This window comes from Amblyraja radiata, chromosome 15 (genome assembly GCF_010909765.2).
Source record: "Amblyraja radiata isolate CabotCenter1 chromosome 15, sAmbRad1.1.pri, whole genome shotgun sequence".
Lineage (NCBI taxonomy): Eukaryota > Metazoa > Chordata > Chondrichthyes > Rajiformes > Rajidae > Amblyraja > Amblyraja radiata.
The window spans coordinates 29,782,207-29,926,385 of NC_045970.1; the positions used below are offsets into that span (position 1 = coordinate 29,782,207).

At 42.3% G+C, this 144,179-nt stretch overlaps 1 protein-coding gene across 2 annotated transcripts; it reads right to left on the reverse strand.

The window, feature by feature from the left end:
• Positions 1 to 30,455: 30,455 nt before the first annotated feature.
• On the reverse strand, positions 30,456 to 116,776 carry hspa12a (heat shock protein family A (Hsp70) member 12A). Of its 2 annotated transcripts, XM_033033948.1 has the most exons (12): positions 116,423 to 116,764; positions 73,875 to 73,948; positions 69,274 to 69,401; positions 58,611 to 58,797; positions 55,939 to 56,043; positions 54,439 to 54,555; positions 47,853 to 48,024; positions 40,231 to 40,317; positions 39,021 to 39,125; positions 35,280 to 35,538; positions 34,538 to 34,641; positions 30,456 to 31,949 (listed from the first exon to the last, which is right to left on the reverse strand). In XM_033033948.1, exons 1-12 carry the CDS (start codon positions 116,460 to 116,462, stop codon positions 31,312 to 31,314), a joined length of 2,016 nt encoding a protein of 671 aa, XP_032889839.1. In that variant the 5' UTR covers positions 116,463 to 116,764; the 3' UTR covers positions 30,456 to 31,311. The 2 variants fall into 2 exon arrangements, with proteins under 2 accessions (XP_032889839.1, XP_032889840.1); XM_033033949.1 differs by lacking the exon at positions 40,231 to 40,317 and having other exon boundaries at positions 116,423 to 116,776.
• Positions 116,777 to 144,179: the final 27,403 nt, after the last annotated feature.

Sequence of the window (144,179 nt, forward strand, 5' to 3'; positions counted from 1 at the left end):
AGAATCCATCTGGTCTATTCTGACTGTGTTGGCTGAGAAAAAGGGGAATCTGACCAAATCTCCCCTCTCTCATTCACAGCCTTATGGGTCATATCAAGAGGTCATCAAGATACTTGTAATTCTGTACAGAGTTTCTGATTTTACCAATCTTTCAGGCGTTATGTTATAGATATGGTTTGTTATACAACTAGACGCATTTATGTTTCTGTGTCTTTGATCTACTGCGAGCAATAGTCATGCCTTCCTCATTCCAAGATGTCTGCCTTGGTCTGTTCTATCAGCTGGTCCAGAGCCTCAACTCTATCATTTGCTCTCAGAGATATCTCCACCCTTATACTTTACTGCTCACCAATATATCTACCAAACCCACAGCCTGTCGTTATAGCCCATCCTCCATTATCTCACACTTAATTACTTCCATGGTACTTCCACCAGCAGTAACACCACAAATTCATCACCAGCAAAGAACCCGTAGTCATTGTTTAGTAAAGCGAGTATCAAAGATGACGGATTCAATCAAACATCCCCTATTGAAGATGAACAACATCCAACCACCAGCAATGGTTAATACACATTCCACAGTCATGCTATATTTCATGCATGGTTTTTGAGGGTATACATAAATTAAATATATTCTGTATTGCAAAACGTCTCCAGCCCTGCCAACAGCATGAAATTATAACCTCACTGGGGTTATCGCAGAAATATCGTGTACACCTATTCAACACATTCTGGCACCTTTGGGGGTGTGTAGTCATGCACATTGAGATACTTGTTCAACTTCCACTGTTATGTATTACCATGACAATTTAAATATATCAATTTCGGACATATTTAAATACAAGGTGGTGTCTTCAAGAGTTATTTATGTCAAGACCATTCAGATTTGTACAGCCATGTTAATATGTTTACTCCTGATAATTGTCATATTGAGATAGGGAGCTAGTTGCCAACAGCATATGATATTTTTTTCTGGTTCGATAGAGCAGACAGTTAATCAGGTCCTATAAAAGTATTGCACAGACAGATACGGAGAGTGAGATAAAATAATGTGACATGCGCATTTACATAATCGCAAACAGTACTGGCATTCTTTGCTCGGAAGAACAGCAATTTCATTACCTGGAAACTAAACGGTGATGGTAATCTGTTAGTCATTTAATCTGGATCAAAATACTTTAAGTTTAATAAACATTGAGTAATGCTATGAATCATTAGTAAAGTGATGGATGCTGTCATTGACAGTACTATCAGCAGCACTTACTCATTGATAATAGATGCCTAGAATGAGTTTTGCCAAGACCACTCAGGTCTCTTCACAGTCTTGGGCTAGACGTTCTATGGGGAGGTGAGGTTTAGTGTCTTTAAAATCAAGACAATATTTGACCAAGTGCGGCATCAAGGCACCCTGGTAAAACTGGTCGATGGACACCAAAGGGCTCCCAAGGCTCCTTGATTTGCCTGCAGGAGGGCTCCCGGCTCTCGGTAGCGGGTATGAGTGGACGTGCTAGGCGGGAGTTGCCTGGCTTTTACCGTGACCTCCTGAAAGCCAGGGCGCTGCTCCTCAGGGAGAGGGTGGAGTTGTGGCTGCGGGGTTGACCACAGTCCTCACCCTGTCACGGTGGGTGTCGAGGAGAGGTGTCTGAGTGGAGCAATTCCGGCCGGGCTTGCCCCCGCTCCGTCGGAATTGCTCATAGGACCCATGGCCCGGGTCCCTCCCCGAGAGCCGGCTCTACGCAACATGAGCCGCCTCTCCGAGATGCCCAGCGTGTTGTACAGGTTGCTCCTGCACACTCTCCACTTGCTCGCCCTCGTCTTCCATCCAGACACACCCTGGTGGTCCGTGTTACCACCTGACAATGGGAGTGGTCCCCAGTGGAGGTCTCTCTATAAGGGAATCCTCCCCCTTTACATCGTGGACCTGGGGTGGAGAGTGTTGCACAAAACCGTGGCCTGTAACAGGTACTTGAGCCGGTTCACGGACTTTTCCGTCGCCTGTCACTTCTGCGGGGAGGAGGATTCCGTGTACCATTTGAACATGCAGTGTGAATGGTTGCAGCCCCTGTTCGAGTATCTGAAGGGGTTGCTCCTCAAGTTTTGGCTCCACTTTAGTCCGACGCTATTGATTTTTGGGCACCCGGTGCAGAGGGGGGAGGGTCGGGAGGGAGGAGGGGGTCTCCCTGTCGGTCTGCTCCAGGGCCTGGCCAAGATGGCCATTCGCGGGTCCAGGCAGCGGGTAGTTGACAGCTACACAGGGGTCAGCTGCTGCCCCTTTTCCGGGGTTACGTCCGTGCCCGTGTGTCCCTGGAGAGGGAACATGCTGTGTCCACGGGGACGCTAGAGGCATTCCGCGAACGCTGTTCGCCGTGGGGGGTCGATTGTATTATAGATAAGGATGGCAGGATTTTAATTTGAATTTTTTGTCTTTGTTTGTAAACTGCCGATACAGGCAGTTAAGATATGAACGATATATTAATTTGTATGTTGATCTTGTTTTTTGAATAAAGTATTTGTAAAGGAAAAAAAAATGGCTGCGCCATACTTGGAAGGGTAGTAATTGCTGGAGGTTAATAATTCTTGCTCCAGGACATTAGTTCCAAGCAATGATCTTCCTTTTACCATAAGATCCAAAGTGGATATGTTTGGTGATGACTGCACAATGTTCCTTTCCTTTCACAACTCCTCAGCAAACAAAATATACGGTTAACCCATGTTATAGTGGAACATTAAGCCGGGGGGAGGGGGATGGTGTCCGTTATTGCCGATCATCCTCCATAACTGAGTAAGAGATTATAAGAGATTATCATTATATAGGTAGTAGAAACCAACCGCTGCGGTTATTGGTTAATACACAAAAGGGTACAAAGTGCTGGAGTAACGGTCAGGCAGCATCTCTGGAGAGCATGGATAGGTGACTTTTTTGGTTGGGTCCCTACATGGTTTATGGTCACAAGCTGGGTGAATTGACCTCCCCGGCCTGCTGGCAGCCGAGGGAGAGATGAGGATTGGCAAAGTCAATGAACATGGCCCGCAGGTGGCCTGAATGCTGGTAAGGGTCAGTGTGGTGGTGGTGGTGGTGGCAGAAGCGGGTGGGGAGGTGATGCGAGCCAGTGATGGTGTTGGCAGCCATCCGCTATAGATGAAATCCATTATAAAGAGGTCTGTTAAAATGAGGTTTTACTGTACCTGTGTATAACAAAACTGAGGTGACATTCGGACATGGGCTGATAAATGGCAAACAACATTCACACCAAACAAAGTGACTTCTGGCTTCTTAGGTCTTTACTGTTGCAAGACATTCACTCAATTTTGTTTGGAAAGGAACTACAGATTCTGGTATACACCAAAGATAGAGGTAAAATGCAAGAGTAACTCAGTGGATCAGGCAGCATCACTGGATGAAAAGCAAGGGTGACGTTTTGGGTTGGGACCCTTCTTCAGACTCACACCTTCAATCTCTGCTTTAAAAATATCCATCCAAGGCCATCTGTGGCAATGAATTCCACACATTCACCACTCTCTGGCAGAAGAAATTCCTCCTCATCACTATTCTAAATGTACGTCCTATTCTGAGGCTGCGCCCTCTCGTCCTAGACTCTCCCATTAGGCGCATTCTTCGTTACGTGTGTGACCAAAAATATGAAAAATTGTGGAATAAATTTCTAATTCATAAAGCATTACAGGTATATTGTTTTGTACTGTATATATGATTCATAATTGGAATGAATAAGATAAATCTCTTACAAGATTTGTTTTAATGTATTTATGTGATGCAATCTGGTCACGTGTGTGACATTTCGGTTCACTTTCCAAAGACTGGCTCATTAATGGAAACGTCCTTTCCACATCTACTTTCTCCAGGTCTTTCATTATTTGGTAAGTTTCCACTTGTCCCCTCTCCCTCACATTCCCCCCACCCCCCACCCCTCCTACCACCCCACCTCACCCATCTAAATAGTGAGGTCAAGTGAGCAACTACCAGCACTTGGCGCATCTGCCTGTCTCAATGTGAGCCTGCATCACATGGATGGAAATGCTGAGAACAATTTCACCCTGCAGGCTTCTGCTCTGACCGGAAATAGGACCACAGCCCATAAGACCCCGAGTCCTGACACCTGCTATTTAGCTTGCTTTTCCACTCCCATTGCTTCATCTCTACCTTCTGTGTGACCTTAACCCTCAATCCCTGACCGTCTCGGATCCTACTGAAGATCCTGCTACAGGAGGAGGGGTTGAGATTCCCTTCCACTGGGTGAGGAAGTGTCGAACAATAATGAATAAATAATAAATCTCGAACAATAATGAAACAGAATACCGCACTCAAACACACAAAGCAGTCACTTGGTGCACAGATAATAACCTCTTACTCAACACATCAAAAACACACAAACTCATCATTGATCTCAGACGTAAGGCACAACCCAAGACCCCCCTACTCATCTCAGGCGAACCCATATCCACCACTGACTCATTCAAATTTCTTGGCACTCACATAAGCAATAACCTCAAATGGAAAATCAATTCAAATCACATCTACAAAAAAGCCAACCAAAGACTCTTCTTCCTCCGCCAGCTCAAGAAGTTTAGAGTGAGGAAACACCTCCTAATCCGATTCTACACAGCCATCATCCAAAGCATGCTCACTTCATCAATTACAGTCTGGTTCAGCAGTTTAGACACTCACTCCCGTAATAAATTACAGCGCATAGTTAACAAAGCATCCAAAATCATCAGCACTCCCCTTCCATCAATAGAATCACTCCATCACAAACGGTCCGTGTCAAGGGTGAAGAAAATCATCGCTGATCCCTCCCACCCAGCTCACCACATCTTCCACCTGCTGCCATCAGGAAGGCGCTACAGCTCACTGCCCGCCAAGACATCTCGATTTAAAAACAGTTTTTACCCACACGCAATCCGAATTCTGAACACACTATGACAACAGCACATATCCTCCCCATGCATGTACTATATATTGTATGATGTTGTGTTTTATGTTATGTTTGACGGGAATCAGCCTACCTTGTAACATCCTGTACTGAACCTGAATTCCACCAGTTTGACTGTGTGGTCATTAAATAATCTAATCTAATCTAAAATCTAATCTAACATCAGAGAGGTGAATTATACCAGTCTATTCCCTTTCGATAAATCTCCATTACAACTCAGGTCTGCTTTCTGTGGGAGACCAACAATCAAAAGTGTTTTAACTCTGGAGTGAAACACCTGTGCATGTCTCCGACTTATTCTCCACCAGACACTGGTTGGAGCATAAGATCTGCGCCCATATAGAGAGGAGAAGTTAAAAAGGAAGCCTGAGATTCACTTCATCTCACTTGCATTCCCTCAGTCAAATGATGACATAAGTTAGGGCAGATGCTGGAATCCAGTGCAGACGACAGTGTTGCAGTAATTCAGTGAGTTAGGCAACAACTCTGGTGGACGGATGTTTCAGATCAAGATCCTTCTTCGGTTCCTTCCTCCTTGAAACGTTGGTAAAACTTAATGATAAAACCTGGTATCGTTGAAATAATTCTTCCCTCAGGTATGAACCTTGTCAGAGAAATAATGAAAACTTATTAAACCTGTGAAATAATTGTCCACTGCTGAGATGTTGGAGTGGTGACAGAGTGGGGCCTGTCTCCTTAATCAATGCAGAGGGAAATGGAGCTGAGGCCAAGATCAGACAAGCTATTGAGACACAAGATGCTGGAATCTTGAACCAAAAACAAATTGCTGGAGGAACTCAGCAGTTCAGGCAGTGTCCGTGGATGGAAATGGGCATAACATAGAACCTAGAATGGTACAGCACAGGAACAGGCCATTTGGCCCACAACGTGTGTGCTGAATATGATGCCAAAGTAAACTAATCTTCTTTGCCTGCACGTGATCCACATCCTCCTACTCCCTGCATATTCATTTGTTTATCTAAAAGCCTCTTAAACGCCACTATCGTCTCTGCCTCCACCACCACTCCTGGCTGCATGTTCCAGGCACTCAGTATCCCCAGTGTAAATAAACTTACCTTAAACTTTGCCCCTTTTGCCTTAAAGTAATGCCCTCTAGTCTTTGACATTTGCAGTCAATGCTTTTATGCTAAGACTCTTCATGACCCGGGAGGTCCCTGGATGACCCGGGAGGTCCAGCAGCTGTTAAAAGAGAGGAACACCGCTTTTAGGTCTGGCGATAGGGCTTTATACAGCACGGCCCGAGCTAACCTGAAGAGAGGCATCAGAGAGGCCAAATCAGACTACAGGAGGAAGATAGAGGACCACCTGGACAGTAACAACAGCAGGCAGGTGTGGCAGGGGATCCAGTATCTCACCAACTACAAGACCAACCTTGGAGCTGCTGAAGGTGACGCCTCGTTGGCAGAGGAGCTGAACCTCTTCTTTGCTCGCTTTGAAGTGGAGCCACCCGAGACAGCCACATCACACCACATGGTCCACAGCAGCCTAACCCTCAAGATAGAGGAGCATGAGGTGAGGCGCACGCTGCGGGCCATCAATCCAAGGAAGGCTACTGGACCCGACGGCGTCTCTGGACGCGTGCTGAAGGACTGCGCTGACCAGCTGGCTGGAGTCTGTACGAGGATTTTCAACCAGTCTCTGGCCCAGTCCACTGTTCCACCCTGTCTGAAGTCCGCAACCATAGTCCCCTTGCCCAAAAACCCCCACATTTCCAGCCTCAACGACTACCGGCCAGTCGCACTCACACCAGTGGTGATGAAGTGTTTTGAAAAACTGGTCCGGGGTCACATCACATCACTCCTGCCCCGAAGCTTTGACCCCCACCAGTTTGCGTACAGAGCGAATAGATCTACAGAGGACGCTGTAGCCACAGCTCTCCATGCTGCACTGTCCCACCTGGAGCAGCGGGGGAGCTACGTGCGGATGCTCTTTGTGGACTACAGCTCTGCCTTTAATACCATCCTTCCCCACAAACTGGTGGACAAACTGGGGGACTTGGGACTTCCACACTCCACCTGCATGTGGATAAATAGCTTCCTGTCGGGTCGCAGCCAGAGAGTCAGAGTGGGCCATCACACATCCACGGCCCTCAGCCTCAGTACCGGCTCTCCACAGGGCTGCGTGCTGAGCCCCCTGCTCTACACCATCTACACACATGACTGCACCCCCGCCCACCACAGCAACACCATTGTCAAATTTGCGGATGACACTACGGTGGTGGGACTCATCTCCGGGGGGGACGAGTACGCCTACCGGGATGAGGTGGAGCAGCTGACAGTGTGGTGTGGAGAAAATAACCTGCTCCTCAACACCTTAAAGACAAAGGAAATAATAATAGACTTCAGAAAGAATAAAACGGACATGGTACCATTAATTATCAGAGGGGACTGTGTGGAGAGGGTGGCGGATTTCCGCTTCCTGGGAATCCATATTGAGGAGGACCTGACGTGGAGCGTGAACACCTCTGCGCTGCTGAAAAAGGTCCAGCAGAGACTGCACTTCCTGAGGGTGCTCAGGAAGAATAACATCACTCAGAGACTGCTGCTGTCCTTTTATCGGTGCTCCATTGAGAGCATCCTAACATACTGTGTATGCGTATGGTACACCAGCTGCACAGCGGCTCAGAGGAAAGCGCTCCAGAGGGCCATTGACAACGCCCAGAGGATTGTCGGCTGCCCTCTCCTTACCTTGGAGGACTTACACAGTTCCCGCTGCATCAAAAAATCCCAGAGTATTATAAAGGACATTTCCTACCCCGGACACTCCCTGTTTGAACTGTTACCGTCAGGCAGACGGTACAGATCTACAAGGACAAGGACAAACAGACTTAAAAACAGTTTTTACCCCACTGCTATAAAGGCACTAAATGTAGCCGCCAAGGAACGCAGGGGCGATACATACTAAGAGACTGTGAAATCGACAGAAGGATGTAGGGCTGGGTGTTTATGCGTGCTATTTTTATGATATTTATTTTAGTTGTTTATCTTTTTTTAAATATTTTACCTTGTATGTATCGTTAGCTTTTTAGAAATGTTTGAATGGTGCACTGACTGGCTGACATTTTACAATTTCGTTGTACATGGTTCATGTTACAATGACAATAAAGAAACTATTCTATTCTATTCTATTCTATTCTATTCTATATCAGGCATGACCTTATTGAATGGCAAAGAGGACTCAAAGGATCATAGGGCTTGCGCTGATTCCTATTCCCTATGTTATTACTAAATTTTATGGAATAATGGAAGCAGAGATAATGAATAATGTTAGGAATTAATTCAATACATTCTTGATAAGCAAAGAGGTGAAAGGCTATTGTGGTCAGACTGGAATATGATGAGGTTACAATCTGATCAGTCATGGTCTTATTGAATGGTGGAGGATGTGTGAGAGGGTTTCCTGATTTTGGGTCACATGGTCGCATGTTTGTATATAATTGTGATTTGTAAAGTTAGGTTGGATGTGGTGTATTGATTTTGCTAATGGTGGAGGACTCAGCCTTACGACCTTGGGACGGCACTGTAACGCAGTGGAAGAGCGCCAGAAACCCTTTACGGAGTTTGTATGTTCTCCCCGTGACCGCGTGGGTTTTCTCCGGGTGCTCCAGTTTCCTCCCACATTCCAAAGATGCGGGGTAGTGCTAGGGTAGTGCTAATGTACGGGGATCGCTGGTTGACACAGACTGTCGGTCGGTTGAGCACGTGCCGGCGTGAACAAAGAGGGACCCGGGACTATATTGAATACTTTTGTAACTTTGTTGGTGCCCTATACGTACTTGTGTATTGAATGCAAAACAAAGAATTTTACAGCACCAGGGCACATGTTACAATAAAGTATCAATCAATCAAACTTGGTGGGCTGAAGGGTCTGTTTCTGTGCTGTATCTCTAAACTAAACTAAGCTAAACAGGCGCTAGCACTAAATGAGCAATAATGAATATTCCATGTCGCAGTTGTTCAATTCTGCGTTATTGTGCCAACATGAAGTGGTTTCTGCTATTTTTTTCTGATCGTCCTCCGAGTGCTGCAATTATACAAACTCATTCTCCTGCCCGTTCAGCTCATCAAACCACAGAATGCAAAATGGCAAGAATATTGTCCTGATACATGCTCAGCCTGCGCCAATTATGCAACTGCATCCTTTATGCTCTTCACTTAATTTGCCTGCCAACTCGATATTGCTTTGAATCCTTTTGCAGCCAACGGCAAGCTTTTGTGCTCCCATTCAAAATGGGAAAATAATAAATCTTGGTGGATTGCATCGGGTTGGCAATGTGATGAACATTTCCATGTCACAGTTTAACATTGTTACAGCTCTCTTAAAGGATATTTGAAATGCTCCTGGGATTATTGTAGATATTGTTAAAAGAGGGGAATTTGTGCAAGAGCCAGTTCTTTCACTCAGCATTCCTCTCTTGTATCTATAATTGTAAACCCAGGCATTATTCCATTAATGTATTGTACCAACTATTATAAATACTTTATCAGGGAGCCTTGAAAACTGTGTAGCCATGACGCAGGTGAATAGGAGTTAAAGATGCAAACAATTTGTCTGTAAAAAGAGAGGTTTTTACATTTTGTATAGGTTTCTCAGTCTGCTAACAAGTCCTGAGACTAATAGAGCTGAAACAAAATATTGCCGATGCCTTTGTGGTAAATTCCTACAGTATTTAAATAAAAGCTAACTTAGAAAAGGAACTATAAATTAAACTCTCATGGCAACACTTCTTGTTCCATTGGGGGGGGGGGGGGGGGGGGGGGGGGGGGGATATATTCTATGACCACTCATTGCTGCCAATGTTCCAGTAGTTATTTCTGTGTTTCTGTATCTACCCCTGTCTCAGACTTTGTCTCTACATTTTCTTCTTGCTTTTTTCTCCACCTTTCTCTCCCTTTTCTCCCTTTTTTCCCCCTTTACAATTAGGTGGCACAGCGGTAGAGTTGCTGCCTTACGATTAAATTCAGGTAGAAGTTGAACTCAAGATTTAAATCCCCTGAAAGTTAGGTTTCTTAACACAGGATAGATATTCTGCCAGAACGGAGTTGCTGAATAAAATTGTCTCACGTTTTCCTCCGTTTCTTGCATGACCTCGGCTGGCCAGCTTTATTTCACACTCTGTGATCTGTGTAATGTATATAAGTGTAAAATAATAAACTGACCAAGAAGGTCCAGTGTTCTCCCCTGTTAGTTTTAGTTTAGTTTAGAGCTACAGAGCGGAGACAGGCCCTTCGGACCACCGGGTCCGCGCCGACCAGCGATCCCCGCACACTAACACGATCCTACACCCACTATGGTCATTTTTACATTCACCAAGCCAATTAACCTACAAACCTGTACATCTTTGGAGTGTGGGAGGATCTTGGAGAAAACCCACGCAGGTCAGGGGGAGAACTTACAAACTCAGTACAGACAGCGCCCGTAGTCGGGATCAAACCCGGGTCTCCGACGTTGCATTCGCTGTCAGGCAGCAACTCTACCGCTGCACCACCATGAATTAAGGCCTGTTTTAAGTATCAAATAGAGGAGCTGGACTGCATCTCATTCTGATTCAGTATTGAAAGTTATTCAATTTCAGAACTTAAAAAAACTAGGCTGGATCTCGGCCACACACTCGCTGCCATTTTGTGCAGCAAGGAAGCGGTGGCGACGGACCGGGCGCTTGAGGTGGTGTCTTGGGCAATTTGATAAAGTTCGGGGTCAGCAGAGCCACGGATCATCATCGGCGGGTTGAGATATTCCAGGGCTGCCCCGGTGGTATGCCAGCGGAGCTTGCTTATGTGGCTGCCATTAATCTCCATAATCAGGTCCCGAATGCCCTCAGTACTTGGTCACTGCGGTACGTTTGCAGTTCAACATGTCCATACAGCGTGCAGAACCAATCTACAATGGCCGTTCATTGGCCTTGCCTTCGCAGCGCCAATCGCTCATTAGATTCGCCTTGTAGGGCATCCAGACCGTTGGAAAGTCCATGCAAACAGGTGGGTTCTGTACATCCATCTGCGTGGGGCGTGCCCGCGGTGAAATTCGCCCACCCCATCTCCCTCCCTGGCGTTGCGCTAATTCCCTCCAAAGGCCAGCAGTTTGGGACGAAGAGGAAGCCTCTCTTCGGTGTGACATGTTCTCCGAGTTGCACCAACATACTGCTGGTGCTGCAAACCAGAGTGAAACAGGGAATGAGCTGCTCATTGCTTAGCGCCAAAGTTTAGATATAGAACTCACGTTTCTCTCTGCTTCATGTACATGGGAATTCCCTCAGTATGGTCACTTTTCACCCTTCCCATCAATGCTTGAGCCCCCATCTTCGCTCTGTACCTTCGGCTTCATCAGCGGCTCTCTCCCATAGAAAGTATCCAAGTTAATTTCCGACCCCTATATCCATCCATCCATTCATTCATTTCCATTAAGATCTGACTAATCTTCAACTTTTCACTTCTAGCATTCAGGGGCCAAACCCACGAGTTACTCACGAGTCAGTACGGTAAACTCACGGGCTACTACTGTATTACAACGAGTTTAAAAGTTTCAAATTTTTCCTTCAAGAGTAAATTTGACTCGTGAAAATCTTTCAACATGTTGAAAATTTTTCACGAGTTAACAAGTTTCCCGAGTCCCTGCCGTTAGCGTTACGAGTCGCTAAGTTACGTCCACGAGTTCTGACATTCCCACTACGTTAATTCTACGTGATTACCACGAGTTTGATTTGTTTTTAACTCGGGATCACTCGTGTGTGGACTCTCACCGTGAGACAGGGGTTGGTGTATGTGACCAATAAATAACCTTTGAACCTTTGAACTCAGCGAGACAGGCAGCATCTCTGTAGAGAAAGAATGGGTGACGTTGCGTTTGAGACCCTTCTTCAGGCTGCACGCTGCATGTTTCTACACCACAGGTTCTGACTCTCCTGTGACACACAGAGGGGGAGGGGGAGGGGGAGGGAGAGGGAGAGGGAGAGGGAGAGGGAGAGGGAGAGGGAGAGGGAGAGGGAGAGGGAGAGGGAGAGGGAGAGGGAGAGGGAGAGGGAGAGGGAGAGGGAGAGGGAGAGGGAGAGGGAGAGGGAGAGGGAGAGTTAAGACTGAAGCATGCCTTAATCTGCTCCGTTGCACAAATGATATACCAACCAAAGTGTCACCAATGTGTTATGATAATCCCTACAGAGACGCTCTCAACCATGTCCCTCACCACAGAAAACCTCATGGGTCGTGAAGCAAAAAATGTGCCATGAAATGGCCAGGAACGCAGTTACGGTATCAAGTTCACTGGGTTCATTAATAATCCTTCATGTAATGTGTCGGTAAAACCAGTGATAACTGCATCAATACTAACCCAATGCAGTATTTAAAAAAGATTTTCAAGAGTTTTTAAATGTTTTTTTCCATTCTCCACAAGAGGGCAATGTATTGCACTTTCCCATATTCACACTTAGAATTCTTGCTACAAGAGAACGGAAACAAAGAAGGGAATGCGGGGCCTGCAGAGGAGATGGGGGATGGGGGCAGGGAGGGCAGGCAGGCACGGTGGTGCAGCAGTTAGTGCTGCTGCTGCTTCACAGCTCCATCGACCTCAGTTTGAACCTGATATCCGGTGTTATCTGGGTAGAATCAGTGCATTCTACCTGTGTTTAGTTTAATTTAATTTAAAGAAACAGCATGGAAACAGGCCCTTCGGCCCACCTAGTCCATGCCAACCATCAATCGCTCGTTTGCATTAGTTCTGTGTTATCACACTTTCGTATCCACTCCCTACACACTAGGGGCAATTTACAGAGGCCAACAAACCTACAAACCCACACATTTTTGGGATGTGGGAGGAAACCCACAGTCAGTGAGAATTTGCAAACTGCATGCACAGACAGCAGCCGAGGTCAGGATTGAACTCGGGTCTCTGATTCAGATTCAGATTCAGATTCAGATTCAACTTTAATTGTCATTGTCAGTGTACAGTACAGAGACAACGAAATGCAGTTAGCATCTCCCTGGAAGAGCGACATAGAATATGATTTCATTAAATAAATCTATTTTCATGCATACAGTCATAGTGTTTTTCCTGTGGGAGGAGTGTCCGGGGGGGGGGGGTGATTGGCATTCACCGAGGTACATTGTTGAGTTGTGTGACAGCCACAGGGAAGAAGCTGTTCCTGGAACTGCTGGTCCGGCAACGGAGAGACCTGTAGCGCCTCCCGGATGGTAGGAGGGTAAACAGTCCATGGTTGGGGTGAGAGCAGTCCTTGGCGATGTTGAGCGGCCTTCGCAGACAACGCTTGCTTTGGACAGACTCAATGGAGGGGAGCGAGGAACCGGTGATGCGTTGGGCAATTTTCACCACCCTCTGCAGTGCTTTCCGGTCGGAGACAGAGCAGTTGCCATACCATACTGTGATACAGTTGGTAAGGATGCTCTCGATGGTGCAGCAGTAGAAGTTCACCAGGATCTGAGGAGACAGATGGACCTTCTTCAGTCTCCTCAGGAAGAAGAGACGCTGGTGAGCCTTCTTGACCAGAGTTGAGGTATTGTGGGTCCAAGAGAGGTCATCGGAGATGTTGACCCCCAGGAACCTGAAGCTGGAAACACGTTCCACCTCCGTCCCGTTGATGTGGATGGGGGTGTGCGTGCCGCCCCTAGACTTTCTGAAGTCTACAATGAGCTCCTTGGTCTTCTTGGAGTTAAGGGCCAGGTTGTTGTCAGCGCACCATGCTGCTAGGAGCTGGACCTCCTCCCTGTAGGCCGACTCATCGTTGTTGCTGATGAGGCCAATCACCGTTGTATCATCTGCATACTTGATGATGGTGTTAGTACCATGTACAGGTGTGCAGTCGTAGGTGAAGAGGGAGTAGAGGAGGGGGCTCAGCACACAGCCCTGTGGAACGCCGGTGTTCAGGGTGAGGGTTGAAGAGGTGTGCTTGTCTAACCTAACAGACTGGGGTCTGTTGGTTAGAAAGTCCAGTATCCAGTTGCAGAGGGAGGGGTCGATGCCCAGGTTACCGAGTTTGGTGATCAGTTTAGAGGGTATAACGGTGTTGAATGCTGAGCTGTAATCGATGAACAGCATTCTTACATAAGTGTCTCTGTTGTCGAGGTGGGGGAGGGCGGAGTGAAGTGCCGTTGAGATGGCATCCTCCGTACTCCTGTTCTTGCGGTAGGCAAATTGATAGGGATCCAATGTGGGGGGTAGGCAGCCTTTGAGGTGTGCCAGGACCAGCCTCTCGAAGCACTTGGTGATGATGGGAGTAAGTGCAACTGGGCGGAATTCGTTGAGGCTTGCCGCAGTGGAGTGTTTTGGCACCGGCATGATGGAGGTGGTTTTAAGGCACGTGGGGACAACTGCTTGGGCAAGTGACAGGTTGAAGATGTCAGTCCAGACGTCTGTCAGCTGTGCAGCACCGGCCCTGAGGACGCGCCCGGGGATGCCGTCAGGGCCAGCAGCCTTACCTGCATTAGTCCTACTCAGTGCCACGTACACGTCGTAGGGGGTGAGTGTGAGGGGTTGGTGATCGGCAGGGAGCACAGCCTTGATGGCTGTCTCTAGATTGTCCCTGTCGAAGCGGCCATAGAAGTGGTTAAGCTCCTCAAGGAAGGAGGCGTCGCTGGATGTGGGGGTTGTGTTGGTGGGTCTATAGTCCGTGATGGCCTGGATGCCTTGCCACATGCGTCGGAGGTCGGAGTTGTTGTTGAAGTGTTCCTCAATCCTGAGCTTATGGCAGTGCTTGGCCTTCTTGATGCCCCTCTTCAGGTTAGCCCTGGATGAACTGTAGGCTCGAGCATCACCTGACCTGAAAGCGGTGTCCCGTGCTTTCAGCAGTAGCCTGACCTCGCTGTTCATCCATGGCTTCTGATTCGGGAATATGGTCACCCGTTTGAGGGAGGTGACACTCTCAGGCAGCGGCTTTACTAGCATACGCATTGCTGAGTCCTCACCTGAATAGTGTGCATAGTTTTAGCCCCTTTACCCAGGAAAGGGACTGATTGATTAAAAGACACATCATGGACCTAATAGCATTCAATCCATAGAGTCATACTGTATAGCAACATGCCCATTGGCCGACTCATCCATGCCGACAAAGATGCCCCATTTAAGCTAGTCCCACTTGCCCATATTTGGTCTATATCCCTCTCAACCTTCTTATTTATGTATATGTCCAAGAGTCATTTGAATGTTGTTATAGTACCTGCTTCTGCTAGAGGACACGCTAGAGGCAGGAAACATGTTCCCGCTGTTGGGGGAGTCCAGAACCAGGGGCCACAGTTTAAGAATAAGGAGTAAGCCATTTAGATCAGAGACGAGGAAACACTTTTTCTTCACAGAGTTGTGAGTCTGTGGAATTCTCTGCCTCAGAGGGCGGTGGAGGCAGGTTTTCTGGATGCTTTCAAGAGAGAGCTAGATAGGCCTCTTAAAAATAGCGGAGTCAGGGGATATGGGGAGAAGGCAGGAACGGGGTACACATTGAATGGCCGAATGGGCTACTCCTGCACCTATTGTCTATTGTCTATTGCTGCCTCACCTGCCTCCTCTGGCAGCTCCCACCACCCTTCTAGTGAAAAAATTGCCCTTCAAGTTCCTGTTAAATCTTTCATCTCAAACCTGTGTCGTCTGGTTCTTGATTCCCCCTGTGCATTCGCCATAACAATTTCCCTCATGCATTTATACTCTACAAGGTTAACCCTCAGCCTCCTGCGCTCCAGGGGATAAAGTCCTATCCTGTCCAATCTGTCCCCATAACTCTGGCCCTGGAGTCAGGGCAAGATCTTCATTAAAAAATTGGAGGCTGTCCAAGGGTGATTTACTGGGACATGAGGATTGTCTTTTTGAGAGAGACTGGACAGTTTGGGTCTGTGTACCTTGGAGTTTGGAAGAATGAGAGGTGACCTTATTCAAGTGTACAAGATCTTGTGGTGAACACAAGGAATTGTGATATTGTGGGAATTCCCTGGGTGCTCTGTTTTCCTTCCATATCCCAAATGAAGCGAGTGTAGCTTCATTGGCTACTGTAGATCATTATTGGTGTAAGTCTTTGATTTACAGGTTGCTCCCAGGGCTCATTAGTAGGTGGACATCAAGGGCTGTTGGAAGATTATCAACTCAGTGGAAGATGCTCCTATGTTCAAATATAATTATGTGAGTTTAATGAAGTTTAAGGCATTGATTCAAATGTACAAACGGAAAGAAAGCCTTTAATATTTTGAGGAACCTTCATCTCTTTGTAATGCACAAACTTGTTGCACCGTATGATGTTGGATGTGTCATACCTTAAGCTGTCAATTTTAGTTTAGTTTAGAAAACAGTTCAGAACGGAAACAGGCCCTTCGGCCCACCAAGTCCACGCCAACCAGCAATCCCCATACATTAACACTATTTTACACACACTAAGGACAATTTACACTTTTACCAAGCCAATTAACCTACAAACCTGTACGTCTTTGGAGTGTGAGAGGAGACCGGAGCTCCCGGAGAAAACGCATGCACGTCACGAGGACAACGTACAAACTCCATACAGACAGCACTCATAGTTGGGATCAAACCCAGGTCTCTTGTACTATAAGGCAGCAACTCTACCACTGTGCTACCATTCCAGTACAGTTCCGTACAATTCAGCAAAAGGATTTGAGTATAAGAGCAGGGAGGTTCTACTGCAGTTGTTCAGGGTCTTGGTGAGACCACACCTGGAGTATTGCGTACAGTTTTGGTCTCCTAATCTGAGGAAAGACATTCTTGCCATAGAGGGAGTACAGAGAAGGTTCACCAGGCTGATTCCTGGGATGTCAGGACTTTCATATGAAGAAAGACTGGATAGACTCGGCTTGTACTCGCTAGAATTTAGAAGATTGAGGGGGGATTTTATGGAAACTTACAAAATTCTTAAGGGGTTGGACAGGCTAGATGCAGGAAGATTGTTCCCGATGTTGGGGAAGTCCAGAACAAGGGGTCACAGTTTAAGGATAAGGGGGAAATCTTTTAGGAGCGAGATGAGAAAAACATTTTTCACACAGAGAGTGGCGAATCTCTGGAATTCTCTGCCACAGAAGGTAGTTGAGGCCAGTTCATTGGCTATATTTAAGAGGGAGTTAGATGTGGCCCTTGTGGCTAAAGGGATCAGGGGGTATGGAGAGAAGGCAGGTACAGGATACTGAGTTGGATGGTCAGCCATGATCATATTGAATGGCGGTGCAGGCTCGAAGGGCCGAATGGCCTACTCCTGCACCTATTTTCTATGTTTCTATGTTTCAGTGTCTAACTTGGCAGTGATTGCAAATCAATTGGGGACCTCTGGCTGAAAAGAAATTAGGGGCCAACTGCATTGAAATAACTTTCACATTACACTCAGATGTATAGAATTAGCGTATTTGACAAACGTATGCTTTCTTCAACAGTGGGTGATACCTCTATGTAAATTATCAGTTTACAGAGTTAACCTCCAAACCTCTTTGAATAATATGTAATTCCTAAAATGTTGTATTTCCTAATCATTTTCTGTGTGAATTAGATCACACCAAATGGAGATTAATCAAAATGATAATAGTCCTGAAACAATTGTTGCAAAGATCATGAACTCGAAATACCTGCATTTAATTAAGTGATAGTGATCCTTCACTATCTTCAAACAATATGATGGTTAATCAATAAATATAAAAACAGTAAATTGCACATGTGGGCTATTGACAATTCTAATAGTTAATAGTAGGTATCCTGGTTCTTAACCTGGAGTTAGTTGGTCAGTGGATATACTCACACCCCCAGTCTGTTATGAAAGGTATTTCTGCTCTTTTTAGCACCGCAATAATGTTTATTTCCCTCACAAACCATTGGTTTAGCCTTCGCCATGCTTTCCCACTGTTGTATTTCACAGATGAATGTTTACTCTGAAGGATATTATTTGATTTGCTAGATATAGTGGAAACAGCTGGATTCATCTCAACATTCATCTCAACAATCCTCACGCAATAGACTTCCATTCAGTACAGATTTTTTTTTAAATTATTTTGGTGATGTTAGATGCATAATGGTTGAAATAATTACGGTATATTGTTTTGCTGCATTTTATTCACATTCACAACCTATCATCAAAATCTTACAAATGATCATTAAAGATGTTATGCTGTGCTTTATTATCCCAGCAATATAACTTAAGTTGCTTTGCGTGTGACAGCTGATATAACCATGTTTAATGCAAATTCGCTATTTTGTAAAGGTTACATATTATGCTGCCTATAGATCCGTAGCTCTGAAGATTATCGTTGGAGGTTGTAACCAAAGTCCTATTCCCGATGAAAATTGCTTGCTTTAGCTGCATGCCTGCCCATCAGCCGATGTCATGTTGTGTCATTTTGGTAAATTAATGCTAAATGGCTGCCTTTGAATAATGGAAAACAAAAGATTATAAATGTAATTTTTCTTGTGGGAGAATGGTGCACTTTATCCTCACCCACAAAGACTTCAATTTAAATCAAAATAGAATAATCTGATACAGCCTCCTTTGTCGGCTGAGGTATAATTATCATACAATATTCTAAAACACAGCAAGTGAGAAAATGTGAAGCAAAAATGTAATACTGCAAGAGATGTTTAGAAATTCATAAAATAATGGGATTGTGATTGACACAAAATGTAATCTTGCATCTTATCGTTAGATATTGCTGCAATTTATCTACTCTAATTATTTTTGAATTGGTTTAAAGCATTATAGATTTGAAATGGAACATTTCCAGATAGAATACACAATAAATGTCCAGAATTTCAATGACAGTTTGTTCATGGCTTTTTCATGGATCACCTCATATTACCTAGAATTCACGTCCAGGTACTGCCTGCTGTGAGTCACGTTACCGTCTCTAGTGCCATTTCCCAATCAAACATTTCTTCTGGAATGCAGCCCCCAGACCCACTTGGTTTTGAGTTGGAAGTGTAGAAAGACTGAATGTGTGTGGTAAAGAGAAGACTGTTGGGACCTGGAATCTGGTAACCTTCGATGTTACAGTGAAGATTAGACGTGTCATTAATGTAAGTGGGAAGTAACTGGACCGGTGGAGAAAGGATAGGGTCAAATAAAGAAGAAATAAGTTTGGCGGGGCTAGAAACGGACTGAAATAATGAGCTGTTTGTGGATCTCGGGGTGCGCAGGAATTATCTCCTGTGGAAATGAGGTGACTCTCCGTGTGTGACCCAGTGGCTCAATATTCAGTGGAGGGCTAGACTGACTGTTGGAATGAACAGAATGAAGGGTGATGGTCTCAGGTTAAGATGGCAAGGATTGAGGATGAAGATGTAGAAACATTTCTTCACTCTGAGTGTGGGTAAATCCGTGGATTTAGCAGGGCTGTGAAGCCCAAGTCTCGGAATTGTATTTAAGGAGATGAATTACTAGATGCAAAAGGCATCAAAGCGTATGAGCCTGAAGCAGGAAGATGGTCCTGAGATAGATGGGCAGCCGTGATCGTACTAAATAGTTGAGCAGATTCTTCGGTCCAAAGATGTACAACTGCTCCTGTTTCTGTCCCTTGCTTCTGAATGGTCTTCCTTGCTGGCAAGTTCTTGACCTCACAGTCGCTGGCCGTTTAATGGGTTAATTCCTCTGATGCTGCTACTGATCTTCACACAATAAATGCACATTAGAAATTTGAAATTACTTTTTATTAATGTAGAATGTGGGAACACATCAAATGTAATGGAAGCCTATGAATTCTAGGTAAAATTGTTTGTGTCATGTGAAACATGGGATATTTAGTTTTGCACAGCAAAATAACATCCAAGTTGAACATTGCCTTTTATAAATCAAATCAGAGATGGCTGATTCATTTCAGAGAGGTTTTATTTCTTTTGAAACCATTATACACTGACCTTGAAGAATGCCAGGACGAAAAAAAAAGCAGATTTACTTTACAAGGGTCTTTGCATGCAAAGTGTAGAACTGTACCAACCTATAAAAAGCAATGGCCCTGAATTTTATCAGACGTTATGTGGCTTCTGTGCTCATCTTGAGTAGAAACAGCAGCAATGTTACACAGATGCAGCAGCAGAATGCCCAAGGAATTTCAGTCTCTCTGTGTTGTTTAAATCCTGTGAAAGGTATTCCCTTTATGACTGTGGTTGCCTTGACTGTGGTAATTATTCAATTTTGATCCAGTTAATCTATCCCCAATAATTTCACAAATGTGTGTGAGGTAAGTAAATGTGAGAAAAATTATGCCATATTAATATTACAAATCGCCCACAGATTTATACTGAGAATGGTAAGGATAAACACTAGGATTAATTTGAAATTTGAATTATTTGGATTTTGAAACGCCTTTATAACAATCATATTGAAACTCCCAAAAGCTGCGTTTTCTGCAGATTTCTTCATCTATTTCTCCACTTTGTCTTTTCTTTACCTTAAACATCCTGATAAAAGACATTTGGATAGGGACAATAGGAAAGGTTTAGAGGGATATCCAGTGGCAAGTGGGACAAGGAAACATAGACGGAGCATTTTGATCGGCATGGGCAAGTTGGGCCGAAGGGCCTGTTTCTGTGCTCTATGATGTTTCAGCAGTAATCTCTCAGAAGGCCAGATTATGGCAATCAGGAAGCAGTTTTTTCTGAACATTAATATTAAGCATAATGTTAAGAATAATGTCATTGTTGAAAAATGTTGTATTATATATGTGTGTGTGTGTGTGTGTGTGTGTGTGTGTGTGTGTGTGTGTGTGTGTGTGTGTGTGTGTGTGTGTGTGTGTGCTATATCTTTGTATATCAGACATCTATATATAGGTATGTTGCAAAGCCTACCTGAAGCGTCGCTGAAAATCTGTCGCTGCGGGTGTGCGCGATTTTGGCGCCGTTTAGAGGGGGGCGGGTTTAAAACGCGATTTTCTCTAGGCTGTTCAAATCAAAGATGTTCAGCCTAGTTAATTATTAACGAAAAATCGCTGGAAGACCCCGTCGCAAAAGCTATTATTAGTTTTAAAGGCCTCGTATAATAGTTATAGTAGTTTAAAAATCAATCTCTAAACCCGCGACCACCGGCAGCTGTCAGGGTCTCAAGCGGCCTTTTCACGGGGCGACTTGACGCAAGAGTTAACAGGAGTTTAACATCGTGGGAACCTCGTGCGATAACAGTGCGGCATTCGTGGACCACCGTGGACCACCGTAGCGCTAACGGCAGGTCATCGTGTAACTTGGTCACTCGGGAGAAAATTCAAGAAAGTTTGAATTTCTCCAAGAGTGACTTGTACACTTGTGGTTGAGTATTGCAACATTATACGAACGTAGTGGCCAGTGCGATATCCGTAATAACTCTTGCGGGTACCGTGGGAACTCCTGCGAACGGTGAACCCGGAAGCTGGACAGAGGGAACGGTGAGTAAAAATTATCTTATGTGGGATTGAATTTAAAAAATAAATAAAAATAAAGATTTGCATCCGCATATGGACATCAACTTATTCATGAGTTATGTTAATGAGATTCAAGAAAATAACTATAATCTTTAAAAGGGACTTTAAAAGGGACTTTACTGAAAGGTTACGCATTTTTATGGTCCGTGAGAAATTTTTCACATGTACTTCTTTGAGAGATACAGGTCGGAGTCCTCGGGTCCAGGGGTCCGGAACGCTACCAATCAATGTTGTACAGAGACCCGTGTAAGGAGTGAACTGCACATGCTGGTTTAAACCGAAGACAGACACAAAAAGCTGGAGTAACTCAGCGAGTCAAGCAGCATCTCTGGAGAAAAAAAGCTGATGTTTCGGGACAAGACACATCTTCAGACTCAATTCCGATTAGGCTGTCTGAAGAAGGGTGTTGGGGGAGTCCAGAACCAGGGTCCCAGTTTTACAGTCTACCGTGGGAACTCTTTAACTCAGTAAAGTAAAGTAGCCTTTATTGTCATGTCAGCGCACAGGCAGCAGTTGACTGTTGCTCTATTCAGTTTCCCAGGGGGTCGGGACGGGACTGGAGTTGGGAGAGAAAGGTGGGGGAGTCGAGGGAGAGACAGATGGGGGTGTCTTCATTTACTGACGGCGGGTGTCTGTCACTGAAACAGGCAGGTGAGATTTCACATCCACCTTGTGTGTGCCTCTCTCTCTCTCTCCCTCCCTCTTACACAGGCTGAGAGACTCTGCCTCTGTGAGTGTACGTCTCTTTCTCCCCCTCTCCCACACACAGTAAGACCGAGGTACTGTGCTCAGTCCATCTGTGTCTCCCACATACACAGTAAAATATGTCTCCAAATGAGCCAATTCAACCAAGGGAGGATATATATAGTGTGTGAAAAAAAAGTTACATCATTTGTGTCACGTGTAGTTCACGATGTTCATTCAAGATTTAACGGGAAAGCTCGGGAAACGGACAAGTTCACTCGCACAAATAGCAGAAATGCCGAGTACCGTGGGAACTCTTTATCTACTGCCGTTATATCGTGCGAGACTCGTGCTGGACCACGACCTCTTCACTCTGGTGACATCTTGCGTCAACTCGCCCCGTGAAAAAGCCCCATTATAGAGCAAATAAATGAAGGTATGCTGCTTATTTTTACATTAAAAAGGGCTTCTTAAGATCCCTTTATACAAAGTTTAATATTGCGAGTAGCTCATTTTGGGCCCATTATATCCCGCAGTATTTTTCTGGGCATTTGAGGGCACAAATCTACCGCAATGTGAACGTTCTAAACCAGCGCGTTCACAGGATCCCATTAGAAAGCTGATTTAAAATGGACTTTAATTTACAGCAATTGAACACTAAATTCCTTCCATTTGGCCTATAAATTAATGTAAATGAGATTTAAAAATCATGTTTTATTGTGAATTATTTATGAATATTATTTGGACACTTAGGCTATTTAAAAATGTTAATCATTTATTAAGAAATGGATAGATGTTTAGATCTAGTAATTGAAGTTTGAAATTAGCTACACTTGGGTAACTAACTAATTATATGCTTTAATTTCAGGTCATCCAAGTAAGATTATTTTATATTTGTTTCAGAATGGTTTAATCTACGATAACTGAAAATTTCATTCAGTTCTCTTAATTTTTAAGAAGGTTATGGGCTTTTGACTGCACACGATCACAGCTTTTTTGTTATGTCCATAGAAAATCAATAGGGAACAAGATGCTAATTTCCGAGTATGAAAATGGCCATAACTTTTTTAATACTTGAGATATGAAAGTGAATTAGGTGTCAAATTAAACTTCTTTTTATGCTTTATCTGATGGGATAAATTACAGACTTGATTTTTTAAATCTCAAAATTTTGTAACATTGCTACTATATATCAGATAGACACAAAAAGCTGGAGTAACTCAGCGGGACAGGCAGCATTTCTGGAGAGAAGGAATGGGTGGCATTTCAGTTCGAGACCCTTCTTCAGACTGAATGTCATGGGAAAGGGAAACGAGAGATATAGACGAAGATGTAGAGAGTTAAAGAACAATGAATAAAAGATATGCGACAAAGTAATTATGTTAAAGCAAACAGGTCATTGTTAGGTGTTTGTTGGTTGACAATGGCCTGTTTCATTTATCATCTTTACTTTTTTGCTTATCTTACTCGACCCGAAACATCACCCATTCCTTCTCTCCAGAAATGCTGCCTGTCCTGCTGAGTTACTCCAGCTTTTTGTGTCTATCTTCAGTTTAAATCAGCATCTGCAATTCCTCCTACACATACATATCAGATATATATCTATAGTCAATAGATATGAATATATCTATTCATATGATATCATCTATTCAATAGATATGAATATATCTATATCTTGCAAAATTAAAAAGGGGTGCTTTCTAATGAACATTTTAACAGTACACACATTTATTCCACCTAATAATGGCTTGTTTCTAAACACTGATCAAGATGCAACCCCTCACAGTGAATATTGCAACATGAGATGCAAATTATAAACTGGGGAACTGTAGCACTTGGATGCAAAAGATGAAGAATCAGCATTCGTCTCCTTAGCCGCCAATGCACCTCGGTCTAGTGACATTCTCTGATGCCTTCATGTGCACAAAATATCTACTGGAAAGAGTGCATCTTTGCCAATGCAAGAGGGATCCAGCAGTAATTAAATTACCATGGAGGTAACTCCCAAAAGTCCAGAAATAATTTCAGATGCAACTAATTAGGGTGTTATGAATGTCCTTGATAGAGTGAACGTGGAAAAGGATGTTGCCAGTAATCGGTGAGTCTAGAACCAGAGGGCACAGCTTCAGAGTAACAGGATGTACCTTCAAAATGGAGATGAAGAGACCTTTCTTTAGCCAGACGGCTGTGAATCTGCGGAATTCATTGCAACAGACGGCTGAGGAGGCCAAAATTGTGTGTATTTTCAAGGCAGGGATTGATAGATTCTTGATCTAGATGGGCATCAAAGGTTATGGGGGAAGGGGAAGAAGGCAGGAGAATGGGGTTGAGAGGTGTGATAAGATGTGATTGAATGGTGGATTAGACTTGATGGGCTGAATGGCCTAATTTTTCTCCCATGTCTTGTGGTCCTTGAACATTCTAGCAGTGTTTTCATGCGAGGGGTAGAGACTCCTTTAAAAAGGAGACTAAATAATGTGGAGAGTTGATTTGCCTTCTGCACATTGGCACAGTTGTACAATTTTATTTTGATCTCCCCAAATCATTTAACTGGTTGAATCGGTTTGGAATGATCTTCACCGTTGGAGTATATTTTGAACTATTGGTTAGTCGACCAGTTTGTCGAGAGGATTCCTGAAAAAACAAGTAGAATCACAAAAAACACTTTCACTGCCACCTCTCTCACAACCAATGACTTCATATTCCACATTTAGTAAGCCTGCAACACCAAGTCACCCTCATCTGTACATGGATGGACTAAACTCTTCCATATTGTAAAAATGCACTGCTTGAAACAAGTCATTAGAATTATGGGTGGCCTAGCAGCAATGTACAGAAAAATGCCTTTATGATTATTAAGAAACCCGAGATGAATCTTCAGTGAGCTATTATCTGTATGCAGTTTCCAAGTCTGTTTGTAGCTGAGCTAAAGTGATGTATTAAATGTGGATGCAAGCAATATCTCTGGTCCCCAAGCAACCATCTGGATAGATTACCAGCAGTCAGACAACAGCATCAGGGTCACCTTCAGGGGTAACAAGCTTCCAAAAGTGAGGACCAGAGATATTGCTTGCATCTACATTTAATACATCACTTTAGATCAGCTACAAACAAACTTTGAAACTGCATACAGATAGCTAGGAACTTCAACCTCTCAAACATTTCTACTTCGGCACAATTCCTTTGAACTTTCCCCCTCTAACCTTAAAGTATCCTTTCAAGTACAAGATCTCTGATGAAAGATTTACGGAAATGGATCATCTACTATTTATGACCTCAGGATCTCAAGACCTTTTACAAGCAATGAAGAATTTTGGAGATGTGTTACTTCGATAATGTAGGAAACTCAGCAAGGACGTGCACAGCAAGCTCTCTCAAAATTTGCGATGAGATATTGATCAGGTAATTATTATTTATTGAGAGATAAATATTGGCTTGGACATGAGGAATAGCTCCAATTTTTTTTTATTGAACCAAATAAATGTACAGCAGAGAAACGGCCCTTATGGTTCACCCCAATTTTTGTGTCAGCTATAAACTTACTAATCATACCCCTACATTCATCTCATCCATTCTGACACCTATCTACATGTTTTCTCACATTAGGCACATATCCCTCTAGTCTTTCCCTAACCAAATACAACTTTCTATCTGATCTATGTGCCGCTGCATCTTAAACAGCCTTCTCCGCTATCTTCAACTCCATCAATTACTGTCATCTACAAACTTAGTTGTGATACCCGTACATTTTTGTCCAAGTTATTTAACGTTAGAAACAACAATGATTCCAGCATTAATCCCCATGATACACCATATTACAGATGCCCAGTCAGACATACACCCAACTAACAGTACCCACGCCTCCTATCAGCCAGCCAATTTTGGATTCAGTTCACCAATTGGCCTGAGATCCCTTGTGCCTTAATCTGATACCATGGGTTCGCTTACACTCAACCGAGTAAAAATACAAAGCTCTGTTCAGTGATGTATCGGAAAGGCAGTATCTTCAACAGTGCAGCTATTGCACAGTACTGCATTGATTTATTACCCTAGCTTCACTTTGCATCCAAAGCATTTACCATTCCCTTTTTTGTACTGTTATTGCTCCTACCTTAAAAACACTAGTTGCTAAACTCTGGAATTTTCCCTCCAATCATAACATCACAATCTCATTCTATGATGCCGTCTTTAGAACATGCCTTTCGTCACAAAGCCCATCATTGATATGAATGGAAGTTTAGTCTGACCATACTTTTGAAGTGGCTTGCGAATTTGTTATTGTAATTGCTGTTGATTCAACCCATGACCAGGAATGCTAGAAACTGCTTGTGGTAAACTACCACTAACAAATGATATTATTGCATCTAAAGTTTATGTGCACAAAGGAATCATTTACACAATTTGAAAGAGGTTCAAAGAGAGATCAGAATCAAATCTTGAAACATTTTTGGAATTTGTTACAGTATTTGTCAATGTGTCACTCTTCTTTCTCTTCATACTCATTCAATACGAGATGCTATAACTATTGATAAAGTATTCATAACAGATATTTGATGTTGTTATACTCGAACTCTATAAATCTGAAAAAGTACATTTTTGCCAAAAGGGGCAATAGGAAGATTGATTATTATTGCCATAAACAGGTCTAAAGAGGACACTATCTCTCGTACCATATTCAGCTCTGGATCACCTTGACAATAATAACACCTATGTCAAGATGTCAGTCATTGACTACAGCTCAACATCATAATTCTGAATAAGGTCATCACTAAATCTCTGACCTTGGCCCTGGGGCCACCATCTTCAACTGACTTCTGGATTTCTCGGACAGCAGGCCACAGTTCATTGGAATCAATCATAATATTTTCTCCAACATAGAACATCTGACCCTCAACATCGGTGCCCCTCAGGAATGTGTGCTTAGTCCCTTGCTCTACTCTCTGTATATTAATGACAGGATGACAAAATACAACGTCAAGCAGATTTAAGTTCAACAATCATCAACAGCAGTGATGAGACTATAGGAAAGAGATTGCAAACCTTGTGTCATTTTGTAAGAGAAACACACCCTTTAATATCAGCAAGTTGAAAGATTTAATTGTTGACTTAATGAAGTGAGGGGTGAACACAATCCTCTTCTCATAAATGGAGATGCTTCCAGATGCTCAAGCTCTTTTGCTTCCATAACATGAGAAACCTAATCTAGTCCCTTCACACTGATCAAGAAAGCACACCAACATATTTACTTTCTAGATGTCAGAGAAGATACAACATGTCTACCAGGATTCTCTCGAACCTCTACAGAAGTTTAATAGTCATAGAATCATACAGTGCGGAAACAAGCCCTTCTGACCAACTTGCCCACATGAACCAACGTGTCCCATTTACACTAGTCCAACTTACCTGTGTTTGGCCCATATCCCTTTAAGCCTGTCCTATCCATGTACCTGTCCAATTGCTTCTTAAATGTTGCAGTAGTCCCGGCCTCAACTACCTCCTGCAGCAGCTCGTTCCATACATCGACCACATTTATAGATAATATTCTGATGAGATGCCTCTCAGCCTGGTATGCAACCACTCTGCTCTTGATCACCTGAAACTGCAGGGAATGGTGAGCACAACCCAGTCAATCACAGTCTTATCACTTCCTTCTTCAAGAATGCTGGAAATATCGTCAAAGATGCCTGGCACCCGGGCCACTCCCTTTTCTCTCATTTACACTCTGAGAGAAGATACAGGAGCTTGAAAGCCCAGCCGTCCAGATTTAAAATCAGCTTCTTCCCCACTGCTTCGTTCTCATGAAACAATCACTTCTTTCTGGAGGTGCTGCCACATTACTCTTAACTCTACCTCATTCGGTTATTCTGCAATTACACTTTAATATTTTCCTTGCACTAATTGGATTGCAATACAATCTTGTACCATTTCACACTTGCACCAAGTGTGAAAATGCATACCTCGAGATTCAGGGACAATTTCTTCCCAGCTGTCAACAGGCAACTGAACCAGCCTATCAAAAACTAGAGAGCGGTCCTGAGCTGCCATCTACCTAGTGGAGACCCTCGGACTATCTTTAATCATACTTTACCTTGCACTACATGTTATTCCTTTTATCCTGTTTCTAAACATTGTGGATTACTCCATTGTAATCATTGTATAGACTTTCCACTCACTCCCTGGAGTATCTCTTGCTTCTTGGTTTCCTGGTCCTCCAAAAATATTCCAAATGGAATTTAAACTGGAGGTGGTGGATGGTCCATCACCAAACTCCAAACTCTGAACAATAACAGCCTATTGCACTTTATCTGTTTATTTATTCTGTATATTATATGGTCTATGGTATATAGACACACTGAACTTGTATCTCCTGTTCTGTATTATGTTTACATATTCTGTTGTGCTGCAGCAAGCAAGAATTCCTTTGTTCCTATCTGGGACACATGACAATAAAACTCTCTTGACTCTTGATTTGGACAAGCAAAAAAGGGTTCTTGGGGAAAAAAAGAGCTACTGGTTGCGTAACTATGGTAGGGTGAAGACTATTCCATACTTTAATTGTGTGGGGGAACTCCATGGAGCAGCCTGCATCTCTGGATAGAAGAAATTGGGTGATGTTTCGGGTAGAGACCATTTTTTAGACTCCCTCTCGTTTTAGTGTTTTTAGTTTAATTTAAAGATACAGCGTGGAAACAGGCCCTTCGGCCCACTGAGTCCACGTCGATCGCCCGTACACTAGTTCTAACCCACACATTAGCGACGTAAGTTAAGAGTCAAGAGTGTTTTAGTCTCCAACATCCCAGTTAGAACAATGAAATCCTTATTTGCAGCAGCACAACAGAATATGTAAACATAGTACTCTGTAAACAATGTTATAAACGAGAAAACAGTATATTTAGATATGAATATATAACTATATAAATATATATATGTGCGTGTGTGTGTGTGTAATATATGCCCACACACACACAATTTCCCTCCTAGGATTAATAAAGTTATATCGTATAGTATCGTGTGTGTAGGAAGAACTCGGGACAAAAGGAAAATATGACGTTTTGGGTTTGGTTTGGAAAATGTTCCTGTACACCTTTGGAATGTGGAAGGAAACAAGAGCACCCGTAGGTTAATTTGTCTGTAAAATTGCCCCTAATGTGTAGGGAGTGGGTGAGGAAAGTGGGATAACAGAACTTGTGCGAATGGGTGGTAGACCAAAAAGCTGGAGAAAATCAGCAGGTGAGGCAGCATCTATGGAGCGAAGGAATAAGTGACGTTTTGGGTCGAGGCCCTTTTTCAGACTGATGTTGGGGTGGGGGTGGAAAAAAAGAAAGAAAGAGGCAGAGACAGTAGGTTGTGGGAGAGCTGGGAATGGGAGGAGAAGGAGGGAGAAAGCAAGGACTACCAGAAATTGGAGAAGCCAATGTTCATACCACTGGGGTGTAAACTACCCAAGCAAAATATAAGGTGCTCTTCCTCCAATTTGCTGGTGGACCTCACTCGGGCCATGGAGGAGGCCCAGGACAGAAAGGTCGGATTCGGAATGGGAGAGGGTAGTTGAAGTGCTGAGCCACCGGGAGATCAGGTTGGTTATTGCGAACTGAGTGGGGGTGTTGTGCGAAGGGGTCGCCAAGCCTGCGCTTGGTCTCACCGAGGTTGATTATATGCTGAATAATCCAACCACATTTTTGTATGGAAGTGGAAAGAAATAATAGAAATTGCATTCATTGCAACGTAAAAAGAGTTGAGATACTGTATTATAATTTTACTGCATGTCATTGTGATATATATCATGTCTTGATTGGTGAATATGTTTAGTTTGTGACTTTATTTGAAGCAGAAATAATATGTCAATGCTTCATTGAGCATAATTCCGACTGGTAACTACGCACTTCCTCCAAGCACATTATCGCACGGGTCATGCAAGCCGTCTTAAATGACCACCTAAACTGTCATTTGGCAACCTAAAAAGCTGCCTAGGTTGCCCGGCTGGAAACAGAAAAAAAATTAAGTGAGAGCCCTGAGGTATATTATTTATTCTGAGCTTCACATGAACAAGAAATGTATTTCCACCCTATATGGCAATAAACTGATCTGAATCAGAATATGCTTTGTATATTCCTAGCAACCTAGCTGTTGGGTACATAACCTACCAGATGATGGTGCTGTTGAACTTCAGGGACAAAATATAAGAGTGACTTCCTCAGAGCATTTCAAAATATTAAGCACAATGATAGAGTGTTAGCTGAACAGGGGTCATACAATTGCTTACTAAACAACAACCACCATGAATAATCAAGGTGAACTATTGTAACCTTCTTAATGTCAATATCAACCTGCAAAAACCATCTCAATTTCTTGGATCACAGATAAACAAGAGGCATTTATTTGAAATAACCTAGAAGGCAATTACTCCCCAAAAAAAAAAAAATTTCATAAAGTCAACAAACAGTGTCAAGAATGTGTTACTTTTATTGTGTTTACATCAGGAAGTGGCAAGGGACAAGGCAATCACTGGTGCATTACATCCGATTGTGTTTATGGAATTCAGCATTTTATACTCACATCAATTGATAATTTTGTCCGCCATTGAAAAAATGAAGCAATTATCAAATCAAGTCAATGTCAAGAATATTTTGGAAAGATTAACATCTTCAGTTCAAACGTTGATGAATACATGCGATTATACATGAAGCGTAGGCTGCAATTACAAATCAAACCCACCATATTCTTTCATTCCAATTCATTGTTACAATAAATGTAGCAAAATCAAATATTTTATATTTATACTTTTAATACTTGAAATAAAAGTATGTACAATGCTTTAAATATTGTACTGTATATACAAAAATAAAAATAAACATTGGTTTGGTTAGTTAGGAAAAGAAATCCTGAAATTTTTAATCTTTGCCCATTTATGTTGTCAACAGAATAAGTGCAATATGTGTTAAGTTACTGCATGATCACATCTGCACTTCATATCAGCACAGTATACATTAAGGAAGTAAATACTATTAAGCAGGCTGTGATATAGAGTAGCATTCTGTCATTTCTTTTTTTTCTTTAAAACCAGAACAAACTTAATTTCCATTCAGGAAGTATAGATATACTTGATCACCTTTCTGCATACATGTGGCATTTTGGAAGGGGAAGATTTCTTGGCATTCCAGAGGCATGGTGAAGTGGCACTGTTAGACTTTGTTTACAATGAACTCCCAATCTGAGCTATAATGATGATTTCCTGTTTTAGATGTAATCAATAATTCTGAATTAGGGCACCAGAGCTTTTGGGTGACTTTGACATTTTAGTAATTGAGGAAATCGATGCCAGCTTTGACACATTTGGAAGTGGTAATGTCAACAGCCATAGCTTTTACCTCAGTATCTCCAAACTGCATTAAAGTTTGAATCTCTCTCCGTGTTGGCAGTGACGGACAATCAGTTCCTGTTAGGTCAAGTCGAAGAGTGCCACACTTCTTCACACTGGGATCAGTGATGAAGTTAACATTATCATTTTCTGAGCAGTAAATATTGATCACTATAATCATTTGGGATGGCTTTGCTGGAGTATAACTGCGTTTGACAGTCTCTCCAAGTGCCACAGACTGGTCAGCTGTGATGAACTTGTCAAACACGTCAGTACACCAGCGAGTGCCATCTTTAACCAGCAGTTTCTCAGTGGGGTGCTTGCCTTCCACAAATCGATTGAGCACCCCGACTCCATAGGTCAGTGGTGAACGCCGCACTTTGATTATAGTGGGGTCCAACCCAAAGAGTACTGCCCCTTTCAGAATAGTGAGCCCCACATCATGAGGAATTATGACACGGCACTTATCGGCAAGGTTGGACTGAATGGCCTGCTGAAGTAAAGGTGACTCGGCGAATCCACCCACCAAGAACAGGAACTTTAAACCTGACACTTCAGGCTTCTGGAAGAGATTAACTGGAAAGAAAAAGCAATGTGTCAGAAATACTTCCTTGTAAAACACAGTTGAGCTTTATTATGATTTTCTGTATTACATTTTCAGTCAAACATGATTAATAAAATGGTTTCAGCCAAATGGATTTGAAAGGAATGCTTTTTTATCCGTAATGGAATGGAAGATATTACATATAATTGAATCTCATTTATGCAATGAGAATTTGCTTGGTCTTTGGTGGTTCCATTGCCAGGAGATTAATTAGGTCAAAGAATGCTTAGTGAGAAATAAATTCATCCAATGAAACATTAATATATGTGAAGTTACGGAACCAGTGGAACAGACAAATTAATGATCTCTCACCAGTTGATGGGAATCTCTGAAAGGAAGATATTAAACATTATAAATTAACACCTCTAAAATACAAGACATGGTTTGACAATGGCTTTATGTCCTGTTGTCATATGTACATGATATTGCTTCTTGAAGCTATCTCAGAAATTCTGAGTGAGTGCGATGTACAGTATATCTGGTTATTAAAACATTTTTTATTATGAATACATAAATGTGTTAAGATAAATCTCAACCCATAATTATGAGTGAAAATTGTTTCTGGATAAAACCTTGAATGTACAGTATTTTGCCTCGCATCATCATCGCGTTGCAATGGAATGTGGCTGTGTTATATGTGCGTATAAACAGGAAATGCTGTAATATGCACACAAAGGTCAGTAAACATCTGAAAGACAAAGGTCAGGATTGGGCTTTTTCAGAAGGACTTTCTCATCTTTCTTTTCCTGTAGATGTCAGTTCAACATATATCCATGAAGACTCACTCAATCGAAGAATGTATGAAATGTTGGTTATTGTGTTGATATTTAACAAAAATATGCATTCAGAGTATTGGAGATGAATCTTCCTGGAGAGCCTGTAATGTAATTTGGAAGTGCCTAAGACCATTTTGTCTTTCTCAAAGGCATTGGAAATGATTCATGAGAAAATTCATTTTGGAAGGAGGAGAGAGGGAAATTTCTTCCAGATTCTTGTGATTATTCGAAACATTTTGTCTGTAACCCAGATATACATTTTCTGTGCAAACTGACTCTTTGCTGTGAAAGACAAATCTGTTTTGTATCATGCTTTGGACATTATTGCTGCTTTATCCAGACAGATTCCTGATATAAAAGCCCCACATGGGTGATATGATTTATTGACAGTGATAACAGTGGATGTCACATTACAATTGAAATGAAAATGATATTGGTGATGCATTTTCATGTCACGAAAGTGTTGCACATTAGATAAAAGAACTTTGTTTATGTTCGAGAGTTCATAAATTATATGCATTGGAAAGCTGTGCACAAAAATCATGAAACGTCCTCGACATGTAGAGAAGATAATTAAAATGGCTAATGGAATGCTGACTAAACATGGTACTGGGTTAAAATCTATACTCCACCAGTACAAAGTCCTGGCTGGTCCATAATTAAAGTACTGTACATATCTCTGGGCAAGACACCATAGAAATGATATATTGGGTCTCGAGAATGATATCTGGAGCAACAATAACAGCTGAAACGTTTGAGAGAACTAAATATAGCAAAGGCCACAGGACTAAACAACATCTCAGTTGTGGTACTGAAGAGCAGAATTAGCCCAGCTGTTCCAGTAGGTTGCAACACCACTTGACATTGTGGAAAATTGCACAGGCATGAGTCATTCACAAAGGAGCATTCTAACAAATTACTTCAATTAGTGAACTCTCAGCAACGTGTTAGAAGTGTTGTCAAAAAAAGCTCTTCAAAAACCTCGTCACCAATTCACATTTTGGGTTTCACTAGGACCACATAGATCAAGGGTCAGCAACCTTGTTCTGCACAGGGACCACGACGCATGTCTGTGAGTGGATGGCGGGCCACATCTACCACGTGTTCACATAGATCCCGCCCCGGAAGGCAGGCATCAAATCACGTGTTCACGTGGATCCCGCCCCTTCGAGGATGCCACCCGGAGCACTGGCCCATAGTTACGGGCGCTTACAAACATGGCGCACCTATGGACCATTGCCTTGGCTCTGTCCTGAAGTCGGTGGCTCAAATACTCACACTCACTCATCCACAGCATATTGACAACCCCGATCCCGACAGTGAAGCCCAGACACAGGTGCGCGGCCGTGCCGGCGGCTTTGCGCAGGATGCGGTAGAGCAAGAGCTCAGCGTTCGGCCCCACTCGGCGGCTCCACAATTACGGCCGCCAGTGCAGTGCAGGCCTCCTTGCGTCACTGCGTCCGGGCGCCTCGGGCCCGGGAGTTACCGGAGATTAATCTTTTGCAACTCTTCCACAAATGGCAATCAATCACAGGTCAATTGTTAAGTTTAAATCTAATCTCTGATTGAATGACTTTTATTAACTCATGGGATCGAGGGACATGGGGAAGAGATGAGCATATCAGGTTATATCACAAGCTCTTTGCTTAGCTGAATAGGTTAATGCAGCAAAATAGCCCACACGTGATCTTACGTTTGCATGTATTAATGCTCTCTAAACTAACTTTTAATCAAACTTTAATCACATCCAATAACTTTTAGTCCAAAAATAACTTTGTACTTACGTAGATGTTGGACGATATGGTCAACTGTGGGCTTAAACAATGCGTTCATTGCATCCGGGTTCATCCTTAGCATTCCTTGGGATGACCACTTGACAAAATTCACACTGCCGGAGTAATTAGAATAGCCTTTGAGAGATTGAACAGTATGAGGTGTAAAGCCTCTTAACCCAGTCGCCAATTGCTCTGCCCCACTTCTTTGCTAACTGGAAGAGAACAATAAGACTTTAAAAAAAAGACTATGGCAAGGTAAGATGGGTCTTCTCACCCTGTTGCTATCCCACTGAGTAAGGGTCATTCACGCTAATGGGTTAAATGGTACTAACAAAATACTGTGCCCAGCCTTTGCTGCTGTGTTCCAGACAAAGCAGAAGGCAAATGTAAGTTATGGGATTCATAGACCACTTGTATTTGCTTGGCCTGGACATAGACCCCTCCCCTTTTCAAGATGTCAAACCAGGGAGCCATGAGACCACATCTAATGATGCATGTTTGGGTTGATCAGAAGGGCTAAGGTTAATTGGCCTTCGTAAATTGCCACTAGTGTGCCAGGACTGGATGAGAAAATAGAACTAGCGCGAATGGATGATCGATGGTCAGCATGGGCATGGTGAAGGGCCTGTATCTCTAAAACTAAAACATGAAAGGGAAGACTGATGAATGTTAAGATATTTACAAAAACGAGCAAAACAAACCAAAGTCATACAAATTAAGGTGTAGAGTACTTTTGTAGATTTTCACATACCTGCTTTTTCTCAGGGCATGTTCCACACTGTGACCTCGGAATTTCTTATAGTAATCGATGAATGAGAAAGGCAAGTTGATGTTGAGTGGATTGGTTCTTCCTGGAGCAGCAGCTCTTTTACGCGACTCGAATGCTATCATCAAATCTACCCATGCTGCTGGGCGCTTGATTTTAAACTGTTCAATGAAATCCTCCCCAAAAATTTTACAGAGAAGCTTTTCAAATTCATAGTCCACTCCTATGGAGCCATGAGGACCACCTGAAATTGAAAATAGTGTCTTATCAACAATATCAACAACTACTGTCAACGTAAAAGCTCCAATAATCTGGCATCTTGGTGACCACAGTGAAGCAAAGCTGGCAGATTTTCCAGCCTATTGGACATTAATCCTGTTAATACCCCAACATATACGTTATTCACTATTTTTGTGAACAAATCTGTAATAAAGATTCAACAATTCATTGAGTATAAAAGGGACCACTCGGAACAGAACGGGATGATCATGGGAAATGAGGCCACAGTGAGTTTAAAAGGAGCGCAGAAATCAGGGCACATTTGTCCTGAAAGGGAGAGCAGGAAACTATGCCCCAGTGAGTTTAAAGGTTGTCAGGGAAACAGGGCCCTTTTGTCTTCCAAGGGGCCACAGAAACAACTCCGGTGAATCAGTTGCCAAACCACCAGGATTTTTGCACAATGGGATTGAGGACTATTAAAGTTTTTCTATCGGTGGAAACATTAATGTTTTCATGGATGGGGTAAAAATGCTAATGTTTTTTTGGAAATAGATCAATGCTGTTGTACAACCATTTGTTATGATTTAATGGACCTAGTTCAGGGATTGGTGCTGAGGGAGGCATGATCAGTGTGTGACAGTGCAACAAGAATTGTAGTTAGTGGGACACTGCACAAAATCCAGCTACCCCCTGATGTCCAACATGTCAGGAAGTGTTGTAAATATTTCAAGCAGAAAGAAAAGACTCAGAAAGGAACTGGGGCAGGGTTTTTTTTAGAGATACGGTCTGGAAACAGGCCCTTCAACCCATCGGCTCCACACCAACCAATGATCGCCCGTACATTAGTTCTATCCTGCACATGGAGAGAGGACCACAGTTGGGTGTGAGGTGCTTCATCAGGGCATCATTTGGTGTTCAAATCTCAAATTACCTCTTTGTCAAGAAGAGGGATAGTTTAGGGCTTCAGTCAGAGGTCATGTCAGGGCTAAAGCTGGAGGTCAAGGGACAGAGGTCAAGTTAGGACCTTGGTCGGGATCAGTAAATTGGAGCTCAGAGCTAAGGAGTTATCAGGAGTTTGAGAGGAGTTGCAGTAGGAGCAGTGGTCATGACAAATCAAGGGCAATTAGGGGTTTGCGAGGGCAACTTAGATGTTGAGGTTAAAAGTCCATGAACAGCAAATATTTGGGGCCAAGTGAGGAGGAATCAGGAAGTTGAAAGCCAGGATCTTATGGAGACCAAAGTCAAAGTTGGAGAGTGAGATTAGTGGGTGCTGATTGTCGGTCCTGTTACAGTAAGAGATGCCAAAAAGAGCAGGGAAGTAAGAGAAGCTGCACAAGTGGTGCTCTCAATGATGGAGTGTAACAAATTCCCCCCAAATGAATTGCTTTTGAATTTCTTGGCCATGAAGATTATTTCAGCACTATTTTCTTTAAAAAATCTCTTAACAATCATTTCACGGCTTTTGAAACCATATAAATACATTTTGAATACTTCCCTGCAGAATATATGTCTGGTCCTGATACATTTTCTCACTGCTGTGGATTTGAGGGTCCCACAGTTATGCAAGATAATGTACTCTTTCAAACCATGATATAAAGGTGCTTTTCAATTGTTGTTTTATTCCCCACACAGACAGCTCACATACAACTAATTCTCCAGCAAGTAATATGGCTTGTCACTAATTTATCTAGATAAACCTATCCAACAAAACAGAACTTCTGCCTATCTGAAAATGGGTCAAGGCACTTTCCAAGAACAAGGGATCACGAAGTAGCATTTGGGCATGGGTTTTAATATCAGACCAAATGTGGACCGCATGTTCCTATCGTGCTTTTTGTAATTGATAAATTGAATGCAAACATAGCTGCCATCTTCTTGCTCAAAAGTGAGTAGAATGTTCAGCAATTCCTCTAAAGACCCATCTAGTGTTGTTGGTTGAAGAGTTGGGCTTGGGTGCCAGTGTCAGGTGGGGTTGATGGTAGACAATGAAGGCGTGGAGAATAAAAGATACCATCAAGAGGCTGCTCAATTCTCGAGACTTTCACTGGCCCCACAAAAATCATCTCTTCAGACATCCCTCATCCAAATTTGGAAGTGGTGTGATTTTAAGATGAATGAATAGTGCATTCCACACTTACTTCCACTGCACACCAAGAAGAATTCCAAAATTGTTTCCGGATGGTGACGGAAATATTGGTGTAAATGGGGTACCATTTTTATAAGCTACCAATGCCCAGATCCTTATGTCCCTTCTCATTTTCACCCCGATAGCAGTGGCAGATTTTGACAAGTTACATCTTCATATGGTCATTATAAGTGAGTTTAATCTTTTTTGTTGAAAATATACTTGCATTTAGATGGACAAGGGCTGATTAGAGGTAGTGAATATGGTTTTGTACGTGGAACATCATATCTCACAAATCTTATTGAGTTTTTGGAGATGTGACCAAAAAGGTTGATGAGGCTGGAGCTGTAGAGGTTGTATATATGGATTTCAGCAAAGCATTTGACAAGGTTCTGCATGGTAGGCTGCATTTAATAAAAACCTGTGGGGTGACTTTTGTTTTACACAGAGTGGTGGATATACAGAACGAGCTGCCAGAGTAAGTAGTTAAGGCAACTACTATCAAGATGTTTAAAATACATTCAGACAGGTACATGGATAGGATCCATGTTTAGAGGGATATGAGCCAAACGCAAAGCAGGTGGGTCTAGTGCAGATGTTGTGTTGTTGATGTGAGGAACTGGGGCCGAAGGGCCTGTTTCCACACTTTATGACTCTGTGACTCCGTATTTCATCCATATTATACTCAATTGGGAAATGTCTTTGAGTCTTCGGGGAACAGTGAAAGATATGTCTTTCTTTGTACCAACAATTCAATACATTCTCTTACAATGCATCAATGACACTCTTGTCTCATCCTTAAATAATGTATCTGTGAAGCATTTGACAGGTTGTTGCTTCAGAGTCTAGCCCTTCCACATCGTGAAAGCAGGGCTCTGTGCAGCGATCATTCCCTATGGAGCCTCAGCAGTAGCTGCACTTCCCTCATTCAAAGTGCATTGTTTGGCAGGGACTCATCGGATGACACATGAGTAGTGACCTTCTAGTACAGGTAAACTGTTTTATTTGTTGTCAAAATTCATCACTCTCACCACTGCTGCCTTCACTGATGTCAGAGTATTTGGTAGAATGCATACACAGAACTCCGGAAAAAAACACTTTCCACGGATATTCCATCAATGTTACAGCACTGGTGTGGAAGAACGTACTATCAAGTTCACCTCCAAGGATACAAGTTAGCATTAGCCTGACCTGAAAATGTTGCAAAATGCGAAATGGTGTTACTTGTCCACTAAGCATTCATAATAACCAGGGTACCTCAAGAGCAGGTATATAGGCTCGATTAACATTTCCATGTTACACATTATCTGAACAGTTGTACTGTTTCTTTGTAGTAATTAAAATATTATGTAACGTCAGTAGATACAGAAGCACCGCTTTACCTGAAGCTTTATAGAGTTCTTTCAGGTGTCCTTCAGGTAGTTTAACCTCATGGACAGTGAGATCTACAGTACCCCCTCCACAGTCGACCACAAGATAGCGATCACCTAACAAAACAAGCACACTCGTAAAGGACTTCATCATAATATAAATTTATCAATGTATGTACCAACATTACCAACATGACATTACCAAATTGTTCAAGTGCAGTCTTTTAAATACATGTTGTAGTTACACATCCATTTACTTCAAGCTAGAGTTTAACACTGACCATCTGCCCTTCAACAAAATTTACTTAACCATTGTTTTTCAGAAAGACCATACAAGCTTGCAATTTTGCATCTTAAATGATTTACAAATTAAATAACTATTTGCTTGCAATAAGGAATCACCAATTCTGCACAGATCCCTAGACCACATAAAGGTTAAAATACCTTTAAGCTATATATAATACATTGGTTAGTGACTTCTTGCCAAAATCCTGCCAGCCTTTTAAATACATGTTGTAGTAATACATCCTTTTATTTCAAGCTAGTATTTAACACTTACATTCAAATCTTGTTAAAATAGCTCACACTGAAATCTGCTGCAAACACGTTTGTTGATATACAATAAAAACACACACACAGACAAAATTCAAGTCCCATTGTATTACCATTCACAGTATGTGGTAATTAACTTAAACATGCCATATTATCTAAATAGTGCTTTTGCTTTTTTTTTCTCATATGCACTTCTGGCAGAGGTGATAATCCAGCATGCTTATATTTAGATAAACATCTGTAGCTAACTAAACAAGGTCTATGTATTTTATGGAAAATACTGTACAAAATATATTAGGTAAGTAAAATATTACAAAATTACTACATAATATTTATTAATTTTTATGACTGAGATTATATTCTATAGAAACCACTTTAAACTAATTTCGACAAATTTATTGTGGAAATGTGAACTTCCATAAAGAATTAAATTGTTAAAGATAAATGATAGAGATGCAGTGAGGCAAGGTGCAAAAGCAGCACAACCGTGTGAAGCCAGTTACACATTGCAGTGAAGTAAAAGCAGCCTTTTATCTTTGATCTCTCTTCCTACTGTGATTTGTACAATGTATCACGGGGGAAAAAAATGCAGTGTTAAACAAAAAAACAGCACCATTGCCAGCGACATGAAAATAGCAGGAGCCAAGAATGGCAGGAAAGAAGGCACTACCTTGCTCCAATTCTGACCAGATTTCTCCTATGACATTTTCCACCAAAAAGGTGCGACTCTGTCGATTACGGCGTGTGTATTCTTTAGCTAGTTGTTAATAGAGAGAAAATAACTGAGCGTAATACAGAAAGAAACAGAACTGTTGTCAACCTCCAACAATTGAGTCACGTCAGAAGGATTTGATTAGAATGTAGGAATGGAATAAGGAAGCTGGGAATGCATGGATTTTCGTAGTTGATAAACTTTTGAATGGTGTCAAGGAAGTCACAGGATATGTATATAATAATAGCCTCAAAATATCACAACAGAAACTACGTGTATATGAAATTCCTTTCCACTATTTTCATGGAGTAAGTTGTTTCATTTAAATGAATTAGGAAAATAGCAGACCAAGGAAAGTCATAAAACATGATGGCTCTTTTTCATTATACATGCAATATCTTCTATACATATTTAAGGTTGACATTTAAAGAAAAATAATACAAAAACACTTATTATCCTCAATAATTCAGATTGTCATTCAATTCTGTTTAATTTTGTCTGCCAGTTTAAAGTTACCTTGTAAAATTTTATAATAACTGGTTTAACATATATCTTATTAAAGGGTACTAATATTATTGGATGCAAATATGCCAACTTCCTTCGGAAAAGGATTGACATAGATTAACTTCCTTGAAACACAGCATTACTCTTGAAGACCTAAATTTTGTTTTAATTGTGCTAAATAATTTGAGTTTTGTTTCCATTCGAAGTGCTGAAAGATTTGAACTTGGATATAATTTGTTTTTCTATAATCTGGGTCACATACAGATATGATCTTGCTTCAGCAAGGCACCATTAAGAAAATAAATGCTTATTATTTTCATTTTTGTATTGCTTGGCCCGATTTTGTAGCTAAAGTGAATTAATAGAATTATAGATATCTTGAATGTTAGGGGAATTGCTCTGAGAGATATTTTGTTAGTTCAGATTCATCCTGCTGTATAAATCATGTATAGGTACTGTATGAAACAAAGCCTTCCTGGTTGCAAACAAAATAGAGAAATAGAAACAATAAAATGCAGAATGCAGATAAAAATGGATATAATGATGAAGAAACGTATTTGTAATATTAATCAAGATGACTTTGTTCATTATTTTAACTGTCTCTTTAAGTCATCTGAAGACATTGGTGCAACATGACATTCTGAGGATACGCGGCAGTATTATATAACCAAATGTTCCTCTCTTGTACTTGTTTCCAATTTTCTTCTGAAAAAAAATAGCTGAAGTTGGGTTAAGATCTTACCTGCTTTGGCAATCAACAGCCTTTATTTTCCCTAACTTTATGCCCAAGTCTGGTTGGAGCTGGTGGGTTTTTTGAGAATGTGAGTGGAGGACATCAAAGATCAGATGTCATCCACAGACTAAAAAACAATCATGATCTGGTAATACTTGACTTTTTCTCTCCTGTCTGTGTTAAGGACACAATAACTAATGCAATTTCCCTACTGCTCTACTGTTGATTTTCCAGAGACTGAAGGCCACATCTATGAGCACCCTCTTTAATGGACCCCAGAATCACATAAATGGATGCAAGAGAACGAGAGTTTGCATTCATTTTGAAGAAAATTGTCAACTGATTGATCTCACTTTCAGGTGAGTGGAATTAAAAATGAAAAGTTCAAATCACCACAAGCAAACCATAATAATTATTAATCTAAAATCACGTATGTTCACATGCACTTAAACAGTCCATATAAGGAATCATTACTTAATTTAATTTGCCTTGCAAGGAGGTTCACCCATTGAAGTTTCAAAATGTTTTATGCAATGATGATTGAATTTTCAGCATGTATGTTAAGAATGGCCAAGCTTCCATGCTACCAGCTCAGGGGTATGACACCAGCAATCATGCATATAATGTATATACAACTTTTATTCAGGCAAAATTCACATGCTTTTGTGTACTGTGTGCTCATCATCAAGTATATTTTAATTTCATTCCCCATTGAAAACTAAATACATAGAAAGCAACTTTTGAGTGTGGATTAAAATGTAACTATCCAGGCAAAAATAAGTGCATCTCAGAGATCTCCTCTGTTATTAATCTGAGTATAGCCTACAGTGATCCACAGTCAGCAATATAACTCTAGTTTACTGATAGCACCTTGCACTGTATCCATGGATACAGGTGATAGACTTCAGTTGCTGAATAACTGTGGCTTTGTATAAAAGTCAAACTTTGAGAATAATGACTGCTTCACTGAATTGCTTCAGTAAATGACCAAGTTAACCTGCTCTCTGGTTTTAATAAACGTGGACAAATTTGATGAGCTTAAAAGCAATTGCAGTATTACATTTGGGTTTTTAGTTATTCTTGCTCAATTTATTAAAACAGTCATCCAATTATTCAAAGTGCACGAATTTACTGTTTCTTATTTTATCCTGTCCGCTAAGGACAAACTGAAGGAATGAAAGGCCTGTCTTCCGTTAGACAAATGCATAGAAATCAAAACACAACTAAGTAACTGCTTATTAAGACTAAATAGTACCCCATAATTTATTCCCTCGCATAAACAGTGTCAATATAAATTGTATTTTCCTTTATTCTATTCAATACATGACCAGCTTCTTTTTAACCTATTCTTAAAAAGTTGATATAATATTTACTCTGATCATTAATTTTGCTTGTGCATCCCAACATCTGTGGCAAAATCATCTTTTGCTTGAGGTTATAAATCTCTTGATCTATTCTTGAATTTGTGATGAGATATTGAAAGTTACTTGGACTAGTTCAGGTGTGCGAAATAGGGTGCGTATTGTTGACTGATGGCAATCATCATATAATTAGGTTTCACGTCTTTGCAGAAAGAGAGGCAGGAAAATCAAAGCCGAATCTGGGAAGCTAAGTTCAGTGATTTGAAAAAGTGATCTGGCACAAATAGAATAGAAATAAAGATTGCCGAGTAAAACTGCAAATGAACAAAGGCTTGTCTTCAAAGTAGAGATAGTTCAGATACAAACACAGCATGGTCTCATTAGAACAAAGGTAATGACAAACAGATTTCAAATCATTAAAGCAAAAGAAAGAAAGGTTTATATTAAATGTTAGCTACAGAATAAAATTAAAATAGGGAGTACTCAGAGAGTGCAAAAGTGTAAGAAGGATAAATGAAGAGTTTGGGGAATGATTAGTCGGCAAGATAAAAGAGAACACAAATAACCTATTCAGGATTCCACAACCAATGAAAGCAGTATCTTTCTGTTTACTTTGTCCGATTCTAACTTCAAGTACAGATCAAATTGCCCTGTAATCTCTTCTATTCCAATGATTCCACCTCAAAAGAGAGACATTCTTTTATTCTTTAAGTAATAGTTATTACTTTCTAAGTATATACTTAAAACGAAGATAAGATGGAACTCATTTTTTAAACTACAAAATATTTCCCTTTCACATGGAACTTGGATCTTTGATCATGAAAGCAACTCCTTTGCACACTCTGCACATCAGTTATTGAGCAACACCACAAAGTTCATTTCTGCAGTGTAGTGTTATGGGCTAAATTACCCAATCTTCATTTTAATACCTGTACCCATCTGAGGACACGGTTAGCAGAAAGCATCAGATCTTTAACAAAATTCTAACAAATGATCAGGACAGCTTTTAATAAATAGTCAAGGTGCACCAGGTTTTGGGTTTAGGTTTATTCCCCCACCCACTACAAATATTAAAAAGAGTGATGCTCAAACAGGAGTGTACATCCTGAGACATTCCATGATGGGAGGGAAACACTGCAAGATGGTAACTTCTACTCATAATGTGCAGTTCTTAATGCAGAGAGTACATTCAGAGGAAATGCCTAACTTAATAAATGAAGAAACATAAATAAATTGAATTTTAAACTGAGTAGTTGATTATTTTTATTTCTTTATGTAGAGGCATGGAATATACGAGTCAAGAAGTCATGATGCAGTTCTATAGGACTTGTTAGGCCGCATTAAAGTTTTGTGTGCAGTTCTGGTTGCCCCATTACATGCCAGATATGGAGGCTTTGGCGAGGGCTCAGAGGAGATTTACAAGAATGTTGCCTGGATTAGAGAATTTCAGCTGCAAGGAGAGGTTGGATAGACTTGGATTGTTATCTCGGCAATGTCAGAGCTTAATTGGAGACTTGATAGAAGGATATAAAATTATGAGAGGCATTGATAAGGTAGTCAGTCAGAACCTTTTCCCCCCAGGGTGGAAATGTCCAACACAAGAGAACATAGCTATAAGGTGAGAGGGAAATAGTTTAATGGAGATTTGTTGGACATGTTTTTTTTAATACAGAGAGTGGTGAGGGCTTGGAATGCTTCATGAGACCAGGCATCATGTCCGGCACAAACATTGTGGGCAAAACTGCCCATACCTGTGCTATACTGTTTTATGTTCCATAAAAATGTAGAAAATGTCCAACCAAACTAGTTCCTAATTAGAGACTGCATCAGAGGATACTACTCACTCTTTCCCACAGGAACATTTGTAGTAACTTTCAATCTTAATCCCTAAAGGTCAGATGGCTATTCATTGAACATTAGAGAGTGAAAATAGACTGCCAGGGTCGCTAAGCCCATTGACTTGTCATTTATTTTTGTTGTTTTTTTAGTTTGGCTGCCATTAACTGCAGCTAATACTGGTAAATCCCATTTTTGACTCCCATGTTCTCTTGCTTCAGAATAACATGAATAGGACAAATTTGTAGCATGCAAAATAGGGATGCGCAAACCCATTGTAGATGCAATGGACTATTGTTCTAGTTATAACAAAAAAATAATTCTTCAAATCAAAATGCATGCATGCAAAATATAACATAGCGTTACAAATCAATTACCTGACTTACTCAGGGTATTACAAACCTTTTTCTTCTATTGACACAGAAGATCTTGCATTTGATCTTTTTAAATGAATCTGATTTGTGCAGTATTATTTTAACTGTGATTTATTCCTTCGGTGTAATCCGAAATATATTAGTTGGGGCTTCTGTCAGAATCATATTCTGAGGCTTTTAGCATTGATTATTTGTAAGAATTTGCTTTGCTAATAAATATGCTGAGCATTGAATAAAACATTGTCAGAATGCTTTGACAAACACAAATAACAAAGCCAGCAGGACAACAGAATCATTTCTCTATCCAAATTAAAATTTAACAGGGTCACATCCATTTTAATTTAGTCCAAGGCTGTTGGGAACTGAGCAGTATTCTTTTGTTCCAAAAAATTCATGTCGGCTGGTTGGAATTATTTATTGAATGTGAATGAAAATTATTTTTACAAGTAGTGTATAATAAAGATATGAAATCTCGAAGGCTTGACCCAAAAATCAATGTTAGTAATGCTAGAAATGTTTGGATTATTGTTTGCCCTTGATGGACCAGGGAGAGGGGAGAATATACAAGAACAGACATAGATCTTTGGGATAAATGGATCACCACCTTTATGGAAAATTGTTTCCACAATTGTTGTTAAAAATTGATTTACACTAAAACTTTGTTAACCCAGCACCCTTGGTACTTTGGTGGTGCTGAACTAATGCATTTTCTGGGTGATTTGGATGTTACTCCTATTAATAGTTAATACACATTCTCATTTCACTTTTTTTAGATGTTACACAGTAGTAGATTTTTTTTCCAGGGAGCTTAACTTTGCAAATAGAATATGGTGAATTTTAGCTTGTAGGTTTCAGTTTGTATGTTTCAACTAGTCAAAGCACACTGAAACATACAAATACATACAAGGCACTAATATGGATGCAAACATACATACCCATGTCCCTGACCTCAACCTGGTCATGCACATGGTCCATATTCCAGGCCCCAGACCCACAATCAGCCTGCTGTCATGATCCTAGCCCCAGCTGTATCCTGACCTTCATTCTGGGCTCATGAGTGAGTTAGTGCTAAATTATTAGGGATTTCTGAAAAGCTAGATCATGGATTAGCAGAGTTTTACTGTAGAGGCATAGATCACATCAAAAAATGCATGGCATTTGAATAATATGTCACTCCAATGAAAATTGCTGTCCATTATTTTGTGATATTTTATATGTGATTGGCACGAAGGCAAGAAGTAATAAGCTTTCAAGAAGAAGCAATATTTGGGAAATACTTTAAGAAATGTATTACCATGTTTTAGGCAGACAGATTTCCAGTCATTAAAAACAATATTAAGTTTTCTTATCCACTATACTCTGACCATGCACATATTATGAAATGTGCATTTAAATGTTTGCAATTTATTAATTTTAATACATGGGGAATTGCCAACACAGCCAGCACACCACAATTTCTTTAGGTCTTTGTACTCTTGATGTGGTTCAGTGGAACTTAATTGATGATGAATCAATAATACTTTGGAAACGATAATCACAGAAAATTCAAAGAAAATAGGAGTACTTAATCTGGTAATTCCTTTACAAACAGTGGGCTATTCTAGGGAGGAATGTAAGCTGTTTAATTTTATGTCTGTGAACTAAATTTCAGATTGTCAGACTCATACAGTGAGTCAAATATTGTGTGAAGGGCAGCCTTGGTTATTAGCAATGGTAAACAGTTGGGGTACTGAACCAACACTGAAAAAACAAATCTAACCAGGTAATTACCAGCTAACAAGAAGGAATGATAGATTAAATGCCAGCCGTCTGAAAAAAGGCTAACAGAGCTAGTGATATATTAACCAATTCACACAATATCAATAGAGAAAATAAATGTGCTGAGCTTAGTTTTGGAAGTTCAGCATAAATGGAAATAGATTGCATTTGGTATATTAAACTTAACATGAGAAAATTGGTATGAGCTTAGGATCATTCTTGCAATGGATGATACCTGCCTGTGAATTTGCTGAAAACCCTCTCAAAAACACTCGTGATTACAACCTGGTGTTTTTCACATAGCGATATTAATTAGGGATCTTGATTCATGATGATCAGATGGCTTACTTCTGTTCCTGTCATATTTACCTCATATTTAATTGTAACACAGAGGAGACCATTTGGTTCACCCACTCTATGGTAGCAATCTCACCAATCTTATTTCCCCCATTAATTTCTCTGAGACCTATTCGCTCATAAATACCCATTAACATCCCGTGATTCTTTCATTAATCACCCCTTCACTGGGGATAACTTACTGCAGTCAATCAATCTACCAACCAGCACACCTTTGGAGCACAAAGTGCTTGAGTCATTTAGTGGGTCAGGCAACATCTCTGGAGGAACTTGGAAATAAATTGGAATATTTAGGGAAAGCATCAATATCAAACTCTGGCACTACCAGCTGCATTGCTACACAGCTTTTGACTTTCCAGGTTCCTGGAATATCTGGCTTTATGCAGCAGACACTGGAATGTAAGTTAATTCACGTCACTGCGGTATTATTAACACATATCAAATGCCAACTAGTTTCCTGGGAATATAAACGTCACCCATTACTTCTCTCCAGAGATGCTGCCTGTCCCACTGAGTTACTCCTGCATTTTGTGTCTACCTATGGAAGTCAATGGTTGGGAATCTTCTGCTATATTTTATCCACAGAGATAGTACTTCATTTCTATTTGAATACGTTGTGATATTTGGACCCTCAAAGTAATAAACAGGCAAAGATACCATGTGTTATTCCAGATGCAAGTGTTTCAGTGGGGCTATACCCATTCACAGCCTCCATGCCACTGAGGTCAATCATCTGATGTAGGCGGAGTTTCCGGCAATAGATGGAGGCAGCTTCAGGTTCAAGTGCAATAATAAGCTGCTCTGGGCAATCAGGAGATGCTAGACCTGCCTGTGGGAGTAAAGGAAAGAGTAAAGATTAGTCCAGTCGAAGAGGAACCTAGGATCACAAGGAGGTCATGCAACATATTGACCCCATTCTGGCCCAAATGCAAAATATTACAGATGCCGCAAATCTGAAATAAAACCAGAAATCACTGGAAATACACAGGTGGATCTGTGGTGAGGGAAACCAAGTTAATGTTGCAAGGACACAGCTGGAGTAACTCAGTGGATCAGGCAGCATCTCTGGAGAACATGGATTGGTGATGTTTCCGGTCGGGACCCTTCTTCAGGCTGGGTTTAAAGAAGGGTCCCAACCTAAAATGTCACCTATCCATGTTCTCCAAAGAAGATGCCTGATCTGCTGAATCACACCACACGTTGTGTCCTTTTGTGGAAATCAGCATTTGCAGTTCCTTTTTTCTATTTAATGTTTCACAACAATAATTGCATTCCAATTTATGTTTGGTACAAACATTTTAACTGTTTAATCAAGTTTGTTAATAATGAGTGGACAATCACACAAACAAGATATTCTTAGAAAACATCCAGTGATGTTGCTGTCGGTAGCACCAAATTATCAGTTATTACCTTTCTTATTTTAAGCATTTCTAAGTATTTATTCCACTTTAAAATATAATTGTTGATTTTGCATCTGTGATAATCTAATCCACTGCACCCCATTAACTCACAATGTTGAGTGTGCAGTGGCACTTGGCATCAGAACTCATGTCAATGGCCTTCCAATTCAATCTGTTTACATTTATTTTCCCTCTTGTAAGTATGTGGATTATGTGGAGATATTGGCATCTCATGGCCATTCCCAATGTCGAGATGGATCACTGCCCGGGTCCATACTTGGCGCATCACCAGCAAGTTTTAATTTGTTCATGTCATAATGCACCAACTATAATTTGCTGCCACGGCTATTCTTGCACAGGCCATTTTATATTGAGGATCTTTATCCTACTACCCTGTGTTTCTTTCAAAGCAGCAGCACTGCAATGAAGTCTGGTGGAAATTGAGCCAGAACTGATAATATTGTATTCTCATTGAATACTTTTTTTCCCCCAATCTATTCTAAACTCATCAACAAGTCTTAACCTGGTACAATAATTTGCATCTTTACCTTCTGCCTATTATAGAGGACTGCATACTTCATTTGTAATAATACTTTCAAGTGGTCACCAGAGTTTAAATTCACAATTTAAAGTGTTCTGGCTAACTCCATCTTACTCATCATCATCGTTGAAAACATCAAGGGGCACGGTGCCTTACAATGTTATGTGCAACAGTGATTGCAACTTCTACTGAAGTGTGGATGGCTGTTGGCTCGCTAGGTGCTCATCTGCCCTTTGACAGGTCTTGTTTTTGGTCCTGCTAGGGGTCCACAGCCCCCTCCGCACCTGGCAAACCAGGTGGGGGAAACTGTTTAGTCACCGACTATGGAGCAGGTAGCACGGGATTACATGGTAACCGTGGTGGGGGGGAACGCCCCCCGACATGACCTGCACTAGAAACTGATTACACTGATCTCTTTCCATGATAGATCAGCAGGCAGCTGCGCTACTGCTCACATTGATATCTTGAATATAAATATTTTCACTAATCTACAAATTACTGCTGGACACCAAATGCTGGAGTAATTTAGTGGGTCAGGCAGCATCCCTGGGAAAATGGATAGTAATTTTTCGGGTTTGGACTCTTCGGATTGATTGTAGTGAGGAGAGTGGGGGAAAAAACTGGGAGTGAATTAAAGAAAACAGGACAAATCAGGGCTTGCAACAGGTGACCTCGGGTAAGGAGGTTCCCTGATAGGCTGACTGATAGTTTAGATTTGTCCTGGTTTTTCTTCATTTCCAGTTTCTCCCCAACCTTCCTAGTAAAATCAGTTTTCTCCGGCGATTCTGCCTGACCTGCTGAGTTATTCCAGCATTTTGTGTCTATCTTTGAGTTAACAACTCGGATGGTTGACCTTGCAGGTAACTTTTTCTCTCCTTACGGATGTCCCTTAATCTGTACAGCTGTCCAGCATTTTCCATTCAATTTAAAAGGAATATTATGCTGCCTCATCATGTAGCTCTTTAATTTCAATTACTGGTCTAATATGTCATTACTTACATCTGTACTGTAAAATACATTCTCAATACTAACCCTTGCATTCCAAATGCAATTTGGGCCAATGAATAAATTCTGCCGTACTTCACATATAAAATTCCTGTGTTAAAGCTCATATCTGCTGATTGGAATTATTTATTGAATGAGACTGAAAATATGTCTCCTGTGCTAAAGTTGAGCTTTGGTTTGCCACTTTTATCACCTGCAAGCCCACTTTTAATAAATTATGTGTCAGGACCCGTGAGTGGTTTTGTTCATCCATCCTGTTTCCTGCCACGAGCTTTTGTTCAGTTTGTTTCCTAATGTTGTTGTATTAAATGGCAACTGTGTCACTTTTTCAATTTCGCAGATTTTCACTTTCCTTTACAATTCATTGAGGGGGAAATATTTCAGGCACCACCAGGGTGTTAATCTGGCAGAACAAATTATGCAGCTGTTGTCTAACCCTGTCAATTTCCATTTCATTAAAATCATAGAATGGCATTCAGACCATTATTAATCTTGTTTAGTGAAGACTAAAACTTGTCAACCTATCTACTAATTTATCTTGAAGATAGACACAAAAAGATAGAGTAACATCCCTAACCAGTCTGACGAAGGGTCATGGCCCATGTTGAGATGGCTGATGTTTTGGGCCAAGACCCTTCTTCAGACTGGTTAGGGATAAGGGAAAAGAGAGATGTAGACGGTGATGTGGAGAGATAAAGAACAAGGAATGATAGATATGCAAAAAAGTAAAGATGATAAAGGAAACCGGCTGTTTGTAGGGTGAAAATGAGAAGCTAGTGTGACTTGGGTGGGGGAGGAATAGAGAGAGAGGGAATGCAGGGGCTACCTGAAGTGAGAGAAATCAATATTCATACCACTGGGCTGTAAGCTGCCCAAGCGAAATATGAGATGCTGTTCCTCTAATTTATCTTGATCTACAAAGTAGAATATAGGTGGAACCAGGCAACAGCAACATCACAAATCTTCTTGAAAATCTCTTAATCCTTTTAATCTCTAGGCGCATTGCCGCAGAAACATTTTGGAATTTAACTCCCTTCCTTGTCCTCATTCTTGATGTTTTTTGTCATCGGTAAATAAGGCTAGACACAATGAACCGCAGAAGTTGGTTTACAAACAAAAAACACAAAGAGCTGGAGTAACTCAGCGGGTTAGGCAGCACATCTGGGGAACACGGATACACAATGTCAAGTAGGGATCCTTCTTCAGACTGGACAAATCTAATCTGGATGCGTGGTGCAGAACCTTAGCACCCAGAACCGGTTGGTCTTGTCAAAGGCAAAAATGCCAGTTCAGTTCAGTTTACTTTATTGTCACGTGTACCGTGGTACAGTGTTGCGTGCTAACCAGTCAGCGGAATGACAATATATGATTACAGTCGGGCCATTCGCAGTGTACAGACATATGATAAGGGAATAACGTTTAGTGCAAGGTAAAGCCAGTAAAGTCCGATCAAAGATAGTCTAAGGGTCCCCGATGAGGTAGATAGTAGTTCAGGACTGCTTGCTAGTTGCGGTAGGATGGTTCAATTGCCTGATAACAGTTGGGAAGAAACTGTCCCTGAATCTGGAGGTCTGCATTTTCACACTTCTATACCTTCTGTACCAAAATGTCTGGAACAGGAAATAAACTAGCCTCAAAGTTGTTCTCCTGTGATATGAAAGCCGCAGTAAGTTTGTTGTTTATAATCTGCCCGCCAGCCTTCATTTCAGTCATTTTAACCACAGACCAGATTTTCTAGATCTTAGAAAACAGAACAGCTGAAATCGGGCGAGAAAGGTGAAACTATGAGATGAATGTTTATGTATCACTGGATGTGGACAAGAAGAAGCAGAAGTATTCATTCCAGGCAGTAAACCTCTCTCCATGCAGTGTTAGAACCTCCCGATCATATTTGCTTGACCAGGGGTTTATCACTTCCTTGTGAACTCCCTCTCCAGACACCAATGAACATCACACCCTGAAACTGGCTATCCTTTGATCACAAAGCACCACTTGCAAATGGGTTTCATCCATGACCCCACACCACGTCCACCTGCTCATAACTGGGCTCCTTAGGCTCTCTGTGGTCTGGATGATCTCTCTCACTTGCATACCTTTGAATGCACCAACTAATTATTGTAGAGTAGTGAAGAGTTCCTCAGTGACAGCATTGCACTAAACAATCAAACCACCACTGGGTAGGAACCTCACTTAAAAAGCCCTGCTATTAAATTCTGCAAAACATTCCAGAATTCTATTCTTCCTTACAATGCCTTTCACTATCTTCAATTGTCATTACTCCCATTCACCATCAATCCCAAAATATTAATTTCCTTCAACATTGAATACTAATTGTTATTGGCAGCAAAATGGCGCTGTTGGTCGAGCTGATGCCTCACTACATCAGAGACCAGGGTTCCATCCTGGCCTTGGGTGCCGTCTGTGTGGTGTTTGCTCGTTCTCCCTGTGACTGCGTGGGTTTTCTCCGGGTGTTCTGGTTTCCTCCTGTGGGAATTCCCACATCCCAAAAGTGTGCAGGTTTGTAGATTGAGTAGCCCCTGTAAATTTCCCCTAGGTAGTGTGTAGGGAGTGAATGAGCAAGTGGGATAACATAAAACTAGTATGAATGGGTGCTCGAGGGACAGGGAGGTTGACAGGGAGTCGGTGGGCCAAATCGCCTTTCCCACGCTGCATTTCTAATCTTCTAAAATAAACAAGAGGATTCAACTGACATAAATTTAATGATGCAAGAAGCAGGAATTAAGAAGGACATCCATGATGTCTAAGATATTGTTCATTCCACTCTGGTTTAAACATCCCCGGTGAAAAGCGTCTTCAAAATTTCTGCCAAAGACAAATGAAGTAAAACTCCAGAAAACCGTCATATCTTTCGCTCCTGTGCTGGGATATCCATACTGGATTATGTGCAATGCCTGCAGTACAGTAACAACTACAATCCCAAAATGAATGATCATTTCTATCCTTGCAGACTTCACTCTTCTCCAAAATAAATATTCATCCAACTCATTGAAAGGGGAGATACTTTTTTATACTGTTGTATGGAAGTAATTCTTTAAATTTTTCTATTTTAATATTATGATCATTCAGATAATTTCATCTGATAGCTAGATTTGCTGCTTAAGATCTGGCAATTGTAAATATAAGTTCAGAAAACGATCTAAAATTTAGCAATCGACCAACGGCAAAATCAAAACCAGCACTGAATTACTGGACTGATCATTCCCAAAAATATTTCAAGAGGTGGCCTCCATTGCTCAAAGGGAAACAAGCTAAGCCTATCCAGTATTTTCCCATTTCCCCAAAATCCCCCAATCCAGGCAACATCCCGATGATAAAACAAAGGGCTACAGATGCTGGTTTATACACAAACACAAGAAGGGTCCAGACCCAAAACATCATCTAAGTAAGTATGTTTATTGGCCAAGTATTCACATACAAGGAATTTGCCTTGGTGCTCCGCCCACAAGTAACAACATGACATACAGTGACAGTAACGAATGACTCAGAAAACACGAACCATTAATAATAATAAAACATTAATGATAAAACACCATTGATCAAACATGTGAACCAACAAAATACCAGATCAAAGGGAGGCTACAGATTTTTGGCTGTTGAGTAGAGCAACTACTCGTGGATAAAAACTGTTTTTATGTCTGGCTGTGGCAGCTTTGACAGTCCGGAGTTGCCTTCCAGAGGGAAGTGATTCAAAGAGTTTGTGGCCAGAGTGAGATGGGTCAGAGATGATCTTACCCGCACGCTTCCTGGCCCTTGCAGTGTACAGTTCATCAATGGAGGGAAGCTTGCAGCTTCTCAGCTGATCGGACGATTCGCTGCAGCCTCCAGGTGTCGTGCTTGGTGGCTGAGCCAAACCAGACCATGATGGAGAAGGTGAGGACAGACTCTACGATGGCCGTGTAGAATTGGACCATCATTGCCTGTGGCAGATTGTGCTTCCTCAGCTGCCGTAGGAAGTACATCCTCTGTTGTGCCTTTTTGACTGTGGAGTCAATGGTAGGTCCTTGGAGATGATGGTTCCCAGGAACTTAAAAGACTCCATCTATCCTTTTCCTCCAAATAAGCTGCCTGACCCGCTGAGTTACTGTGTCTAACGTCCTAATTAATTTTGTTTTTACTCTCTCCAGCACTACTACATTGCAGTGTGACACCCAGAACTGTACAGTACACCATGTGCAGACTAACCAGTGTTTTGTAAAATTGCGACAATTCTGGCTATGCCGTAACAATTCTGATTCTTTGTGAAGTGGGCTTGGGGCTTGTGGTATTTATAACTTACTTTGTAGGCTGCATGCCTCATGAATTGCTTTGCAGGTTGCTTCCATATAGCTGGCACTGTAATGACCCATCTGACTTCCGAGTTCTCAAATTGTGAACCAGCCTGGTCACTCAGCTCCTAAAAATAGAAGGATGTCAGTGACACGTTTCCCATTTTTTATTAGCTTCAAATTATACAGTTATCTGTCTTAAGTGTTATCACACGTAAAGCATGTTTATAATTTTTCCATGCTAAGTTTAATATGTAATGCAATTTACATGAAGTCTGGTGATACATTTTAGAAGGGCTCCAAAATAGCACAGCTGGTAGAGTTACTGCCTCACATCGGCAGAGGCCTGGGTTCGATCCTGACCTTAATGCCCTGTCCCACTTATGTGTCCTTGGCACGCAAATTACGCGACCTCGTCGTCGCGTTGAGGCGCATGGGCATCGTGTGGCGCGAGGTCGCGTAATTAGTGGGACAGGGGCTTAAGGTTCTATGTGTGTGGAGATTGCACCTCATGGGTTTGTGAACTCAGAGGTTTCCTCTGGGGGCTCCAGTTTCCCCCCACATCCCAAAGATGTGCAGGTTTGTAGATTAATTGGCCTTTGTACAATTTTCCCTAATGTGTAGGGCATGGATGATAAAGTAGGATAACATGCAACTGGTGTGAACAGATGATTGACAGTCAGTGTGCACTTTGTGGGCTGATGGGGCTGTTTCCATGCTGCACCTCTTAAACTAAAACAATACAGAATGGTGCAGAATGGCATTGCTTTAATGTGTTTACATTACTTTACATTACTTTACATTGCTTTACAAGGATCTTTCACTGGATGTATCTGTTTTAACATACTGCAACCCCAGAAATGTGAAACACAGTTTTTGATGTCTGGTCTTGAATCCATTCCTTTTAGCAATTGACTGTGTGGGGGGTGATTACTGGGATATAGAATTATGAAGATGAAAGAGTGAAAAAAGAGTTATTTGTGGGGGGTCAGTGAGTCTGTTGAAATGATGAAATCTGAACCAAAGCTTTACTACAAGAGCTACATTACCCGATCTGTTCAGAACTGAAAATCGTTGCAGATGTGTCAAAGAAAGCACAGGAGGTATCAGATTTCGTGGATATTTTGAGAATTCTTAAGAACTACTAAATCTTTTTGTCTGATGCATCAAGCATTAATACTGTTGTGATTTATAGCATTGCAAAATGGTCTTCCACTATTATCCAGTACCAGCACAGAACAGCATAAACAAAATATATGTGATTCATAATCCTCTATTAAAACAGTCTCATAAGCTGGGCTTTTATTTGAGACAGTATGTGCTGGTACAAGATAACAGCACATGTAAAACATTAAAAAATCATCATTTCATTTTCTGGCCATGTGGCATGTATATATGTTTAAGGTGCGTAACAGCATATTTTGGTCTGCAAAAAAAAAAGCACTGTTCATAAGCAACACATTTAAAAAGGAGTCCGATTTATATAAAAGTCTTAGTTGTTTCTAACACACCTGCAAGGCATGGTCTTTAAAGAACATTAGTGCACAAGCAAAAATTTCGATAGCTTTGACCTTTTTTCCATTGGCGGCTTCCAGTTCTGTCTCAATTGTGAGATCCTGGTTGACAGAAAAATAAATAAATACATCACACAATGATAGTTCCATAAAGTAACAATTGTCCAAGCTTTCACAGAGCTGCTACTCCATCTAGTCACATAGGATACTCTATTTAAAAGCAGGCCACTTAAAAGCAATTCCTTAAATGTAATTTACTCTCCCTACGATCAAATAGCTGTACTGAAATCTTCTTGAGTGCTACTTTTACTGCACAGCACTTCAGTAAAGTTCTTGAAAAGAATTAGGTTTCAATGACCATACATAAAATGTACTAACATGTCTACCAGGGGTTGCACTCAATGCTCACCCTGTACAAACTATTCAAAAGGGTACAATGACAATCTTTTATCTTCAAAGGAAAGTGATCTGACAGAGTACATTGCACGTATGTTATAAACCTTGCTTCAATTTAAACTATATTTAGATAGTGGACCATAGTCTGATGTATTCTCACAAAATAAGGCAAGGAATGGGAATTCTAACTACATGATGGGCCATGAGACATTGGACTTTCTTTGTGGGGTAAAGGAGATGAGGCACAGGCACTTGCTCACTATTCCACCACCACACCTTCCATGACATGATTTGGATTTACATGCTCAGCCAGCGGTTGAATGCCATCCTGACGTTAATGATATCATAGAAGCGAGATAAGGTCATACATGCCAAGTTCCTCATGTAGCCCATCTTGACATTATCTCCTCCCTCGCAACAATGACACAGCTAACCTGGTGCATATTTTTAGACGGCTGATAAGATTATGCAGTCGTATCATTCCACTGCGTCTTGCTGTTTTATACATTCTCACTGCTTAGAGTAAAGAACTCATCTATAATAACGTGTGAGTCTTCACTGTTCTTCTGCAATGCAGAAGAAAAACTGCCTGAGATCTTATCCAATCCCATCTTCTCTGCATTTAGGCACAGTGATATACAGCAGATGAGGTGATGGCTCATTTGAAAGCGAGAACATTTAAATAAATGCAAGTGCTTGTTACATATTTCTTGTTCCATTCAGTATCATTATTACAAAGCTGGTATTCTGCATGGTTGTTCTGCCCAATATCATCAAGGTATGTCCGACGTAGATACGCAGAGAATAACATGTCAATGAATATAAATGCACTTGCCGTCCAACCCCAACCCCTTACCTAACCACTTACAGAGAACCAATGATTAGTTGGGGGGAACTGAACACGCGCCAGAGGCATGGCAAGAAGCTACCACCACCAATTCCACACAGTCCCAGTGGTGGACAGCGCGTACCTTGTTCCCATGAACATTAACTCATTATGTTCAGAATTTAATTCAAAAATGAAACCCAGGTCTAGCTGCTCATCTCAAGAGTCAGTTCTCTCTGTCTTTTTGAAGTTAGCTCACACTGGCAACAATTTGAAAATTGTAGTGATTCTTCATCGATGAAGGTAGGATGTCGACTAGTTGTCTCAAAGAAATCTAACCACTGTTGCTATGGCATCTAGGTTACACAATGAGCAAAGTGAAATTATAAAGCTTTCTCCTGAAAATTCCTGATCAATTTAAAGTAAAATTATTTTTTTATTTTTCATAGGTTGTGCTGCATTTATCTCAATGGAAACGGTGTTTAGCACCTATCAGCACTCCATCTCTTCCTCCCACACATCCATCACCCTCTTCCACTGTGGAACCCTTTTGTGTTTAATTCATATGTGACTTAAACAACCAACTAAGAATTATAGTTACGACTGTGACATCTTTCACACTGTGTTGCACAATAATGATGTAGGGCAAAAAGCTGTTTCAGAATATTGCATGCACCATTGTAATACAAAACAAAATGTAAACTCCTTATACTTGAAAAGGAATCCTTCAAAGGGGCTAATTTCAGTTTGCAGCAATTTGGAAAATAAGATGGATCAACCAAAACACAGGGGTACCATCTTTGATCTCCACCCTAATTACACACATGGGAAAGATGAGAGGTTGTCTACCATTATTTTCGGCTTCATCACAGTACGAGGAAGATTAATATAATGGTAAAAGGGGTTATTTTTAAATCAGTCAAGGAGTCAGATTTTCTTTGAGTCCACCTGCATCTGAATAGTTCAGAATTTAAGATCAAGTGAAAATGTCAATTAGTCATCATCAAAATATACACACTACTTTTTAATTTAAAGCTGTTTTGGTGATAATATATAGATTTGTATGATCCATGCCACATGGCAGGCAGTACATACAAATTACCAGAACATTGAAGAATTTTGTTTAGGTTCAGAGATCATTTTTTAGAATGATCGGGACTCCATTAACCAACTTGTGTGGATACACAAACCTAATTTATTTGGATTGGTAATTTGTATCTTTTATTGAGGGGTGGGGACTATACAGAGCTATGGCTGTGAATAACCTCAAGTCTCCTGTTGTTAGGGCTTACTGATATTGTACAAGCAACAATCTGAGCCTATGATGTAAAGCACTTGCCCTTGGGGTAAAATTGGACCTGCGCTTCATTTTTTGTAAATCAGGCATTAAAGTGCAAATTGTTACCTTAAGTAAGCAAACTGAGTAAAGTGAAAATAAGGAACTTACACTGGTTGTATGGAGTTTCATTTTGAATTTCTCGAAGTAGAGCCATTGTTTTGAATCGTTTGGATCCAGATCGTGGTAAAAGTCTCTGGCTGCATAACCAAAGCTGTGGTACTTGCCGTCTGGTGTCATGAGGAGAGTAGTAGGAGTTTTCTGATTGGATACACCAGGGTCACCGCCTTCCCAGCGCCTAATAAGAAAAGAATTCAGTGAGACTGTAGCTGCTCTCTTTGTGACAAGGCATGTTTGGAGAATGTTAGCACAATAGGTAAATTCATGGATTAGGATTAAAAACTTGATAATGAACGGGAGCCCTGAGTTCCAATTCCACAAATACACCAAACAGAGCATTTCATCTAAACAACAAGGAAGCGAAGCGAGAGCTAGCTGTCTTCATTAACAACAGGCGCTTGGACTTCCAACAAACACCCACTTACCTCGGCGAAAAGCTGGACAGGTCGCTTTCATTTCGTCAACACCTGGCTGGTCTCCGTGACAAGGTCATGGCAGGTAGCGGCCTCATCCGACGCCTGGCAGGAACAAGTTGAGGAGCCAGTCCATCAACTCTTCGCACCTCTTGTGTATGCCCCAGCTGAGTACTGCGCACCAGTATGAAGTAGAAGTGGACATACTAGCCTGGTAGACACGAGCCTGAACAACACCTTGCGAACCATCACTGGGTGCCTTCAACCTACTCCAGTCGAACAGATCCCTATACTGGCAGGCATTCCGCCTGCAGGGATCCGAAGGCAAGCAGCATCTCTGGCACTATCTCGTCATGCCATGGACCCAGATCATCTCCTCCATCAGGCTATCAGCAGAGAGCTGAGACCACCCAGACTTAAGTCCCGTTACCCCTTTGCTCCACGTGGAAAACAACTCCTAGCACCCATCCAGCCAACTGAGACAAAAGCACACTGGATAGCCACCAAGTGGTCACAGGAGTGGAAGGCAACCTCATCTCCATTACACAGCTACATCTCTTCACCAGATAAAAGCTGTCCAGGGTCTGACCTCCACAGAGGAGCATGGGTGAAGCTCAACAGACTTGGTACTGGAGTTGGGCGTTTCAATGCCAGCATGTGGAGATGGGGACTCCGCCAGAGCCCAGAACACAGAGACAACAACCTGGCTGCTCAACACCCGGCTTGAGACCTAACTATTCCTTTGGTTTATGTTTCATTCACAAGAAGAAGAAGACCAAAAGATATATAAAATCAAGTACTAATGTACAACAAAACTCCCATCCTTCAGGGAAAGAGATCTATAACCCTTAGTTTATAGGGGATGCAGGAGATTAAGTTCAAATCTGTGGATTCTGGCACTGGAACCCACTTCACTTGATCCGCTTTAATTTAAACATTAACCTGGCTTGGCAGGCGGTTAGAGGGGCCTCCCAGCCACATCGTTCCTGCACTGTCAGAATCTTCCAACCAATGCATGCTGCCCTCAGGATGGCTACTATAGAGAGGAGATGGTTACCCACCTCTTTGGTAGAGTGTAGATTTGTGAAGAGAATCTGGAGAATGATGCAAAGGTTCATCAAGATTTCTTATCCCGAACAGCTCCGTAAGAGAGGACTCGCTAATTTACGGACTGTTCCCCGGGACACATTCGGGTTTGGACATCGTGCTGCTGGAAGATCATCATCTCGGTGAAAGACGCTCTTTAGTCTGCCCGAAACTTGTTGATCTCCCAGCAGGGCAAGTTGGCGAGCGGGCCTGAACGGCGGGCTGCCCGTAGCGGAAACTGCGGAGGGATCCGGAGGCCCCGACCACGGGTGAACATCGAGGAAGAGACTGACTTTGGTGTCTTCCCTCACAGTGGGGATGTTTTATGTTGAACTCTATCATGTTGTGTTCTTTATTTTATTGTACGGCTGTACGGTGATCACATTTCATTGTACCATCTGGCACATGTGACAAATAAATATATCTTGTATCTTGTCTGTTACCGACTGGCCCGCTCCTGACTGCAGGAGTACGTGCTGAAGGACTCGCTGAAGCTATGGGCAGTCGACATCAAGGCTCTATGGGGTAGGACCACAGTCTAGGATCCTTCTGCAGCAGGACATTGGGGTGGGGGGAGGGGGGGCGTTTATGTCAGGTGGAGATCCACTTCACTCAGTGATATCATCCAAGGGTGCACATGAGTGACAAAGGTGCTTGGTGTAAGGATAGTTTGTGAACACCATCAAATATAACACTACCTAATGAATATATTAGCACTGAGAATGGCAAAGGACGTTTTGCATCGTTCTTGTTTTGTATACATTTTGCATTTTTCTGAACATAGCTTATTTTTAGAAAAAGAAATTGTCGGTGCTAGCTCTCACAGTTTTTCCAAGGTTGTTCCTCATCATCCTCTGATCTTGAACCTCAGTTTGAAGTGATCAGCGAGCATCCACTCCCAACACTCCTATCCCCCCCCCCCCCCCCCCCTCCACCACCCAGCTGGCCTTCAGACTTTCTAAAGCCTTCATCTGATTCTTGAAAGGATGGGCGGGAACAACTACCAAGGACACATTTGTTGGCCCAGCAGGAAACGTTGACCTAACATACCTTTTCCAACATTGAAAGATTTCTGGGCTGGCCTCTGTAAATCAGAGCTGTTCAAATCCATCTGCATTACAAGCCTGCAACAACCATCTGGCAGTCCTCAAATTGAAAGAAAATGAATGAATATTTCTATTTTGACTCATGTCCCCTGGAATCCATTCCCACCCTTTCCTGTTTGAACTCTCAATGACTTGTTGCTGTGTTGTTTTTCCCACTCTTTCTTGTAGTTGTAGTCCTTACAGTTGTAGTTGCTGACCTGTTAGCTCCAAGAAATTAATTTCTTGCCTGTCAGCTGACTTGGAATAAATCAATGACACATTTTCAAGCCCCACAGGCTGAAGAAATGGCAGTTTTAAAAGACAGCTGCAGTGTAAGCAAATACTTTCAATGACTGCTCCCTCAGTCGCAGATCAGAGGCTGCAAGCGGTCCCTGCCTATGTGCACTTCCAGCTGAAGGACGTGGAGGGCTGTGTAAATTGATACTGCAGTTCTACTGAAGTGGAGTGGACATCGAGCATGTTGTGGCCTCTGCAGCCATCCTGAGGACGCACCCATGAAATACCCCGTTGGGTCTTTATAAGTTAGCTGCTTTTTAGTTTAGTTTAGTTTAGAGATACAGCACGGAAACAGGCCCCTCGGCCCACTGAGTCCACATCAACTATTGATCCCCGCACATTAACATTATCCTACACACACTAGGGATAATTTTACATTATACCAAGCCAATTAACCTACAAATCTTTGGAGGGTGGGAGGAAACCGAAGATCTCGAGGAAAACCCACGCGGTCACGGAGACCATTCAAACTCCATAGAGACAGCACTCATAGTCAGGCTCAAACCCAGGTCTCCAGGGCTGTAAGCGCAGTAAGGCAGCAAATCTACCGCTTCATCACCGTGCTGCCTACTGTCAAAGGCTTTTCAATTGTCCCCAATAGTTGAAGATGTTTAAACACTATTCAAATAAATGTAAGTAATGCAAACAAATAAATGTGATGTGTGAATAAATAAACGGAATTAAAATGTTAGAAAGATTAACTCATTTCCTAGATGTTGCTGCTCTACCAGCTGTCCAATTTACAAATTAATTATTAGCTCAAGAATATTTAACCATTTTATGTTTTCTAGCATTTCTTTAATCAGTTTAAAATCTTTAATAATTTAAAATCTTTTACTGGTATGATTCATTTTTAAACGTTTGGGGATATTTTTCACTGTATGTGAATAGCAGAGATGTTTACAATAATTGTGTTTGTCAGCTGTTTCGACAGCTGGTTTTGCAGCCAGGAAGCTTGGGTATGGTCTTTCTTGGTCCAAATGTATTTTCAGCGAGGGGCTTGCCGTGAACAGATAAGGAGCCAGCATGGGTACATTGCTCCAAGTAAGTTGGTGTAGGTAGGTGCAAGCCCCTGCAATGATCACTGATTATTAGTGCCAAGTGGAAATGTCCATATTTGCATCACCAGTTAAGCCTATGTTTAGCACAGGCCTGGGTCTTGGTATAGGGACTACAATTTTCATTAAGAGTATCTACCCAATGTATTGTTATGCAGCTGATTCCTACATAAATCAGCAGCTAGCCCTGATTAAAGAGTGTCCATGTGATTTTTGTGGTGGATAGTTGAGTTTGCATCCATCATGTGACTTTTATGGGGCTGTCCCACTGTATGAGCTAATTCAAGAGTTCTCCCGATTCAAACTCAGAGAATTACGGTGATGGCCGCTCGTAGGTACTCGGGGCTCTCGTGGACATGTTTCAACATGTTGAAAAATCTTCACGAGTCTTCCCGAGCTTACCGCATTTCCCAAGCACCTGCCGTTAGCATTACAAGCCGCTAAGAGACGTCCCGAGCTCCGGCGTACCCGCTACGTACATTCTACGTGCTTACCACGAGTTTGATTTTTGTTTTTAAAACTCGGGAGAGCTCTTGAATTAGCTCGTACAGTGAGACAGCCCCTTTATTGGGAGAGGATGCTATCAGTCAATGCAAAAGATTCCAAGTGCATCTTACAGGCATTCTTACTTTTACTGTGCATTTGCAGTCGGACGTTTAAAAAGATGTTTGAATCATATCAGAAGATTATCTGAGGCACTTTGTCCATCAACATTTTCTTGCAAAACTTCCATCATCATTCGCCTAAAATATTAACAAGACTGGACTTCCATTTGAGTCACCAGGACTGAAGGAGTATTTGCTGGTTACAAGGTACATTCTTTGGTTTGCAGTAAAAATGGAAGGAGAGCTGTATATAGAGTAGCACCAGCTATCACTGGAAAGAGATGTGAGAGGGTGACGGTACCTCTTGACACTGTGAAGAAAGCCCATCTCTGCTACTGGGGCGACAGATGGCACAATGGGCTAAGTGTTCGGCTGGCGACCGGAAGGTAGCCGGTTCGAATCCCGCTTGGAGTGCATACTGTCGTTGTGTCCTTGGGCAAGACACTTCACCCACCTTTGCCTGTGTGTGAATGTGTATGAGTGATTGGTGGTGGTCGGAGGGGCCGTAGGCGCAGATTGGCAGCCACGCTTCCGTCAGTCTGCCCCAGGGCAGCTGTGGCTACAGAAGTAGCTTACCACCACCGAGTGTGACTGAGGAGTGAATGAATAATGCGATGTAAAGCGCCTTGAGTATTAGAAAGGCGCTATATAAATCCCATCCATTATTATTATTATTACTGTGGATAGACACAAAATGCTGGAGTAACTCAGCGGGACAGGCAGCATCTCTAGAGAGAAGGAATGGGTTACATTTCGGATTGAGACTCTTCTTCAGATAGAGTCTGGGGAGATGGAAACGGTTAGTAGAGTGGTGTGAAGACGATGATTAAGGAAATGGACCTCCTTCGCCAGAACAACAGGTAAGATCCTTCCACAGCCACCAAGACTTCTTGAAACGTGCCACTAAAATCCAATTGATTGCAAGGAGCCCACACAATGCGTTCCACTGAAATCGCATTTAATCAGAGTTGAGTGTTAAAGCAACAGGTGGCTGAGTTAGCACCTTCAGACAAATTAATATATAGGCCTAATTTTGCAAGATAAAACCAGGCTTGCCAACTGGCATGTCATCTTAGCACATTACTTATTTCTTGTTGTCATGTATGAGTATTTAGAGAAACTAATTGCATTAGCTATATAAAATTGACTGCAATTAAATGTCCCTTATGTTATGAATGAAGTTTGGAAGATTTTGTGAAAATGATGACAGGTTGCTTATGGGGACTGAAAATAATCAGATTTTGTTTTATTACATTTGTTTCTGGGCTTTTCAACCTGTGTTTTGGGGATCTCAACCTTTTTATCTGTTTTTACTCAGGATGACATCAATTCTATTCCTACTATTAAAAAAAATTGGGGAATTAATTGGCCAGAATTTTTACTTGTTTTGGGTAGACTATTCAGTGACTAGTTATGGTTTTTCCATGAAAATTGCAGATCACTGAAGGTCACAACTGCAGTGGAACAAGAACACAAATAATTGAGCGGGAAGTATCATTGAAACATTTTCTGTGATAACCCACTCTTTTTTGAATTTGGAACAAGTGCACCAAGTACTTATAGGGATCAGTGAACACCAGAGTTCATTGGGGGCATGAAGCCACTGAGCACGTAACTTAAGGTCAAACTTATCTCACTGCTAGTATTAACCAAACATTCATTTAACCAACTCAGTCTAATCACATGATGGAAGGGGACACTTTTCAATAACTTCTGTTAATATAGGATCTCCAACATAGCCTGGCCTTAGCAGAAAACAACATCTATGTGAAGAGGCTGAAATACTCAGGGGGACTCTTCTGATAAGCTATAGACTTGAAATCTTAATGCCATTTTTCTTTCCCCAAATACACCTTGACTGCGATGTGATTCCAGGATTGTCAAGTTTAATGTAAAAAATAGATAGAAACAAGGAACCAAAACTGCCGGTTTAGAAAAGACACAGACTGCTGGTGTGACTCAACAGGTCAGGCAACACCTCTGGGGAACATGGATAGGTGATGTTTCAGGTCAGGACCCTTCAGTCTTTTCAATAAGTTCTTCTCCTGAGATCAGTCTGCGGAACGGTCCCGACCCGAAACTTTATCTATCCATGTTATCCAGAGGTGCTGCCTGACCTGCTGAGTTACTCCTACACTTTGTGTCTTCTAATGTAAAACAAAACTGTATTTTTGTTTTGGGTTAAAGTACTTTCTCAGTATGCATTGAATCATCTTACCACACATAAGATTTACAAATAATGCAGACTTTGGCTGCAGAAGCCAGTTTTAAATGGTGATCCAATTCCTCAGCTATGCAAAGACCCAGCCCTGCCTGGGCTATTGCCTGGAATCTGGCAGGGAAAGCTCTATCAACACTGGCCTTTCTCCTTTAAGACACATTCCTGATAGTTTTTAACATTCTGATTAGACCATCATACACACCCATTCCCTCTCCCTAGTGCTCTTCACTCCCTTCAGATGTCTTCAAAACGCCCTGCTCTACCAGCTGTTTGTTCCAGTTGTCTCCTCCCATCAAATATCTACCTTATCCTCCTTACCTATAATTTCTCACACTAACTCCCATGCACCATCCACAGAATCCCCGATTACCAAACATTTTAATGCTCTTTCCAATTCCCATACTGATCTATGTAGGAAAGAACTACAGATGCTAGTTTAAATCGAATGTAGACACAAAATGCTGGAGTAACTCAGCAGGGCAGGCAGCATCTCTGGAGAAAAGGAATGGGTGATGTTTTGGGTTGAGACCCTTCTTCAGACTGATGTCAGGGGAGTGGGCGGGAGAACTGGTGGGAGAACTGGGAAGGGGGAGGCAATGGAGAGAGAGGGAAAGCAAGGGCTATTTGAAGTTAGAGAAGTCAATGTTCATTCTGCTGGCCTGTCCCACTTGGGCGACCTAATTGGCGAGTTTAGAAGAGTTTGAAAAAATGACATGTTGAAGACCTCCTTCAACCTCCTTCGACTATGTTGAAGACCAGCTTCGACTAGCTACGACTAACTTCGGGAAAATTGGACGCCGAATAGTGGAGAGTGAAGACGACCTCCTTCGATCTCCTTCGACCTCCCTTCGATTATGATGAAGATTATCGCCGACTACCTCTGACTACCTTCGACCACCCACGGTTGCCTACGACTAACATGCCGACCTACTACGACCTACTATAACTAAACCTACGAGTAAAAAAAGTATCAAATTTTTCCATGGCGACCATTTTTTACTCGAGGGCATTTTTTAACATATTGAAAAAACGCCGCGATCTAGCTGAGGCCTCGAGTATGCAGAGACCACTCTCGAGCATGAAGGAGAGTTACGAAGACCTCCTATGACCCCGTGTCAACCATGCTACGAGTATGAATCGAGAGAAAACTCGACAGAACTCGTGGATTAGGTCGCCCATGTGGGACAGGCCCTTAAGCTAAACAAGCGAAATATGAGGTGGTGTTCCTCCAATTTCCACTGGTCCTCACTCTGACAATGGAGGAGGCCCAGGACAGAAAGGTAAGATTGGGCATGGGAGGGGGAGTTAAAGTGCCGAACAACTTGGAGATCAAGTAGGTTAAGGCAGACTGAATGGAGGTGTTCAGCGAAACGATCGCCGAGCCTGCGCTTGGTCTCGCCGATGTACGGAAGTTGACACCTGGAACAGCAGATACAGTAGATTAGGTTGGAGGAGGTGAACCTCTGCCTCACCTGAAAAGACTGTCGGGGTCCTTGGATGGAGTCAAGGGGGGAGGTAAAGGGACAGGTGTTGCATCTCCTGTGGTTGCAGGGGAAAGTACCCGGGAAGGGGGTGGTTTGGGTGAGAAGGGACGTTGATCAGGGAGTTGCGGAGAGAACGGTCTCTGCGGAAAGCAGAAAGGGGTGGAGATGGGAAGACATGGCCAGTGGTGGGATCCCGTTGGAGGTGGTGAAAGTGTTGGAGGATTATATGCTGTATGCGATGGCTGATGGGGTGGAAGGTGAGAACACGAGGGATTCTGTCCTTGTTGTGAATGGGGGGAGGGGGAGCAAGAGCGTCGCTGCGGGATATCGAGGAGACCCAAGTGACAGCCTCATCTATAATGGAAGAGGGGAACCCCCATTCCCTAAAGAATGAGGACATCTCCGTTATCTAGTATGTAAAACCTCATCCTGGGTGCAGATGCGGCATAAACGCAGGAATTGGGAGTAGGGGATGTAGTCTTTACTGTAAGCAGAGTGGGAAGAAGTGTAGTCTAGACAGCTATGGGAGTCAGTAGGTTTGTAGTAGATGTCGGTCAATAGTCTATCTCCTGTGATGGAGGTGGTGCGATCCTGAAACGGTCGGTAGATGTCGGAGTTGGTCATTCTGTTCATTCCCCATTCTATTCCACTCCTTCATTTTCCTGTCCAACCTTTTGGCTCATCTACCCCTAGACTCCGCCCAGAATTTGGTCGTCTCACTGTTTTCTACACTTATCCAACTCCCCACCACCATTGTAGACTTCATCCCAGCCCACTTGGCTCTCCTACCAGCCCCTACATTTGTTCTCCTCCCCAGCCCATTTGTTCTGCTCCCCATCTTACTTTATAACCTATTTTCTCCCACACATCCATAAACAACCCCCTTATTTTCTGATCACTGGGGGTAATTTGCAGTAGTCAATTAATCCCCCTGCTTGTCTTTGAGATGCAAGAACACTCAATCACTTTGGGGAAAATCCACGTTGTTCAAAGGCAGCACAGGACATCAGGATTGAACCGGGGTCACTGAAGGTGTGGAGCAGCAGCGTGAACCACTACACCACTGTTCCACCCATCATAGTTGCTGAAATACCTAAGTTGTACAGCCTTAATGATCAACCACCCATGTCCACTGCAAGAGTCTGGGAAAGTGGGCAAGGGACAGTGTTGAATAGGATTGTCTATCAGCTGGATCATGTACCAAGGGCTTTGCTAGAACACCATCACACTCATATCAGGGGGCAATGACCTAGATACTTTGACAGTGCACCTCATCAGCTGGTAAAGATGCTGCCTCACGTCGCCAGAGACTCGGGCATGATTCTGACCTCAGGTGCTGTCTGTGTTGAGTTTGCACGTTCTCCCTGTGACTGGTTCCTCGGGTTTCCTTTGGGTGCTCCGGTTCCCTCCCACAACCCAAAGATGTGTGGGCTTCTAAGTTAATTGGCTGCTGTAGATTGTTCCTAATGCGTAGGTTTGGGAAAGTGGGATAACAGAACTGGTGTGAACGGGTGATCGATAGTCGGTGGGACTTGATGGGCTAAAGGGCCTGATTCCATGCTGACCTAACTAACTAAACTAAACATCCCTTTCCCTCTAGTTCATATCTATTTTATGTCAAAGGCTGCAAAGGGCAAATAAAGCATTTGCAAAAACAATAGTAGGAAAGTGAGCACCACAGCTATTGTTGTTAAGTTATTTGGAGAATTTCATCCAGCTTAACGTGACAAAAATTATCAGATAAAGAAAGGAAAATTTGTTTTCTGCTCACAAAGTGAGCACTTTGCAAACCACTTTGCACAGCAATGCACTTGTCTTTAATTATTTCTTTTTCTTCTGTTCCCAGACAGCATTCTCCAGAATTTCAGAGTAAAATATTATCTGCACTCAATGGTTTTAATTCTCTATTTTTTTTAATGAAATGTAAGACAAAAGAGGACGACGTGTAGCTTGAAAAAGATAATTTATTTTCTTGTGGTTGAACAGCATTTAATATGTGCAGACAATCCTATTAATTTCAATTAACCAAGAAGTGTTTCTGTTTTCGACATGAAAATAAAAACACCACACCATATCAGGTCCCATTAAACATTTAAATGAACGGAGTCACTGGTAATAATAATAATACATTTTATTTTCGGGCACCTTTCAAATCTCAAGGTCACCTTACAAAGATTAAACAGAAGAGAGAAAAAAACATATAGTCGGAGAAAAATAAATAATAAGGACATCATCAATACACAAATTAAAGATAGAAATCGCTCCAAAGACACAAAATCAAAAAACACAATGGTAAGCCTGGAAGATTTCCATTATATGCTGTACTCCTCTGCCTTGGACTTCAAACAGCTATCATAGAAGGAACAGGCTGAAAATCAGCAATGCCTCTGCATTGCAGCACTTACCTCATTATATGAATGCACTCAGGGTCCCTGGCGAAGCTGTAAGCATATCCACTGGAAGTTGTGCCAAAATCAATAGCTACCACCACAACAAATGACGGGTGCAAGGACACAGTTTCTTCTGAGTCTTTCTGTAATAAAAAATATCTTTGTGTTATGATCATTTTTAACGCAGGCAATTTCAATATTTTTTATTGTTGATTGAACTTTATTAAACATGATTTGCTGCATTGAAATTACCTTCAAAATTGAATCATTTTATTTTTGGTTTACTTTATGGATGATTAAACTCTTTCTAGAACCAACTATTGATTTATTGATGTCAAAAACCTGTCTTGAAAACGGATTAAAATGTCTATAAGGCAATGGATCAAGGGCATTTTTCAGGGCATTGTGATATAATGTCACTGTAATTCAATGAGATTTCTGACCAGTTTCTCTGAATTACTCTAATTACACTTTTCCTGATACACAAATTGATTTCTAAATGTTTCACTATCTTTGTGTGTTAAATGTTTTAAACTAAATAACAGTGCCACTGCCAAAGTAATTCACTGTGGGAGGTGGCAGTATTTAAGGAGTGATAGTGATCCAGGATCTGGAACTTTAGGAGGATATTATTCATTCTTACATTTACAAGAATGCTGCCTGGATTAGATGGTATTAGCTATACAAAATTCTTAAGGGGTTGGACAGGCTAGATGAGGAAGATTATTCCCGATGTTGGGGACGTCCAGAACAAGGGGGTCACAGTTTAAGGATAAGGGGGAAGTCTTTTAGGACCGAGATGAGAAAAACATTTTTCACACAGAGAGTGGTGAATCTGTGGAATTCTCTGCCACAGAAGGTAGTTGAGGCCAGTTCATTGGCTATATTTAAGAGGGAGTTAGATGTGGCCCCTGTGGCTAAAGGGATCAGGGGGTATGGAGAGAAGGCAGGTACAGGATACTGAGTTGGATGATCAGCCATGTTGAATGGTGGTGCAGGCTCGCTCGAAGGGCCAAATGGCCTACTCCTGCACCTATTTTCTATGTTTCTATAAGGAATGTGGGTTATTTTCTCTGGAGCATTGGAAGTTGGGGAGGACCTGATAGAAGTATATACAATTATGAGAGGCATAGAAAAGGTAGACAGTCAGAACCTTTCTCGCAGGGTGAAAACGTCAAAGGCTAGAGGGCATAACTTTTAAGGTGAGAGGGGCAAAGTTTAATGGAGATTTGCGGGCAAGTTTTTTATTTCACCAAGAGTGGTAGGTGCCTGGAATGCGCTTCCAGGGGCGGTGATGGAGGCAAATACAATAGTCATGAAAGAGGCTTTTAGATAAGCACATGGATATGCAAAGAATGCAGGGATATTGATCACATACAGGCAGATGAGATATGTTTAATGGTATCATGTTTAGTGCAGACCTTGTGGGCTGAAGGGCCTGTTCCTATGCTGTTCTGCTCTATGTGCTATGTTCTTTGTACTGTTAGCTTGTATCAATGAAGCACCTCAAAATGTCAGTAATGGTAAATGAGGGCTCTCTCCAAAGCACAATTAGCTTAAAATGTGTGATATCAAGACATCTAGGCTAAGCACAGCAAAGGACAGATTCAGTACAAAGCATCTTCCATTTTGTCCATAACAGCTTAGGATCTACATCACGGCAGTGAGCAATGACCAGCTGGATGGATTTATCATCTTATGATCCACAATTCTTGCAAAAGGACTGTAAGTTCCAACAGCAATGAGCACACCGGAGGACTGAATCTTAGCATCTAACATCAATTTAAATGACAACTGGGAAAGGTATCGCACCCTGGAACATGTGAAATTTTGGTTAAAAAAAAAAACACCATCCATCGATTGCTCATCACTTCCATTCACTATAAATAGATCCTTATGAAAGAGGACGGAGGTTGGGGTGATAGTGGCAGGGGAGTGGGAAGCTTCCACTTCCCATCCTTAAAACTGATTCTTTTGATTCTGTATACTCATGGCATATTCCTCAGAAGATCATTGATATCAGGGGTAGACACAAAATGCTGGAGTAACTCAACGGGACAGGCAGCATCTCTGGAGGGAAGGAATGGGTGATGTTTCGGATCGAGACCTTATATGCCCTCTGCTTATATGTCATGACTTCTAATTGAGATTATTAACCATAGGTGCAAAAATTATCTTGAGCGCCCTACACCTTCAGAGCTACCATAACATGGGATCTAACTGCTTATTTTCACAATGAAGGCATCACAGCAATCACTGAATATGTAAGATCAAATTTCAATGTCTAGAATCATAGTCCAACACCCTAGCAAAAATGAAGTGGTGCCCTTCGAAATGATAAATTCCACCTGGATTGGAGTGCCTACCAAAGACCCAGGACCAAAGCCTGCTCCATTCAGTGCAGTATAATAGGAAAATATATATAAATAGAAATGAAAAGAAAAGTGTAACTGAGTGGGACAGGCAACAACTCTGGAGAGAAGGAATGGGTGATGTTTAGGGTCGAGTCCCTTCTTCAGACGAAGGGTTTCGACATGGTCCAGAGATGCTGCCTGTCCCACTGTGTTACTCCAACTTTTTGTGTCCATCTTCAGTTTAAACCAGCATCTGTAGTTCCTTCCTACACAGATAAATAGGATGGTTGTATATTCCTTAGCTGAAAGGAGTGTACATTTAACATAATTAGTAGAATGATTGGAGAGGAACTGAGGAATACTTTTTTTCACCCGGAGTATGACGGTGGTATGGAACTCTCCGTCTGAAAGTGAAGTAGAGGCAGAAACCATCACCACATGTAAGAAGTATTGGTATGCACGCTTTAAAAGTGTGACTGGAAGGATGTAGACCTGATGTTGGAATGTGGGATTAGGTTGGGTAGCTCTATATCACCTCCCATGGATGAGATTGAACACCACTTTCTGTGGTGGTAATTTTCTATGATACAAACAGACTAATTAGGCCAAAGGCAAGATATAGTGAGTGTGGAAATCTCAACTAAAGCCAGAGAATACTGGCAACTTTCAGCAGGTCTGACACCATTTGTGGAAAAAAAGAATCAGCATGAATGCTTTGGGTTGATGCAATACCTTAGATCAGAACCTGGAAAAATTAAACCCATTTTAACATGCATTAAAAAAGTGGCAATGGAGAAGAGAATAATAGGGACGAATGAAAATAGTTAATAGCCATAATAGGTATGAGATTGAGAGCATTGTATTATGCTAAAATGGATTATGAATTCTGTAGATGCATTTGTCCTTTGACATTAACAGAACCAAATCTGCTAATGCTAAGATCAATTTAGTTTAGTTTAAGAGATACAGCACGGAAACTGGCCATTCTGAGCCTGTGCCGACCAGTGATCACCCATACACTATTTGTATCCTGTACTCCAGGGACAATTTGCAGAAGCCAATTAATCTACAAACATGCCATCTCTAGAGTGTGAGTGTACAGATAGCACCCATAGTTAGGATCAAAAGTGGATCTCTGACGATGTAAGGCAGTGCCATAGTGCCATCCCTATTTTCTGTATATAATGATTGAAATTTGCCATAGCAAATTTCAATCATTTTTCTCATAGCTCTGTGCAATGGTTGGAAGTCTAATGAACATAACCTTGCCTTCACAGTGACATGGGCAGTGCTTGTTGTTGGCATTCAATCAGTGTGGTACAAGCTCCAATGTGGAAACACAAATAATTTCAGGCCACTACCTAAAGAAGAAAGATGGAGTCCTCCCAAATGACTTGGCCATTGTACATCCTTTGACCAAAGTTAGATCAAATTATTGAATCTTGCTGTGGATTAAAGCTGATTATTCCCAAATGATGACAGTGACAACACCTCAAAAGTGTACCTTTGACTCCACAGTTATATAAGACTCGATGACAGAAGTGCATATTTTCCTTTTCTTTTTTCCAGTTTTAATTGAATGCATCCAAGGTGAAAGGTGGGAAGAGTTCACAAATGTCAACCAAGCTATTTGGCATTGATTTATATATTGTTTAAGACAGAATGACTCTCAGCACTAATGCATTCTCAGTCAGACTCTTTATCACATTCTAGTGCTGGGCATGTCAGACACTGGCTCTTTCAAGTATCTCATCATTCGTCATCACTATTACAGGGATATAAAAGGAAAAATATTGAACAAACCCATCAAAGACACTTAAAATAAAGCAACTCCGTCAATTTATAAAGAACCTTTAAACTAGCTAAAATGTCACAAGCATTCAATAGGGGCTTTATCAAACAAAATGATCAAGAAAGCAGATTTAGATGATTTCTTAAATTATTTCTTGAAGATTGAAAGAAAGAGGGTAAGGCTGGGGTTTCTGAATCTCACACCATGGCAGCTAAGGGGATGGGAGGCAAATTTGAGAATGAAGATTACCTTAGAAATTTCACCCAAATGCAAACATGGATCAATTCTAAGTTGTTATGTTAGGCAAGCTATCACAAAGGAAATCATCTTACGTTATTGGCATCATTAATTACATTATATATTCTGTTATTTAATAATTATGCTCTGACAGAGACCTCAAGTAATGATAATAATAATATTGTATCAAAATGAATGAGAGATATTTGTACAGAAAGAAAACATGATCTTACCGGGGACATGGAAGGGCTAAGTGGGGTGATCCCAGGGTCTCCCAAGCTTTTAGCTGGCGATGCAAAGACATTTTCTGTCAGGAAGGGAAGAATGAACATTATTGAAGAGAGTATTAGTAAACATAATCATCTTTTCATATATAACATAAGAGATAATTCATTCTGATTTGCCTACAAACTTGAGAAATAATTAATTTTATTGCATTTATGAGTTAATATGTCAGGAAAAGCATTGGATGAAGCCTCACTAATACCTCTCTTTGTATATTTGCTGTGTTTTTCCATCACATTATCTTTTATTTCAGTTACATGTAATGTTTTAACCATATTAAAGATTTAGTTCTTGCATCGATCTGAATCTGAAATTGAATTTAGATTTTTTTAAACGTATTAAAGGTTAGGGCTGGCACAGTGGCGCAGCAGTAGAGTTGCTGCCTTACAGCACCAGGAGCCTGGGTTTGATCCTAACTACAGGTGTTATCTGTATGGAATTTGTATGTTCTCCCCGTGACCGCATGGGTTTTCTCCGAATGTTCCAGTTTCCTCCTCCCACCCTCCAAAGATGTACAGATTTGTAGATAATTGGCTTTGGTAAAGATTGTAATTTGTCCCTAGTGTGTCGGATAGTGCTAGTTTATGGAGGTGATCACTGGTCGGTGCTGACTCAGTGGGCCTGTTTCCACGCTGTATCTCTAAAGTCTAAAGTCAGAAGAGGGAGCAATTATTCTTGCAAGCATGTTTACATATTGTCATCATTCATTTAACAAGTTAGGATGCTACATAAATGATCCCAAAGTACAGTAACTCAAGTAGGTTAATTAAATACAAATCAGAAGAAATGTGTACTTTATGGCTAAATCTGTTTAAGCACATACACTTGTTAAATGTCAAAATTACCCCCCTAATTATTCAAAAATTCATCTGACACAAATATAATTTGAGAGCAAATGCCCTCTGATTTTTTTTTTAATGTCAATACACCTAAATGGCATCTTATGTTACTTCTATTACCACAAAAAAAATCACTTGTCTAGCTGATAGTCACAAAATTCTCTCCTGTTTTTTTTTTGCCCCACGTTGGGTTCTACTTATCCAGCAATGGGTTAATCACAAGTACTATTATCTGTTCTGCCTGCAGCTGCAAATCAAAAAACATTTGGGTTCAGGCCATCTTTCAGGGTCATGGGGTGCACATCCTTTCCATTGACATCTGATGACAATATGGGCAGAACACAGCAAAAATACTTCTGTCAGCATGTTGAGGAAAGGAAACTACATTTGTGCATCATCTTCAATAGTATTAGCACAACTACTATGAAAGTAAAAGTGACCAACAATCTATTCTTTAATCTCACTGACGCTGTTAGCTCAGCAAAAGTATTCAGTGCTGCAGATTCAGATCAGTTTCTTTTTTTTAGTTTTAGAGATTAGCGCGGAAACAAGCCCTTCAACCCACCGAGTCTGCGCCAACCAGCAATCCCTGTACACTAGCACTATCCTACACACTAGCGACAATTTGCAATCTTTACCAAACCCAATGAACCTACAAACCTGTACGCCTTTGGCTGGTAAGTAACAGTTCACACAGGGACACACGCACACACACACATGCCAGAAGGATAAAAAGATACAAAGTGCTGGAGTAACAGCGTCGGGCAACATCCCTGGAGAACACAGATAGATGATGTTTCAGACTGAAGAATGGTCCTGGCCCAAAACGTTACATATCCTTGTTCTCCAGGGATGCTGCCTGACCCACTGAGTTACTTCAACACTTTGCATCCTTTTTTTTGTAAACCAGCATCTGCAGTTCCTTGTCTCTACACTAGAAGGAATATCTGTACCTACAATGACAAGTACGATGGAATAAATTCCCCATGTCTCAACGGGAGCAAGTTGAACAAACAATAAGCTCAATAACATGCTGCACAAAGTATTTTGCTCGATAGGCACACAAGTTCACTCCTTCTACCATCAGTGTACCATGGCTGGTGAAGTCTTGTTTAAAGGATGCCCTACTATAAGTTGCCAAGGTTTAGATATATAACCACTGTCAGTCCTTCATCACGACCACTCTCCAATCTTGGGTTTTATTAGCTGCTACTTGGTGGGGATACATTCACCCCCATGAGCGTCTACACAGGAGAAGGATTCACCATTAACTTGATTTTAAACCTATGCCCCAATGATAACCATGGAAATGCCTGTAGAACCAGCATTTTTTCCAGCATGACCTGTGCTCTCATTCGCAGTCCTTAGTCTAGGACTTGTACTATTACTGTCTATTTCAGAAGCATCTTTGTTATCAAAATCTATCTCTAGACCAAGTATCCCATCGGCTTCTGTCCAGCAGCATCTGTGCAATCATCATCAGTTCCACGAAACTTAGAATGACCCAGGATCTGGAGGAAATTGTGCGTGGCACAGTGGTGCAACTGGTAAAGCCACTGCTCCACAGCGCCCGTGGTCCGGGTTCAATCTTGACCCCAGGTGCTGTCTGTACAGAGTTTGCACGTTCTCCCTGTGACTGCATGGGTGCTCTGCTTCCGTCCCACATCCCAATGACGTGCAGGTTTGTAGATTAATTGGCCTCTGTAAATTACCACTAGCGTGTAGGGAGTGGATGCAAAAGTAGAATTACATAGAACTAATGTGAATAGTTGATCGATGGTCAGCGTGGACTCAGTGGGCTGAAGGCCCTGGTTCCATACTGCACCTATCTCTAAACCAAAGTAACTTCCAGAGTTTCAAGAGGTAAGATCTGAGAAATGTTAGTTTTGTTCTTGTCGGGCCATTTGATTTACATAACTTTACCACAAGGACAGTGAAGAAACAAATAGTAACAATCAACACTAAAGCAGTGACAAACTTAGGCAACAGACCAGAGTTGAGGGATATATTTTCAGCTTAATATTCAGGTTCTGGGATATAGTGACATTGACATTTAATGCTTCCTAAGACCAGAAGCTCTTTAACTAAAAGCCGATTAACTGAATTAACACTGTCATTTTTTTAAGCGATTCCAATTAACCACATAAAATAAAACTGACAAAGGGGTAGAATGTTGTATAGAAGGCTTAGCATTTCTAAAACATGCATTTTATCATTCCTGATAGTTCCACAATTCTATGTGGTTTGAACTATTTTTTCCATAAGGTTACGTTAAATAATTTCAGTTTACAGTTGTATTTTAATGATTATCACGTTTAGATTGTCACTCATGAATAGCAAATGAAAAACTAATTACTTGCAGTACATGCAGTCAGTTAGAACGTTTTGTTTCTCTACAGAATGTTAACTAATTGGCCAAAACAAATACCTATTTAAACATTATTCTTTTGATCACAAATAGCAATTATTTTCATTCAATGCAATCAATAGAAATTGCCTTTGAGTGGGTCGAGGAAGCCATGAAATTACTTGCTATTCATTGGGTGTATTTTTAATTAACTAAACAAAATACTGTGAAATTGGTATTAATTTGATTAAAGAACTCTTTCAGACTCTAGAATTGGCTCATATAATAGTCAGAGGAAATAAATACTTCAAAATTTTACTGTCACAGCTGAGACACCCAGAAGTCAGATATTTGTCCGTGAAAACATTATCTTGTTATGTACTGGTGCAATTGCATGGGCATGTGCCCACAGACACAGGCATGCACACAAGAGCACACAGAGACAAACAAATGTGTCACATGCATGGTGCCGCAAGCATGCACACACGTGCATAAGTACACATATATCATACATGAACGTACATGCGCACACACACACGCAGTGGACACATTCACATGCATATATACCGTTGTTTATCACTCGTTTCCAAAAGTCCAAGACATCCAGTCTATAGTATTGCGGTGAAGGCTATGTAGATGGATCTAGACTCAAAGGTTCCTTCCACAAAGGTGACAGATGTACAGTATATCTGTGCGCACACACACACGTACACATGCACATAGTGTGTTTATATCCACATTTTTCTAAGTGACTTCTAATTAGATCCCTGAACATCAGTTTTATAACTTTTCCCACCATTAAGAATATGACTCGCCTTTAGTTACTGGATTTATCATTCTTTGAACAGAAGTATAATATGTGCAAAAAGCAAACTGCAGGAGGAACTCAGTGAGCTGAGCAGCATCAACTTTACTTTCAGTCCTTGGATACCAGCCATGAATCTACAGATGTTAGCAAGTTTATGGCCTGGGCCTCTCCAATTCATCCTTTCCCTCAGTGACCAAGGATGTAGCCCATCTGCACATGGCGAGTTATTCACGTTAAGTGCATCTAGCCTTCTCAGGAACTCCTCTTCATCAAATTTTAGCTGATCTAGAATCTCGTGAGTCTCCTTCCTTGGTAAAATCTGATGTAAAGTATTTACTCAATATCTCAGCCATTTCTCTGCCTGCTTCAGTAGATTCCCTTGTTGGTTTTAGATCAGCCCCATTTTTCTTCTTTCAAGAAATTTAAATATTTAAATGGGATTCCTGTCACACTTCTAATAAAGTTACTGCAACATAATATGAAGTTCTGGATGATTTAATGGAACAATTTTGTTTTTCAGGATGTGCCATCTGTTGTAATTATTGAACCTTACAAACATCCAATTAACCACTAGGTTGTGAAATGGGAAATGTGAAAAGGGTTATATTAAACATTTTGCTTGAATGAAAGGGGAAAATATGCAACACCACTGAAAGTTTATACTCCAGCATGAAGCATTTTACCCTTGGGAAAGTGACACCATACTAATCTGTGGACAATGGGTGATCTAAACAGTGCCAGAAGAGCTACCTTCCTGTTCATTTCATTAAGCAAAAACAATTGCAGCTGGTTATAACAAATGGCACCCAAACCTGCTGATGAATTCTTGCAGGAATATGTTCAAGACAGAATTTTCTTTCTGAGAATGATATCAGGTAATATCAGATGTCTTTCTTTAAACTAACAGTCTTCTGCAGCACTATGGAATGTTGTTTTCTGTGTTAAAGGCGTTATATTAACGTGTTGCTAATTTTTATTGGCATCTCACTTTGCAGACCATTGTGCCCATAAAATAGTCCAGCTTTTAGTATTCACATGCTGACTCTCTTCAGAAAACTGCAGTGTCAAATATTTATTCACAACCATGAATCGATTTTAGAAAATCACAAATAGGCGACTATGCATATCTGCAAATACTGGCTAGAATATTCCATACTCATCATGAAATCTAATGGAACATTTATATATACAAAGTAATTATTCAAAGTCGATCTTTGTTTCCTTTCATTCTTTGCTTAACCGGAGCCAAGACTGTGTGTCTGCTCTTGTATTTTATGTATTCCAGTCATCAGCTTGGTGCACTGGTGCTTTCAAATTTCTCACTGTCCCGTTTTTATGAAAGTTTGATTTAAATGCAGGAAGGAAGATAACTGGCCAATATCCTAACCAAAAGACTCAATAATACAAAAGCATACAAAAAGATACTTTTATTTGGATTCACTTCTGTTAGGTGAAAAATGTCCACCCACTCATTTTATTGTAGTATGATAGCTAATTTTAGCAATTTAAATTGGCTCTTCATCCTATCAGATTTGATTGGTTTTGTTTGACAGATCTCTGAACTTGGGAATTATTTACTTTTCATTAAGGGCAAAACCACATTCCAATTGTTCTGCCAGTTAAATGAAAATGCATCTTGAGAGAGTAAGAAACCAGAAATCCAGCAGAGGGAGTTTACTTAATAAATTGTAGGGCCCTGTTGTAGAATAGAGACCTAGGGATGAAGGTACGTGGTTTCAAGAAGGCAGCAACATAGCTTGACCAATGCAGCCTGGGGATTGTGTGAATCAAGCACCACTGGAGGCCCGAGAGAGGTCAGACAAGCATGCGAATCGGCAGAGTGGTGGTAGAGGGTATGGACAGCATCTTTCAGGCTTCGCTGACCTCTACATTACCAATCCAGTACTGCCCTGCCAGGACACACGCCTTTAAGACCAAGAAAAGACTCAATATTATTAAGGACTTAAAACTTCAAGGTTACAAGGCCCCAGAAACATGGTGGCTCCTGTGTATTGCTGCAGTGAAGTGTACTATTCTTATACTACAATCATTGTACTCTTGTATTTATGTACGATTTTGCTTATATATAACATGATTTTACTGAATTGGATACAAAACAAAGAATTTTGCTGTTACTCGATACGTGACCATGGAACCATTGGTGAGGGACGTGTTTGACATGCTTGCCTTAATCTGACAGGTATTTTGATATTGGCAAATCAATGTGACATAAATTGAGGTAATTGAAGCATATGTCAAAATGGTGAAATGAATTTACAGGTTGGAGTGTCCCCAGGTGTTTTTTACCTTTGTCCTTATATGCTAAAGGTCGTGGGAGATGCTGTTGTAAAAAACATGGTGAGCTACTGTAGTATGTCCTTTTTGCTGGGTGCTGGCGCCACCCGTTTCCACCGGGTGGCGCCAGCAATGGCTGCCTCGCCAGCAGCTGTTAGTCCTTTCACCCTTTTTGTTATTTTTAGTGTGTCTAATTGTATGTTTTAAATGTTTCTTAGTGTGTCTTATGTGGGGGGTGGTGGGGGGGAATAGCGGGAAACAGTTTCCCAGTCACTTACCTGGATGGAGATGCATCTTTTCTCTGTGTCGCATCTTCGCCCCCACCTCGAGACCTACCAACTGGATTGGCGCGGTCTTTCCTACCGGAGACCGACCAGAGCTTCAGCAGCGACGCAGCACCGCGGAGCGGGACGATGCCTTGCCAGGGATCGCCTGTGTTGGAGTTCCGGAGTGTTGGGCCTGCTGACTTTAACACCGTGGGGCTGTGGTTTGCGGGTCTTCTAGCCGCGGGGATCTTTTGGCGGGGTTCGCCAGTGTCGGAGCTCCGTCCAGCTCAGCCTGTGGACTTAGGAAGCCGCGGTATCCGGTAAGAAGCGGCCGATTCGGAAACTCCAAGCCGGGAGTGTGTTCCTCCGTTCCGACGCCGGAGTTCTGATCATCCAGGCGAGAGGGCCTGAACATCGGGCCGTCCGTAGCGGCGACTGCGGAGGGTTCAAAGGCCCCGACCACGGGTGAACAAAGAGAAAGAGTGACTGAACTTTATTGCCTTCCATCACAGTGGGAAACGTTGATTCTGCTGTGGTGGATGTTAATGTTAAACTCTATCGTGTATTGTGTTCTTTTTATTTGTATGGCTGTATGGAAACTGCATGTGACAATAAATGTGAACTTGAACTTTAAACGATTTTAACAGCCCTTCAGCCCACACCATGCCAACTATCAATCACCCATTCACACTAGTTCTATGTTGTCACACTTTCTCATCCATTCCCTACACAATAGGGGCAATTTTACAGAGGCCAATTAACTTACAAACCTGCACATCTTTGGGCTGTGGGAAGAAACCTGAGCATTCAGAGGAAACCCATATGTGTCACCGGGGGAATGTGCAAACTCCAGACAGACAGCACCCGAGGTAAGGATCAAACCTAGGTCTCTGGTGCTCCTCTAAAGCAGCAGCTCTATCAGTTGTGTCACTGTTTTTTGTGGAGGTATCAACTCAGTAAGGGTTGCTGTCAAACGTTGTGACAGGATATTTTATTAGCTATATTTATTTAATACCAAACGCACAATCAAAGTGCCAAATGTTTTTTTTGGAAGCCTCCTTGCTTACAATCTACCCAGACAAACAAACAATAGCAGCACTAAAACAATAATCTTTCTCCTGTTCTGTAAGCTTTCCTGACTGGTTAAAGTTGTATTTAGACTAATGCCCCTGTCCCACCTAGGAAACCTGAACGGAAACCTCTGGTGACCTTGCGCCCCACCCAAGGTTTCCATGAGGTTCCCTGAGGTTTTGGTCACTCTCCCTAATGGTCGAAAGTGGTTTCCGCGTGGTCGAGGCTTCTTCTATGTTCCTTCGATTATTTCAACAAAATCAAAACCGGCCTCGACTAAAAATAGGTTGCAGTTTGGTCGAAGCCAGTGGAGTGGGGTCGTTACTTACTTACAGGCAGTCGAAGGCAATCTCCTTTGCTGACCAGCCATTTTGATTGGCTCATTGGAATTTTCAGGACCGACCGAAGGTAAACTGCCTGCTAACTTTATTAAACTTCTTAAAACTGTCTCCACTCCTTTTCCCCCCCTTCACTCCCTCTTCTTTCCCCCTTCTCTCTCCCCTTCTCTCTCCCTTCTCTACCCTCCCTCCCGCGCTCTCTGAAGGACTTACCGTACTCTGTGGCAGCCGTTTACCTTCCTCTTCATCGTGCAGACAGCGCTTCTCCGCTGTCCCTGGCCCCCACCTTCGCGATGTGTGTGTGTGTGTGTGTGTGTGTGTGTGTGTGTGTGTGTGTGTGTGTGTGTGTGTGTGTGTGTGTGTGTGTGTGTGTGTGTGTGTGTGGTCGGTAGCAAAGATCCTGTAGGATCTTTGGTCAGTAGATGCAGCTCACGCTTCGGTCGAGGCTTTCCAGGCGAGTGACCAAAACCTCTGGCGACTCATGGAAACCTTGGGTGGAGCGCAAGGTCACCAGAGGTTTCCGTTCAGGATTCCTAAGTGGGACAGGTATTGACATGATCATTGGGTGTTGGTGTGTCCTTGGTTCAACATAGGGTTCTTGGTCCCAGCACCCATGTTATCCTAATATTGGCTGTTGCATCCGATAACCTTGCCGCATTGAAAATCGATGCAATCAACAATTAAGTCCTTGGAAGAATAGCTCATGGCTCTCATTCAAACAGTCTGATATCCTTCCTAGTTACCTTCCAATCAGTCCATCAAGATAATTACATACATTTCATCTTGGACAAAGTATGGTAGCATACGTCAGTTTGTAATTGGATTGTACAGATAATTTATTGCAGAGTAGTTGCATTATTTAATTTGCACATCGATCTGCCGATTTTGATCTTGGAGCTACCATACCAAAATGTTTTCCTTGCAGATACTGCCATCAGGTCCAGCTGACTCCTCCCATAGTTTATCCTAAACACATGAGTAACTGAGAGCCAACAAGTCCTGAATGAATAAGTAAAAGAACACATGCTGTAAGGCAAATTAAATGTATCAAACCAGAATTCCCGAAAAATTAAGTGCTATTTTATTTCCCCATGACAGGCAAAAATCAACTGCAACAGGGAACTTTGGTCACCTTGTCCTTGAAGCAATCATCCTGGAGCATCCTTCGAAGAACCCAGCCTTCCCATCACTACCGACATATCAGTCCTGGTGTCCCAGTCCTCTCATCACCTGGTCCCAACACCATTCGAATAGCAGTACCGATAACTCAATGACCATCCATCACTGCCCACATTTCAATGCCATAAAGACATAGAGACATACAGCGTGGAAACACGCCCTTCGGCTTAACTTGCCCATATGAGCCAACTACACTAGTCTCACCTGCCTGCGTTTGACCCAAGTCCCTCTAAACCTATCCTATCCATGTATCTGTCCAAATGTTTCTTGTAAATGTATCTATAACAATCTTTGCGTCCACCTCCATCCAAATCTCATTGCCAATATTCCAATCACCTCACCACTATACAATCAATGCTGGCATTCTGATCCCCTCACCAGCATCCATATATCCGATCCCCCCATCTATCCATTCAAATATCCCAGTCCCCTAAACCCACTGACCAGATGTCATTACCAGTATCCTGATCCACATTAATCACCATGTAAATACAAGTACTAGGATCCCAATCCTGCAATTGCATCGTACAAACATTAGCGTTGAAGTCTTGAGCATTAGTGTCAATGCCCAATTTCCCCAGCCTGCCACCCATACTAGGGGCAATTTACAGAGGCCAATTAATCTGCAAACCCGCACGTTTTTGGGATGTGGAAGGAAACTGGAGCATTCAAAGGTAGCCCATATAGTCACAGGGAGAACGAGCAAACTCCATATATGCAGCTGAGGTCAGGATCAAACCTAGTTCTCTGGCAGTGTGAGGCAGCACCACTCCCAGCTGCGCCACTGTGTCACCCAAATATTTGTGCTCATCTTTCTATTTCAAACCTCCCTTATCCTAGTTATTTTGATTTGCAACACAAGTATTTAAACTCCTCAAAGGTATTTGGCAAAACATTGCTATCAGACATTTTTTCATTGTTTTGTACTATTCTTCCCCCCCCCCCCCACCACAACCATTTTATGACTGAAGGAAGATTAATTTATTCCATTTTGTTTTCCAAGATCATTTTTATTCCCCTGTAAAAATGATCCTGTTTCTGATCCATAGACATTGCTGAGATTCCAAACATCTAACTAAAGCTTGAAACTGCCAGGAATGTTTCACCAGCTGTTGAACTGCAGCTGTTTTTTTAATGTTAATCATTCACTCAATCTGTCCCTTTAAAGCCAATGCCCAGGATCAACAAAATTTAATTGGTCTTTGTGGCTGCTATTTCACTGTTAAAAAATGCTGACAACTTGTATGTTAGACAAAAAGTTTTTTTTAACTGACTGACAATGCAGGAATCCATCCATTGTTTAAACAAGCACGTCTTTCCTGATCACATTAATGAAAAAATGAGTGCGCTTTGATCTGAAGCCATAAAGATGATAAAATCTGCAGTTTGTTCCAAACGGGCCAATTTACAAATTACTTCTCTGATTCTTTTTTACTTGACTGCAGAGGCCACACTTACGACTTCCAATGAGGCAACATCCTCTAATGGCCGTTGAGCCACCATTCTGTGTAAGGATTGTTCCCAGTATGCTCCTGGCTGTAAGTACAAGTGTGCTTACTGTCATTCAACAGACCAGGTGCACTACTTCCTGAAGGCCAATATTAAGGTCCATCTGTCGAAGATAGCAGAGTCACGAGAAAACACTGGGTTGCTGAGCCCTATTGGATTTGCAGTGGAGGTCTATACAGTGAAAAGGAATTCAGTTGGATGATGGACAATAGGTGCATTAGTTATTATCATGGGGATTCTACATGCCAGTCTTTCCAGTATAGAGATATCCAGGCCTGGGAAACCTTCCTGTCTAAACCAATATCATTAAAAGCAATCTACTTGGTCACTTACATTGCTATGTACAACATGGCTCTTGCATTCACTGACACAGGTAGGTAGAGTTGCCGCCTTACAACGCCACAGACCCGGATTAAATCCCGACTATGGGTGCTGCCTGTATGGAGCTTCTATGTTCTCCCAATGACTGTGTGGGTTTTCTCTGGGTGCTCCGGTTTCCACTCACATACCAAAGACATACGGGTCTGAAGGTTGATTGGCTCCTGTAAATAGTCCCTAGTGTGCAGGATAGAACTAGAGTATGGGTGATCGTTGGTCGGCGTGAATGCGGTGGGCCTGTTTCCACATTGTATCTCAAAACTAGAAACTAAAAAACTAAAACACATTGATCAACCTGGAAACAGGAACTGCTACATCAAATTAAGCATGACAAGATCATCCATACTCAAATATCAAAATGTTATACAATGTAAGTAAACGCAACTCGCCATGGTGCGCAAACACAATATATTTTTCATTTGTAAGTGAAATGTGATCAGACAACATGAGAAGCACAGAGAAGGAACGAAGAGCTACTTTTGAAGCTCTAATCTCCGTTTAGAGTATTATTGCAATTTGACATATGCTTTAGGTGCACACATTCCTCCTCTGATTGATCAGTTTCTTATTTCAATCAACACAATTGAGCTCTTAAGTTAATAAATATGTTAACCCTCCTCACTTCTTTGAGCTGGCCAACTGAACTAAAACTAAATTTCCTATAATTTGCCTAACAAATCAGTCAGATTTTCTTTGCTCGGGTTCTTATCTGTATTTTGTGCCTATCGTTTTTGTTTCTTTCTGCTCATGTAACAGTTGGTGAGTAAGAGTCATAGAGTGATACAGTGTGGAAACAGGTCATTCGGCCCCACTTGCCCACACCGGCCAACATGCCCCATCTACACGTCCCACCTGCCAGCATTTGGTCCATATCCCACCAAACCTGTCCTATCCATGTTCCTGTCTAACTGTTTCTTAAATGTTGGGATAGTCCCAGCCTCAACTACCTCCTCTTGCACCTTGCTCCATACATCGAACACAATTTGTGTGAAAAAGGAACCCCTCAGATTCCAATTAAATCTTTTCCCCTTCACCTTAAACCCATGTCCCCTGGTCCTCAATTCACCTACTCTGGGCAAGAGACTGTGCATCTACCTGATCTATTCCGCTCATGATCTTTTACACCTCTATAAAATCACCCCTCATCCTCCTGCACTCCGAATAGAGTCTCAGCTTACTCAACCTCTGCCTATAGCTCAGACCCACTAGTCCTGGCAACAATCTCGTAAATCTTCTCTGTACCCTTTCCAGCTTGACAACATATTTCCTATAAACTGAACACAATACTCTAAATGTGGCCTCACCAACGTCTTATACAACTGCAACATGACCTCCCAACTTCTATACTCAATACTCTGGCTAATGAAGGCCAATGTCTTTTTGACCACCCATTCTACCTGCGACTCCACCTTCAGGGAACTATGCACGTGCACTCCTAGATCCCTCTGCTCTACAACACTACCCAGAGCGCCAGCAGTCACTGTGTAGATCGTGCCCATGTTAGGCTTCCCAAAATGCAACACCTCATATTTTTCTGCTTTAAATTCCATCAACCATTCCTCAGTCCACTTGGCCAATTGATCAAGATCTTGCTGCAATTTTTCACAACCATCTTCACTATCTGCAAAACCACCTACTTTTGTATCATCTGCAAATTTGCCAATGTTGCCGTGTATGTTCTTATCCAAATCATTGATATGGATGACAAACAGTAACGGGCCCAGTACCAAACCCTGAGGCACACCACCAGTCACAGGCCTCCAGTCCGAGAAGCAACTGTCCACCATCACCCTCTGCTTCCTTCCATGAAGCCAATTTTCTATCCATTCAGCTATCTCTCCTTGGATCCCATGCGATCTAACCTTCCAGAGCAGTCTACCATGAGGAACCTTGTCGAATGCTTTACTGAAGTCCATAGATACATCTACAGCTCTGCCCTCATCTACCTTTTTCGGGCACGTCTTCAAAAAACTCAATCATATTTGTGAGACATGACCTCCCACGTACAAAACCATGCTGACTATCCCTAATCAGTCCTTGTCCATCTAAATGGCTGTATATCCTACCCCTCAGAATACCCTCTAGTACCTTTCCAACTACAGATGTTAAGCTCACTGTCCTAAAGTTCCCAGCATTTTCCCTGCAGCCCTTCTTGAATAAAGGCACAACATTTGCTACCCTCCAGTATTCCGGCATCTCTCCTGTATTTAAAGATAACTCATAGATTTCAACCAGGGCTCCTGCAATTTCCTCTCTGGTTTCCCACAACGTCCTCGGATATATCTGATCAGGCCTTGGAGATTTGTCAACCTTTATACACAATAGTACCATCAGCTCCTCTTCAGCCATAACACTGACTGCTCTCAAGAGATATATCAATCTTGATGAGTCAATGTAAAAAGACTGACAGCTTCAGAACAATGGACTGATTAGGACAGTGAAAGTTTTGTGGGTGCATGGAAAATGGGAATTCAATTGATTAGCTTTGGAGCAGCTAAATTAATATCGTAGAGGGAAAGAGTGCATAGGTGGAATTTACCAAAGAATCTGGGTTTACATAGTCATAGAGTGATAGTGTGGGAACAAGCCCTTTGGTCCAACTTTCCCTCACCAGCCAACATGTCTCAGCTACACTAGTCCCACCTGCCTGCGCTTGGTCCATATCCCTCCATACCTGTCCTATCCATGTACCTGTCTAACTGTTTCTTAAACAATGGGATAGTCCCAGCCTCAACTACCTCCTCTGGCAGCTTGTTCCATACAGCCACCACCCTTTGTGTGAAAAAGTTACCCCTCGGATTCCTATTAAATCTTTTCCACTTCACCTTGAAGCTATGTCCTCTGGTCCTCGATTCCCCTGCTCTGGGCAAGAGACTGTGCATCTACCTGATCTATTCCTCTCATGATTTTGTACACCTTGATAAGATCACCCCTCAACCTCCTGCGCTCCAAGGAATCCTTTCTGAACCCTTTCAAGCTGACAATATATTTACTACAACATGGTGTCCAGAACTGAACACAATATTCTAAATGCGGTCTCACCAATGTCCTCCCAACTTCTATACTCAATACTCTGACTGAGGAAGGCCAATGTGCCAAAAGCTTTTTTGACCACCTGCGACTCTACCTTCAAGGAACCATGCACCATCACTCCTAGTTCCCTCTGCTCTACAACTTTACCCAACGGCCTACGGTTTACTGTGTAGGTCCCTTCTTAGACGTCCCAAAGTGCAACACCTCACACTTCTCTGTATTAAATTCCATCAACCATTCTTCAGCCCACCTGGCCAATCGATCCAGGTCCTGCTGCATGCAATCTTTCACAACCATCTTCATTATCTGCAAAACCATTCACTTTTGTATCATCAGCAAAATTGCTAATCTTGCCGTATGTTCTCATCCAATTCATTGATGTAGATGACAAACAGTAATGGGCCTAGCACCGAACCCTGAGGCAAACAACTAGTCACTGCCTCCAGTCTGAGAAGCAACCTTCCACCATCACCTCTGCTTCCTTCCATGGAGCCAATTCGCTAGCTATTCAGCTATCTCTCCTTGCATCCCATGCAATCTAACCTTCCAGAGCAGCCTACCATGCGGAACCTTGTTGAATGCCTTACTGAAATCCATATACACATCTACAGCTCTGCCCTCATCGACCTTTTTGGTCACGTCTTTAAAACAATCAATCAGATTTGGGAGGCACAACCTCCCATGTACAAAACCATGCTGACTATCCCTAATCAGCCCTGGCCCATCCATACTGTATAACCTGTCCCTCAGAATACTCTCAGGTAACTTTCCACCTACAGATGTTAAGCTCACCGGCCTATAGTTCCCAGCATTTTCCCGGCAGCCGTTCTTGAAAAGAGGCACAACATTTGCCACCCTCCAATCTCCCGGCACCTCTCCTGTATTTAAGGACAACTCGTAAATTTCATCCAGGGCTCCCACAATTTCCTCGGATATATCTGATGAGGCCCTGGAGATTTGTCTACCTTCATACACGATAGTACCTTCAGTACTTCTTCGACAGTAACACTGACTGCTCTCAAGACACTTCCATTAACTGCCCCATATGTTCCTCCATCCTACAGTCTTTCTCCTCGGTAAATATAGAGGAGAATTACTCATTGAGGACCTTGCCCATCTCCTGTGGCTCCACACAGAGGTGACCGCTTTGATTCCTGAGAGGTCCCACTCTCTCTCTAGTTACCCTTTTCCCCCTTCTGCATTTATAAAATCTTTTGGGATTGTCCTTAGTGCTTCCCGCCAGAACTATCTCCTGGCCCCTTTTTGCCCTTCTGAACTCCTTTTTCAGTTTACTCTTTAGTTCCCGAAACTCCTCCAGGGATGCACTTGATCCCAGCTGCTTATACCTGTCCCTTGTATCCTTCTTGTTTTTGACCAATGCCTCAATTTCCCTCATTGGCTAAGCTTCCTTACATTTGCCTGCTTTGCCCTTCACTCTAACGGGGACGTACATTTCCTGAGCTTTTGTCAGCACACTTTTAAAAACATCCCACATCCTCCTTTCCCCTCAAATAACCTGCTCCAGTCAACTTGAGCGAGACCTTCTCTCATACCCTCAAAGTTGGCCTTACCCCAGTTGAGCATTTTAGCATGTGGACCCTCACCGTTCCTATCCATAACTATCTTAAACCTATCTTAAACTATCTTAAACCTAATTGAACTGTAGTCACTGGTCGCAAAAGGCTCATCCACAAACACTTCATTAACTTGCCCTTCCCAATTTCCCAATACTAGATCCTGTGTTGCTCTCTCACATGCCTCTTCATACTGCTTAAGAAAACTCTCCTGAACACTTTTGAGGAATTGCATCCCTTTTAAACCCTTCACACTATGATTTTCCCAGTCAATATTGGGAATGTTAAAATCTCCTACTACAACAACCTTATTTGACCTGCAGATGTCTGCAATCTCCTGGCACATTTGTTCTTCAAATTCCCGTTGACTATTCAGGGGTCTGTAATACACCTCCAACAAGGTGATCATCCCTTTCTTGTACCTCAGCTCCACCCATATAGCCTCACTAGACGAATCGTCAATAATGTCACCTCTGATCACTGCCGTGACATCTTCCTTCACCAACAATGCAACCCCCCTCCCCCTCCTCTTTTTCGCTCACCCCTATCACTCCTGAAGTTCCTGTACCCTGGAACATTGAGCTGCCAGTCCAGCCTCTCCCGTAACCAGGTTTTAGTCATGGCTACAACATCCCAGTCACTCGTGCCTATCCATGCCCTAAACTAATCTGCTTTCTGTCAGGCCCCTTGCATGAAAGTACGTGCAGTTTAAACCACGCTCTCCTCGCTCTCCACCTTTCACCTGCCTATTCTGTGCACTAACCTTTCCTACACCACCCTCCATACCAACTTCTAGCCTCTCACGTGCCTCTGTCCTGTTCAAGATCCCACCCCCCTGCCAATCTAGATTAAACCCTCCGCGTAGCATTAGCAAACCTGCCCGCTAGGTTGTTGGTCCCCTCCAGTTAAGGTGCACCCCGTCCCTTTTGTACAGGTCACCCCTGCCCCAGAATAGATCCCAATGATCCAGAAATCTAAATCCCTGTCTACAATCTACATTCTACAAATTTAAATCGCTGTCTTGAGACTTGATGCATTGCAGCTTTCTTCGGTGCAAAGTGGCTCCAGCTGTTTGACATAATTTTGAAGTGAAGCTTAACCTTCAAAAAATTTTGAGTGTTCAAAGTTCCCAGATAATCTGACGCAACATTAGAATTTAACCCTTTAAATATATTTAGTGCAAGATTGAATTTTTAAGATTATAAGATTATTTACAGACTGAAGTAAATATGATGGTCAGTTCCCAAGGACCACCACAAGGTATTAGACAAATTGAACATCAGGCCTACAGATTGGAACATTCATTGGTCCTCATTGAAGATCATTGAAGACATAAACAAAAAAAAAGTATTTTACCTCTAATTGGTAATAACCAGTGCAGATTGTTAATAATAATAATGGTTAATAATGTACAAGTATCAGATGTATAAAATTATTAATTCAACTTCTAACTGTTGGCACTATTGTTACCCATTGCTGATTGTATTGCTGAAACATAAACTGTTAAAGCTAGGTTGTACATCATATCTATCATATAATTCATATATTCATTCATTATCTTTATATATATATATATTAAAACTGTGTGTGTGTGTGTGTGTGTGTGTGTGTGTGTGTGTGTGTGTGTGTGTGTGTGTGTGTGTGTGTGTGTGTGTGTGTGTGTGTGTGTGTGTGTGTGTGTGTGTGTGTGTGTGTGTGTGTGTGTGAGATTTAGCATGTGAAGCGTATCTCCTGGAAAACCAGATGCCGAAATGGGGGGATTTTTACATATTTCAGTAGAGATTTTCCTTGTGATGTTAGAAATCCACTCCTCTGTATATTTGGTACATAATTTTCTTGACTTTTTTAATTAAAATTTATAACCAAACTGACATAAAATATTTTTTTTTTAAATATTTTATTTTATTAGAAGTAAGTACAGTCATATGGCACCAAAGTGCCTAATATATATTTTCATAATACATTTTATGTACAACTTCTTTTTTTTTTTTTTGTTACATTGAAAAAAGATTAGAATAAGAAAAAGAAGTTAGATAGTAAAGGATAGAAAGATGTGAAATATATAGCGTGTGAAAAAAGAAAACGAGTAAATGAAGAAAGTTGAGAGAGAAAATAGAGAAAATAAAATAAAATAAAAAAGAAAAGGAGATCATTATTTATAATCTTGACCAACCCTCGTCCAGAGTCTTGAAACAGTTATTTTTTTACAATTGTGTTGCACCATATGATTCCAAAAAAAAGACGAATGGAGACCAACTCGTTATGAATTGGTCTGATTTATCCATTAGGAGGAATCGCATTTCCTCAAGATGAGCGGTGTCCAACATACTTGCAATCCACATTTTAAGCGTTGGTATTGATGTACCCTTCCAAAATTTAAGAATTAATTTTTTTGCTATTATTAAACCATAGTTAAGGAATAGATTTTGAGATGTGTTCAATTTATTCCCATCTTCCATTACGCCAAATATAATCATTTCAGTATTAGGTTCCATTCTTGTCTTGAACAATTTTGTAAATATTTCAAAAATATCATTCCAAAATCTATAAAGTTTTATGCAGGAAACTAAGGAGTGTGTTATAGTTGCCTTTTGGGCTAGACATTTATCACAAGTGGCAGATATATTTGGATAAAATTTGTTCAATCTTGTTTTTGAATAATATAATCTATGTACAATTTTAAATTAAATTAGATTATGTCTTACATTAATTGAACATTTGTGAATATATATCAGGTATTTTTCCCATTTAACCTTCGTAATTTTTATCATTAGTTCCCGTTCCCACTCTTCTCTTAGTACCTCTGTCGATGGTAGGTCTATATTTAGAATACTATTATATAAATATGATATTAATTTTTGTAAGTCAGCTTCAATATTCATTGCTTCTTCCAATAAGTCAGGAGTTACTTTTTGATACCCTTGTATATATTTTTTCACGAAATCGCAAATCTGAAGATATTTAAAATATTGGTTGTTTTTCAATTTAAATTTTAATTGTAGTTGTTGGAATTATAGTAGGTTTCCCATTTCGTACATATCCCCGATCCTTCTAATTCCGAGACTTTCCCATTGGTTATATGTCTTATCAATAAGAGATGGTTTAAATAAAGGGTTATTCGCTATTGGCATTAACAGTGATAGATTTCTTAATTTTAAAGATAATTTTATTTGTTTCCAAATTCTTATTGTACCATATATAATTGGGTTCTTCTTATATATTGTGTTATTCAGTTTTTTTGGGGAGAAGAGGATCGTTCCTATATTACAAGGATGGCAATCCTCCTTCTCCATTTTTATCCATTCTGTCTGTTGGGTATAACTATCCAACCAATAAATCATATTCTTAATATGCACTGCCCAGTAATAATACGTGTGTGTGTGTGTGTGTGTGTGTGTGTGTGTGTGTGTGTGTGTGTGTGTGTGTGTGTGTGTGTGTGTGTGTGTGCGTGCGTGCGTGCGTGCGTGTGTGTGTGATTTAGCATGTGAAGCGTATCTCCTGGAAAACCAGATGCCGAAATGGGGGAATTTTTACATATTTCAGTAGAGATTTTCCTTGTGATTTTAGAAATCCACTCCTCTGTATATTTGGTACATAATTTTCTTGACTTTTTTAATTAAAATTGTTGACCAATCTGACCTTTTTAAAAAATCTGACTGCTGCCCAGCTGCTGACGTTACAATAAGTGAAATTTTTACATCTTATGGTAGAACATTTTCTTATGATTTCAAAAATCCAATCCTCTATAAATTTGGTCAATTATTTCCAGAGATATTCACTAAAATTTATAACCAAACTGACATAAAATATTTAAATTTAAATATTAAGGTTGCCCAGCTGCTGACCTCACAATGCACTTGCTCGTGCCCCAGCTCGCTCGTGGCCGCCCCTCGCGGCCATTACTCCCTCTGGGAAACCTGCCCCCGGCGCAGCGAGTGAAGTCACGCCCCTCCCTCCCTCCCGCTGCAAACCGAACGCGCTGCCAGTCGCGCCGCTCGCAAGTCCTTTGATAAAATCCTTGCGGACCCCCCCTCCCTCCCCTCTCTCTCTCTCCCTCTCCCCCCCTCTCTCTCTCTCCCCCCCCTCTCTCTCTCTCTCTCTCTCTATCTCCCTCCCTCTCTCTCTCTAGAAGACATTTCTGGTCAGGACCCTCCTACAGGCAGAAAGCTGGAAGAGAGGTTGGGGCAGGACAAAGTCTGACATGATAGGTGGAGGAAGGAACTGCAGATGCTGGTTTACACCGAAGCTAGATGCAAAATTGTAGTAACTAAGTGGCAGCATCTCCGGAGAGAAGGAATATGAGGTTTCGGGTCGAGACCCTTCTTCAGACTTAGGGGAGGGGATTGATTGGCAGATGGGAGGACAAGGGCAGAAGTGATGCTGGCTGACCTTGTGACTCCATTGTACCTAATTATAATGTGAATGCAAATGCTATTTTTGTTCTGTGGATTATATGGGAAGTTTATGATCAATAGGACTGAGCTTCTTTCCATGGTAACATTGTGCTAACACAATTTGACTACTGTCCTGATATGAGGAAGCCCAGTGCCAGTTCGAGCAGACGTCTGAACAGTTAGATTCCGCGGTGTCACAGTTTCAGATAGCGTTTGAAGGACCTGTCCCACTTGCCGATTTTTTCGGCGACTGCCGCCATCATATCAGTGTAGCCAAAAGATTTTGAACATTTCAAAATCCAGCGGCGACAAAAAAAAGTTGCGACACTTGAAAAAACACCGCACATCAGAATTCAATTTAATTTGTTCTCATTGTCTTGATAATGTTGTTATCTGTCAATAGTCATTTAAAGGAACCAGAAAGACAAACAATTGAAAAGGAGGGTCTGAGAAAGTTCCCGACCCAAAACATCATCTGTCCATGTTCTCCAGAGATGCTGCTTGACCCGCAGTGTTACCCCAGTGCTTTATGTTATTTTGTGTGAACCAGTATCAGCACATCTAAAATATATTATCAGTCGGGAATTAATTTCCAGTAATGTTTTTTTTAACATTGTTTTCAGACAATTGTCAAGGTAACTATTTTTGTTGCAGTAAACATGAAGAAGGCTAATCACAAACATATAAAATATGCGATTAGTAGATAATGATAATCAAAATAAAGATGATGCAAAACATGTAGGAATCAAGTGAAAATAAGTGAACAAGAAAATCCAACAATTTTCATCTAATTGCTAACCTCTGTATGAAATAGTCAATATGAATTGCTTCATCATGCCGTATAATTACTGCATTATTGTTGATTCACGGTTCCTGAATATTAGATACATTTACACCATTGTATGAAATATTCAGACTTCATTACAAGATGTTTGATTGCCAAGGAACACAAAGAACCAGTTGCAATTATGATGGTGTCAGTCCATATTAATTAAGTAGTAATTAAGCTGTTCATATAATGCTGATAAGCGATGACTACATATAGTTGTATTAGATGACAAGATACTGTGAAAGTTACCCTTGGCAGGGTGCTGTTTAAAAACACTGTCATTCCTAAAGATTTACCATTGCCATGATCTTATTGGAATATTTTCAACCCCGTTGTTGTGTTTTGGTGTCACGTTTTCCCTTTCAATAATATACTCCTTGTTACATTTTGTGTATCATTCTTGAGTCAGGTTATAATATATCTTTTACCTTAGATGACAAGATACTGTGAAAGTTACCCTTGGCAGGGTGCTGTTTAAAAACACTGTCATTCCTAAAGATTTACCATTGCCATGATCTTATTGGAATATTTTCAACCCCGTTGTTGTGTTTTGGTGTCACGTTTTCCCTTTCAACAATATACTCCTTGTTACATTTTGTGTATCCTTCTTGAGTCAGGTTATAATATATCTTTTACCTAGTTACAAGTCTGAAATGTGGTCATACTCCATGGCTCGATTGCAATCATGTATTGTCTTTCCACTGACTGGTTAGCATGCAACAATAGCTTTTCACAGTACCTCGGTACATATGACACTAAACTAAACTAAACTAAATCTTGGCAAAACACCCAATTTCCGATCTCAAGTATTACCACACGCTACTCCTATTACATTCCCTCTGGTAATCCAATGAATCCAAATAAATGTTCATACATTTCTGACCATTTAAAATACTCAGCAGAAACTGCTATCTTATCAGCATAAAAATTCTACATATAACCTTTCCAATAATATATGTATTTTGCCACTTGAACATAAAGTCTGCCAGATCTTTTGGTTTGAGTGTTTTTCCAAAATCTAGTTGTCATAGAGTTGTACAGCATAGAAATGGGCTCTTCGGCTCACTATTCCCATGCCGATCTAATTACACAACTTCACCTATCCCATGTGCCTGCATTAAATCTAATATGTTCTAAGTTGCCACTCAATTGAACAAATGTTGATATCCTATGCCTTGCCCTACAAAGGCAAGCATGCCACATGCCCCCTTTAGCACAACTTGTGTTGTCACCTTAAGTGAACTATTGACTTCAACCTGTTTGACCTTCCTTAATATCTTACCATTTACAGTGTTTGACTTCAAAATGCATCACCTTGCACTTTTTTCATTTGTCAGCACTCCACCCAACTTTCTATCTCATCTATATCCTGGTCTTGCCAAAACATCTTGAACACTAACCTTAAAATGTTTGCTGTTTATGTATTTTACTACCATAAAACAGACCCAACAGGCCACAGGCCGGATGCACAAAGACCTGGCGGGCAATGCAGTTGGACGCACAAAGACCCGCACGCCGCAGCCTGCAAGGGGAAACCGCCAAGCCAGCCCATGTTCGTCACCCGAAGACCAGAGACTGGAGAGGACGGAACGTGAGGAGCAAGGATGGTTGGAGAGTGAACCAGGGTTTTGCCTCTCGTGCCCTCAAGGTCGGCCACCGGAGGCAAAAGATGGATGGGCGAGGAGAGGGACGTCGGTTCGCTGGTCAATCCAGATGTCCAAGGAAGTCAATGGCTGGAGTTCTTGCAGTAGTCTGGGGCTTGCCTCATCAGGCACTACTCATAAGGCCTAGTGCATAGACTAGAGTTTGAATATGTCGCCACAATTTGATGCCTTTTACATGCAGGCAAATGGTCTATTTCTGTACATTTAGCTAATCGGGAATTGTGCTCAGGTATTGCAATACTTTACTGAAATTCATTGTGCGTTTGCACATGGGACAATAAAGCACCTTTGACCTTTCACCACTGAACATTAGATGGCACTATATTTCACACGCTCACCATCCTACCTCACATCAAAGAAGGGTCCTGTCCCAAACGTCACCAATACACGTTGCCCAGAGATGCTGCCTGGCTTTTGCACATGTGACAATAAAGCACCGTTGACTGTTGACCTTTGAATGTTATGGCACTATATTTCATACACTTTGTGCTTTTTTTCCCCACAAGATTAATCCTTTCTTCACATCACTCTACCAAAGGCTCAACAATAACATCCCGTGAGTGAATAATGTGGTGCCGCTGCAAATGTGGCTATGACGCACCTGTAGTCTGACCGTTTCTCCTCTCTCTTTGTCTTATCGTTAATGTTAGATTATGTAATAGTCTATTTTCAGTTGTGTATTATGTGGGAGGTGGTGGGGGGGTGGAGGTAACTTTTTATCTCTTTCTTCAACGGAGATGGGACTTTTTTTCCATGTCGTATCTCTGTTCACGCTGCGGCCTAACATCAAGGAGCTGGGCGGTCTCCCAAGGCCCTGGGATCGACCTTGAGGGCTCCGGTCGCGGAGCCTGTAGACTTAGGCTGGCTGACTCAGAGGATGTGGTGGCGCTGCAATTGCGGCTGCGACTCTACTTTCGAAGGCTTCGGCCGTGGGCTCCGTGGTCTGTAACATCGGGAGCTAGCAGGTCCCTGGTTGGCGACTGACTTTTCGGCAGCTCCTGCCACAGCAGCTTCGACAACCCGAATCGCAAGGCTTGAATCGGCCCGTTCGCAGGACCTTTCATCACCCGGCGCGGCTCGAACACGGGATCTTCCATCGCCCGGCGGGGGCTTCAATATCGGAAGCCTCGCTTGCCTCGATGCAGCATTTTGACTGCCTGACAGCGGGAGCAAGGAAGAGATAAAACATTTTTTATCTTCCATCACAATGAGGAAGTGCCTGAAGGAGAGTCACTGTGGTGGATGTTTATGTTAAATTTATGTAATTGTGTGTTCTGTTTGTTTTTTATATTGTTATCACTGTATGGTAACGAAATTTTGTTCAAATTAATTTTGAATGACAAATAAATTCAATTCAATAATTTTAAAAAGGCCACTGAACAGATATGCATTGTTGGAAATTGAGTCATATATTGGCAAGACCAGATGAGAAAACAGGTTTCCTTTTCGATGCACATAGACGAACCAGGAGTCATTCCCTAACCTAGTGTTTTGAATTTCTTACAAATCAAATAATGGTTTATATTTTACATGATTTTATGAGTTACTGACCGTATTGTTGATATTTTAGAATCACTTTTCAAAATTCATTCATTTCCTAGAGTAAAATAAACTATTGTGGGACTGGTTACTACGTTCCAATCATCATTCATTTACTCCTCAACTGCTGACAAAGTCTGCACTTTTACCTGTCAAATGATATTGAGCATAAACCCAAACACCCTTCAGTAAATGTTAAAAAAAGAGAGAGACATGAAAACAAAGTAAGCAGCTAACGTTCTAAAATTCAACGAATCATTTTATTTTTCATCCCTATAATTTACAACCTCAAGTTGAGCAGGGTAAAGCTGTGGCCACAATTCTATGGCAGTTCCAGTCATGATTAAAAAAGTTTTTAATACGCTCAATCATGGGATGGTCTACAGATATTTACATCCCATGACTGAATGAATGAATGAATGAATGAATGAATGAATGAATGAATGAATGAATGAATGAATGAATGAATGAATGAGGTAAAAGCATCCCATGAATGAATGTTTAAAATGCCTCCGAACATATTTACATTGCTGTTTTTGGAGTAAGATCTTGGCAAGACAAGACGACAATACCAGATTTCCTTTTTCAGAAACACCTACATGAATCAGTTAGCAACGATAGTTTTACAGTCACAATTACTGATACTAATCTGCAACTTTTAGTTTAGTTTATTTTAGAGTTACAGCGCGGAAAAAAGCCCTTCAGCCCACCGAGTCCACACCGACCAGCGATCCCCCGCACATTAACACAATCCTTCACACACTAGGAACAATTTACACTAATACCAAGCCAAATAACGTACAACATGTTTGTCGTTGCAGTGTGGGAGGAAACCGAAAATCTCTGAGAAAATCCACGCGGTCACAGGGAGAACGTACAAACTCCATACAGACAGCACCCGTAGTCGGGATTGAATCCGAGTCTCTGGCACTGTGCGCGCTGTAAGGCAGCAACTCTACCACTGTGCCACCGTACCACCCTATTTCACAAACCAAACTGAAACCTATTTCTCTGAAAATCACTTGCATTATTATTGTACCCTTGACATAGTACAAAATAATCCCAAGGCGCTGTACAGACGTGCTATCATCCTTAAGAGAAAAGTTATCTTTCCAATCTGCCCTTCCGCATGAAGTATTGTCCTCCTGTAATAAAGGTTCACGACAAGAACCTGGAAACTGTGAACCTTTTCCTGTATCTTGGGAGACCCCTTCAGTAATGGTAGAAATACACAACTGAATTCTTCACTGTCTTCAATGTGCCAACATAGCCTTTAGTCGATAGGCAGAAAGAGTATTTGAAGGTCAAATCTCAGACTTAGCACAAAACCTATGGTCAGCAGGGTTGCAGTGATCCCAGAATTCATTTTAGCTTATGAGACCTAGTTTATCTGCAACAGTCACATCAGTGCAATAAAAAGTGAGTGAAATTACTCAGGGTTGCCAACTCTCATGCTTTGAGCGTGACACTCACGCATTTCAGCCAATTCTCACGCCCTCACGCTGACTTCAGTCCCTGCACAGCAAAGATTCTATAGCGGAGCTATAGGATCTTTGCTGCACAGTTTGTCTCTTTGCGCCACATGACAGCGATCTGGGGAAGCGCGACGGTCCCGGGCAGCGGGTGTCAGCGCTTTTGTGCGCCATCTGCGAGCGCTGCGCTTCCGGCTGCCGCGGCAACCTCGCTTCCTCCCTCCCTCCCTCCTGCCCTTCAACTCACACGGCAGCGCCAGCTCCGCCAATCCACGCTACACCGTGCCCGCTAGACTCCACATTGGGCGGCCCGGGAAAGAGAGGGAGGGGAGAAAGAGAGAGAAAGAAAAAAAGGGAGGGATGGAGGCAAAGAGAGACAGGGGGAGAGAATGTAGTAAGGGATTGAAGGAAGGGAAGGAGAAAGGGGAGAAAGAGGAAGCGTGAGGAAAAAGAGGGAGGGTGAGGAAAGAGAGGGAGGGGGAGGAGGAAAGAGGGAGGAGGAAGGGGAGGAAAGAGGGAGGGGGAGGATGGAGGGAGGGAAGGAAAGGTGTGTGTGTGTGTTTCCCTGTGTGTGTCTCCTTGTGTGTGTGTGTGTGTGTGTGTGTGTGTGTGCCTCCGTGTGTGTGTGCGTGTCTGTGTGTCTCCCTGTGTGTGTGTGTGTGTCTCCCCGTGTGTGTGTGTCTCCCTGTGTGTGTGTGTCTCCCTGTGTGTGTTTGTCTGTGTCTCCCTGTGTGTGTGTATCCCTGTGTGTGTGTATGTGTGTCCCTGTGTGTGTGTGTGTGTGCGCATGTCTCTGTCTCCCTGTGTGTGTGTCTGTCTCCCTGTGTGTGTGTGTGTGTGTGTGTGTCTCCCTGTGTGTGTGTGTGTGTGTCTGTCTCCCTATGTGTGTGTGTGTGTGTGTGTGTGTATCTCCCTGTGTGTGTGTGTGTGTGTGTGTGTGTGTGCATGTCTCTGTCTCCCTGTGTGTGTGTCTGTCTCCCTGTGTGTGTGTGTGTGTGTGTGTGTGTGTGTCTGTCTCCCTGTGTGTGTGTGTGTGTCTGTCTCCCTGTGTGTGTGTGTGTGTGTGTGTGTGTCTGTCTCCCTGTGTGTGTGTGTGTGTGTGTGTCTGTCTCCCTGTGTATGTGTGTGTGTGTGTCTGTCTCCCTGTGTATGTGTGTGTGTGTGTGTCTTCCTTTGTGTGTGTGTCTCCCTGTGCGTCTGTTGCCACATCCTGGCCTTAGACAGAGCTGCCAACTCTCACACTTTGAGCCTGAGAGTCACGCATTTCAGCCAATTCTCACGCTGATGACAGAATTCTCACGCTGTCTTCAGTCCCTGCACAGTTTGTCTTTTTGCGCCATATCACAACGATCTGTGCGGTCTGGGGAAGCGCGTCAGTTGGTGGCTGTGAGTGACGTCGCATCTCTTCTCTTCTTTCTTGGTTGGATGTGCAGCCTCCGACAACATGAAGCAGCCGGAAATAAAACTAACCAGGTGAATCGGTTGTAAAACATGGGGAGGACCACAATGAGGCCAAACATCTAGGACAGGGTTCGGCAACCTACGGCACACGGGCTGAATCCGGCCCGTAACCCGAAAAACCACGTTTTTTTTCAATTCGTTTTCGCAGGGTCGGGGCAGGCGAGCCGACCTGAGAACTGCAGCCAGTCCCTGGGACGCAAGCTGATCTGGGAATGGCAGCCAGTCCCTGGGCACGCAGAATGCCAACTTGATCATTATGGACAAATTGGGCCAGCCACGTACATGTTGTATAACTCTGACTCTATGAAGATCTGAATGGGCTTAGAATTACCATTTAAGCAAAATTGCCCCCACTTTCCCCATTTTGATTCTTGAGATTAATATCCCTTTGCTCTGTTAACAGCGTTAAAGTACTTATGAGGTCGAGTCAGGAAAGGGAACATGTTATTTCTTTTTAGTTTGCTTTAATTTGTTAGTTGATTGTTTGTTGAGTGCCATCATTTCTGAAATGGTCTTAAAGTAACTTAACTGTTATAAAGCAGTAATAAGTGATTTTTGTCCAAACAATTGGAACTTGCATAAAATGTTTGCATTATTAGCAGGACTGCCAACTCTCACGCATTGAGCGTGAGACTCATGCATTTCACAAAATTCTCATGCTCTCACGCGGATCACAAAATTTCTCACGCTCAAATATCTGCGGGTGCTGAAAGTTCAAAATAAAGCAAAAATTGTTTTAGAGGCGAGTAAAAACCATGAGGGGAATATCAGGTGAATGCATAGTCTTTTTCCCAGGATATGTGATTCAAGCACTAGAGGGGATTGGTTTAAAGCAGGGCTATCAAACTACCAGCACCAACCCCCCTCCCCCTTCCTCCCTGAGGCACGGCACACACCTCCCACCCTCACCTCCCACCCTCACCTCCCACCCTCATCTCCGGCGGCTCTATGTCCGTCGACCGCTCTGTCCACACCCCATGGAGTTTTAAGCCCGGCCCGGAGCCAGGAGCGGACCGGGTGAGTGGGGGTGTTGGTGCCGCCTCCGAAGCCTACTATGGGAGGGGGAACACCCCCTCCCACACCCTCCCTCCCCTCGGTCGCTACGCCTCCTCGCAATTTCTCACTCTCAACTCTCACCCAATGTTGGCAGACCTGAATTACTACATCTGCAAAATCTTTCAAAAGTCACTGAGTTTAGGCCAAATGCAACTGAGGGCACACCTTCAACAGTGGTGCAATGAGTATAAGAAGCCAGCATGAGAAATAATGTTAATAACTTTGCACACAAATGTTTTATAAAGGGAGTGTTATAATATAACAACCATGTAGTCAACTTGCCACACCCCTGAAAGGGCAAGATTGTCCATTGTAGCCTTTGCCCAACATCCACCAATTGTGTTTGTGTATGTGTTACATGAGAAAACATCTATTACACCAATAGGCATTAAAATTGCAGGGTATGGGCTGTTTCATTCTTTCTCCAGTGAACAAGAAGGAAAAGGGAGCATTCAGAAGTCTGCAGTAAAGAGAGATTTCTCACAAAGTAATGAGCTAACTATAGCTGCAGTGTAACAAAAACAGCGATTCAGCCATTTTATTAAAGATTAATTGTGATAATCCCAAGAGAAAATGTGTCTAAAAGATCTGATCTGTCTTCTAATTTACCGCAAAACGACAAAATACATTGATTTTCAACCTTAATGGAAAATAGTTGATGAAATATAATCACTCACATAAAATATATAAAATTAAATAATCCTCTAATCTTATCCTCTTTCATGGATGCCCTTAACATTGAAGGAATACAGAAACATTTGAAAAGCAAAATTAAACAAGATAACATGCATACATTTGTTTTATTTCTGAAAAGTATATTTTGATTAGAGAACCCTACTGTGATTTAGTCTACTTCATTGATGCCGTTTTTAAAGATCCATTTTTGAGAATACACCCTTTTAAGGTGAAAAATACAAAGGATGTTGAAAGTTGACATTCAATGAAATATTTTGAAAGGATTCAATTGTAAAAATGCCACTGTTGTTTGAAGAAACGATTTTTTTAATGTAATTTTGATTTATCAGTAAGTTACTAAGCAGAAAATACCTTATCACAATTAAGCAATTGAGATGCATGACCCATCCCCAAGGCACTTCAGACTCTATTTGCTATCAGACAGGAATGACCTTTTAAACTTTCTGCTTTCAATCAAAATAACTGAGATACAGTTGGCAAATGAGGTAGAAAGCTCCTTCAAATACTGCTAATATACCAAAAATAATTAGATTTATCCTGCAACAGATGGGACCCCTGCCTTAGGTCTCGCCTCTGGACTGAGCTGGAGGAAGTAGTGCTGCGGAAACCATCTCTATTAACCCTAAACCCAAAGGAGTATCACTGTGTTAGTGGACAACCACAGGAAAGTGGTGACTGAAATGCCAATTCATATGATGCAATGGGGAGATCTAAGTGAAATGCTACTTCATCTGTCTCAGTTTGTATCAATATATTAATTTTAGATTCTGCACACAGTATCAACAGGAAGCCTCTGTCCTCTTTGACATGCGCTCCTTTCTTCTGGTGCTCAAGAATTTCAGTGCATCAGTCTTTCAGTGCCCTGCTACAGAATGAAGACAACACAGCAAGCTTATTCCATCTGTCTAGGCATAGGACATAGGGGCACAATTAGGTCATTCGGCCCATCGAGCCTATTCCACCATTCGATTATGGCTAATCTATTTTCCCTCTCAACCCCATTCTCCTTCCTTCTCCCCATAACCTTTCACACCCTTAGTTATTGACATTGATCAATGACAGGATCAGAATAACAGGTATACGTCCTGCTCAAAAATACCTCAGTGATAATAACCTACCAAGGATGGTTCTACCATTTCTACCATAATCTGTATGCTTTGCCAAAAAAAATTACAACAAGCAAACATGATTACATTTCTTCTGACCTTGCTTCCAGAAACAGACAAATTTCATTTTTCCACTTTCTCCATTTTCATTGCACCTGTTTTAACGATGCCACTTTCCATATCAAAGATTTCTATGTCTTCCATTGTTCTGGAGAATTATGGTTATTAGATGGATTAGAATGGGATAATTTGTTCAGGGCAAATTAGACAGATGGAAGATTTATGATGGGTAGGAAGAAGCTTGTTCCCTTTGCAACAAAACATATTGCAACCAAATTGTAGTAGGGATGTGGAACTCATGATGTAAAAAGTAACCAGATACTTCATCAAATTTATTCAGCACTTGAATGAAGACATGCTAGCCCATGGACCAATAGTTGAAGGGGCAGGATTAAACTGGATAGCACCATTTTGGCTGGTTTACTAGGCTACGTGGAGATTTCTATGATTCTACAGACTCCTGCTGAAAAAATTAAAATGCACTGTTAACAATGTTTGTCAAAACCAACAAACAATTTTAAATTTCAAGCCAATCACTACCATGCCTGCAAACCAACTGGCAAGATACCGGTAAAGCCATTGGCAACTTTTTGCAATCCATGTAACATAACATACCAAACCTCACCTGATGTTTTTGCAACATTTGTGTCTAAACTGTGGTAATAAACCCATCAATAATTTTACACAAAATTTGAACCAAATTTAGGAAAAATGCCCCATGGTTAACATTACTCCAAAAAATAATATGTTATTGTTCTGCATTATTACATTTAACAAAATCTGTTTTATTGCACTAATTTCATCATGATGCTACATATAGTGGAGGGCATATACAATTAAATAAAGGAATGATTTGCCAAATACTGCCACAGTTTTAAATACAGAAATCAATACCATACACGTCCTGTACCAATCATCCAACATGTCAGTGTACTTTGAATTTTTCCTTTGAAAAAAAATCCCAGAGAAGGAAAATAAGCCACTGGCACAAAACAAGTCACAGCTGGAGAAAATCATTCCTTTTGGATTTAATTGTTATTTCCTTTTAACATGTTTAAAAAATAATTTCCTCAGTATTAACTATTGATCTTTTCTCACACTTGACAATACTAATTACAGAGATTGAAGGGATTTCAATTATGAAAGAAAAGTGCAAGTGTGGGATAGTTAGAAGCAGACATTTCCTATTGGTGAGGTGTTTGAATGAGGGCCATAGATACAAAATTGAATGTCAGAGACCTGGCCCAGAAAACTACAATAAGCCTCGCCCACACAATTGTGATGCTGTGGATTGCACTTCCAGGATTCATAGACGATATTGGAAAGTACAGAGAAAGAAAAGGGGAATATATTTTGGGTAGGAGGCAACTGCCAAATGGATTATAGAGCTGAAACACTTAGAGCCTTGTAGTAATTTCCTTTGTTATTTCCATTTATAAGCATGCATAATTCTATGCCTTAACATAGTTAAAGTTTTATTGAAAGGTAATGAGAAAGCGTGGGGTTATTCTGCAACCCCCCAATCACTAAACACCGTTTAGAAGGAAACCTTATTCCCTTTTAAAACTTCTTTCAATGGCTGAAATACCAAGCATGTAAGCAATTCCCTAATATATTCCAGCCCAAGCAGTTAATAATTTCCAGTATATCTTTAAAATGAAACTCACAAATGCATCTGATTTCAGTGGTACATCCCAGTGCCATTGATTTTTTGTAATGGATAAGTGCTTTTAGCAAATTAATGTCCCATTTGTGAGCAACATATATTATTGGTGCAATATTGCATTACTTGGGTTGCTGCCAGCACCTGTCACATTCTTCTAATTTAACACTTGGATTAAATGGATTGAGATTCATTTTATAACTATTGGAGAAAGGATCATAATGTCTTTGGGATAAATTTGATTGATCAAAAAGACTGGGAGATTTGTACGGCAAAGTACAATTTGTCACTGTCTCCTTTTATTGTTCTCACAGTAGAATTTGTCTGCAGTCTCTTTAATAGCTTTCTCCTTCAGTGAAAAGGGTGGGGACAAAGAATACGGATTTACTTATCGCAGTTCACACCCCTCCTTCCCTTGGCTACACCTGCAAGCCAGCTCCAGTGTTTGGGTGTACCAATTGAAGGCCATCAAACATACTGGGAGTTAAGGTAACGGTTTAATCTTGCTTTAGAACGAGATATCAGTGCCTTGTCATTAGACCAACCTGATGCCTCCGTCACCATGCATTTATTAAAGAAATGTAATCTTTTGAAAATGATTTTCAACAGTATCATTATAAAGAATGATCTAATAGTTCTGTGAAAGTAGCAGAGAGGAGCAATTGGTACAAGTGTGTGAAGTGCTCATGCAATATTATCAGTGATGGTAAATTATGGCCCTATTTGAGGTGTGATTGGATTTATTAAATCCTATTGTTTTAGGGCCACACAGTGGTGAAGCGGCTGAGCTGCTGTCCCACAACAGCAAAACCCTGGGTTCGATCCTGACTACGGTGCTGGCTGTGTGGAGTTTGTACGTTCTCCCTGTGACCGCGTGGGTTTTCTCCATTATCCTCCCACATTCCAAAGACTTGCAGGATTTTGTGGGTTAATTGCCCTCTGTAAATTAACCCTGGTGTGTAGAATGGAAGAGCAGAGAACTAATGTATGGGTGGTTGATCATTGAGTCGGTGGGCTGAATCTCTAAACTCTATTCCACACCATCCCTCAACCCACCCCTCACACCATCTCATACACACTATAATTTGGGGCCATACTGCCCACAACTTTCCTTCTGTTGAAGATTATTAATCATGCACGCAATCAGACTTCCACTTCAATAGCACACTGATAGAATTACTAATTTAATGCACGTGTTCTACCACTACTTAAATCCTTTTAAGCTTGGATCAATAACTCCACTCTAAATTCAGTATGTCTGCTCTCTAAACCCTAATCCTTTAAAATGTTGAACATTTCTTAACACTGATTTTTCCAAGGGAAGTTACTCAAGTCAGGTTCCCATCGAAGCAATGCCACATTATTTGCCTGGATCCCAAGTTACATTTACAAAAGACCCTTGCTAATTGAATAACATAGCTTCATCCCCATGTGGAAAGCCCTTCAGATTGCTTTTGGATTTTTTGTTTCTGAGCTTTCTAATTATTTATTAATTCTTGACAAAAGCTTACACGTCTGTGAAAAGGAATCATTTCTTTGATCAGTATATTGAAGACCAAAAAACACATTTATTTAAATTGTAGCAAATGTGCATTAGATTAAGCTCAAAGGATTATTTTTTTTGTTTTAGTATTGTGATAGTGGTTTCCTGATGTTGATAGCACTGGAGAAGAGAGTTGTTTCTGGGACAGATCTGCAGCAGGTGATATCTCCATTCTCAGCACGTTTGATGCATGTACTCTGAGGTTGCTGAGTTTGCTGAATCGACAGTGTCAAGGGAATAGTGTGAACTTGCAATGGCGACATTCAAGACTGACAACCCTTATTAAGCAGCAGCTTCCTATGACCTTCACAGTGAGGAGGTGAAATTCATAGAATCATGGAAACTCACAGGATTGAAAAAGGCCCAAATCGGCCCACCTCATCATTGCTTACCACGATGCCAAAGTACGCCAATCCCATTTGTCCACATTAGGCTCTTATTCATCAATGCCTTTCTTAGCCAAGTACCTGTCTAGATATATTTAAAATGTTATAAAAGTATCTGTTTCCAGATCTTCATTTAGATCTTCTTTAAAATTCTCCTCCTCAAACTATGTCCTCTAGATCTAGTTTTCCCTGCCCCTGAATATAGATTCTGACCATCTTTCCTATCTGTGTCTGCCATAATTTTATAACTCTTTATAAGATGAACCCTCAGCCACCTACTATAAGGTCACATCTCAGTCTCCTACATTCAATTGAGAATAAATTAGCTAGTCCAATCTTTCCTTAGAACTAAAGCCCTTTAATACAGGCAACATCCCAATAAATCTCTGCTGCACTCTTTCTATTGCAACCATTTCCTTCCTGCACCGTGGCAATCAGAACTGTTCACGATACTCTAACCAAGTATATTCATATACTCACACCTGCAATATGATGACCCAGCTCTCAAAATTAATGCTTTGGCCCAAAAGAACAAGCATATTAAATGCCTTGTTCATTACCCTATCAACTGTATTATCACTGCCATGGAGTAATGCACTTGCAACCCATCGTTTTTCAGTATATCAACACCCCTAGACTCCCTGCAATTTGTCCTACCAGAATTTGACCCGGTGGCATTATCTCATATTTGTCTAGATTAAATTCCATCTGCCTCAGCTCTGCCCAACTTTGCAGCTGATCTATATCCCATTGTATCATTAAATAATCCATTACACCATCCAACATTCCATCAATTTTCATGTCATCTGCAATCGTACGCCTTATATTTTTAATAAAGTTATTTATATATATTACGAACAATTTGTGAAAATCTGCTAAATATTAGTATTAGTAACACCAAGTTCATCACCAACAATTTGTCCCAAGTCCAACCACATTCTGGCAAATACTGCAAGAACCTGCATAAAGCAGCCCAGTCTATCATGTAAACCATCCTCTCCACCATCAATCAGGTCCATCTAAACGTAAAACACTCTCAGAAAATCACTCAACATAATCAAGAACCACTGACCTGGTAGTTCTCTCTTGCCCCCTCTCCCATTGGGCAGAAGAAACATCAGCTTGTAAGCAATTACTACTAGATTCAAGAATAGCTTCTACCCCACTGTTATTATGCCCTTGAATGGACCATTCATATGCTAAGGATGAATTTCCAATCTCCCAATCTACCTCATTGTGACCATTGCACTTTTTTAAAATCTGTTCCTTCTCTGTAGCTATAACACTATATTCTATACCTTGTTTACATTTTCTACTACCCTGCCTGTTATACTCATGGATGGTAAGATGTACTCATGTAAGGTCATGATTTGCCTGGTTTGGACGAAAAAAAGTTTCACCTTGCTTCAGTACACATGATAATAATATACTGATATCATATCAATAACTTTTTAAAAGCAAAGTTATCTGTCCACCAATGTTCTTCCTTCCTCCCAATCCTCATTCCAGCAAGTTTCATGTGTGTCAAAGTGCTCAAGAACCTTAACTGCCTATTGCTCAAATCTGAGGCTATACATTAAAAATCAATGTTTTTTCACTAAACCTGGGAGACCCATCATCGTGGATCTGGTACCAATCTTTAATTGATACAATGGAAAATAACTGGTGGTGGTTGTATGGAATGAGCTGCTGGAGGAGGTCGTTGAGACTATCACAATGTTTAAATGCAATTAGACAGGTACATGGATAGGACATGGCAGCCCAAAGTAATTAGCTTCCAAGTTACATTTGCCAAGACCCCACCCATGATATGGTTGCATCCTGACACAAATAACGGAGGACACAATCTCCCTGCAGCTGTCCTTGTCTAAACCTTTGTAAACCTATAACAACAATTTAAAATAAATTAGGACTTAAATCACATTTTCTGGTTTGTTTTAAAATACTTCTCAGTAATTTCTAAAATTTTCTCCATACTGAAATCTACACTATATTCTCTGTCTTTTTTTTACTGCATCAGACTGTGTTGCATTATTGCAGCTTTTCTTGAGCATGCTGTGCTTACTGTGTCTAGGTGATGGTTAGTTTAATGGTTTCTGACTTTAATTTCCGATACATTGACAGCAAGAAGAGCATAATCAACTTATTATTGACTTGATCCCTAATTATTCTTATTTGTTCTGATCTTTTCCAATGTATTTTCAAGAAACCTTAGTGCAATGGTGTCACTTTGGTGCAGCTGTTTCACACCTCCAGAAACTGTGTATGATCCTGACCTCTGGTGCTGTCCATGTGTGGTTGATCCTGACCTCTGGTGCTGTCCATGTGTGGTTGATCCTGACCTCTGGTGCTGTCCATGTGTGGTTTGCATGTTCTCATTGTCGATTTCCCTGGGTTCTCCAGTTTCTTCCCACATTCCAAAGATGTTAGGTTACGTCAAGCCGCATAGAAACAGGCCATCTGGTTCAATGTTCACAGTACACCTGTACACAAGTTAATAATGAACCATTGAACGATAATGGCCCACTATGTCCATGCTCACGACCATCAATACTCATCTATACTTTTCCCATTTTCCAGCACTTAGCTTTGGTGATTCAAGTGTTCACCAGATACACCCTACGCTGCCCTCTGGTTTCATTCACCTGTGCTATGAGGGGGGGAATTATTTTTTTACCATCTACCCTATCTACGTCCCTCATAATTTTTAATAAAAATATATATAATTTTAAAAAGCTGAAACGAGCTGCCACAGGAGGGAGTTGAGGCAGGTACTACAACACATTTAAGATACATTTGTACAGGTACATGGGTATGAGAAGTTATGAGGGATTATTATAGGCCAAACATGGGCAGATGGGACTAGTGTAGGTGGGGCATATGGTCGACATTGGCACGTTGGGCCGAAGAGCCTGTTTCCATGCTGTATGAGTCTAAAACACTATGAAAACAACCCAGTCCCTGCAAAGGAAGTACTCTATCCTGGACAACATCCTGGTAAATCTCGTCTACAACCTCTCTCATGCAATCATGTCTTTCCTATGGTGTAGCAAATAGTGCTGCTTGCAGTATTCCAGCTGTGGTCTGACCAATGGTTTATAAAGTTGTAACATAAACGGCCTGCTCCTATATTCGGTGTCGACCAAAAACATCGCCTATTCCTTCTATCCAGAGATGCTGCCTGTCCCGCTGAGTTACTCCAGCATTTTGTGTCTATCTTTGGTGTAAACCAGCATCTGTAGTTCCTTCCGACACACCTATATTCCATGTCCCAGCTATTGAAAGGCAGTATCCCTTATGCCTGTTGTCGCCACCCTAGTATCCTAGAGTCATGCTGCTTGGAAACAACACTCCGAATTCACATAAACTATCAACCACCCATTTACACTAATCCTGTTTTATTCTCCCCACACTTACATCAACTGCTTCTAGTTTTTACCATACACCTGAGCACTGGGGACTGTTATCTACCTGTGCTGTCAACATCAGGAAGGTTGAGCTTAATACGAAAATCCCAAGGTTCTTGAATACTTTCTCGGGCCCTATCCCTTTCAGTGTATATCCTGGTTTTGTTTGTCCTCACAGTTATTAAGACTAAATTCCTCTGGCCATAGCTCTAACAGTCTTCCCACTTCATTAATAGGAATCTGTCACCCGAGTTTACCATGCTTACTATCCATAAAACCATAACATTTATGTCTGCATTTTAATGCATATAGTAAAAGTATATATATTGTGTGCTTATATATATATAATTTGGAAATGAGAGTAGGAGATATAATTAGTATCTACATATGTGTATATATCAGTTAGGATACCAGCATTCCGTGATTTACCTCTGATTACCTGATTCGTATCACATACCCCGACGCGGGGTCCGATCGTCCAGCGCGGGGGAGCTGACATCCCCCAGATGCAGGCGCTGATCGCCTCGATGCGGAAGGCCCAAACGTTGCCGGCTACGGGAGTCAAGATCGTCCCGTCAACGGAAGGCTCGAGGCCCCCAACGCAGGAGAGCTAAGGGAAGAGGTTTGAACTTTTTTTCGCCTTCCATCACAGTGAGGAATGCGGAGGAGGCACTGCGGTGGATGCTTATGTTAAAATATATTTTGTGTGTTCTGTTGCTTTTTATTTGTGTGACTGACTTGGCAAATGAAATTCCTCGAATGTTGCAAAACATACTTGGCTAGTAAAGTATTATTGTGATTGTGATTGATTGTGATAAACAGACTCCCATTATCTGTTTGCAATTTGGACCCCTCGTTACACAAACTGAAGGTATAAACATATTGATGGTATTTTTCCCAAATCGAAATAATGTAAAATGTTTGTTGTGTTCGGCTGGAAAGCTCAACTGTTAACTCTCTCCCATTATGTCCTGAAATAACTAATCCCACTGGAGCAAAGTGTCCCAGTCCGTAGCAATGTGGCCTGAACAATAGAGCATGAGTGAGCCCCCACCATGTAACTGTCCTGAATGTCTTGACAGGTGGAAAATATCAGACATCAAACCTGCGAGGGATTTTTTTAATCATTTGTACATACCTCTGTTGTTCTGAGGCATTTAAAACTGAATAACGGATTAAATAAAATATTTAATAAAGTTATTTAAAATATATAAATAATTAGAAACTATAAATTGAAGTGAAACTTAAGAAAGTAACTCACTTCCTCCTGTGCTATATGCCCTGCCCCGGGGCAATATGCCCACAGCCCTACAATCCACTCTGAAATGATTTGGGTCTAGATCCTGGTCAATATGCAGAATCTGTAAGGCAATTCCCTAGAATTATCCTTGAGAATCTCTGCTGGGTAAAACTCCTCTGCTGGTTCCTCATGACATCCAGTGACAAAGCCTATTGGCAGATGACACTGGTCTGTCTAATGGAATTGTGGACAGTGAAGAATGTTGTCAAAGGAGGACAGATCAAGATATGGGCGGAGAAATGGCAGAGTTTCATCAACTCAAGTGTGAGGTGTTGTACTTTGGGAAGACATGTAAGAGGAAGGTATACAATAAATTGTATAGGAGCATTCTACAGGAGCATTCATGTACAGGGGGATCTTGGGGTGCAAGTCCGTACCGCTCTGTCAGAAGCAAATTGGGCCATTCAGCCCATCGAGTCTACGCTGTCATTCAATCATGGCTGATCTACTTTTCCCTCTCAACCTCATTCTCGTACCTTCTCCCCGTAACCTTTGACACCCTTATTATATATGAATCTATTGAGTATAGAAGTTGGGATGTAATGTTAAAATTGTACAAGGCATTGGTGAGGCCAATTCTGGAGTATGGTGTACAATTTTGGTCGCCTAATTATAGGAAGGATGTCAACAAAATAGAGAGTACAGAGGAGATTTACTAGAATGTTGCCTGGGTTTCAGCAACTAAGTTACAGAGAAAGGTTGAACAAGTTAGGACTTTATTCTTTGGAGCGCAGAAGGTTAAGGGGGGACTTGATAGAGGTTTTTAAAATGATGAGAGGGATAGACAGAGTTGACGTGGAAAAGCTTTTCCCACTGAGAGTAGGGAAGATTCAAACAAGGGGACATGACGAGAATTAAGGGACTGAAGTTTAGGGGTAACATGAGGGGGAACTTCTTTACTCAGAGAGTGGTAGCTGTGTGGAATGAGCTTCCAGTGAAGGTGGTGGAGGCAGGTTCGTTTTTTATCATTTAAAAATAAATTGGATAGTTATATGGATGGGAAAGGAATGGAGGGTTATGGTCTGAGCGCAGGTATATGGGACTAGGAGAGATTATGTGTTCGGCACGGACTAGAGGGGTCGAGATGGCCTGTTTCTGTGCTGTAATTGTTATATGGTTATATGGTTATCGATCTCAGCTTTAAAAATACCCAATAACGGCTTCCACTGTTGTCTATCGTAATGAATTCTACGGATTCACCAGCCTCTGGTTAATGAAATTCCTCCTCATCTCCATTCAGAAGGTACATTCTTTTATTCTGAGGCTGTGCCCTCTGGTTCTAGAGTCTCCCATTACTGGAATCATCCTATCCATGTCAACATCTTTATGAATGTGGCAACACAAGTGGATAATGGGTGATAAAAAAGTTGTTTGGTACACTAGCTTGTATCAGTTGGCGTACTGAGCATATGAGTCGCAAAGTCATGTTGCAGCTACATTTGGAGTATTGTATGCAGTTCTGGTGTCCCATGAAGGACGTGGAGGCTTTGGGAAGGGTGTACTTGAGGTTTATTAGGATGTTGCCTGGATTACAGAGTAATTAACTGTAAGGAGAGGTTGGACCAGCTTGGATCCTTTTCTGTGAGGGTCAGAGGCTAAGGGGAGACCTGATAGAAGTTTCTAAAATTATGGGAGGCATAGCTATACATAGTCGGATTCTTTATCCCAGGGTAGAAATGTCAAACTCTCGAGGGCATATCTTTAAGGTGAGTGTGAGAAAGTTTAAAGGAGATATGCAACCAAAGTTCAATTCTGATGACCTGATGGGCCCTATCTGATGAGAAGATTCCAAGACCTCCTTAGAAATAATGCTATCATCCACTGGTCTATGACCTCCGAAAGTGGAGAAGAGATTTCAGGATAGTAGAGAATCTTGGGTCCATGCATCGAGAGCACACAGAGTTGATCGGAAGTTGAACACAGTTGATCGGAAGAGATCACCACCTCACCACTTACCCACCCACCCTGCCAAGTACCTCCAGTTCAATTTGTGGAAAGATCTATGGTTCCCATACTCTGTTCATTAACCACCTCACAACCTACAAACCCAGCATTGGAGCAAGGTATCCTCCATCCTAATAGCCCTGTCCCACTGTACGAGTTCATTCAAGAGCTCTCCCGAGTTTTTTAAAAAATCGAGCTCGTGGAAGCCCGTAGAATATACGTAGCGGGTACGTCGGAGCTCGGGGACGTCTCTTAGTGGCTCGTAACGCTAACGGCAGGTACTCGGAAATCACGGTAAGCTCGGGAAGACTCGTGAAGATTTTTCAACATGTTGAAAAATGTCCACGAGAGCCCCGAGTACCTACGAGCAGCCATTACCGTAAATCTCCGAGTTCAAATCAGGGCAAACTCGGGTGAACTCTTGAATGAACTCGTACAGTGGGACAGGGCTTTAAGTACGACGTGAGAAGGAGAAGAGCACTTTTACATATGTATGCACATGTATGTGAAGAAAGAGCAAAAGGTACCCCTCACAATCTTTGGAATTTGAAGTGCATTTCAATGGCATTTTATACCTAATGGCCCTGTCCCACTGTACGAGTTCATTCAAGAGTTCTCCCGAGTTTGCCCTGATTCGAATGTTGAAAAATCTTCACGAATCTTACCGAGCTTACCGCGTTTCCCGAGTACCTGCCGTTAGCGTTACGAGCCGCTGAGACGTCCCGAGCTCCGACGTACCCGCTACGTACATTCTACATGCTTCCACGAGTTTGATTTTTCTTTTTAACTCGGGAGAGCTCTTGAATGAGCTCGTACATTGGGACACAGCCATAAGATAGACTCAATTGCTGGAGTAACTCAGAGAAATCTCCAGAGATGCTGCCTGTCCCGATGAGTTACTCCAACATTTTGTGTCTATCTTTGGTGTAAACCAGCATCTGCAGTTCCTTTCTACGCATTATATACCCACCTACTTCTCAGTGATGCGTCTTGCTGCAGTAAGTGAATGCAAGATAACCGTTGCATCAGTGTTACTGGGGCAACATCCAATTTTACTCATTAAGTGAATGAACAGGCCTTGCTTGCTGCATTCTGCCCACCCGTTATCATAATGTAAATCTAGTCAGGTAACAATTTTTAAAAAATCACAGCACCAGCATTAAGTGATTCAGAAGGAACACGTGCTCAATCTTTTTTAATAGTACAGCTTAATTGCAAAATCATCTGAAACATATATTTTTGTCCAGTTACCACCAGGCTGTAATTATTCCTCTTAGCTTTTAAAGGAGGAAACTGTTTTGAAGTATTAAAGGAAAAACAAATTAGTGCATGTAGCTATTTTCCCTTTATTTTTGACCTTTTTATTATTCTTGTCTCTGAATATTCACTATAATTTCGATCTTTCTGCACCAACAGTCGATGTGATGCATTTCTGTGATCTCCAGGGTACAGACAGGCCCATCAGGTCAAAAGAACTATTTCTTCCTGAGTGCTATTACATTATTTCAGGTCCTGAGTGGAAGGCATGGTGTCTAGACAATGATGTAAAACAGTACTCTGCATCTCTGGAGAATAAACATCTTGCAGAAAGCATTTCTAGTTGGTACAATCTAATATCATAACTGTAAAAATTATGAACAAAGTAATGATAAGAATTAAAATGACCACTTAGGAGTTTCACTGAACCTATTTTCAAGAGATTATGGCTTCATTTATTGCACGGTTGCTCTAAATATATTCCTGCAGTGGTCAACATTATTTAATCACAGCTAAAAGCAAAAAAGCCCCAAATAATTTTGTCATAGTAGATTTCATAAATTTTCATTAGTTTTATTTAGAATTCACATTAAAGTTCATTTAAAATATTATCGCTCCCATGAAGGTTAGCAATGCTGAAACTACCCATTATATTTTACGGAAATAAGTAAATAACTGATTTTCATAAGAAAAAGTAACATTTGAGATTAAAGTGTATATTGTGTATGTACTGCTCTCATACTGGCTATTAAAACTGAAAGCTAACAGTATATAACTAAAAAATGTAAGGCCGCACAAAATAGATTATGCCACAGGGTTTCTTCACCTGGAACAAATCAGTTATTGTAATCTTATGCAGCATTAAATCCCACAAGTCCACATCCATGTGACTATCACAATGGCTGGGCTCTGCAGTGAAGCCAGAGACTTAACAGATATTACAGGCAGTCAGGATCCTACAGCTATACATATATATAAACTAGCAGTGAAATAAAAAGACAGCATGTACTGTTTTGTTCCTGACAGTAATTTCAGGCCACTGCAGCATGGTTTTACGCTGGCAACAGTAAAATCTCTCTTACCTGCAGTCTGGCCTTCAGCCACAGACTCCTTCTCAGACATTGTAGTGAATCCAGTCAAAAATCTGCAGTGCTTAAAACCTTTTAACCATTAGACTGGCAGAAGCTGTAGCTCACTGTGCACTCTCTGCCATTGAAAATTTGCAATCAAGCTGCAGTTTGTCCCTTAATCTTTTCCTTTACCTCTTCCTCTTTGACCAAAAGTCCTTCAGTTCAGTAAAGCCTCAGTTTTTGACCCTCCCCCTTTGCTAAAAAATGCCTTCCTGTTGAAATTAGCCCAAACATAAGGGGAGAAATGAGCTGCTTGCACTCTGGTGCTTCATGTTTCTGCAGAGCTCCGCCTCTCTGATGTGATCATACTCAGTCAGCACCAGCAGGGAAGGGCTTCCCATCCTGCAGTAAATTACTGAGCTGCAGGAACAATCTGCCAAGATGGACCAAGGCAAGAAAAAAAATAAAAATCTCCAAGTAACTTCACAGGACCGATCCAAATCTTTAATTATCTAATGGTAGCTTTGCAAATGTTAATTCAATTTACCTTTGAAACACACTCATGGTGCAGCAAGGCCCTTATTGACCTTGCTAATCATTATTTAAATCTGGAATAGTAAGTGCTATATACTATGCAGGAACAATAATTTTTTTTCTGCAGGAAACTGTTCTAAATTGGGAATGGGTAAAATAACAGTATTGTATACACAGCTGCTCCATGTCCCTTTCCCCTCTGCTTCAATGTTCCCACCCCTCCCTGGCCTAAATAATGCAGTTTTGGCGAGTCGAGACTGAGTGAATTCAAAGGGTTTTATTTTGTAACAGTAAAACTATGAATAAACTCAGGTCGGTAAGACAGCCAACAAAAACTATGTTACTTCCCCAAGTGTGGCACTCGAATGAAACAACTCGGTGAAATGCGCGCGAATATCGCTCCCCGCGCCCGCATGACTGGAGGGTTTGACTACCCAAAGACACCACCAGGTGCCGCTACAGGACCCCCCCCCACCCCAGAACCTGAGGTACGAAACCGAGCAGGGACCCGGACACAGCGACCAGAACGCGTGGTCAGCGGATGCGGGGCGGGCGTAACAAGAGGGACTGGCCGAACAGGGCCAGGAGACCGTAACGGGGCGGGAGGAACGGGTACAATCGGGTCGGTGGAAACAGGCACAACAGGTGCAGCTGGATCGGCCGGCGGACGACCTCCACATCGGGTCTGTGCGACGCGACCACCACCGGGCTGTCAACGTCAACATGGGCAGGCTTGAGTCGATCGACGGAGACAATCCAATCTCCTCCCGGCCCCCCACGTCCAAGGTGAAGGTGGTGACTCCAGACCGCAACACCCGGAACGGCCCCTTGTAGACTCGCTGCAAGGGGGATCTGTGAGTGTCCCTGCAAATGAAAACCAAGATACAACGCTGCAGAGCCGATGGCATGTGCACCTCCGGCAAACCATGCCGCAAAGTGGGAACTGGAGCTAGCCCGCTCACCCGCTCCCGGAGGGTCACCAGCAACGCCGGGGCAGAGTCCACCCGCCTTTGGACGGCAGGGATAAAGGCCCCAGGCACCCGCAGGGCCGCGCCGTACACAAGGAAGGCGGAGGAAGCGGCCAAGTCCTCCTTGGGGGCAGTGCGGATCCCGAGCAGCACCCACGGCAACTGATCCACCCAGTCCGGACCCGTGAGCCGAGCCTTCAACGCCGACTTGAGGTGGCGGTGAAAGTGCTCAATGAGCCCGTTGGCCTGTGGGCGGTGGTGTGATGTAACAGCGCCCCATACAGCTGAGCGAGGGAAGACCATGAATAGGAAGTGAATTAGGCCCCCAGGTCGGAGGAGATATCTGATGGGACCCAAACCGGGCAATCCAGTTGGCCGCCAGGGCCCGGGCGCAAGACGTGGCGGAGGTGTCCAAGAGCGGGATAGCCTCCAGCAACCTCATGAATCGATCCACGACGGTGAGTAAATGGGTGGCGCCGCGGGATGTCGTCAACGGGCCCATCAGGTCAACATGAATATGCAGGAAACGTCCCGCGGGAACGTCGAAATCCTGCACCGGGGGGCGCACGTGCCGCTGGACCTTGGAGGTCTAACAGGGAAGGCAGGCACGGGCCCAGGCCGCCACCTGCATGCGGAGACCGTGCCAAACAAATTTGTCCGCCACCAGCGCAGAGGTCATCCGTATGGACGGGTGGGCCAGACCGTGAATGGAGTCAAAAATCTGGCGACGGCAACGTATGGGGACAATGGGGCGAGGTCGACCCGTGGAGATATCGCTGAGGACCATCATGCCCGAGGCTCCACACGGCACATCAGCCAACTGGAGGCCAGAAAAAGCAGTGCGGTAGTCCGCCATCCCAGCGTCCTCACGCTGTGCCGTAGCCAGCTCTTTGTATTCCACGCCGTGGTCTACGGCCAAAATGGAGGGGAGCGCAGGGCGGGACACAGCATCAGCGATGGTGTTGAGCTTGCCCGCGACGTGCTGAACGTCCGTGGTGAACTCGGAGATATAAGTAAGGTATCGCTGCTGGCGGGCGGACCACGGGTCGAAGACCTTACCCAAAGCAAAGGTGAGGGGTTTGTGGTCAGTGAAGGCAGTGAAATGCGACCTTCGAGAAAGTAGCGGAAGTGCCTGATGACCAGGTACAACGCCAGGAGCTCCCTGTCAAAGGCGCTGTAGTTGCACTCGGGAGCTTGTAGCTGACGGCTGAAAAAGGCCAGTGGCCATCGACGAGCTGCTCCAGGATGCCGCCCATAGCCACGTCCAAGGCGTCCACAATGAGGGCCGTTGAGGCTGAGGCCCGCGAGTGAACCAACAAGGTTGCGTTGGCCAGGGCCATCTTGGCACCCTTAAATGCTGTGTCCACCTGAGAGGACTACTCGAGCACCCGCGGCTTGCCTGCAAGGCACTGGAAAAGGGGGCGCATGATGTTGGCAGCTGCCGGCACTAAACAATGGTAAAAATTCACCATGCCAACAAATTCCTGCAACCCCTTTACCGTGCGCGGCCGGGGAAACTGCCGAATGGCCTCCACCTTCGAGGGTAGAGGGGCGGCGCCTTGAGGTGTGCCCAAGAAAGGAGATGGAACGGAGGGCGAACTGGCACTTGGCGGGGTTGATTATGAGGCCATGGTCGAGGAGGCGCTGGAAGAGAGTCCACAGGTGCACGATGTGCTCGTCCTGGGTGGGGCTTGCGACCAGGATTTCATCGAGGTAGATGAAGATGAACGGCAGACCCCTCCCGACCCTGTCCAAAAGCATTTGTAACGCCTGCGCGGCATTCTTCAATCCAAAGGACTTATGCAGCCATTCGAACAACCCGAACGGGGTGATAGTCTCTTTTTCGGTTACACTGCATTAAAAATTCTAAATTCTACAACATGATAGATCCTGTTAAAGATTTAACTACTTACATTAAAAAGGAAAGTAGGTGGTTGTTGAGTGATGAGGGATTGAAGTACTGCTGAAGTCTATGGTTCCCAGCCTATTTTTTCACTGAACTTATAATGAACTGTGATGCCCAATAAGGGAAAACAGATGGATACCCACAATAATGTAGGACATAGGACACCTTATATCTTCTCCAGCATGCAGTTGGTAATTACTGTTCCTGTATCTCAAGGTGACTTTTGCACCTGACTCCTGTATCCCTTGATATCTCAGCTTTGACTGCATATAATGATTGGTCATGCCCAGCTCTCTGGAATTTAAAATTCCAAACATATGCAAACGTCTTTGTGGAGAAACTTTGCTCCTCTCAGTCTGAAATGGTCCACGAGTCATTTAGGCTCTGCCCTCCTGGTTCAAGAAACTCTAATTTGAGGAAATAATCTACCAGGGTGTACCAGATCAATCCATCTAACATCTTCTGATGTTTCAGTGAGATCCTGTATCATCCTTCAATATAACAGTAAATAAAGACCAATCTTATCATTCCCCCCTCATCCAAGGAATCAGTTCAGTGATTCCACTCTACATCAAATCTATGGCAAATAAATCCATGCATAGTATAGAATCAAAAAAAAATGGAGACGGTGTATTAGGTGCAATCCCACTAAAGCACTACACGGGTTTCGACAGAGCTTTGTACTCCAACCATCGTGCAATTTATAACACCAAAACATATTAAAAAAAAGCTTGGGTGCTTATAAGTAGGAGAATTAAACACTAAATTGGATAGATAATACCCAGGCATTGGTGATATCACACATACAGTGTTGGTCTCCGAATTTTAAAAAAGTTCAGTGAAAGTTTAGCAGACAAATTAATACCTGGAATAGTTTTTGTAAGCAGAAAGGCAAGCTCACAATTGTACAGCCTCCAACAAGATAAGCAAAGTGCAAATGTATTTAGGATTTATTCTTGAATCTTGCCTTTTGACATAGAGGAAAATATCTTGAGTTGTCTGATTAATGTTGAGGTCGGGGAATAAGATATTCTTTTTAAGCTAGTGAATATCATTGTAACAGGAACACTGGGACACGCTAAAAAATTGGGAATGATCCATAGCTAGACAAATGAATTATTTATGGCCTCTGCAGCAAAATTAGAGCAAACGTTTATAGCAGCCCAAGTCAAGACAACATTCAGTAGCATATCAATTAAGAGGCTGTACTTCATGCTCATTAAATATTCATTCTGCTGACCAAAGCAGAGCCATAGATTCTTAAACCACATTTAAACGAACTGATAAATCTTCCTCAGGTTATAGAAAATATACTTCCATTGTCTGTATCGGAAGAAACTGATATCCCCTTGAAAGCTATCTGAGCTGAAAGGTACAATGCGCTGGTATTGAAGGAATTGTCCTGTGACCTTGAGGTATAAAAAGAACTAAATCAACCAAAAGCTCCTTATTGTATTTATACTAGCTTTTGCAATCTTGCAGCGATAATAACCTTTATAATGGACTTTATATTGCCGGAGTGGCATGTGATCTTTAAATTAGTATAAATTACATAAGGAGCCCAGGAAACATTACAGATCATAGCAGATTTCGGGCAGCACAGTGGTGCAGTGGTAAAGTTGCTGTCTCACAGCTCCTGAGACCCCAGTTCGATCCTGATTATAGGAGGTATCTGTACTTAGTCTGTATGTTTCCCCTGTAACCGTGTGGAATTTCTCCGGGTGCTCCGGTTTCCTCCCACCTCCCAAAGATGTGCAGGTTTGTAGGTTAATTAGCTTCTGTAAATTGTTCTCCGTGTGGAGCATAGAAATAGTGTAAATGGGCGATCGCTGGTCTGCACGGACTCGGCGGGCCGAACGGCCTGTTTCCACGCTGTATCTCTAGAATTAAAACTAAACTAAATCATGGCAATCTATCTATCTATATACTATTAAAACTCTGTGCCTGCCGCCTGCCGTCTGGCTGGCTGCCTGTCTGCCTTTTGATTCGTTCCCAATACTCGCAGATGTCCAATCGGAATGGCCGATGCTCGCAGATGTCCAATCGGAATGGCCGATGCTCGCAGATGTCCAATCGGAATCTGCCGGCTGTATTTCTTCCTTTGATTCATTGCCACCCCGAATCCAGACGCTCAATCTCCGACATCATTTCCATTTCGCTAGAGATTTCGCTTTTCTTTCTAAGTATCCGCTCCTCATTACATTTCGTCGTCTTTAAGTACACGTTTTTAATCAAATCCTTCTCCCCCCCCCCCCCCCCCCCCCCCACTCACTCATGTTGTCGCCTCCTGCTGGCCAGCGACCATAAAGGCTGCTGGCGCCCGCATCTCAACCTCAAGAGACGCCATTTAAAAACGGCCTTTCGGGGACGGCTTTACTTCGACGACCACGTCTCCCGTGGGGGCTACGGGTAGGGAAAGGCTGCGTTGGGGGAGCAGACCCAATGGGTCTGCCATTGGTCTAGTATAATATTAAAACTCTGTGGCTGCTGACTGGCTGTGTTTCTGCCTGACGTGGTTGCCAGCCTGTGGGTGCCAGCCTTTGATTTGTTGCCACGCCAACACCAGACCCACAAACACCCAGATTTTTTTCCCATTTCGGTAGAGATTTCACTTTTCTTTCCAAGTATCCACTCCTGATTAAATGTTGTCGTGTTTATGTACACATTTTTAATACAATCCTTGTCCCCCCCCCCCCCCCCCCCCCCATCACTCATTTTGTCGCCTCCTGCTCGCCAGCGACCATAACGGCTGCTGGCGCCCGCATCTCGCCTCAAAGACGCCATTTCAAGTTCAAGTGTTCAATATACACACATGAATAAATAAACTGGTAGTGCAAATAACAGAAAGTGGTTGCTAATAATCAGAGTTTTGTCCGAGCCAGGTTTAATAGCCTGATGGCTGAGGGGAAGTAGCTATTCCTGAACCTGGTTGTTGCAGTCTTCAGGCTCCTGTACCTTCTACCTGAAGGTAGCAGGGAGATGAGTGTGTGGCCAGGATGGTGTGGGTCTTTGATGATACTGCCAGCCTTTTTGAGGCAGCGACTGCGATATATCCCCTCGATGGAAGGAAGGTCAGAGCCGATGATGGACTGGGCAGTGTTTACTACTTTTTGTAGTCTTTTCCTCTCCAGGGCGCTCAAATTGCCGAACCAAGCCACGATGCAACCGGTCAGCATGCTCTCGACTGTGCACCTGTAGAAGTTAGAGAGAGTCTTCCTTGACAATCCGACTCTCCTTAATCTTCTCAGGAAGTAGAGGCGCTGATGAGCTTTTTTGATAATTGCATTAGTGTTCTCGGACCAGGAAAGATCTTCAGAGATGTGCACGCCCAGGAATTTGAAGTTCTTGACCCTTTCAACCATCGACCCGTTGATATAAATGGGGCTGTGGGTCCCCCTCCTACTCCTTCCAAAGTCCACAATCAGTTCCTTGGTTTTGCTGGTGTTGAGGGCCAGGTTATTGCGCTGGCACCATATGGACAGTTGCTCGATCTCTCTTATAACCATATAATATAACCATATAACAATTACAGCACGTAAACAGGCCATCTCGACCCTTCTAGTCCGTGCCGAACACATAATCTCCCCTAGTCCCATATACCTGCGCTCAGACCATAACCCTCCATTCGTTTCCCATCCATATAACTATCCAATTTATTTTTAAATGATAAAAACGAACCTGCCTCCACCACCTTCACTGGAAGCTCATTCCACACAGCTACCACTCTCTGAGTAAAGAAGTTCCCCCTCATGTTACCCCTAAACTTCAGTCCCTTAATTCTCAAGTCATGTCCCCTTGTTTGAATCTTCCCTACTCTCAGTGGGAAAAGCTTTTCCACGTCAACTCTGTCTATCCCTCTCATCATTTTAAAAACCTCTATCAAGTCCCCCCTTAACCTTCTGCGCTCCAAAGAATAAAGCCCTAACTTGTTCAACCTTTCTCTGTAACTTAGTTGCTGAAACCCAGGCAACATTCTAGTAAATCTCCTCTCTACGCACTCTATTTTGTTGACATCCTTCCTATAATTAGGCGACCAAAATTGTACACCATACTCCAGAATTGGCCTCACCAATGCCTTGTACAATTTTAACATTACATCCCAACTTCTATACTCAATGCTCTGATTTATAAAGGCCAGCACACCAAAAGCTTTCTTTACCACCCTATCTACATGAGATTCCACTTTCATGGAACTGTGCACAGTTATTCCCAGATCCCTCTGTTCACCTACATTCTTCAATTCCCTACCATTTACCATGTACGTCCTATTTTGATTTGTCCTGCCAAGATGTAGCACCTCACACTTATCAGCATTAAACTCCATCTGCCAACTTTCAGCCCACTCTTCCAACTGGCATAAATCTCTCTGTAGACTTTGAAAATCTACTTCATTACCCGCAACCCCACCTCTCTTAGTATCATCTGCATACTTACTAATCCAATTTACCACACCATCGTCCTGATCATTGATGTACATGACAAACAACAGTGGACCCAACACAGATCCCTGTGGCACCCCACTCGTCACTGGCCTCCAACCTGACAAACAGCCATCCACCATTACTCTCTGGCATCTCCCATTCAGCCACTGTTGAATCCATCTTGCTACTCCACCATTAATACCCAACCATTGAACCTTCTTAACCAACCTTCCATGAGGAACCTTGTCAAAGGCCTTACTGAAGTCCATATACACAACATCCACTGCTTTACCCTCATCAATTTCCCGAGTAACATCTTCAAAAAATTCAAGAAGATTAGTTAAACATGACCTTCCAGGCACAAATCCATGTTGACTGTTCCTAATCAGACCCTGTTTATCCAGATGCTTATATATATTATCTCTAAGTATTCTTTCCATTAATTTGCCCACCACTGACGTCAAACTAACAGGTCTATAATTGCTAGGTTTACTCTTAGACCCCTTTTTAAACAATGGAACAACATGCGCAGTACGCCAATCCTCCGGCACTATTCCCGTTTCTAATGACATTTGAAATATTTCTGGCATAGCCCCTGCTATTTCTACACTAACTTCCCTCAATGTCCTAGGGAATATCCTGTCCGGACCTGGAGACTTATCCACTTTTATATTTCTCAAAAGTGTCAGTACTTCCTCTTCTTTGATCCTCATAGTTTCCATAGCTACTCTACTTGTTTCCCTTACCTCACATAATTCAATATCCTTCTCCTTGGTGAATACCGAAGAAAAGAAACTGTTCAATATCTCCCCCATCTCTTTTGGCTCTGCAGATAGTTGGCCACTCTGACTCTCTAATGGACCAATTTTATCCCTCGTTATCCTTTTGCTATTAATATAGTGGTAGAAACCCTTCGGATTTGCTTTTACCTTACTTGCCAAAGCAACCTCATATCTTCTTTTAGCTTTTCTAATTTCTTTCTTAAGATTCTTTTTACATTCTTTATACTCCTCAAGCACCTCATTTACTCCATGCTGCCTATAACTATTGTAGATCTCCTTCTTTTTCCGAACCAAGTGTCCAATTTCCCTTGAAAACCATTGCTCTTTACAATTTTTACGATTTCCTTTCAACCGAACAGGGACATAAAGATTCTGTACTCTTAAAATTTCACCTTTAAATGTACTCCATTTCTCTTCCACATCTTTCCCATAAAACAGACTGTCCCAATTTACTCCTTTTAAATCCTTTCGCATCTCCTCAAAGTTAGCCTTTCTCCAATCAAAAATCTCAACCCTAGGTCCAGTTTTGTCCCTCTCCATAATTATATTGAAACTAATGGTATTGTGATCACTGGACCCGAACTGTTCCCCAACGCATACCTCTGCCACCTGACCCATCTCATTTCCTAACAGGAGGTCCAGTACCGCCCCTTCTCTAGTAGGTACTTCTATGTATTGTTGCAAAAAACTATCCTGCACACATTTTACAAACTCCAACCCATCCAGCCCATTTACAGAATGTGTTTCCCAGTCTATGTGTGGAAAATTGAAATCTCCCACAATCACTACCTTGTGCTTACTACTAATATCTGCAATCCCCTTACATATTTGCTCTTCCAATTCTCGCTCCCCATTTGGCGGTCTATAATACACCCCTATAAGTGTTGCTACCCCTTTCCCATTTCCCAGTTCCACCCAAATAGCCTCCCTAGACGAGCCCTCTAATCTATCCTGCCAAAGCACTGCTGTAATATCTTCCCTGATAAGCAATGCAACACCTCCACCTCTTGCCCCTCGAATTCTATCACACCTGAAGCAATGAAATCCTGGAATATTTAGTTTCCAATCACAGCCCTCCTGCAACCATGTTTCACTGATCGCCACAACATCATACTTCCAGGTGTCAATCCAGGCTCTAAGTTCATCCACTTTTCTTACAATGCTCCTAGCATTAAAATATACACATTTAAGAAGCCCACCCTCTCTTATTCTCTGATTATTTTCTTTTTCTTCTCTCTCCCCTACATTTTGGGTCAGAGTGCTACCATTCTCTGCCCCCTGCTTCACACACTGACTGCTAGCTTTCCCAATTTGAGTCCCTCCCCCCAACCATACTAGTTTAAAGTCTCCCCAGTAGCCTTTGCAAATCTCCCCGCCAGGATATTGGTCCCCCTTGAGTTCAAGTGCAACCCGTCCTTTCTGTACAGGTCGCACCTTCCCCAAAAGAGGTCCCAATGATCCAGAAACTTGAATCCATACCCACTGCACCAGTCTCTCATCCACGCATTTATCCTCCACCTCGCTCCATTCCTACTCTCACTGTCGCGTGGCACAGGCAGTAATCCTGAGATTGTTACCTTTCCAGTCCTTCTCCTTAACTCTCTACCTAACTCCCTAAATTCTTCTTTCAGGACCTCTTCTCTTTTTTTACCTATGTCGTTGGTACCTATATGCACCACAACCTCAGGCTCCTCTCCCTCCCATTTCAGGATTTCTTGGACACGTTCAGACACATCCCTGACCCTGGCACCAGGGAGGCAAACTACCATCCGGGACTCCTGTCTGCGTCCACAGAATCGCCTATCCGACCCCCTGACTATAGAGTCCCCTATTACAATTGCCCTCCTCTTCTTTTCCTTACCCTTCTGAGCAACAGGACCGGTCTTTGTGCCAGAGGCCCGGCCGCTGTCGCTGCCCCCAGGTAGGCTGTCTCCCCCACCCTTACTCAAACACGAGTACTTATTTTCAAGGTGTACAGCCACCGGGGTACTCACCAGTCCCTGCCTCTGCCCATTGCCCTTCCTAACTGTGACCCAGTTTTCTGTCTCCCGTGGTCTTGGAGTGACCACCTCCCTGTAACTCCTTTCTATGACCTCCTCGCTCTCCCTGAGCAGACAGAGGTCATCGAGTTGCTGCTCCAGGTTCCTAACGCGGTCCCTTAGGAGCCCCATCTCGACGCACCTGGCGCAGATGTGGACGTCTGGAGAGCACTCAGACTCCATGACCTCCCACATCTGACATCCAGAACAGTAAACTGCCCTGGCCCTCATTCTCCCCCTTTATCCAAATACAATAAAGCCTTACCCGGGATACAAGCCAATCAGCTGCTTCTGTACTCTGATTCATCCCCATCAGTGATACGCCCCACAATAGTGGTGTCGTCAGCGAACTTGATGATGGAGTTCGCACTGTGGTTCGCTACGCAGTCATGGGTATAGAGTGAGTACAGCAGGGGGCTGAGCACGCAGCCTTGAGGTGCTCCCGTGCTGATTGTTATTGAGGCTGACACATTTCCACCAATACGAACAGACTGTGGTCTGTGGACGAGGAAGTCGAGGATCCAGTTGCAGAGGGATGCGCAGAGACCCAGTTCTGCGACTTTGGTAACCAGTTTGGAGGGGATGATTGTGTTAAATGCCGAGCTGTAATCAATGAATAACAACCTGACATATGAGTTTTTGTTGTCCAAGTGGTCCAGTGCGGATTGGAGGGCCAGCGAGATCGCATCCACCGTTGATCTGTTGTGGCGGTATGCGAACTGCAGTGGGTCCAGGTTTTTGTCGATGTAGGAGTTGATTTGCTCCATGATCAACCTCTCAAAGCACTTCATCACCACCGGCGTTAGTGCCACTGGTCGATAGTCATTGAGGCATGTCACCTTACTCTTCTTGGGCACCGGTATAATTGATGCCCTTTTAAAGCAGGTGGGGACCTCAGACCTCAGAAGTGAGAGGTTGAAAATGTCCGTAAAAACTCCCGGCAGTTGGTCCGCACAGGTTTTTAGAACATTTAAAAACAGCCGCACTGCTGAGTCCTGAACGGCTTGAGTTGGAGGACCACGTCTCCCATGGGGGCTACAGGTAGGGAACGGCTGCGTTGGGGGAGCAGACCCAATGCACCCAATGTACTATGCACTTGGTCTAGTACATAACTAAAACTCTGATCTTGTGCTCCTCCGGTTTGCGTGGTTTTTATATTTGCGCAAAAACAATACATGATAGTGCTACCATTTTTCACCAGCTTACTCAACATTCTTCTGTACTCAAATGCAACAAGTTTTGTTTCGATCGGTAGTATATTTTAAAAGTTATTAAGGTTTAAAAATCGTAAAAAGCGTGCGCAGGTTGGTCTCCTCGCCTGTCAGTCAGCACCACGCAGATTGGTCTCCTCTCCTGTCAGTCAGCACCACACAGATTGGCCTCCTCTCCTGTCATTCACTGGGACAGCGATACCCCTTCCTGCACCATCGCCTCACTGATTGGCCGGGTCCGCTGTCAGTCATGGGTGGCGCCCGCCTCACTCGGAGAGGAGAATATAAAGCCGAAGGAGCGAAGTTAGCATCACTAAGACTCTGCTGGCTGGAGTGCGTCTGCGTCTGTGCAGTGCCGAGTGGGCAAGCAGCTGAACCCACATTACGACCTCTGTGGTGCCCACCTACCCTCCTACCCCCGGCCGGTGTTCTAGTGTCGATCCAGGAGGCATCGAGACCGCGGCGGTGAGGCCTCACGATGATCGGGCCGCGGCGGTGGTGAGACCTTGCGGCGATGGAGCCGCGATGACGGTGGGCCCTTGCGGCGGTGGTGGGGGCTCACGGCGGCGGTGGGGGCTCACGGCGGTGGTGGGGCCTTGCGGCGGCGGTGGGTCCTTGCCGAATTTCAAAATCCGCAGAGTAATCCATCTCTTCCTCTTTTTTCACGTCTGGTGGGGGAGGAGAGGGAAGAGGAAAAGGAGGGGGGAGAGGGGGAGGTGAGGGATAGTTGGGGGGGATAGGAGGAGGTGAGGAATGGGGGATAGAGGTATAGGAGGGGGGTAGGGAGGGGATAAATGGCGGGAGGGAGGGAGTAACTGAGGGTAGGGGGAAGGAGAGGGAGGGTGAGGTGAGGGAGGGATTAAGGGAGGGGAGGAGGAGAGGGGAAAGATTCTGGGGAGGTGAGGAGGGAGTAAGGGGGGATTGAGGGAGAGAATGGGGTATGGAGGGAGAGAAGGGGGAAAGTGGGGGGGAGGGTGAGGAGGGAGAGTGGGGGAGGAGGGGGGTTGGATGGAGAGGAGAGGGAGAGGAGAGGAAGAGTAGGGGGGTGGGGGATGGGGGAGTGGGGAATAGAAGGAGAGGAGGGCAGTGGGGGAGGTCAGGAGGGATAGTGCGGGGATAGGGGGAGGTGAGGGATGGGGAATACAGGGATAGGAGGGGGTAGGGAGGGAAGAGGAGTTATAGAAGGAGGGAGTGACTGAGGGTAGGGGAAAGAAGAGGTGAGGGATGGATTGGGAGAGGGTGAAGAGGAGGATGGAAATTGCATTGGGGAGCAGACCCAATGGGTCTGCACTTAGTCTAGTTACAAATAAAAATAGGTACATTTCATGTATTGCAATGTGCCATAACCCAAATTTGAACATATCTATATGGACAAATTGTGCCAAATGACTTGTTATGAACATTAAGTTTTATGCAATTCAATTTCTTCTTTTCCTTCTTACAAAGTCATTGGAGGTCAGAGTTGTCGTGCTTGATTGTGCAGGTGGGTGGAAAGTCTGTTAGGTAATGAGCTCCTGCTATCACTTACGCAGGACTTCATTGTGCTTTATGGTTCACATGTTCAATGGTACATTATTGCCTAAGTACAGTGAAATTCCTGTTTTGCATACAGTTCAATAGAATTCTTACTATGCAAGGGCACAATCATACTTAAGAACATGAGTGTAGGAATATAACATTACTCTGAGGCAGTACACAAGGGTCACCTTGTTTCTAGTGCCATTTTGTTTCATTCAAATCCAAAGTTGTTAAACAAATATGGAGTTTTAACATGGCCATAAAGGCCAATTGTCCTGGCAATGGCACTGTTGTAGTTGCAGGAGTCAGATTGGCTGCAATGTTGTTGATGTCCTCCACCACTTTTATGCTGCCCTATACCGCTGCAAGCTATGCACGTTTGGCTTCTTGGTGCAGCGCCTGATCCAATCAAGCCCAAGGCTGCTTCAGATATGACAGTCCCGCCATCATAGGAATTAACCTCGTGAACCTACACTGCACACCCTCAATAGCAAGAATGTCCTTCCTCAAATTAGACCAAAACTGCACACAATACTGCAGGTGTGGTCTCAAAAGGGCACTGTACAACTGCAGACAGACTTCTTTGCTCCTTTACTCCTTTACTCAAATCCTCTTGTTATGAAGGCCAACATGCCATTAGCTTTCTTCACTGCACTGCATGCTTACTTTAAGTGACTGATGTACAAGGACACCCAGGTCTCATTGCGCTTCCTCTTTTCCTAACCTGAGATTCAGATTCAGATTCAGATTCAACTTTAATTGTCATTGTCAGTGTACAGTACAGAGACAACGAAATGCAGTTAGCATCTCCCTGGAAGAGCGACATAGAATATGAGCAATACATCTATTTACATGCATACAGTCATAGTGTTTTCCTGGTGGGTGGAGTGTCCGGGGGTGATTGGCAATCACTGAGGTACAGTGTTGAGTAGTGTGACAGCCGCAGGGAAGAAGCTGTTCCTGGACCTGTTGGTCAGGCAACGGAGAGAACTGTAGCGCCTCCTGGATGGTAGGAGGGTAAACAGTCTATGGTTGGGGTGAGAGCAGTCCTTGGCGATGCTGAGCGCCCTTCGCAGACAACGTTTGCTTTGGACAGACTCAATGGAGGGGAGTGAGGAATCGGTGATGCGTTGGGCAATTTTCACCACCCTCTGCAGTGCTTTCCGGTCAGAGACAGAGCAGTTGCCATACCATACTGTGATACAGTTGGTAAGGATGCTCTCGATGGTGCAGCGGTAGAAGTTCACCAGAATCTGGGGAGACAGATGGACCTTCTTCAGTCTCCTCAGGAAGAAGAGACGCTGGTGAGCCTTCTTGACCAGAGTTGAGGTATTGTGGGTCCAAGAGAGGTCATCGGAGACGTTGACCCCCAGGAACCTGAAGCTGGAAACACGTTCCACCTCCGTCCCGTTAATGTGGATGGGGGTGTGCATGCCGCCCATAGACTTCCTGAAGTCTACAATGAGCTCCTTGGTCTTCTTGGAGTTAAGGGCCAGGTTGTTGTCAGCGCACCATGCTGCTAGGAGCTGGACCTCCTCCCTATAGGCCGACTCATCGTTGTTGCTGATGAGGCCAATCACCATTGTATCATCTTGGGACGACAGATGGCACAATGGGCTAAGTGTTCGGCTGGCAACCGGAAGGTAGCCGGTTCGAATCCCGCTTGGAGTGCATACTGTCGTTGTGTCCTTGGGCAAGACACTTCACCCACCTTTGCCTGTGTGTGAATGTGTGTGAATGTGTGTGAGTGATTGGTGGTGGTCGGAGGGGCCGTAGGCGCAGATTGGCAGCCACGCTTCCGTCAGTCTGCCCCAGGGCAGCTGTGGCTACAGAAGTAGCTTACCACCACCGAGTGTGACTGAGGAGTGAATGAATAATGCGATGTAAAGCGCCTTGAGTATTAGAAAGGCGCTATATAAATCCCATCCATTATTATTATTATTATCTGCATACTTGATGATGGTGTTAGTACCATGTACAGGTGTGCAGTCGTAGGTGAAGAGGGAGTAGAGGAGGGGGCTCAGCACACAGCCCTGTGGAATGCCGGTGTTCAGGGTGAGGGTTGAAGAGGTGTGCTTGTCTAACCTAACAGACTGGGGTCTGTTGGTTAGAAAGTCCAGTATCCAGTTGCAGAGGGAGGGGTCGATGCCCAGGTCACCGAGTTTGGTGATCAGTTTAGAGGGTATAATGGTGTTGAATGCTGAGCTGTAATCGATGAACAGCATTCTTACGTAAGTGTCTCTGTTGTCGAAGTGGGAGAGGGCGGAGTGAAGTGCCGTTGAGATGGCATCCTCCGTACTCCTATTCTTGCGGTAGGCAAACTGATAGGGATCCAGTGTGGGGGGTAGGCAGCTTTTGAGGTGTGCCAGGACCAGCCTCTCGAAGCACTTGGTGATGATGGGAGTAAGTGCAACTGGGCGGAAGACGTTGAGGCTTGCCGCAGTGGAGTGTTTTGGCACCGGCATGATGGAGGTGGTTTTAAGGCACGAGGGCACAACTGCTTGGGCAAGTGACAGGTTGAAGATGTCAGTCCAGACGTCTGTCAGCTGCGCAACACAGGCCCTGAAGACGCGCCCGGGGATGCCGTCAGGGCCAGCAGCCTTACGTGCATTAGTCCTACTCAGTGCCACGTACACGTCGTAGGGGGTGAGTGTGAGGGGTTGGTGAACAGCAGGGAGCACAGCCTTGATGGCCATCTCTAGATTGTCCCTGTCGAAGCGGCCATAGAAGTGGTTAAGCTCCTCAAGGAAGGAGGCGTCGCTGGATGTGGGGGTTGGTGTTGGTGGGTCTATAGTCCGTGATGGCCTGGATGCCTTGCCACATGCGTCGGGGGTCGGAGTTGTTGTTGAAGTGCTCCTCAATCCTGAGCTTATGGCAGTGCTTGGCCTTCTTGATGCCCCTCTTCAGGTTAGCCCTGGATGAACTGTAGGCTCGGGCATCGCCTGTCCTGAAAGCGGTGTCCCGTGCTTTCAGCAGTAGCCTGACCTCGCTGTTCATCCATGGCTTCTGATTCGGGAATATGGTCATCCGTTTGAGGGAGGTGACACTGTTGATGGCGGAGTTTATAAAGTCCAGAACAGAGGATGTATAGGAATCAATGTCCGTGTGGGAGTCAAGGGTGGCCTGGGCTGCAAACGCCTTCCAGTCAGTGTTTCCAAAACACTGCTGAAGTGTGGAGTCCACCTCCTCTGACTAGACTTTAACTGTCCTCACAGTGTGTTTAACCCGTCTGATGAGTGGGGAGTACTTTGGGAGCAGGAACAATGAGAGGTGATCAGACTGACCAAGGTGGGGGAGGGGGACGGCTTTGTAAGCTTCAGCCATGTTAGTGTAGACTTTGTCCAGTGTCTTGTCTTCTCTAGTGGCAAAGGAGACATGTTGGTGGAATTTGGGGAGTACAGTCTTCAGGTTGGATTCACCGTTGCACCATTGAAGTCACCCGCAACAATGAAGGCTGCCTCGGGGTTGTGAGTCTGTTGTTTGCTAATGGCAGTATGCAGCTCTTTCATTGCAAGCTTGGCATTAGCATCAGGAGGAATATAGGCTGCAGTCACAACAGTGGAGGTAAACTCTCTGGGCAGATAGAACGGTCTGCATCTAACCAAGAGGAACTCTAGGTTAGCTGAGCAGTGACTCTCGATGATGGTGGAGTCCGTGCACCATGCTTTATTTACATAAATGCACAGACCCCCCCACCTCTGGTCTGTTGTTCTGTCTGCTCGGAGTAAATGACGCCCCGTTAGCTGGATGGCGCTAACAGAGACCATTCAGATAATAATTGGCCTTCTTGTTCTTGCCACCAAAGTGGATAACCTCACATTTATGAGGAGGTGCAACTCCAGAGCCAATAAGATCATGGGAGACCCCTTCCACCCCTGCAATGGACTGTTCCAGCTGCTACGTTCAGGCAAACGCCTCCATTGCCATGCTGTGAGAACGGAGAGGTTGAGAAGGAGTTTCTTCCCAGAGGCCATTAGGACTGTAAACTCCTATCTCACCAGGGACTAACTTTACTGTACCACTCTACTGCTTTTTTTTTTAATTGCTGTTTTTTTTTCCTTTTTCCTTCCGCCCACAATATTAAATATGTAAAAGAATATGTGATTCTGTTCCATTCTGTTTGTAGTTTGTTTGGTTGTTTGTCTTTTTGCACAAAGTCCGCGGGTATTGCCACTTTTCATTTCACTGCACATCTAGTATGTGTATGTGACGAATAAACTTGACTTGACTTGACTAATATATATTGTAAATAGCAGCTGTCCCAGCACCGAGCCTTGTGGCACCCCACTAGTCACTACCTGCCATTCTGAAAGGGACTTGTTAATTTCTATTCTTTGTTTCCTGTCTGTAACCAATTTTCTATCCATGTCAATACCCTACCCCCAATACCATGTGCTCTAATTTTGCCCACTAATCTCTTGTGTCGGACCTTATCAAAGGCTTTCTGAAAGTCCAGATACACTACATCCACTGGCTCTCCCTTATCCATTTTATTTGCTACTCAAAAAATTCCAGAAGATTAGTCAAGCAAGATTTCCCCTTTGTAAATCCATGCTGACGGACCATACATCTGGGTGCACATATATTGATATCAATGGTTTATTGGTTCCATGTTACAGTAAGCCAAAGGTTCGGATGGCATTCACTAATTCCACTGGGGGAATTTGGTAGGACACTGGCCCAGCTCATTCCAGATGACAAAGCTTATTTGTGAAGACGGCGTTCCTCTTCCATTTTGCACGTTTGGATCAAGATGCATCCACTCCTTTGTGTTTTTAACTGGCCAACTCCTTTCTGACGTACTTCACTAAGTACAACAAAGTCAACAATCTGAGATCCTGAGCAATGATAATGGAATGGATTTCAGATCTGTCATTCTGAAAGGCCTCTAATATTTTGAGTCTCAAACTTCATATCGTACAGAGGAAATTATCTGTTCATGATTTATTTTAATATGGGATAGCAAATTCTTGATCCAGTGTCAATGGGGACCAATGTATCTGGAAAGTAGGCTCTGCTGAATGGGCATTAATACTCAAACATAAATGTGGATACACACATAGTTGCTATAATTCACTGTATTCCATTTCCAGCCTTATTAGATTATCCACGCCGACCAACAATCACCTGTACACACTCAGGACAATTTCCAGAAGCAAATGAACCTACAAGCCTGCATGTCTTTGGAATGTGAGAGGAAACCGGAGCACCTGGAGAAAACCCATGCGGTCACAGGGAGAACGTACAAACTCCATACATACAGCACCCATGGTCAGGATCAAACCCGGGTTTCTGGCGCTGTAAGGCAGCAACTTTACCGCTGCGCCACTGTGAAACTCCATTTTTTCAGGGGGGGTTTGCACACTATACAACATAAAGAACATGATTCAAGTTTCAAAAATAAATCATAATTATAAATGCTCATAGTGATATACAGTTAGCAAAGGCATGCAGCTTCCAGTAATGCTCCTTGAATAGTGGTGCATTTTTAAAATTTATGATCCATTTAATCTCTCAACTTAATTAGGTGAGGAACCAGAGAAAATGTGGAGGAACCAAAAAAACTGAAAGATGCCTCATGCCCTTGGCTGTGTTTCTTAGCTTTCAAACATTGAAGTAAAGCCAAGTGCACCACACTCTTTCACACGAAGAATTTATTCTACTTAAAATTGTAATGCAGATAAATCAATACTGCTTTCTCTGCCATCATTCAACTTCAATGCCCGTAGCTCTATGCAGTAGAAATAACTCAGAAACAATCTAATCAAAATGACTTTGAATCCTCCTGCAACTTCAAAGAGAGGAATATTTTTTTTGTCTGGTGTCGCATTGACTCACCCTGTGGGACATGTATCCTTGTCCCACTCTAACATAGAACCAGACTACTGTAGTCACCAGCCCAATCATTTGTTAATGAGCAGATGGTTAGTGGAAGGGATACAGGAGGCCAATTGATATCCATGACATCTGCAAGTTAATCAGCACTTTCCAAACTATCTAAATCCCAAACATTCAAAGGCCGTCATGCAAGGGAGAAGATTGCATCCATGTTGAAATTCTAAAATTAAGCAGTGAAGAACTTCTGTCACAAATTCACAACCTTATTTCTATACCTAGCGAGAGAAGGAAACACCAGTGGATCTCAGAGATGCTCATCTTCAGGAAAGGCGACAACTGTATTTGTTAGAACTTGAGAAGGATTTCTCAATTAACTGGCAGAGGGAAGATCACCAACAGCTGTCTCAACCATCTCCACCCAGCAGCCAAAGGCTGCTTTCTGAATTGTACTGTAGATAGTGTCATCCTAGAGCCACAATGGACATGATTTCCACTGCATGACAACTTCAAGATAAATGCAGTGAGAAGCACCAAACATTAAGATGGGCCTCTGTGAACTCAGTTAAAAGAAGAAATATGTAGCATTCTCCTCAATGAAATTCATCTCCAAATGACATTTGCTTCCTAGTGGCATGCAAACCTAGATCCTAACCTTCGCCCCATAAACCCTGACAACTATACTAAACAAGAATCTATGTATCGCTGCCTTAAAAATGTCCATTGACGGCCTCCACAGCCTTCTGTGGCAAAGAATTCCACAGATTCACTACCCTCAGATTAAATAAATTCCTTCTCATCTCCTTCCTAAAGGAATGTCCTTTAATTCTGAGGCTATGACCTTGAGTCCTAGACTCTCCCACCAGAGGAAACAGCCTCTCCACATCCACTCTATCCAAGCCTCTCACTATTCGGTACGTTTCAATGAGGTCCCCCCTCATTCTTATAAACTCCAGCGAATACAGGCCCAGTGCCGTTAAATGCTCATCATATGTTAACCCACTCATTCGTGGGATAATTCTTGTAAACCTCCTTTGGATCCTCTCCAGGGTCAGCGCATCCTTCCTCAGATATGGTGCCCACAATTGCTCACCAGACTCCATATGCAGCCTGATCAGTGGCTTGTAGGGCCTCAGCATTACATCCCTATTTTACAGGGTGAATGGGAAGCCATTCAACTTAATGACTACATTCCAGAACAATGGTCAACCCAATTTCAGTAAGTGAAGTGCAATACATGGATGATCTTTGTGTATCTGTGTGTTAAAGTGTGTTCAACTCTAAGTCATCATCAACTTTTTCAATCAAGCATGCAAGATGATGGGCCTTGAACTTAACATCCATGAAACAAAGGTCCTCTGCCAATCTACCCCTTCCATATAACACTGCCTTCTGCCAATAAAGGTTGATACTGAGACCCTGGAAAAGGTAGACCACCTCCAATAGCTCAGGAACCTCCCCTCAGTGAAGTTAGTCCTCAATGATGAAAGTTGCTGTTGCCTTCAGTGCATCAGCATAATCTTTGGATGTCTGAGTTTGATGTCTGAGTCTGAGTTTGGCAATCAAGATCTCAAGCCTGCAACACAGCTCATGATCGAACTAGCATCAGTGATCCCTGCCCTCTTAATGTTCCTAAGATTTGGACTATTTACAGACTATTTAAAGCATTAGAGAAACATAGAAAATAGGTGCAGGAGTAGGCCATTCGGCCCTTCGAGCCTGCACCGCCATAGAATATAGAGTGTAGAATGTAGAGACATCAGTGGTCTCTACATCATGCTCCAAATGACCAGGCAGGAAAAGCAAGCCTATGTCAATGTCCTCTTCCAATACTTCACACCTTGAGTGATCTACACTCGTTCACCTCCATTGGGCAGGTCACAATATTTGTATGGCCAACATCAGAATCGCAATAAGGCATATTATTCCAAACTCTTTACTAGGAATTACCAGATGATCTCATCAGTTATTTCGGAACTGGAGTGGAACCACATCATCTTTGATTCCCAAGGAATTTCCTAAGAAGAAGAGTAATAACGGAGACACAAGAGATTGCAGATACTGGAATCTGGAGTAAAAAAAAACCTGAAAGAACTCTGAGGTATTAAGCAGCACATGTTAAGCAGTATAAGCATTTAAGGTACACAAAAAAGCTGGATAAACTCAGCGGGTGCAGCAGCATCTATGGAGCGAAGGAAATAGGCAACGTTTCGGGCCGAAACCCTTCTTCCTATAAGCATCTCTGCTTTGAGGTTTCTCAATGCATTATTTTTTGTTTGTTATTGTGTTATCTATGAGTACTATGTTTTACAGGCCTGTTATGCTGCTGCAACTAAGAATTGTATTCTTCAGTTATTGATACATATGGCAATTAAACACTCTTGGCGCTTGGTGACAAAGGGTGATCAACACCTTGCATCAGGATTAGTTAATGAAACCCAGATATTTCTTGGCTTACTGCATTGGTTATTATTTTCCTTTCAGAAACAGCATGTCCTTGAAAGTGAAAGAAAAGACAAATCATTGGATCAGCAGTTCCATATTAGCATTAATGCTGAATATGGAGCATCGGTGCTGAAAAACCAGCCCACCTGTGGTTAAACAATGTCCTGTTAATATCTCCTGTCCTGTTAATATCTACGTTGAAGGAAATAAAGTCTTAATTCATAATGTTAACAGCAATTTCCTTATAATTGTAATTAATATTTTTAAGGGGAACAATCACTGATTAAATATTAAAATGGACAGGGATAGGTTTTGGTCCATTAGCAAAATTAATTGCAGAAATCTGAAATGTCTTAGTATTGATGTGTGATTTAAATTGATTGTTATACATATTTATGATCCAGCATTGCTTAATCAATTAAAGATCTTTTCGTTAAGGATGGTAATCCAGTTTGCTGTTTCTCTGAATAAATGTTGCTTCCTGCTGATCATGACTTCCCATTTTCACAAATGCTGTCATGAGCCGGCAACAGAGTTAGGAGCTATTAACACTAACGTAGAGATTGGAGACCAGTGACTGATTCTGTTTAAACTACAGGGTTAGATTTGGGTTTATTGTTGTTGTCACATGTACTGAGGTACAGTGAAAAGCATTGTTTTAACTGCTATCTAAACAGATCAGATATACCATACATAGATACAATCAGTTCAATACATCGAACAAAGAGGAAAAAACAGAGCGCAGAATATAGGTCTCAGCACTGTAGGGCATTGTCGTGCATCGGTTCCTTAGACAAAATCCAATGTCCTCAATGAGGTAGAGGTGAATCGAACAGTGCCCTAGCTTATGCAAGGGCCATTCAGAAGCCTCATAACAGAGGGGAAGAAGCTGTTTATGTGTCTGGTGTACACATTGGTGCATTATAGAGTAGGATTGATGGAAAATCTGAATACCTAGAGCAAGATAGAAATAAGAGAGAAAAATATATGATTTTTCTAAATTTCTATAATTAATAAATCACACTGTACCCACCTGATTATATGAGGAGATTTAAGTACATTGACCTTGACTTTCAAGAAATTCTATAATATTTTGGCGAGTTGAGACGAGAGTCGATTTCCAAAACAAGTTTTATTATCGAAATGACTAAATCAACGGTATAACACAACACAGCCAATACAAAGGTCAAACCACAACGGTGGTCGAGAACGACTGAAAGGGCATCGCCCAGAAAGCGCGCAAACACAAACCCCTCCCCATAGTCAAACAGGTGCCGCTACAATATTTCCAATTCTACACAATGGATTGTATCGGTAAATATGCTTTGAGTTCTTGACAAAGGATGTATTTTTTGGCTACTGATTTATTATTTTCTCTCATTGTCATTTGCTACAAACCATCACCTCTGAGAAGCCCATTAAGTCTCCTTGTTTTGGTCACCAGCAGGCACACAGAGCTTTAAGGCTGACTAATGTTTTGGTTTTCTTTTACTTAATAGACAATGTTATCAATGCTTTCGACATTGAGGTGGTGTGAGGAGTGATAAGTGGGCAGCTGACCCATCAAGCTGACTCTCTAGGACTGTCTAGTGCAAAGCAGGGGTGAAGCTCATCCGCTCAGCTTTAGTTTTCTTGTGTTTGCAGCCTAATTATGTTCCAATTAGCAATAAAGGAAGGGTTGTGTAAAGAAAATCACTTTTAGCATAACATCTTAACCAGCTGAAAGGCAAATGTCTTATCCATATTTTAAACAAATCAATTTCTCTTGTTTGCTAAAACTACTTTAAAATGAAGGATAGCTACTGAGAAGGCATGTAATCATTTAAGAGGGACCAAGATTGAAAACTGGGTACAATAGATTTACAAACACATTCTCTGTTGAATATTTATTAACAAACACGATAAGATTAGTTGAAGTGGGTGGCCTCCCTAATAACCCGGCTCGGTCTTGAAGGTAGGCAATTTGGATTGAAGGACCACTGACTATTGTTAGTAACAATAATGAGTACTCTTCTGATTAATATACATGTTATTTGAAAGCAATTGCAATAATTCATGTCATTGTCCCCACCAATTACATATCAAATGAAAGCAGAAACACAATACAGGCAAATTGCTGTAAAAACGGCAAGCAAAACTGGTTCACTCAAATGGAGAAACAGTAATATAATGGAATAAAGAATGTGGGCAAGGGAAAATAGAAATTGCTGTAAGCATCACATTGATTGCACAGATGATGCTGGAAGAGGAGATTTGGGTTCTAAAGTATTTTGATTTATTCCACACAGCTCTTATATTCAATGGCAAATCTTTTTACCAATGCAGATTAGGTGGTCAATAATGTCAGTAGAAACCCTGCACAAAATATAAAATAATTGATTTATCTTGACAGAGCTTTTAAGCTATTTCACTGGAAAAGATCTAAGGTATGTTCAAATATATCCATGCTTCTTTTATTTTATGATTTTCTTAAGATGCTACATCAGTATCAATTATGCAGTAATGGCACATGTGGATGCAAATAATATAACCTAATATAAAACCTCATAAAATTAAATTACATATTAGAAATATAATAACAGATACAATCAAATGACTGTGTGTGCATTTATTTGGATAATAAATAAACACAGGTTCAACTGCTGTCTTCATGCTACAAGCCACCACAGTGTGAATCTTTTAAAACCACACAGGTAGCCATACCATCAGGTTCATGCCAGCATCCTGAGGAACAATTACATTAATTCCCCATTTCTACTCTCTTTATTTATTTTTTACTCCTGCACCATATTCTCTCTCACAATGCCCATCAGTTTCCCTTTTTTCCCATTAGCCTACACAAAGAAGTTTTCTGCAGCGGCCAATTCTAGTGAAATCTAGAACACCAGGAGGAAACAAACCCATGCGGTCAAAGGGAGAAGGTGCAAATCCACACAGACAGGTTAGGGTTGAACCCGAGTCACTGGAACTCTTAGGCAATGGCGCTAACTAATGTCCTACTGTGCCATGCAACTTTTGCATGGGGCAACATTTTCACACAGAGAGTGGCGGGTATATAGAATGAGCTGCCAGAGGAGGTAGTTGAGACAGGTACAATAACAACATTTAAAAGACATCTGGACAGGTAGGTGGATAGGAATGTTTTAGAGTGTATACAGCACAACTGTGAGCAGCTGAAACTAGTGTAGATGGGGCATCTTGGTTGGCATGGGCAACTTGGGCCAAAGGGCCTGTTTCCTTGTTGTATGACTACAACTCCACATAGAAGTCCAGAGTCCTTAAGAACAGCTTTTTCCTAACTGCAATCACTTCTTTCACACTCGCAGTTACTGCCACATTTTCCTACTTTTAAATCTACCACATTTGGTTACTGTGTTATTGTATAATATTTTCATAACACTACTGCAGATTTCAATCCTGCACCATTTTGCGGTTTTGCACTTGCCAATTTATTTATTGTTGTATTTATGATTATTGGGTATATCTTTGTTAAAAAAAATGAACAAAAAATCCCTTGGAATTTTTTTGCACCCTGGTGTATATAACAATAAGTTAAAATGCATTTGAATCTGATCTCTGTACCTGGTGTTCTATCCCCCGATGTGACTGGCTTATGTAAAAGAAAAGCATAGGCGTCCCTCCTTATCAGGCTAATTTCGCTCCCGAACAAGGTCATGATCCATTGCATGTAACTCCCATTGTACTGCAGCACAACATCCTCGAGAATTTGGCTGCACAATTTTTCAAGTAAATCTAACTTAATCAAATGTAACATGAAATGCCAAATCTTGGAATACTCATGCATAATGAGCTCTCCTGCATTATCAGTTATTTTTGGCATTCTGCAGCTTTAGCACTCTTGTGTTATAATTGTCTCCGTTACATTAAATCTCCTGAATTGACATGTTTTGGCTCATACATGATTAAAATATTCCAGCATGATAAACTGACTATAAAGTAATACAAAACCAATTATGATTGCAGTTGCTAATCATGTGTCATAGACACTCTAATTGGATAGTTCACATTTAAACACTTGCATTATATTTCAAGGGCCAATATTTTTATTCTGACATGAACTCTTTGAACTTAAGTAAATGGCTTAACATTGGCATGTGATCTTTTACCAATTGAAATGTCCCATCTGAAAATGTAGGATTTAGAAACTTTTAGATAAATAGTTTATTTATGGTGATTTATTTCTTGCTCTTTAAACGTGTGCCTTTCTTGAAATTCTTGACGCGAATATATATATTCAACATAAAATATTCCACAATAATAATAATTATGTATAGCATAATAAATTGGGATGCTAAATTTTTATAACTGGCACAACCCTATGTACAGCAGAAAGATTACCTGAAATTTGTGAGTGTAAGCAATGTTCATGTATAGCAATGACCTCTGTTAATGCTCTTAGATCAGCTATGTACAAAACATAGCACGTAGAAATTAGCAGAAAAAATCCATTATCTTCAAGCATGATCCAAGTGCATTTGTTCTCAGACTGTAGTAGACCTCAGAGTCCTCTTAATGTTTTTCTCCACACACTGTCTGGCAAAGTTCTTCAACAGAGGCTGCAGAGATCATCTCCACATGTAAGTGGCTCAGTGGCTAATCGCACAGCCTTCCCCCTTTCAAAAACGCTCCAATCCAATTTAAAGCATATATATTGCATTCAAGTGTAAGTTAAAAGATTTGTTGCAGTGTGCACCATATTGCACAATTTCAAGCTGAAAAATGCAAACGTACCGTACCAATGGGAGGGGGACACCTATCCTCCCCCCCCCCCCCCCCCTCGGGCTTGGTCTCTCGCAATTTCTCACTCCCAACTCTCACCCAATGTTGGCAGCCCTGATTTTCTCCAGAGATGCTGCCTGACCCGCTGAGTTATTCAAGCATTTTGTGTCTATCTTTGGTATAAACCAGCATCTGCAGTTCATTTATATTATATAAAAATATTTTTCACTATTTTCATACAAATGTTAGTCCCCTGTTCTAAAGTTCTGTAATTATATATATTTTTAATGGAACTATAGATACAATAGTGATTGTAATGGTGTTATTTTTACTGGTGTAATATGGTGCAGACATCAGCAAGAACTTTGTAATTAATCTAGCGTAATGATGTCATCCATTCTGCTTATTTTATAAGAACTTTGTGACATGTATAGCTAACACTGTTAAAAAGAAACATTGGTCCAGAGTGAGGTAAACTTGATCAACTGGATGCCATTGTGATCTGATATGTGACAGGAAGTTGTTAGATAAAGGAAGAAGATTTGTCTGCTAATGGAGCCTATTTCTTTGGATTGAAGTTGGAAATAATGCTATGGATGATAACAGAGGAGATATACTATTGCCAGGGCTTTGCAACATCAGAAGGGATGTAAGGGCATTGTTTTGCTTTCTCTTGAAAATTGATTGTTTCCTGGATTGATTTAGCTTACATTACTTGCAAATGTAGTTGTGGGTGAGAAATATTAAAGGCTTTGAAGAATCTTCCATTTGCTTGTGCCAGAAACAATAAAAGTGGTGAGAGATCTGTAGTTATTTGAATAGCTTAAACTGTTTGCTTATCTATCTATCTATCTATCTATCTATCTATCTATCTATCTATCTATCTATCTATCTATCTATCTATCTATCTATCTATCTATCTCTGATCTTGTTATCTTCCGGTTTGCGCGGTCATTCTATTTGCGCAAAAACGATACGCGGTAGCACTAAGATTTGTCGCCAGCTTACTCACCGTTCTCCTCTGCTGCGATTGCACCAAGTTTTGTTCCAATCGGTTGTCTGATGTAATAGTTAGCAAGGTTTAATAGTCGCGCGTGCGCAGATCGATCTACTCTCCTGCCAGTCGGCACCGCATGGATTGGTCTTTTCCCCTGTCACTCCACGGGATGGTCTGCCCTTTCCTGCGCCATCACGTCTTTACTGGAGCTGAGGGAGGCTCTGCATGGTTGGCGGAGGTCTCCAACCGCACACAATTTTCGGAGGGACCAGAAGCGGCCCGGCCTGGTGCAGAGTCGGAGACGGAGATGTTGGCAAACGGAAAACAGAGACTCTAATCCCAGCGGAGGATAACGTCCTGCGACCAGCGCCCG

Excerpts from the sequence above, each read along its gene's own strand:
- hspa12a (XM_033033948.1), bottom strand. The coding sequence starts at position 116,462 with ATGTCTGAGAAGGAGTCTGTGGCTGAAGGCCAGACTGCAG. Across the intron at positions 48,025-54,438 it reads TGAGGCATGCAGCCTACAAA|GCAGGTCTAGCATCTCCTGA; the intron begins GTAAGTTATAAA and ends TTACTCCCACAG. Across the intron at positions 35,539-39,020 it reads AGAACTCTATAAAGCTTCAG|GTGGTCCTCATGGCTCCATA; the intron begins GTAAAGCGGTGC and ends TTTCAATTTCAG.